This window comes from Pituophis catenifer, unplaced genomic scaffold (assembly GCF_029215685.1).
Source record: "Pituophis catenifer annectens isolate HBS135680 unplaced genomic scaffold, rPitCat1.0.hap2 SCAF_6, whole genome shotgun sequence".
Taxonomy (NCBI): domain Eukaryota; kingdom Metazoa; phylum Chordata; class Lepidosauria; order Squamata; family Colubridae; genus Pituophis; species Pituophis catenifer.
The window spans coordinates 67,856,854-67,960,589 of NW_027256886.1; the positions used below are offsets into that span (position 1 = coordinate 67,856,854).

General features: G+C 39.6%; 1 protein-coding gene across 1 annotated transcript; it reads right to left on the reverse strand.

The window, feature by feature from the left end:
- Positions 1–11,831: 11,831 nt before the first annotated feature.
- On the reverse strand, positions 11,832–69,591 carry KIF20B (kinesin family member 20B). The gene is made up of 33 exons (XM_070945253.1): positions 69,445–69,591; positions 68,276–68,362; positions 68,053–68,172; positions 67,471–67,609; positions 66,652–66,836; positions 66,242–66,287; positions 65,624–65,818; positions 64,691–64,802; positions 63,027–63,095; positions 62,784–62,930; positions 60,723–60,885; positions 58,395–58,673; positions 54,663–54,802; positions 53,709–53,853; positions 52,751–52,976; positions 50,799–50,860; positions 49,737–49,856; positions 43,980–44,109; positions 40,086–41,178; positions 37,530–37,668; positions 36,220–36,342; positions 35,620–35,677; positions 35,061–35,186; positions 33,940–34,079; positions 31,075–31,230; positions 28,660–28,827; positions 25,114–25,266; positions 22,359–22,454; positions 21,499–21,699; positions 16,784–16,873; positions 15,990–16,137; positions 14,531–14,673; positions 11,832–11,975 (listed from the first exon to the last, which is right to left on the reverse strand). The coding sequence occupies exons 1-33, from the start codon at positions 69,589–69,591 to the stop codon at positions 11,907–11,909; spliced, it is 5,415 nt and encodes a 1,804-aa protein (XP_070801354.1). The 3' UTR covers positions 11,832–11,906.
- Positions 69,592–103,736: the final 34,145 nt, after the last annotated feature.

The window sequence follows — 103,736 nt, forward strand, 5'->3', positions numbered from 1 at the left end:
TCACTTCCTTGACTTGCTCAGTTGCATGGGACTTGACCAACTGACAGATGCTGGCATGAAAGTTAGAAATACACCTGGAAATGTTTGGGTTCTTGGCTACATTTTATTTCAAGTGTTGAAACAAGTTGCTGCTTGTTTACTTTTGGAAGCACATGGTAGGGTGTGGAATTAGTTCAAGCGTTTCAGTATAAGTCAATGTTTTTCAAACTTGGCAACTTTAGGTTGTTCTGGGAGTTGAAGTTCACACATCTTAAAGTTGCCAAGTTTGAAAAATACTGGTGTAAGAGGCTCCATTGAATGGAATGGAATGGAATGGAATGGAATAGAATTTTTATTGGCCAAGAGTGATTGGACACACAAGGAATTTGTCTTGGTGCATATGCTCTCAGTGTACATAAAAGATATGTTCATCAAGAATCATAAGGTACAACACTTAATGATAATCATAGGTTACAAATAAGCAATCAGGAAACAATATCAATATAAATTGTAAGGATACCAGCAACAAGGTTACAGTCATACAGTCGTAAGTGGGAGGAGATGGGTGATGGGATTGATGAGAAGATGAAAAGATTAATAGTAGTGCAGACTTAATAAATAGTTTGACAGTGTTGAGGGAATTATTTGTTTAGCAGAGTGATGGCGTTCAGGAAAAAGCTGTTCTTGTGTCTAGTTGTTCTGGTGTGCAGTGCTCTATAGTGTCGTTTTGAGGGTAGAAGTTGAAACAGTTTATGTCCAGGATGTGAGGGGTCTGTAAATATTTTCACAGCCCTCTTTTTGACTCGTGCGGTATACAGGTCCTCAATGGAAGGCAGGTTGGTAGCAATTGTTTTTTCTGCAGTTCTAATTATCCTCGGAATGTGTTTCCCAAGTTGGATTTATCGCTGGTTGTGTTTGCAGGAAGTCTGTTGGCACATATCCTTCCATCTTACCTAGAGAAGATTCAGCTGTTGGAAATAGGGGGGTCCATATGTGCACATAGTATTTATCCTGTTCTTAATTGGAGTCAAACATAGTAGGAACCAATTTCACAACATGATGATATTTCAGACGTGTGTGTATCCATGGTGAGAAATGCTAGCGTTCCTCAAATATTTATCGTTAGTTCCTTGTAATCTAGGATTAGACAAAGATTTGTAAATATATACATAAAAATTTATGGATCAGGTCCTCATCTTCTGCAGAAAAGGAAGCTAGTTTGGCCATCTCTTGACAAACTTTAAAAAATAAGACAGGAAATTTTAATAAGCTTAGAATATGGTGACCAGATTAGTCAGCAGAGTATCGTCTCTTGTTTGTTATCATCCAAGTGCTTAAAATATCTTCAGCTTCCTTTAAAAAAAAAAAAAAGTAATTCGAAGTCTTATTAATGCCTTAAAACTGGGCCATCTGAAGATGTATTTTCTCACGCAAGACACTGACCATTTATTGATATAATCACTTGAAGTCCTGTTCTAGATGTCACCATATTTGGAATCTGGGCAGCCTTCTCCAACGTAGAACGCTTCTGGAAGTATCAATATTATTATTCTTTTACTAGTTTCTATGCCAGCACCAAGTTAAAACTATGGTATTATCTTCCTTCCTTCCTTCCTTCCTTCCTTCCTTCCTTCCTTCCTTCCTTCCTTCCTTCCTTCCTTCCTTCCTTCCTTCCTTCCTTCCTTCCTTCCTCCTCTCCCTCCCTCCCTCCCTCCCTCCCTTCCCTCCTTGATTTCTGACAGTTTTTGATGATGAGTAAGTGAGAGGATTCAATTGTTGCTCAACCAACCATGTTATGCTCCTATTTGTATGCACTGTGTTACTTCAGTGTGTTTGTACTGTATCGGGATGTTTGTGGTTGTTATGGTAAAAGTGTCAAGATGGTGGCCACAGCCATCGTTAAGGGGCAGGGTTTTGATTGCATAGTTGTGGCCGCTAGCTTGACATTTTTGAGTCCCTCTTTGCAGACACCCCAAGGAAATGTAAGCTGTTTGTTTTCTTAAATAGAAGACTCTTCTCGGAGCATTCAAAGGCATTCCCCTCCCTAGAGAATTTCTCAAGCTAGATACAGAAAGACAAATAGCTATTTGGTATTTGGATAGGGTTTTTTTGCCTTGTGCCTCCGAGGATCAGAGCCGATAAACATCTTTCAGTGCTGAAAAATAATTTAAAAAGACTAGATAGGGTAGAAGATGCCCATCCCTCTTCAGTCACCAATGCTTGAATTTTGGAAAGAGTAGAGATTATCTGAGCTGGCAAGGCTGTAGCAAATGCTAAACAATCTGCCACCCCTGCTCTTTTCTCTCTCTTTCATCTTTGCTCCATCAAGGAGGTCCATTTTGCCCCCGGGTGCACTTGAGTGACATGTACCACCATGCCGTGCAAGAATCTCATCTTATCCCCCATAGCGTAGTTAACATTAACGAGATAACAGCATGGCATTTTTAAGAGGTCTAAATATTTGATTAAGGGCAGAAGGAAGGGAACTGAACATATTATGCAGGAGGAACATGAAATGACAAAGAGAGAGGTGGACTTTATTTCTCATCTACCCCCAGCCCCGTTTTCCCTCTCAAAAGAAAATGTATCACACAGTAGGACTAAAATTGCCTTTCGTTGCATGAATACCTCTGGATAAATTGGGGGTGGGGGGTGGGGGGGGAATCAGTCCCATTTATCCACTTTTGGGATTTTGAAGAACCGATCGACCAGTTAGGTGGAATTGGCTGTAGAACATTGTATGGCGTTACATTTTTCCAAAAAGACTTTGAAGAATTCTACTTCCCTGGAGGCCTCTTTAAGGAACCTCCTCAAATGACAAGATAATAAAACTGCGCTGTTGTGAACTCAGTTCTAAAAAGGTTCTTTAAGAGAACACAGGAGTGTGAAGGGAGAACCTGCTGATGACTCATTAAAGCAGCTTTGTGAAAGCATGGAAAAAGACATGGCTGATTTAATGAGTCAACAACAGAAGCTTCATTCATGTTCCCACACTTTCTGAAGAAACCAGATTAGAAGCACAAGACTGCCCCCTCAAGGCCACATTCTGCTACTGAAAATCTTTGCAGTACAGTACATGACCTACCTAGACATATTTGCAGTTTTGAGGATATGATACAGCTGCTATCCCCAAATAACTTTTACGGTGAGTGCGACTGTCACAAAAAAAGCAAACAGATGGAGATGTTCCCTGCAACTCTCCTGGGTTCTAGCATCATGTTTCCCAAGAGAGCTTGCAGGGTATGGTTAAAAAAGTCAAGATGCTGCCCACAACAGTACAGTGGAAACATGTAAAAAGAACAGGTACTTCAGGCACAACATCATGGCCGCCATCTTGATTTTTTTTTTTTACCACAACCTGCAGAAATTCTGCTATTTATTCTGTGCCCTTTCTAGAACAGCTCTGGTTCCAGACGCTTAGTACTGTTTCTTTTGTGGAATTGCTGTAGAGCCAGTGCCTTTCCTGTAATTAAATATTCTTCTAGAGACTGGTGCTTTGCTTTGCTACCTTCCCACTTATTACTATTTTTAATTAAAAGAATCTAAACAAGCATTAAAGTCAAGTGGCGCAAAGAGATTACTGAGCACCAATGAAAACAGCTCCAGGCACGAACTTGCTCACTAGCATCATGCTGCCTGTGCCTAATTTACACAAATGCCTGTGAGTTGTAAATTCTTAGCTAAATGACTATAAATATGATTATCCACAACTAAGAGTAACATTTAAAATATAAACCACTCATTCGACTTTCTTGGCTAAGTTTCAATATTTGAATGTTGAAATTAAGCCAAATGCCTGTGTTCCTATAGCGACATACTTTAAAAACCCCATAAGCGAAAAGAGCTGTGCTGCCATATGAAAATAACAAACCTATATTAAAACCAAGTAAACAAACTCTCCCTTGAGTTAAGGTCAGTTCCTGAAAACTATATTTTTTTGCTTTAGAAATTGATAAGACCGCTCAACTCTATTATAATTCTGGGTGGCATACAGTAAAAACAATGAGGCAATGCAAATAAAATACAACAGAAAAAAACCCGATGGCACTGGGTTTTTTTCTTGGTAACAATCCAGAAATAATTTGCTACAGCCTTTTTCCTGAATATTTTCTAGGACAGTAATGGTTAACCTTTTTGGTGCCGGAAACCCCAAAATGCAATATGAGTGCCCCCCGCATATGCAACCTGCCACCTCGGATGCCCCCCCCCCGCTTCCAGGTTGTTGCAGGAGGCTTTATAGGCCCAAAACGGGAGGTGGGAGGAGCCTTGCGCGGCTCCCCCACGATCTGTTTTGGCTTCCAGGTTGGTGCAAGACGCCATCCAGACCCATAACGGGTCACAGGGGGCGTACACAAAACCTAAAAATGCAATGCAAGCGGGCCCCGTGCATGCGCCCCACCCCCCATGCATGAACAGCAGACTTGAAGACCAGCTGGCTGGCAGGAGGCGCACTGCATGCGTGGTGGAGCTGGGCTGGGGTGACGGCTGGCGTGCCCGCAGAGAGGGCTCTGCGTGCCACCGGTGGCACGCGTGCCATAGGTTCGCCATCACAGTTCTAGGCTGTAGGCCTGAGATTTCCTAGTGGTCTGTTTTCCAAGCAATAACCATGCCCGACTTGGCTAAACTTTTTCAAGATTAGCTAAGGTCAGCTTGGTCCTGTTCCCTATGCTAGAATGAGTAATTTTTCTTTTCCTCTTTGGATAGCATGCCAAGTAAAGGATGAAAGCAGTCTTTCGTCTAAAAAAAGGATGTAAAGTTTTATTAAACCAATTGAAGTTCACAAGTACGGGATGTGCTTTGGAGTTCTTCATCACTCCAAAATAAGGAGTAAGGACTACATTTGTTCTTTATGGCAGAGTAAATTAGATTTATTTTCTTTAAATTTAATTTCAACGGAATTATTAAATACGGTAGCTTTAATCATTTTCTGTTTCTGGTGCATTAAAACATATAAATTTGGCAGCAACTTTAGAAAGGGTTACATCCATAGGTGGTATCCAAATTTTTGAAGACAGCAGAACTTGGGAAAAACAAGCCACAGAGCCTGAATTTAGTTACAATCTTTTTTTATTATTATTGAAAAAGTTTTCAAATACAAATTTTCCCCCCCTTTTTTTCCCCCTCTCCCTCCCCCTCCCTAACCCCCCCTCCCCACCCGTCCCCCCCTGTGACTTCTTCATAACAAAAAAAAAAACCTAATTCATAACAGATTACTTACTCCCTCCTCTAAATATTGACCTTTACTTACTAAAAATATTATTAATATTATAACATCCCCCTTTATCCATACATTTCAGAAAAGAGAAAAGAAAGAAAAAAAAAAGACATTATACTATAACATTATAGAATAACTTCTCCACTTTAAAACTATATGATAAGTCCTACTTTAACATTTAATCTTCTATATATATTACTATAACATTTCAAAGCGGCCTTCCCCCTAAAATCTAGTTTAACATTCATTCCACTCTATCCATTTCCTCCACTCCCCTAAATATATCACTTAAAAATCCCTTTTCTTAGACTAATCAATCTACTAACTAGCTTATTCACCCACTATCATGCAGAATTACCATACACAACATTTCTTAATATCTTTGATTCACTGCCCACACTACTTAAAAATATATGTCTATATTTTCCATTATATCTAAATAAAAAAAAAGAAAAGACAATGACTTTAAATTTATAATCCATATAATATCTTCTTTGAGGTCTTTCCACTGGATTGGTAGAACCAACATCCATAATCGGGTAACATAGCTTGCTGGTGCAACAGTTTATTCAGGATCTTCAATCATATCTGCCCCCATCAGTAGTAAATATCTTCTTATATGTATAAAGGTAAAAACAACCACCCGAGTGACATTATAATTATATTCCATATAGTAATAATTGTGGGTTTCATCAGGATTATTAATTCCCATCTTCGTAGTGGGTAACAACCCGATCTTCTGCATGCCCCAGCATAATTCTCTTGCCTTGTGATTCAAGATAATTATAATATGTTTAGCAACACAAAAAGAAATTCCAAAGTGGATAATTCAAATCCATCAGTTTAAGGCTCTTTTCACGTCCCCAGATTACGGCCATGCAGAGATCTGCCACAATCCTCAGGATGATATTAACCAATACATCGCCTCTTCTATGTTTACACATAATCATTCATATTTTAAAGTCACTGGCTTCACTGTTGCTTGATTTAGAAATTTCTATTTTTATGCAACCTTTTTCTTTTTTTCTTTTCTTTTTGTGGGTTTGGTTTCCATCCTGGTTTCCTTTCTACAAATTGTGTATCATCTGGTCGGTTTTCATTCTGCTTTGTAGATTGGTCTTGTTGGTTTTGTTTTTGTATCTCATGTTTCTTTTTTATCCCTTGTATATCCCCTAATTGGTTTCCATGCTTATCCTTGCCTTGATAAGTCATCACATTAAAGTTAGATACCACTTCTCTCAAATTTGTAGATAGTCCAGCTGGGGTATCCAATAAATCCAAAGGCAATTCATCTGGTACAATCTCTGTAATTCGATATTTTACCTTTATTTCCAGCTCCTTCTGCTTATCCTGTATTATACCTGAAGATGTTAAGTTCATTTTCAACCTATTTTGATAAAATTCTTCCGCTCTTTCAACAGTATTTAACTGATACCTTTCTCCTTGATATCTGAATATAATACCAACTGGGGCGTCCCACCTAAATGGGATATTTCTCTTTTTTAGCTCATTCACCAGAAAACCAAATTTCTTCCTTTCCATCAATATCTTAGGTGGGAGTTCCTTGTAAATCCAAATCTTTCTTCCATACAATTGCAAATTAGAATTGAAGGAATTTTGCACGATATTATTCCTAATTTCTTTATCTGTAAAATAAATCACCACATCTCTAGGCAATTGCCTTTGCTTGGCAATCCAGGAGTTTATTCGATAAACTCTGTCAATCCTACAAAACACTTCCTCAGGTTGAACCTTTAGAATCCCAGCTAGAATTTCAGAAGATATTTTCCTTAAATCATCTCTATTATTTTCCTGCAAACCTCTTAATCTTATCGCATATTCTGTGAAATTATATTGTACCATTAAAATCTCTTTTTCAATCTTCTGTTGCAGATTTTCTGCATTACCAGACTTTTGATCAGCATCCATTTTAGGTTTTTCTTCTAAGCTATTATCCTGAGTGTTTGTCAAATCATTTTCAATTTTTTGAGTTCTATTGTCCAATTTATCTTGAATTTCTTCCATTTTAGACTCTAGTAAATTAGTATTTGTGTCCAACTGTATCATAAATTCTGAAAAACCATTAGCCACTTTTGAGAATTTTTTCTCCAAAAAATCAAACTTAGATTTCACCAATTCTTTAATTTCCTGCTTAAATTTATCAAGTTGCTGATTCACAATCTCCTCCCTTCTTTCAATCTCCTCTAAGAAAAATTCTATTATATTAAAATCAGGTTTCTGAGACTGAAGAGTTAAGACTTGTTCTTTTAAATTGTTGGTGGGGGAATCCCCCCCCTTCTTGTTTATCTGACTTTGTGAGTCTCAGTGCCATGTTTCCGCCCAGGCAGGCTTTGTTAAAAAAAAAGCAAAAAAAAAAAAAAGACTTCTTTCCAATCAACAACAATATCAAGTCTCCAAGGGAAAAAAAGAGAAAAAGACACAGGAGCGAAGTTTTGTCTACAAATGTAGCCAGTGGTATTTATTCCGCTACATTGTAGTAATAGAAAACGGAAGGACTTTCCCTTTCAGCCTCTCCTCCAGCCGACGCCATTTTAAAAGGCTTTTTTTTCCTCTTTCTTTTCCTCCTCTCTCTTAAGTAATTTTTAAAAAATCAGTAAAATACTTGCGGTTCAGTATTACAGGTCCAGCTCACATTTTCTTTGAGTAGTCTGTTAAATTTGCAGGCTTGCTTTTGACGCCTGGCTCTGCATTAGCAGAGGTCTCCCAAAGCCCGGAGCAGCGGCTGGGGATACGGGGCATCTCATCCGCTCCGTCCCAAAAGTAAAGGAAAAACTTTTGGGACTCCGCAGAGTTCTACCCACCCCTGCCGGCTCTATCTCCGTTTCCTCATGGAAACGGAGTTTTTTCGAGCCGCCATTCCGTTGTGAAGGCGGCTCTGACAGGCAGTGGAAGCTGACGATCCCAAAGGAACGTCTGGCAGCGACGAGCAGCAAACCGGAAGTCCCAATTTAGTTACAATCTTAATCAGAAACAAACAAACAAACAAACAAGACTTCATCAAATTCTGGAAAGACTTTCAGTAAATGAATCTAAATGTAAATACGTTTACAGTCCCTTGAACATCAAGCTTCTTATAAAGTACTAAAGATTTATATACTGTATCTTGGCAAGAATATAAAGAGATGGTAGATAAGAAGCTCACAAGAAAGTCCCTGCTGACCATAATCAGCCCCAGATTTCTAAATAGAAACTCTTTTCTTTTCTCTACCTAAATGTGATTTCTATCTCCTTTATGAATAAGGATCCACATTTCTGTTATTATCTAAGCACCTTAGAATCTCTACAATAGTTTGAAAACAGTTATTCAACATTCTCTATTAAAACATAGCGTCAAAGCTTCTTAAAATATCAGTGACAAAGGAATAAGGAGGAAATGTGAACAGAGGAAAAAAGTAGGTGATTTCTATTATTTCTTTTCTTCCTTCCTCCAGCCCGCTTCTTTAAAGGTCTCTCACTCCAACTGGGGAGCCAAATCATTTTAAAAACAAGCTCTACCAGGAATCCTATCGTGTGTGTCAAGGCTCTTCTGGTTATCCTTTAGGTGCTAGGGACACTGCCTAATTTCAAACACCATGGTTTATTAGCCTCAATGGCCACGTTCACACAACATGTTATGCCTACAATTGAATCAACTGCATTATGGATGAGGGAAAAGGGGAACCAAGCCACTGCAGATTTATGTCGCTGCTGACACATTTGTCTTTTAATGCATTACTATCTAGATTTACGGCCTCCAATCCTCTTACAAATTAGCCAGACGTGACCAGCTCTCAAAGCATACACACCCTCTACTGGCAACTTCCTTTTAAAAAAAGAAACATTACTTCAAAACAATAAAATAGACCCCCAAAGGCAAGGGCTTATTTTTGCTCTTGGAAAGGAGGTTTTTTTCTTTTTTTGCCCCCCCCCCCTCCCAAAACTGAGCATCCATTATTATTTGCAGAAGCTCAACCTGGAGAATATTTTAAAGAGTGTGTCACGTACCATTTAATGCCCAAAGTAAATATGCCAGGTGGTGACTAAGGCCTCAACGGTTACCTGTTTGGCTGTATTGCATTGTGCTTTGGTCCAAATAAACATTTCCCCCACTTTCTGCAACCTAAAAACTCTTGTCAGGATAAAAACATTTCAGAATGGGGTTCTTTTCACTTCTAATTTTAAAAAGGTGCTGAAGTGCCATCTAGTGGAGGTTTCTTTGTCTTCTAATTTAAACTAAGCCAGAGAGACCCAGACAAAATCATTCAGTCGCAAATTCAATTGCAGAAACAAACATCAGATCTTATTTGATGAATAATCGCTTGAGTTAGAACTCAGGATAAAGCAGGGCCACCAGCTCAGTCTAACAGCTAACTGTGCATAGACCCAACTAGCTCAAAATTGGAACTGTTAATTACCTAATACTAATTATTTGCCAAGCTATTATTCAATGCTGATTAACCCCCTCTCTATAGAAAGACAAAAGGCATATTTAAAATGTATTTGTTATTGTTAGTTACGAAGTCGTGTCCGACCCATCGCGACCCCATGGACAATGTTCCTCCAGGCCTTCCTGTCCTCTACCATCTGGAGTCCATTTAAGATCACGCCTACTGCTTCAGTGACTCCATCCAGCCACCTCGTTCTCTGTCGTCCCCTTCTTCTTTTGCCCTCAATCATTCCCAGCATTAGGCTCTTCTCCAGTGAGTCCTTCCTTCTCATTAGGTGGCCAAAGTATTTGAGTTTCATCTTCAGGATTTGGCCTTCTAAAGAACAGTCGGGGTTGATCTCCTCTAGGACTGCCCGGTTTGATCATCTTGCAGTCCAAGGGACTCACAGGAGGCTTCTCCAGCACCATAGTTCACAGGCTTCAATTCTTTGGCGCTCAGTCTTTATTATGGTCCAACTTTCACAGCCATACATTGCAACTGGGAAAACCATAGCCTTGACTATACACACTTTTGTTGGCAGGGTGATGTCTCTGCTTTTTAGTATTAAAAGTATTAAAAAGTATTAAAATGTATGCATAAGCAGAATTGAAAGAGCAAGCTAGAATAGGGCAGAGGGATGGCAACCAACTCAATGGCAAATTCATCTTAACAACTGTGTCAAGAAAGGTCAAAAAATGGGACAAAACTCACTGTTGTGGTCCGCCGGTGGCCTGCGGAGCTGGCAGCAAAGTCGGACAGTGAGGAGGCTGGTGAGGAACATGGGCCAATCCTGGGGAAGGTTCAGAAAAGGGCTCTGCGTCAAAGGCAGAGATGGGGCCAAGGCGATCTGGGAGTTATGTGCGGACTCCGGAGCCTCCAGAGTCGGACATCAGAGAGGCAGAGGAACAGGGGGAGCCTGTTCCCAGAGCGTGCATGCGCAGAGCTGCCAGAAGGCAAGAACAGTTAAAACAAAAGGGTCGACTCGGGAGTAGGGCTTAGAGATGATTGGCCCCTCCCATAAGACATAAAAGAGGAGCAAAGGCACGTGGGCTTTTGCAGGAAGCAACTGTTGTTCATGCTGGCCTCTTTCAAGACTGCAGCTCCGTGTTGATTCTGTGTTCCATGTGGCCTTGTAAAGTTAATTGCCAATTAGGCCTTGGCAGCGTGTCAAGGGAGATAAAGGTGGGTGTTTATCAGCCTTATCCCAAAGAACTGTGGCAGACTTCTGTTGGACTCTTTACAACTATTTGGGACTCATCTGTGAATGAACAGATTGAGAATGAACAGGCTCTGAATGAGCAGAATTCACAGCCATTGAAATAAAAAGAGGGTTTTTGGGACTCATTGTGTGCTTTTACTGTATCAGGAAGCCTAGGTCAGAACACTCACTGAACAACTTTTTCACTTAGCAATAACAGAAATTTTGGGCTCAGTTGAGGTTTTCAGTCCAGAAGTGCCTGTAAAGGCCCAGGTCCTTATAATGACAGGAATGTTCCCCCAGGACCTATTGTCAAGTTTAACAACTCAAAGTCTAGAAACATGGCTTGTTTAAAAAATCTTTCCAAGCCAAGATCATGAAGATGCTAAGTTCCACAACCAAAGAATATTTGGGAGCATTTATTTATTTGATTTACCTTCTGCTTTTTATTCAGGAGTTTACGGTAGTACCGTAATAGCATATAGAGCACTTCTTCCTTCTATCTTTCTTACAATATCTCTGTGAGATAGGCTAGACTAAGACAGAGTAACCTGCCCAACATCATCCAGTAAGCTTTTGTGATTGTGTGTGTAAATGTATCTTTGAGTCAGTTTTTGAGTCCCTGCAGTTTTTTGGGGGGAAGATTTTTCAGAAGTGGTTGGTAAGTGCCTCCTTCTTATGACTGACAGTGATTGACTGGTCCAAGCTCACCCAGCCTGGCTTTGTGTCTAAAGCAGGGTTAGAACTCCTGATTTCTAAACTAATGTCTTAATCACTACACTAAATTGGCTGTCTTTGTGCTTGAGAATGGACTAAAATCAGATTCACTCCATTCTACCCCAACACCTTAATCATTATACCACACAGTTAAAATAGCAGATTCAGACTTGTGTAAGAGGGCTTCTGAAGAGACTACATATTAAAACAAAAAAAGACCATGGACTCTTCAACATATTTTAATTTCCCTTCGCTCATTTTTACAGTAATATCAACAAAATCTACACCAAAATTTTGAAAAGTAGCAGTTACCGCATTGATAAGATCTATGAAACAATTCATTACAGGGTTATCCATGAAAATAATATTGCTATTTTTTTTTCATTCGGAGCCGTCGTTTGATGATTTCATGATCGGTTTCCTTTTGATCTTCAAAGATCTAAAAAAAAAAAAATGAAAAAGTTTTCTATCCGATCTGGTACGCAGATACTACTTGGTCAAAGTGTAAGAATCGGAGCAAATTCTTTCTTGGAACAATAAAGAAGGAGAAGCTAAACCTCCCAAGTTTACAAGAGCTTTCAAGTTAAAGAGGCCAGCGATCAAGTAACTTTGGTTCTCAAATAACAGCATGATGAAGGCCACAATATCTTATATATTTATTCTTAGGGCACCTTGGTGATGGTTTCAAATCTCACCAGGCTCAAGGTTGACTCAGCCTTCCATCCTTTCAAAGGTAGGTGAAATGAGGACCCAGATTGTGGGGGCAATAAGATGACTTCGTATAAATATACAAAAGTATGAAGGCTATTGCTTAACGCATTATAAGCTGCCCTGAGTCTCCGGAGAAGGGCGGCATATAAATTAAAAGCAATAAATAAATAAATAAATAAAAAATCCTGAGCTGCTCTAGATCTGATGCAAAGTAAAGAAATAATCCAGTGTTCATTACTTGTCCAACTAGAAGCCAAATGATGTGGGAAAGTTATTACTATTTTAGAATACAACCTCTTAAGGCTGGTTAGCAATCTGAATTCATGACTCTTAGATGACTAACAACAGACCTTGAATAAAATAATAAAACAAATGGTTTTAGCACCAAATGCTAAGCAATAATGTATTTTGGTTTTCTGCTAAGAATATCCTTGGATCAGGGGTGGGCAACTGTGGTCCTTCTACAACCTGTGGACTTCAACTCCCAGAATTCCTGAGACAGCTTGGCTGTCTCAGGAATTCTGGGAGGTGAAGTCCACAGGTTGTAGAAGGGCCACAGTTGCCCACCCCTGCCTCAGATTATGCTTGCTGACTCTCAATATTATCCAAAAAAGATAAAAGATTCCCACTTGGTCAAGGAAAAAAAAAATGCCTCAAAATTCTCACCATCTTATTATTTTTAGATAATGTTTATACTTTTATTTATTATCGTATGATGGTATTCCCCTATTAAACAAGTTTAACATGTGTAATTGCAATTATTACGGTTTAGCGTTATATGCAGACTAGCTTAGGACTTGTTTCAACAAAACATAGTTAAAGACTGAGATAACTGAATTGCTGTGAAACATTAACCTGTGGTTTAATTGGGTGATTATTATCTGTTTTATTTGTACCTTGAACAAACCAGAAACATATCCTCCAGCACAGCTTATAAGACATATCTGGATACTGGAATCAATAAAGCTTCTAAACCAAGATAAAGTATCACTAATCTCACCTAAAGGTAATAAAAAGAAGCCGAATCCAAATACAGGTGATGAACTTTGCTTGCTCTTCTCGGCTTTATTTATGATTAAGCTGTTTACTTTTAATTTGGATAAAATGCTGCATTCCGGTTGACCCATATCAGAAGATTTTGATTTTGTGTTAATCTTGCAGTTGAGAAGTGGGGCAGGACATAACCTTAAGACTTATTGAATAACTAATATATAACCAATACAACTTATTCAAGCCAAAATAATGACAGCTTGGAAGGCAAGACAGAAGTGGGAAATGGTGATTTTGCTGAAATCCTATTGTTGAGGATAAAAATTAAGCCTCTCAACATATGCACATTTACTTTGGACAAACCCACTGGACTGTACAGACTTCAATTAAGTAGAAGTATATAAAATAAAACTAAAGATAGAGAGTGTGTTAAGGAGAACAGACACGGAATGCAATAGGAAATGCATCTTTCAGTTATATTCCCAGAAGATGGTAGGGATGGGCCAAATAATAATGGAAAAATAAAAAAAAAAATCCTAAATCTATGTTGTCTCAGTCTATACAATATACCCGTATCATATTCTATAATATCTACCTGTCACCTATTTCTCTGCCTTTCTTTCAGAGAAACCTGTAAAATTGATTTAATATACAGGTAGTACTCAACTTACAACTGTTCATTTAGTAACCGTTCAAAGTTACAATGGCCCTGAAAAAAAGTGATTTATGACCATTTTTCTCATTTACAACTGTTGCAGCATCCCCATGGTTACGTGAGCAAAATTCAGATGCTTGGCAAGTGACTCACATTTATGACCCTTGCGGTGTCCCAAGGTCATGTGATCCCCTTTTGTGACCTTCTGACGAGCAAAATCAACGGGGAAGCCAGATTCACTTAACAACCGTGTTACTATCTGAACAAATGCAGTGATTCACTTCACAACTGCGGCAAAATAGGTTGTAAGGTGGGGCAAAACTCATTTAACAACTGTCTCGCTTAGCAACAGAGAGTTTGGGCTCAATTGTGGTCGTAAGTTGAGGACTACCTGTTAGTAGAAAACTCTAACGCATCCCAAACAAAAACATGAAAAATCCTGCCATTGCCCCTCATCTTTGACCTAACCTTATTTCTTCTGAGCATCATGAGCTTTTTTATAACTTTTTTAAATAACATCTTTCCTATAACATCTGTTTCCCTTCCCCCTCCCTCCCCCCCAAAAAATTAGGTAAGTTTCCAGCTTTCAAAAGGCTGTACACTCTGAATTGGTCAAAATGCTTTGTGGAATCACTTACTACAGGCCCAGAAAATTCAACAGGAGTAGAAATATTGGTTGAGTGCAGCTTCCGCTTAGCTTTCTTGGGTTTGTCATCATTTTTCTGAACAGTTTCTTCATCAGTAGATTTGGGAGATTTCATTGTTGCCATCAGCTTCTTTGCTGGAAAGGGAACAGTAGGAAACATTTTTTAAAAAAATTCAAAACAGTCCAATTCTATCTCATTATTTGTTCTATTTGTATCTAGACCGGGGGTTTTCAAATTGCATTCTATGAAACTCTAATACATGGAGTTCTCTGAGAGATGCTGGTTTAAACCATCAGTGAATCAAAAAGTTTAAAAACTAATCTTCCTCAATTAAATCTCTTCCTTTCTTCTCCTGGAAGTCGTCTTTAAGAAGTCATGATCCATACAACTGAAATTCATTCAACAAACAGGAAAATCTTGAAAGCAATGTTTTGGAACAATGATTTTCAACCTTGGCAACTTTATGACAGGTGGATTTCTCCTCCCAGAATTCCCCAGCCAAGGGAGGGAGGTACGGAGGGAGGGGGGGAGAGGGAAAGAGGGAGGGAGAGAGGGAGAGGACAAATTGCCAATACATGGTGTATGTACTCTGCCCCTCAGTTTTATGTTGAGCATTACCGGTTCACTCTCACCCAACTGCATTTTCTGCCTTCCTTATGCTTACCCTTATAAATAATTGCATGTACATTGCATTATGTATATGCAGTCCAGCACATTTTCTTTAATATGCTGTTTATTCTCGGACTTTATTCTCTGACTCATTTTATCCTAAGCAAACTTATGACACAAACAGTGTGACTTTTTGGTGACTTTATAGCAGTTACGTCCAAGTGAGAATTTGAAATGGGATCTTCCTTGTTTTAATTCAACAATTTATCACACCCTATTTTTAAGCTTTACAGAAGCTTCCAAGAGGCATGCAAAGCTTCTGGATTTAAAATTGTTCAAGCTCAAAACAGACCCTTCTCTCAAACAATCTCAAACCTTCTGGAAGAGTCTAAAGTCAAAATGACACTGTTTTGAATTCAAAATAGGGCTGGCTTTGACACTTCCAGAATTGTCAAAGCAGCATTGGAAGGTTTCCAGTAATTTTGGAACAGCTGATTCAAACTCAAAAGAGAACGTGTTGAACTTGAAATACTTTACTTCTTGTAGTCTTCTAGAGGCAATCATTTCAGGAAAGGGAAGCTTTCCAGTTAAAGACCTGTCTCTAAATGAGGTGAGGCCGAAACTAATTAAATTACAGTTTCAATGTCCCTCCAGCAAAGTATTACAAGCAATTTTTAAAAAACCCCAAGAACGCAAGTGATGCCCAAAATGGATTTCTTCAGCTGTGTAGTTTAAATACCAACTGTCCCTTTTAAAATATGCAGTGTTTCAGATGGAACAACAGAAATATCTCCTAATTGCCTCATATTAATGGAACAGGCTTCTTGGTTTGGCTGCTTACCTTTAGTTTGTATGATTGTAGGGGAATTCTGCAAGAGATTGCCAAATTTGTATAGGGTTCCACCTGGGGATGCTGTGGATTGTATATTTAATGCATGTTTATTTCTTAAGGAATAATTCTTTCTGAGAGTGGCGTTAGGAGGAGGAGTCTAAAGCAATAGAAAACATTAAAACATATATTTGAAACATTTTATTCAGGAACTAAAGACGTTTGCTAAATTATATTGTCCTTTATAAAAAGTATACCTGCATCAGATTATTACCATGTTTTGAACATTAAATATTCTCACACATATTTCCAATATCTTATACATCTCTACTCAAATTGGAGTTCATTTGTGTAGTCCTTGTCTTATTCCTTAGTACCTCTAAGTTGCCTAGATCAGGGGTCTCCAACCTTGGCAATTTTACGACTTGTGAACTTCAACTCCCAGAATTCCTCATCCAGCTTTGCTGGCTGAGGAATTCTGGGAGTTGAAGTCCACAAGTCTTAAAGTTGTCAAGGTTGGAGATTCCTGCTCTACAGCACTTTGCATATGTACTTTGGAGAGGAGAAAAAGAAAATTAGTTGCTAGAAAAAAAGGAAGAGCCCATTACTCTGGCCTAAAGCAAGCTAGTGTCCTTTACAATTTATCTCCTTTTTAACTGCAATATAACAGAACGTGTGGTTCACATAATTGCTCAAATCAGGAATGTATGCAATCTAATAATTAAATTATTATATCGTCAAAATAAAGCTACTCTGTGTCAAACTACTGCCACAGCATTATATTATAAAGTTATTAATTCACATACCTTTTTTCCTTGTCTCCTTAATGAATCAGACCACCCATTCATATTAGCTGGCAATTTTATGTTCTTTTCATTTTCATTTTTCAAGGCATCCTTAGAAAGAGAAAGATGTGTTTAGTACTGAGCTACAGTTGTGATACTGGATTGTTAAAATTCTTTTTAGAGGGAAATAACCAAGACTGCCAATCTTTTCACACATTGGACAGAGTATGTTATCACAGACATTAGCAAAATAACATTTTTTAAAAAGCCAAACACTTATGAGATCTCATGGGAAGGGCATTTACATCTCATTATGCTTTTCTAAGGTTAATCTTAAATTCAAATTAAATCCAAGGCAGTTTTCCAATAATCATGAATTATTCCATCAGGGACAAAGCAATCTGTGATTTTCTAGATGTTATAACCTCTAGGGATTTCAGCAAAGGAAGAGAAATACTGTCAATTTTATTTTGACTGCGTTTATAATTCTGTCCTGTTCTGTATTAATTCCATATTGTTTAATCTGAGAACATGAAAAAAAAACCATTGTTCCGAATTAAGCTTAACTGTTCTGCCATTTTTATCCACTTTATAAATTATTCTATTATTTTTTTCGCAACAAGGAAAGGTTTTTTTGCTTTTGTATTAAATTGGTTTTTGCTTTATATTAAACTGGACACCATTCCAATTTTAGAATGAAAGACTCAGAATCAGTCCCAGGTCTCTGGGAGAACCTTCAGCAATTTCTCCCTGAACACCATCTGGATTCTGAGGGCTGAGATTTTTCACTAAGTATATCAGAATGGCAGGATTTTGATCTAATATATACAGGCACTTCTTAAGCAAAAATGAATACTTGCAATCAGTGCGTGAGCATTAGTTTGTGCTTCAGACTGAATTTAGAGATTAGCATAATATTTTATTGCCCATTACAGTACATTCGTCATGAATGAAAGAATGTCTAAATAGGAAGCAGGGTGGATAAAAATCAATGATTTTTTAAAAAAAATCAAAAAAATCTTCTTTTTTTTTGTTTAAATCGGATTTTTTTGATTTTTATTGAATTTATTTTAATAAAAAACTTTTGGGGTAAAAATCTATCATAAGATAGTTTTCTATTTAAGATACATAAATAATTTAGTTTATTCAGCATGAAATGGAGCTTAGTTATGTAGCATGAGGCTGTATATTCTGCAACACTGGGACTATCGGTGAGTCAACAGTGGGTCAAAGGAGTAGCAGAGATGACAGTTGCTCTTTAAAAATTATGATTTAAATTGAGTTGATTAAAATCAAGCCTTTTTACTGGTGATTTAAATCATGATTTAAATTGTGATTTAAATCAACTCAATTTAAATCAAATCCACCCTGATAGGAAGTTAACAAAATCAGTCGCTTTGATTTTCGTGGCCCTCCCTGGGGTCCAAGTAACAATGATTGAGAAGCCTAGTTCTGCTTCAGGGGGTGAGCTCAAAAAAGATTGGATGGATGGATGGATGGATGGATAGATAGATATGGAGGGAGGGAAGGATGGAATGACAGGATAGGATAGGATAGGATGGGGATAGGGGATGGGGGATGGGATGGGATGGGATGGGATGGGATGGGATGGGATGGGATAGAATAGAATAGAATAGAATAGAATAGAATAGAATAGAATAGAATAGAATAGAATAGAATAGAATAGAATAGAATAGAATAGAATAGAATAGAATTTTGATATATTTTTTTAAATGCCTGCTGGCTGGGACCAACCCGCCTTTGTATTTTGTGCCAGGGGCTAATGAGGAATAAGAAAGACCTGTAAGGGTGGGAACCGTATATAGATTTATTATACATGTGGTGAAGTTCAATTCACTGTTCAAAAACTACCACTTAATTGAGATATTATTGTTGTGGTTATCTTTTATTTTATTAACATTTTCTCTCAATTTCTCTATATCTTGTGTGATATTTGCATACATACAATTTTGGTTTTTCCTCTTTTTATTATTGTATTAAAGCAGTAAATAAATAAAACCTGTTTAAATGAAATTTATTTTCAAACCCACAAGATTAAGATTACCATGTCTCAAAACTATTAATGGATATGAATAAATAATGGCAGATTTCAGTTAGTTAGCAACGATTCTGACCAAAAGATAGATACAGTAAAATCTCAATTCACAGATTCTAATTCAGTGGACCTGATATACTGTGAACAAAATTTTGCTAAAAATTTTACCCTTAAACAATGAACTTGGTTTCCAAAATAGTAGAGATCATTTATAAAAACATGTTACTTGTATCTATTTCCACTTATGCATTTAAGCAAATGCTATAAATTGGCATAAAATGACATGATTTATATTTAATACAAAAATTCAAATATAATGGGTATTCAGCTTACTGGATACCTTTTTCTCTTCAAAATAGTCTGTTAAATTGAAGTTTTACTGTATATTGGAAAAGCAGGTTTGATTACAAGAGATGGTAAGAAATAGTAGATGAAAGATCAACTGTGATAATTGTTATAATATAAATGTGGTATTTGGGTGAAATGTGAAGAAGGATTAAAGCAGCAATCCCCAACCTCTGCGGCTTGGCGGCCCAGCTTGTGGGAATGAGAGGGGAAACCAGGCCACACGAGTGGTGGGATGGCACACATGAACATGTATGCACATCTTGACTTCTACGCACAGCCCACCACTCACACAAGTTGAGCTGTACATGTGTGCACTGGCCCGCTGCACATGTGGCCCGGTTCCGAATAGGCCGTGGCCTGGTAGTGGGCCGTGGCCTGGGGGTTGGGGACCCCTGAATTAAAGTATTGTTATCTACTTGTACTTGTTTATTTATTCCGTAAGCTTAAAAAGATTCAGTACCTGACTCACATCAGAAATACCCTTATTTCTAAGTTTGTTTTTCCAGAAACTTGACAGCATATTACTCTTGAAGGAAGCACAGTTGAGAAGACAAAAGTTATTTTTCCATGCAGTCACCCCTAAGTATTCATATACAAATTTCAAATCTGAATTTAAACCGTCCCTTTTAGAAATGTTGAAAAAAAAATAGTATTAATAGTTAAGAAATGGTTTTAACGTTTGAGGGCACTGATCAAGGTCAGATCTTAGCTACACATTCAGATTCCCGAGTGGATTTTTCTATTTTTTAGGGGGCAAAAGAGACACGCTTGATGTACAGGCTTGTGTTTCTCACCTAAGATTTAGTCATATACAGATGCCTAGAAAATTAGAGTTACATCTGCAGCTCACATTATTATTATTATTATTATTATTATTATTATTATTATTATTATTATTATTATTATTATTATTATTTGAATTTATATACCTCCCTACTCCCGAAGGACTCAGTTAAAAATACATTAAATGCTTTGGCCCACAAACAAATTTAAAACACCCCAATTTATAAGACAAATTTAAAACAATTTAAAACAATTTAAAAGGGAGGTTAGGCCAGACCAGCCTGCTGGTATAAGAATGTTTTGAGGGCCCGGCGGAAAGTGCGCAAATCCAGGATCCTCCGTATCTCTGGCGGGAAATTGAAATTATGGCATTTCAATTCTATTATAACTTCGGGGGCAGCTAGCCATGAAGAACACATTGGTAAAAAAAACCCAGAGACTTGTGATAAATGTTTTCAGGCTAGAACCTGTTTTTTCCCAAATAAATTAAACAAAAAGACTACTACTTATATAAATATCAGTGCAGGTTGTTTAAAAAGTCTTGTGACTCGAGCCCTGGTGGCTTCATGGATACATTCCTATTATTTTCTTGGTGACAATTATTTATTTATTTATTTATTTATTTATTTATTTATTTATTTATTTATTTATTTATTTCATGTATTTATATGCCTCTCTTCTCCAGAAGGACTCAGGGCGGCGAACACAAGTTAAAAACATGTACAACAAAATCCCATTTTAAACCAAATTAACTAATAAATAATAAATAATAAAACCCAGAATCAGAGTCAGCCTATTTGCTTAAACAGCCAAGTCTTCAGGTCCCGACGGAAGGAGTGGAGATCAGGAGCCGTCCGGAGCTCAGTAGGCAACTCATTCCAGAGGGTGGGAGCACCCATAGAGAACGCCCTACCTCTGGGCGCCGCCAGACGACATTGGCTCACCGTCGGAACCCTGAGGAGAGCAGCCCTATGTGAGCGAACAGGACGGTGAGAGGCAGGCAGGAGAAGGTCCTGCAAATATCCCAGACCTAAGTCATGTAGGGCCTTATAGGTGAGAACCAGCATCTTAAAGCGGACCCGGAGAACCACTGGTAAAATTAAAGCAAAGTGTAGCCTTATTTTGGCACCAGAGTAATTGCCTACCTAGATCAGTGTTTCTCAACCTTGGCAACTTTAAGACATATGGACTTCAACTCCCAGAATTTCTCATGCTGGCTGGGGAATTCTGGGAGTTGAAGTCCACGCATCTTAAAGTTGCCAAGGTTGAGAAACACTGGCCCAGATTATAAAGATAGAACCAGATGCATCCAATTCCTTAAAAAAAACCCCACATATAACTGTACAAGCCAAATATTTAAGAAACCATGTATAATTGTACATTTATAAGGAAGTGTGTCCTATTGTATCCAATGAGACTTATTCTTTGGTTTGGGATTACATCCTTTGGTGATTTAACAATCAACTTTTTAGATTTCTTTCAGAAGTCCTATTGTTTCTTCTGTATAAGAAACACACTAAGAATATTTGCTTTCTTCCAAACATGGTACCTCATCCATAGTGCAGCTCTTCCTTTTTCTTGTCTTGGGCACCTTAAGAGTCACCGTAGAAGGACTTCCTTGATGCTTTATTTCCATCTTATTGGGCTGCAAAGGTGAAAACTGAATTTCCATTTCAGATTTTGGAAAGCGACTAATTTGTTCACTCTCAGAAGACACTTCATAAGAATCTAAGACAGCATCTGGTTGGTCCTACAAGTACAATAACATGACATAAAATAGAAAGCAGAAGAAAAAACTATTGCTTTGCCCTTAAAATGAGAAGGAAAACAATAAGGTGAGAAACTGAACAGAAATCTCTAAGAAAGTGACTCTGTTGCATCCACTATGTCATTGTTCAAATCTTCGCAGTAGGTCTTATAGTGTGATATCAAAAACTTGTCCTATCAAAGGAGAATTCAATGAAGTACAATTTTACTGGAGGATAGAACATTGAAAAGCAACATAGAAGTGCATCAATAAACCTAAAGTGATTTACTCCCAAAAGACCAGTTTTATATGAAAACTAAACATCTTTCAATGCAGCAAAATCCAATACCAAGAAGCAGAATGCCTCAAATATATCTAGGATTAAATGCCATTGAGCAAAATGCTACTGTCGCTGGATGGGCCCTTTTTTTAAAATATCTTGGAATCATTTTTTGACTCCTGCTAAATGTGTGAACTAATCTCTGCGGTTTTCTTGGCAAGATATTTGGAAATGGTTTGCTATTACCTCTTCCCTAGGGCTGAGAGAGAATGCTGGCCAAGGTTAGCCAGCTGGTTTTTTTCCTAAAGCAGGACAAACTCACAATCTCCTAGTTTCTACCCTGATGCTCTAACCACTACACCAAACAAGATGAGGGGATTACCTGAACATTATCTCCTGAAGATTCCTTGCTAGACTTTTGCAGTAAGGAGCCATTTGACAAGTTGCAATTTGACAAGTTAGTTTTTTTTCCTTTAAGCTGTGGAAGAAAGAATTTGATGGGATTTTAAGATCTGCATTGTTCAGAAATACCACATGATTTTGTTGCCACTAGTGATGTAACAGGACAAGATGAGGAACCTGATTTCTACCATAATGGTGACCACATGGTGAAATATCTTCCTAACAGAACAGCACTTAATTGCAACTTTTATTTCCTGCTCCAAGTGCCTTGTTTTGTCAATCATATTAATAATATATGCTGCTTTATAGAATTATGGGCTATGTCTGCTTGAGAAAATGGCACCTGAATGCATCAGGCTATCTGGAAAGAAATAGATTTTTTTTTAAAAAGTTCTACGGCAACTTGAAGTTTGCTGTATGAAAAGAACTAGATAAAGCAACCACTTTCTTCTAATAACTGCAAAAATAGTCTGCATAAGCAACCGGCATGATTGCTAAACTGCATGTGACTTCCCATATTATGCCAGCTGCATTCAGCAAACTATAAGTCATTTGGGTGATAATATTATTTTTTGTCTTGAGTGGGATAAGGATTGGGAGACTTCTGGAAGGCAATGCCTCCATTTCTACTCTTATTCTTCCCCAAACAACCCAAAAAATTGCAGGGCCAACATATGGCTACTGTGATGCTCAAATGTGGCAACACAATTCTGAACCACTGGAAGAGATCAAAAATGTGAGCAGTTTGCCTCCAAAACTATTTACTTTGTTTTCTCCTCTCCAAAGTCTCCCACTAAAGGAAAAATAAAAAAATAAATTCAGCTATACCATTTTAGTGACATTATATAAGACTTCCCCAGTTGATTGCAGGAGTAAATTGGGACCCTCAAAGCAAATAAATAAATAAAACAAAATGGTGGGCATTGTTTTTCTCTCACACACATACTAATCTACTACTAATAGTCTTTAATTCAGGAATTTAACCAATCTAAGAGAGTACAGGCAAAGAACAATTGCTAAAGATCCTAAAGAAAGAAGTGTTGTGCTGATTTAATCCTTTCTAATCCTTCTCTTCTAAACTAAACACAGTTGAAAGTTAACCAGACTAAAGTCTTGTTCAATTTAGAGAAACTGTTCCAATATTGGATTTTTAAACTCTGGCATGCTTAGCTAAACTTTAACTAATAATTCATTCTGGATCAGAATACAAGTAGTGCAAGATCAATATTCCATATTGTATATATGTGAAGGTTCGATCCTCAACGAAGATTTATTTTGCCCATTTCAGAAATAAGCCAGTTTCTGGAAGACAGGAAAAAATTATCTTGATATTTGCAACCGTTAAATTGCCTCCTGATTTGCCTTCCTGCCAATAAGTTCTCTTTTCAATTTATTTATAATAACTCTTCCCTTTTTGTGCATTACACTTTTTTGGAAAAGCTTTATGAAACAAAAAGAAAGTTTGCTGCAGGATAAGGAAAATAGAACCACCAGATTCCAGTTTTAATCTTCTAAGGCAGGGGTCTCCAACTGTGGCAACTTTAAGCCTGGCAGACTTCAATTCCCAGAATTCCCCAGCTGGCTGGGGAATTCTGGGAGTTGAAATCCGCCAGGCTTAAAGTTGCCACGGTTGGAGACCCCTGTTCTAAGGCAAGGGTCTCCAACACCAGTCTCCAATCATGGCACTGGGCCATGGCATGCCAGAAACTGGGCCGCACAAACAAGCAAAACCCTCGACTTGCAAAAGTTCACTTAGTGACCTTTCAAAGTTACAAAGGCACACTGAAAAAAGTGATTTATGACCGTTGCAGCATCCTCATGGTCATGTGATTTACATTTGGATGCTTGACAACTGACTTGCATTTATGACGGTTGCAGTGTCCCAGAGTCATGTGATCCCCTTTTGAGACCTTCTGACAACCGAAGCCAATGGGGAAACCATCTCTGAACAACCGCATTACTAATTTAACAACTGCAGTAACAACTTAACAAACGTGGCGAAACGAGTCGTAAAATGGGGCAAAACTCACTTAACAAATTTCTCAGTAATATAAATTTTGGCTTCAATTGTGGTCGTACATTGAGGGCTACCTATACAGCATACCAAATCAAAGCTGCTCTTAAAGGAATGGAGAAATTCGGGATATAATGGATACAAAGCCAAAATTGCTCCCTTCCTATCTGAGACCCACAATGATTGTAAATCTGCATGCACAGAACTTTCCATGGGAGTCTATAGAGATTCTTAGTCATCCAGGTCATGGTAGTCCCAAAGGTGCTTTTTCAGGAGGCAACTGGACTTTGTTGTTTTTTCTTTTGAAGACGTTTCGCTTCTCATTGAAGAAGCTTCTTCAGCTCTGATAGGATATTGGGGAATGGAAGGATTTATATTCCTTGCAGACAGCTGGTCATTTGCATCCTTCAACGACTCTCTAAAAGGATGCAGGTTACCAGCTGTTTGCAAGGAATATACATTCTTCCATTCCCCATTTATCCGGTCAGAGCTGAAGAAGCTTCTTGGATGAGAAGTGAAATGTTTTCAAAGGAAAAACAAGAAAGTCCAGTTGCCTCCTGAAAAAGGGATTACCATGGGATTATTAGGATAGATGTGCTCCCACCTGCACACTTTGCTTTACCCTAAATTCTTCTTCAAAATGGAAGAAAAACACACAACTCTTTATCTGAGGATAAATTGTGCTGGGCTAAGAAGAACTCAAATTGTAAACTACCATTACCTGCACCTGCTTAGAGTCACTGGACTCTTCCACCTGAGTTTTTTCTGCTCCATTTGAAATCGTCAACACTGCAGAGGCAACATTTCCACATCCAATCTCAGTTAGTTCCTTGGAATCATCATCTCGTAATCCTTCAGCGGTAATTTTGTGCTTCTTTACAGGGTGAAAAAAAAAGACATTGTATATTTAGCTAAATAGATTCAGACAGGATCAATAAGAAGACAATTTAAAATGCAGCGAAGCGTGGATCAATATGGGGATTTCAGTACATTTTCTGTTCAATAGTATTTAATTTAAACATATTCTTTATTCATTGAATCTGCAGCCTGGTTTTCCTTTGGGAATTTAAGATGATATTTATTTATTTAAAAAAATTATATTGCTTCCTATTTGCACATGGCGACTCAAGGCATCTTACAAGGACATAAAAACACAATATAAAAGAAATAAAAATAATAAAAAAGAAAAATAATAACCCTCCACCCCAGCGACAACACACATTCATAAAAGGTAAAGGTCCCCCTCGTACATATATGCTAGTCATTCCTGACTCTAGGGGGTGGTGCTCATCTCTGTTTCAAAGCTGAACAGCCAGTGCTGTCCGAAGACGTCTCCGTGGTCATGTGGCCAGGCATGACTAAACGCCAAAGGTGCACGGAATGCTGTTACCTTCCCATCAAAGGTGGTCCCTATTTTTCTATTTCCATTTTTTATGTGCTTTCGAACTGCTAGATTGGTAGAAGCTGGGACAATTAACGGGAGCTCACCCCGTTACGCGGAACTAAGGATTCGAAACGCTGAACTTGTGAACTTGTGTCTTAGCTGCTGAGCCACCACGTCCCCCCACACACATTCATACTAGCCATTTAATGGGCCCCATCCCGCTCTGGGTTCCCCAGGCCTGCTGGCAGAACCTCGTCTTCAGGTATACGTGCATGGGGATCTCTCCTCATTCTCTCTCAAAATTTCTTTTAAATAAAATATGCCTACTTGGTTATTTGCAATATTTGTAAACTATCCCAATTAGTGGAGATTCTGAGTAGTGCACAACGAAGCAGAATAAGATTGCAAATAAAATATAAAATTAAAAAAAAAAAAAAGACACGAAGCACACACTCTGCTAGTTCACTTGAGGATGGTCTCTAGCACAAGTCCAAAAGCTCAGAAGACTAAATCTGAAGTCCCAGGGACCGACCCAAACTGAATCCTTATAAAAAGGATACTAATTAATTTAAGTGGTGCTCGTTATAATTCAAGGTCAAAGGCAAATTGAAAGGTTTTAATGGTCTCACAGGTTGCCCCGGAGGATGGAGTCAACTGTACTTTCAGGAAATCTGTTACACAGCATGAAGGCTATAAATGAAAAGGCCAGCCACCTGGCTCACATCATCCCCTACACACCGTTTTAGGGAGCGGGGATTGGTAAGAGGCTCTTCCTAAACATTTGGACTGGATGGAGGGTTTAATTCTGGCAAGGCAGCTCTTGACATTCTGTGCTAGGCTATGCTATGCAGGATTTTATCGATAAATGTTATAGATAAAATGGAAGTCAGGTAGAGAGTAAAACAATTCATTTACTGACTGTTCAAATTTACAACACTAAAAACTTGATTTTGGACCACAGTTTTTGTTGAACTGCAACATTTTAAAGGGAACACTTAAAACTGACATTTTCCCCAATCAATTTTTTGCCAAAAATTTATGTGGCAAATTGGATGCGTTAAGTCACCACAAAACCTAAAATATTAGTTTGGCCTTTAAATGTTCTCCAATTATGTTAAAGGAATCAATTTGGTAGCTTCTCCCTGCACAGCAAAAAAAATATCCCTCTAACCCTAGAGAAAAGGCTGTCTGCTTTTACATTATTGTTTTAATTGTGAAAGTGTTGATCTTTGAAATCAGTCTGTTTTAAAAGCTTTGGAAGGCCTTTTGGAAAACCTGCCTATGGGTAATCCTCAATTTACAATCACAATTGGGACAGAATCATCAATTGTTGAATGAAGCAGTCATTAAGCAAGATGCTCACGTTACTGCTGTGCTCAACAACTGCAATCCCAGAACTCCCAGTTGCGGTCATTAAGCAATCTCGCCATTAGGACAGAGTGAAAAAGTTGGTTGCCGGAGAGTTTGAGTTCCACACAGAGCTGAAATCTTCCCAATAGGCAACTCTTTCAGCCAGACCCCAGAAACGAGAGGCAGTCCTCTTGGCTGGTAGCCACAGCTTGCAACCTTCCTTGTCTTAATGCTTTCTGGGAAAGCCAGCCAAGAAGATTGCAAATGGAGATCACATGATCATGGTGAGTTTAGCAATTGGTCATAAGGATAATGGTTCTCAATCATCCAGATCTCGATCATGTAATCAGGGGGTGAAGGCAACTTTTCGCAACACTTGGAAGTGCTTTACACATCATAAAGCATCCATCCCAAGGCTACCATTAATTTGAACCATTGTTAAGCAAATGGTTGTAAATCAAGGACTGTCTGTATCAGAATAAATTCATGATTGTCGTTATTATTGGTTGTGGCTGTGACCTGATAGTTCCAAACCAGCCTATGCTGTGGAAGCACTTAGAATTGGAGAGAGAAGAAAGATAGACTGGTGGTGATTTTGCACCTTCAAAGGTCGCACTAGATTCTTGTGAACTTTCAGTCAGCAACTTTAAATATCAAGAGCTTGGCCTGCAGCCAAAGGATGTGGAGAATGCAGTGCTTAGCTATGTAACCTACAGGGCTCTGTGCAGCTACTGATAATTTCTTAAAAACAACCACAGAAAACACTAACCTTGTGTCAGAGCTGGATTAGAACAAAAATCCCCATTGCTTAACCCACCTTATTTATTTATTTCAACATTCGTCCCTTGGTGGCCACCCAGATGTAACTAGGAATTTCTCTTATGGCCATTCCCCAGAAATTCTTCTTCAGAGAGTCAAACAATGAGTGTTTTGCCTCCAGAAGTTTCCTTGTGAAAGTAAAGTTGTTCTCCAGGCCCTCCACAACTCCCCAAAAGGCTTCCACAAGACATGCCCTCTGGAATGAGGTTTCCTCCACTACCACCATCCCAAAAAAACCTTGGTGGTTCCCATCCTACTGGCATTTTGGAGGGTCTTGAAGACCTGGCTCGTCAACCAGGCCTTTAGTTAAAATGAGTGTAGCTACTTCCAAGGAATAGATATGTGTTTTGTTGCTGCTCAGTTTTCCCATCTCTCTGCTTTCTGGGTTATTTTCTTTTATTGCTACATTCCTTTATTCTTTTATAATTCTCCTGTTTTCTTATAAGCTGTCACTGGAAGTCAAGTGACGTGTACATCAATTAATCAATGTTGTGAAGTGGCAAAAGGAAGACATGAGTGTTCATAGAACATGCCAAATGGTCGCCACAGCAAGGAAATCAATATGCATGTATGTAGAAATCAACAGGCCTTTGATTACCTTGACAAGAACTTTGTCTTCTTTTTTTTTTAACCACACCTGTGCTCCCATGGTAGGCAAATTGAGAATAGCGGAGAAAAAAGACTTCTGAAGGATAGTTGCAATACTATACAAACCTTCCCAGAAGATTGCGGTATCATCTTTTTCAATTCTTCTATTTCTTTATCTTTCTGTACGTTACTTGAGATTAGAGAACTCAGCTGAACTTCCAGAGCTGCCACCAACTGGTCTCTTTCTACCCGCCATCTTTGAAGGTCATGGTCTTTTTCTGCCACACGGTTTTCCTGGAGAGAAAACAGAGATGATGATGATGATGGATGTGTTGTGTTTACCATGAATGATTCTTTGTAGTTTACAAACATAAAAACAAAGTAAAATAGAAAAGCCAATTAAAAACAGAAACAACCACGAGACATAAAGTGGTAAATAGACATAAAGTGGTAAATATAAGAGTAACCATTCCTCAATGGCCCTTGGGAGCAAATCTGTTCTTAACTCCGGAAGGCCAACAATGAGGTGGGTGTGTCCATAGATATGGTCAAAAATGTTATGATGGTACAATGCAATCAAAGCTTTGACTGCTTTTTAAGTGCAATATACTGTTGTGGCCGCCATCTTGACATTTCTTTTACCATATCCCATGGATACCCTTGGCCAACAATGAGAGTGCTAATGTGTGCTAAATCTAATATAGAAAAGATGTTGAAAAACCTGGAGACTACCTCAAGAAAGCATTGCTCAAAACCCTAAATTTTTTCACCTTATTTGGGGAACCATTAAAACCATCCTCCACTTATCCATATAGGATAAGTGGAGGATGAATTGAGAGGACTAACTTAAAGGAAAGGAAGGCTGTCTTATATAAATACCTTGGTGCCAACAATCATCGGGATAAAAGACATATAGGTCAAAACCAACATTTTAGATTGCATTTCAAAACGTAACCAAAACAGTAAACCTAAAAGTGTCATATGACTTTTGAGCCTGGAATGTTGATTGCAAGTTGTTTGCAATCATAAGTCAAGGCACCCTGTGACTGCTTCATTCAACGACTGCAATAACGGCACTCCCAATTGTGGCTGTTAAGTGATTGAGTGGGTCATTAAGCAGAGCGAGCTTCAGGGGTTGCAGGAGGCCGCCCTGGCATGATTTGGAGAAAGCACCTTCTGAATGACCGCAAGAATGGCACTCGCTTGCAGGATGACCCAATGCAGCTTTGGTAGGAAAGCCATGTCTCACATCAGCTGGGCATGCCCATAAGCAGCTGCAGAACAACCCAAAAGTAAGGGGATAAGGATGGAGGGGGCAAGGCCTCTGGACTCACTTTACAATTGGTGAGCCAGCTGAGCATCTGAGATGGTGAGGAGAAATAGTGAGTGGGAGCAGTTGCAACGTCCCTGCAGCCCGTCGTAAGGATGGGTGGATTGCCAAAGGCCTGAATTTTGATCACATGAGCATGGGGGCACTGCAACAGCTATAACTTTGGACAAGGGTCATACCTTCATTCAGCACCGTTGAAATTTCATGAATACATTTTGTGTCAACTGTCATTTCTGTGTAATTTTTAGAGGCAGTCTTGCATTGGATGCCCAGTTAGAATTTATTAAAAATTATTATGATCGGTCACAAAGTCAGCCCGATGTTTAGACTATTACAGGCAGTCCTCGACTTAACAACAGTTTGTTTTAAAAGTCTGTAGAGCTTCTCAGTCATCCAGGTCATGGTTGTCCCAAAGGTGCTTTTTCAGGAGGTAACTGGACTTCCTTGTTTTTTCTTTGAAGACGTTTTGCTTCTTATCCAAGAAGCTTCTTCAGCTCTGACAGGATACCATTCCCCACTATCCTGTCAGAGCTGAAGAAGCTTCTTGGATGAGAAGTGAAACATCTTCAAAGAAAAAACAAGGAAGTCCAGTTACCTCCTGAAAAAGCACCTTTGGGACAACAGTTTGTTTTGTTTAGTGTCCTTTTGAAGTAACAATGACACTAAAAAAAACCCTGACTTATGATCAGTTTTCACAATCACGACCGTTGCAGCATTCCCATGGTCAATTCAGATGTTTGGCAACTGATTCATATTTATGATGGTTGCAGGGTCCCAGAGTCGTGCAATCCCCTTTTGCGACCTTCTGACAAGCAAAGTTGATGGGGAAGCCAGATTCACTTAACAACCGTTTTACTAATTTAACAACTGCAGTGATTCACTTAACAACTGGGGCAAGAAAGGTCATAAAATGGGGCAAAATTCATTTAACAACTGTCTCACTTAGCAGCAGAAATTTTGGGCCTAATTGTGGTCGTTGAGAACTCCCTGTATTGCTCTTGTTGAAGGAGTTTCTAGTTTTTAAAGCTGAAGCATATTATAATGTGTACATGTGCGTGCGTGATCTTACAGAATTTGTCTAGGCACACATGTATTTTTCAGATATTATATGCTCAACAGTAAGGCACAAGATAAATTGGAAGACATTCATACACAAGTCTTTCTCTTTGATTTTTTTCAGAGATACAAAGAAAAAGCAAAAATTCACTTACTGCTTCTGTGAGTTGCTTGGCATAATATTCTTTATCTCCAGCAAATTTTTTCATCTCCTTGTTACGGAGAGTTTCCGCTTCCTTCGCCTGAGTTATAAGGAACGTCTTTTCTGCCAGCCACTTCCTATGATCAGTTTCATGCTGTTCTTTGCCTTCCTGTTTTAAAAGGAATCAGAGTTACACCTTTTCTTCTAATGGAACTGAAAATGCTCTAGAGACAAAATCATTGAGATGTGAAAATCTCCGTTTCCATTCCCCAAATTCCTCAAAGCATGCCTGCCTTCCTGTCAAAAGAGCATGTGTTTAAATATCAAATTTACATATAACACTGAACTCTAGCAGACAAAGGAGTACGTTCTGCGTTTGTGAGCTCTCTTCATTTCTCTCATCTTGTTTCATCTGAATTGGAGAAACACAGACTTTGTACAAAGCTAAGGGAATGTCTCATGAAAACTGTTTCTAATCAAAGAATCACCGGGGGGGGGGGGGGGTGTTCCATTCCTGATCATTATTTGTTGTAAGATCATCTCTTTTGTCAAGAGGCAAGATGGAACTCTAATGGTGTGATTTCAGGTTTGCAGGCCCAACATAGCTAGAAACAAGCAGAACTTGATTGCACCATTGTACTGCCATCTTGAATTTGTTGACCCCACCCTGCTGTATGTGCATCCATTCACATGTATAGGGTGCCTATATATTCACTTCTTTGATATACTGGAAAGGGAAACAGGTTTTATTCCATCTCCAATAATATTTGCCTTGAATCGGCTCCTGTTTTCTTTCATGAGCCTGTTCACAGACTGAATAGTCAGCTGAATAAGATTAAAGAGTAGACGTCCCAGTCCTTTTTACCAATTCTGCTCAAAATGGTGGCTTCCTTTTTGCCATTAGCATTGGATTACAATACATTAGTACAAACCAAATAAGCCCTTCACTTCTAGAGCTGACAGCATCTAAGGAAATATTATTTTATTATTATTTATTATTTATTCAATTTATATACCGCCCTTCTCCTATTGGACTCAGGGCGGTGCACAGCCAAGGATAAAAAACATACCAATACAAAATTTAAAATCAATTAAAAGAATTATACAGCTTTGGCCCACAATTTAAAACAATCCAATTAAAACCCAATTTACACTTAAAAAACTAATAAAACTAAAAAGAGCTTAAAAATATGTTTTCCCATATAGTCCTACCCAGGGGTGAAATCTAATTTTTTTTTGTTAACAGTTCTGTGGGCGTGGCTTGGTGGTCATGTGACCGGGTGGGCATGGCCAACATGACGTCACTCATGTCACTCACTGTTAGAGTCAGGAGCTGCACATTCTGAAGCACATTCTGCCTTTCTGAAGCCCCCAACACTTTGAGTTTTCCTCTGGCTTGACTGCCTCGGAACCTTCTCTTGCCCTGCTTCTTCATCCCAGAGGGCCGCACGTTGTCCCCCCCCCCAATGCTCCGTACAAACCGCCTGCCCCGTTTCTGCAAAGGCAGAGCCTCCCCCTTGCAGGGTGATCCAAAGAGGGGAGGGAGATGCTGCAGAAAAAGTCGCCTTCCACCCAGGCCTCCTCCTGCAGTCAAATGCACCCATCCTACCTGCTCAAGCAGCGGCAGGAATCATTCTTGCCTCTGGGCTGGCTGCTCCGTCCCCACCGGTGGCTGGACTATGAAGTGTGCGGAGCATTGAGCGGCTGTTGGGCTTGTGGCTCTTTGCCGGTGGCCAGCCCAGTGAGGAAGCACACGGCCTCAGCTTTGCACTTGAGGAAGCGAGGGGGAGTGGCGTGACAGCCCCGCTCAGCCCCGACAAGCTATGCATCCATGGTGCCAGCACCAGCATCCCGAGAGAAGCAGAGATCACCGCTTGCAAGCAGACAAGCAGAGGTAGCAAGCGTATGCCGCGCCGTGGGAAAAATGAGAGGCCCTGTTGTCCCGCAAAGCCTGCCACTGCTTGAGTGGGGGGGGGGGGACGGATGAGGAGAGTAGGTCAGGTGAGTCTGGCTGACTCAGGGCTGCTCAGAAGCCACCCCCACCGCTGCCAGAAGTTTGGGTGCCTCGGCTTCAGATCGCTGCCTCCCTCCCTCCCTCCCACACACACAAAAACAGCGAGCTCTCTTGCTCGCTCTCTCCCCAAGTGCCCCATGCACAGCCCATTTAAGGAAAGGGCACGCACGGCTGGGTGCGTTTGGCTGCAAGAGGAGGCGCGGAGCAATGGGGTTCTTTTGTTCACCGCGGTGATGCTTCGGGAGGGCAGGCGGATGTCTGCAGCTGACAACTATAATGAATATGTCCACCTACCCTCCCGAAGCACCATCGCTGTCGTTCGCTTTCATTTTGCGGCAGGAGACTGAAGACAGCGAATGGCGACGGCGCAGCAGTGCTCCAGGAGGGCAGGTGGGAAGGCGATGAGAGCAGCGGACAGGCAGGGAGGGAAGGCGATGAGAGCGGCAGCGACAATAGCAGCGGCGGCGGCCCCTTCCAAGCGCAGTGCACGGAGGCGGCGGGAGCGGGCAACCGGGCGGGTGGAGGCGGGGCCACCAGAGATAATTGCTACCGGTTCTCTGAACCAGCAGCCGTCATTCCTACCGGATCGGCCGAGCCGGTCCAAACCAGGAGCATTTCACCCCTGGTCCTACCCAAGAACCTAAGTGTAGTTAGTGGGGAACTGAAATTTGTAAAAGTTAGAATCATGCGGTTTTGATCATACTGTTATAAAAATCCTTTGTCTGTCAAGACTACCAATGCCAAGTTTATTAGCTTTTTTTTTTTTTTTTGGAGAAACAAATTAAACAAGCACATGATCTTCACAAGTAGTTTGGCATGAAGTCTCATATTTGCCACTAAATGTGACAGGATCTGATGCATTACCTCTAATTTCTCTTGCAATTGTTTTAATTGTTCGTGAAGCAAGTTGGTGTCTTTTTCACAGCCTTCCTTCATGTCCTGTGGCCTCAGATCATTCTTCTGCTCCTTTAGCTCCTGGCATCTTCTCTCCCATTCTTTCAATTCTACAGCAAAACATGTGCATTAGCAAGATGACATACAATTGCAAGAGAGCAAATGAATCCCATTAGCAGCAACTGAAGACAGTCACAATTTGCCTACAAAGATTGCAAGATGAAACTTCAAATGATCAAGAGACGAGATAGGTCAAATTTCCTGGCATGTGAAACAAAGGGTGCAACTTTCATGATTAAATTCTCCCTCAGTTGTTAAGTGAAACAGTGCAGTTGATAAGTTATTAACCCGGTTGTTAAGTGAATCTGGCTTTCCCATTGACTTTGCTTGTCAGAAGGTCACAAAAAGTGACCTTGGGACACAGCAACAGTCACAAATATCAACCAGTTGCCAAGCGTCTGAATTTTGATCACCTGATCATGGGGATGCTGCAAAGGTTGTAACTGTGAAAAATGGGCATAAGTCACTTTTTTCAGTGCCGTTGTCACTTTGAACAGCCACTAAATGAACTGTTGCAACTCGAGGACTACCTGTTGTTGAATGCTACATCTCAGCTTCAAAGGTCGCCTGGCATTTGTGTAAGGGAGTATAGGGAATAATGCATATTTATTTATTTATTTATCTATCTATCTATCTATCTATCTATCTATCTATCAATCATTCATTCACTCATTCATTCATTCATTCATTCATTCATTCATTGGTTCGATTTATATGCCGCCCTTCTCCGGAGACTCAGGGGGGCTTACAATGCGTTAAGCAATAGCCTTCGTACTTTTGTATATACCTGCTTAGTAGGGCTTTTGCCCCCCCCCCACCCCAGCGGTGTTCTTTTTTATACAAAGTCAGCTTATTGCCCCCACAATCCGGGTCCTCATTTTACCTACCTCGAAAGGATGGAAGGCTGAGTCAACCTTGAGCCTGGTGAGATTTGAACTTGCACTAATTGCAGGCAGCTGGTGCTACTTAACAGCACTTTAGTCTGCTGCGCCACCAAGGCTCTTTTGTGGCTTACCTGTTTTGTGGCTTACCTGTTTTACATCTTTCATTCTCTGCTAACGTGGCCTGAAGAATTTGATCTTGTTCAGACTGAGTCTGTTCTTGTTCCTCTAAGGTCAGTCTCATGTCATCAATGGTCTTCTCTTTGCAACGTACATCTAAAGTTTGAAATAAAAATGGCTACTCTTGTAAACCTTCCGTGCAGTCCTTCCAGTGAATTCTTTGGGGAGCAGGGAGAAAATGGCTGTGGGCCTCAGGACCACTTTTCTAACCCGAGTGATTCCCTGCTTCAGCTTCCTGCTCTATGCAGAAAGGAGGCATGCAAATGTGAGTAGGGGTTTTATTGATATAGTACTTCATATCAACACTATATATAGATTAGTAAAATGATAAAATCCAGAGAGAAGAAGCAGAATCATTTAGAACAGTGTTTCTCAACCTTGGTAGCTTGAAGATGGGTGGACTTCAACTCCCAGAATCCCCCTGCCAGCAGCGCTGGCTGGGGGATTCTGGGAGTTGAAGTCCACTCATCTTCAAGCTACCAAGGTTGAGAAACACTGATTTAGAACATTTAGAAGCATTGTTACATACCTTCACATGATTTCTGGTACTGCTGCAAAAGGTCCTCCAACTTCTTACTTAGATCATCCTGATTTGGACACAAAAATAAAAACATCAGACATAGACACTAAACATTTTGTAAAAGTTTTTTTTTAAAAAAACCCCATAAAAACTGGGTAATTCTAAAGTCAGAATCACTGTGCTCAGTTGCAGGTAGCAGTCCTAAATACACAGAGCAGTAAACCACATTAAATTCAGTCTGCCTTTGAGTGGATCTCTCTGGACCTTCACTGCCTTCACACGCAAAGCACCAACTGCCTTCATTAGGAGATTCACACGCAAAGCCCCGTCTTCACAAGGAGTTTCACACGCAAACATTGATTGCCTTCACTAGGAGCTTCATGCGCAAAACCCTATCTTTACAAGGAGTTTCACATGCAAAGCATGTGTCTTTTGAGCTTCACGCGCAAAACTCCGACTGTCTTCACAAGGAGCTTCACGGCAAAGTACCGACTGTCTTCACTAGGGGTTCACGCACAAAGGACAGACTGCCCTAAAAGAGCCATGTTACTCAAGTCATCTTCAACCCTTCCCCCTACATGTTACCCAAATTGAAACTTTCTGTGGCACCTTCTTAAATTGCTGGATCGTCCGCTGCTTGAGATCCAGCTCTTCAGTTAGCTGGCCTTTGGCTTTCTCAAGTTCATTAACTTTACTCCGCAGCAATTTCTCTTCAGCACGCATGCTGCTCACCTGTAAAAAGATTCAATGGGGGTACATTATACCCAGTTGGAGAGAGAGTGCTACTTTCCCCACATATCTGGGTTGCAATTTGAAATACAGAGAAGGAGGACAAATCAAGCATCGATGTGAGCAGAGAGATGACGTCCAGCAGGAACATGTGTCATCTTTTGAAAGCAGAAAAGGAACATCTAATAGCAAGGAGGAAAAAAAAATTTGATCTGGATAAACTGCAAGGAAAAAAAGAAAGAGCCAGAAAAATCTGGGAGTTGATAGTTTTGTTACACCAGTGGGAATGGAAATTGCCCAGTGATGTTGGCCTAAAGAGGCTTTGAACAAAACTCAAACAAAAGTTTTGAGGGGGCCTGGTGGCTCAGCAGACTAATAGCATTGTGATTAACACCAGCTGTCTGTAATTACTGTAAGTTCGAATCTCACCAGGCTCAAGGTTGACTCAGCCTTCCATCCTTTCTAAGGTAGGTTAAATGAGGACCCAGTTTGTGGGGGCAATAAGCTGACTTTGTATAAATATATACAAAAGTATGAAGGCTATTGCTTAACGCATTGTAAGCCACCCTGAGTCTCCGGAGAAGGGCGGCATATAAATCAAATTAAAAAAAAAAAAAAGATATCCACCACCATCAATAAACCTTCAAACAAGATTCTCAACTGATGACCATGGAAGGCCAATCTGTTCAGTTTCTTCCTGGAATGCTTCAATTTAATCTAATTTTACATCTTCAAGCATGACTAACCAAATTAGAAGTACAGGCAGTCTTCGACTTAACGACCACAATTGAGCCTAAAATTTCTGTTGCTAAGTGAAACATTTGTTAAGTAAGATTTGCCCCATTTTACAATCTTTCTTGCCACAGTTGTTAAGTGAATCATTGCAGTTGTTAAGTTAGCAATGCCGTTGTGAAGAGAATCTGGACTCCCCATTGACTTTGTTTATCAGGTCAAAAATGGTGATTATGCCACTCTGGGATACGGCAACCGTCATAAATATGAACCAGTTGCTGAGCTGTAATGGTTGTAAGTGTGAAAAAGGGTCATAAGTCACTTTTTTCAGTGCTGTTGTAATTTTGACTGGCCACTAAACGAACTGTTGTAAGTCGAGGACAACCTGTAAGTGCAGAAGACAAAAGTAGAGTTACATACAGAATGACAGAAAAAGAAATTTTTCCCCTCTTTCAGACCTGTCTTCGAACTTGTTCAATCTGCTTTTTGGTATCAGTCAACTTCTCCTTCAAATCTGCATATTCTTCATCTTTCTGCTGGATTTCTGCTTGTAGACGGGAAGAAAGATCAGTACTTTTTGATAGCTCTTCTTTCAATCTGAAAGAGAAACAAACAACAACTGAGCGTGAGTGCGAGAAAGACAGAGTGAAGTTTTTTAGAAATAACTCCCTAAGCGGCAGAGATCTAGTTTAACAAATCAGGAACAGAGCCAAGAGTCAAACGTATTTCAATAGCAAGATACAGGTAAAATGGCTCCATCTCTATTTCTTACCTTGAAAATATTCTTCTCGGATAGGAATGAGCAATTATTTGTGCCTTTTAATTTTTCAGGTTGGTCTTTGCTTCCAAGAGTCCCAGGGCATTTGGGGCCCACTCCAATACCACAAAGTCATGGCAAGCAGTGACCTTGCATGGGCCTAAAATATTCATCTCCAATTTTATAAGTTTTGTTAGTTATGTTTCCGGGGATTATTAAAAAAAAATAGACAGGAGAAACTTAGCATACCTATTTGGTATATGATCAGGAAATAGAACAAAGAAATAATGCTGTTTAAGGATATTTAGGGAAAGCCAAAAAGGATCAGAAAATATATGTAGATTATCTATGAGGCATATGTTAAACTAAAGCTATAGACTATCAACCATGAGTAACAATAGTTAGAAAAAACTCACCAAGGACAGTAATTTAGATTTCTATAGAAATCTTCCATTTTTCTCTTTCACAAATTTTGGATTCCAAGCAGTGTTACATGAGAAGTCCAGCCAAATCAACCAAATTTGCAATTTTGTTATCGCTACTTGTGTTCCATGCAGTTCCATAGAGATCTTCTCACAGATTTGGTGTCTTTCCAGACAGATCTGGACATGTTCCTATTGAGAAACAGCTTCTCTAAAATTGCCTAAGCTGTTCAGGGATTTTAAAGTTAAAACTAGCATCTTAAATTATGCAGATGCAACAACTAGCAACCTTTAACTTTTTTTTTTAACATGGACCATACTTTAGCAGCTAGCTGGTACAATTTGCATTAATTGAAGTGGCTAGACAATGGCCAGAAGCAGAATGCATTAATTTTCTCTTCTAAATACAAACATCCTCCCCCATTCAAAATGTGGCACACTGGTCTCTTTTTCCAGATTAAAGAACATGGCATTTGTCAATCCATTTCTCTAATCTAGCAAGATCTTAACTCTATTTTGTTTCTGTTTTGTAAGGCATTAGCTATTCCATAGAGCTTTATGCCCTCTTCAAATCTGGTATGCATCCCCTCGCTTCAACATTCAATCATTAACAAAAATATTTTTAAGATTACATGTATCAGAAAACCTATTCAATACCTTCCTCCAGTTGAGGCAAAATCTATTCATGAGTATTATTTGAGCATGAATTTTGAGCTTCTTTTATGCTACTTATTTAATTAGTTTGCTAAGCATGATGTTCTTGTAGAGGGCAGAGGCACCTTCTGGGACAGGAGGAAAAGCCACCAACAAGGCACAGTTGGGGGGAAAAAGGAGGTCTGAGCCCACTGAGCCCAGTGGGTGGAAACTAATCAAGCAGAGAAGCAACCTAGAACTAAGGAGAAATTTCCTGACAGTGAAAATCAATCAGTGGAACAACTTGCCTCCAGAAGTTGTGAATGCTCAAACACCGGAAGTTTTTAAGAAGAGATTTGTCTGAAATGGTATAGGGTTTCCTGCCTAAGCAGGGGGTTGGACTAGAAGACTTCCAAGGTCCCTTCCAATTCTTCTATTATTCTATTCTATTCTATTCTATTCTATTCTATTCTATTCTATTCTATTCTATTCTATTCTATTCTATTCTATTCTATTCTATTCTATTCTATTCTATTCTATTCTATCAGACAAACCCCTCCTTAGATCACACAACATGAACAAAAACAGAAGCACGTTCAGACCTGCAAGGTTTTGTTTCTAAAGCTTTACAATAAAGGTAACACTGATGTACATGTTATTTCTTTTCTCAGCCTGGTCTACTTGGAAGGACTGGCACTTCTATTGCATTTTGTCCAAAATAAAATATACAACCCATTCCCAAGTTGCTGTTTATTGAGAAGCAACCCCTATTATAGTGCACGCCCCAAAGCTACTGTAGAAGTCTGCAGCTTTGCTGGCTTGTGTTTTGGTCCTTTATCACTATTACTAGTTATTATACTCGTTTTGGCCACTTTCATTCGTTTAGGCCACTTTCACATAAGTTTTAAAAAAGGGTTCAGAGATGACCAGGAGAAATGCGGTTATTTTTCTTGGTCTTTTGACAAAGAATCAAGGGAACAGGAAATTGACCAACTTCTATTAAGACAATAGATCAGTCGATGACTTCAATTATGGAAGCCCAGAAGTGGGAGTTCAATTCCTAGAAAACATCCGCTTGAAAATCTATCCTAGATTAAGCATTTCTTGGGAGAAAGGAAACAGTATGTAGATGGTCTAATTTCACCCAATATTTATATTCGTATCCATGTATTATTTAGCAGGAAGATATAATAAAAACTTACTCTTTTGTGACTTGCTTTAACTCTTCTCTCTTCTCTCTTTCAACTTCATTCAATCTCTTCAGGTCTAGAACTTCCACTTTCAGTTGTGATTCCTGATCCATGAATTTTCCTATTTTAGCTTCTGAAAGGCCAAGCTTCTCCTCCACGTCTTGAACGGACTGTCTCATCACTAAAATGGCCGAATCTTTATCTTTCACCGTTTGCTCTAAAGAAACTATTCTGACATCTTTTGCCCTACACTGTTCCAAGAAGTCCTCGTTTGTTTTTATTCTCTCAACTGCTTTATTTTCCTCTTCCTTACATTTTTCAGCATAAAAAGCATTTTTCTGCTCTAGGTCCCTCAGCTGATTAAGGAGGGATGTCTTCTCCTGCAGAAACACATCTCTCTGACTTATAGTTTCGCTCAGTTTCAACTTCAGCTGAGAATTCTCTTTATCGGCCTCGGACGTTTTCCTCTGTAACCGTTCAACCTGTTGCATGAGGTCTGCAATGCAACTGCTTTTTTGAGATGAGGCATTAATCATCTGCTGGCTTATTTTCCAGATGCCTTCAATGCTACAATGGAATGAGCTCTTTTGATCAGCATTAATAACACAAGTTGGCAAAGGCTCGTCTCTTGACAAGTCAACATCTACCACAGGGCAATGTGACCCTAACCTGTTCAATAAACCCAATTCTGCTTCAAGTGTCTTTACCTGTGATTTTTCTTCTACGGTGATTTGGCTATCTCTTATTTTTTGAAGCAGAATCTGAATTTTCTCCTCCTGACTCTTATTTCTCTCTTTCAGCATAGCTAATTCAAGTGTTGCCTGCTCTTGAATTGTCTGCTGTTGCTGGAGCTCCCTATTCAAGCCAGAAACTCTTTCCTTTTCTAAAGAAAGAGCTTGAGACAATCTAGCAATTTCATTGGAAAATCCCTCCTTCTCGTTTTCCTCTTTTTCTAATTTTTCTCTGAGTGAGGCCCCCTGAACTTCTAGCATTTTAATTTTTTCCTCCAAGGCCACCATGTCTCCCTTTTCCTTCAAAGGGCTGGGTAGTGTTTCATCAGCTTTCTCTGAGACTATGGCATCTTTAGAACTGTGGTGAATGAATCCTACAAAAATTAAAAAGATGAATTTTATTCAACTGTCAACTGCCAACATATTTGTAACAACCTTTTTAAAAATTTGCCCCATGAATAAAGGATCTGAAAATAGTATTTTAGAGATCATTTTAGTTCCTTGTTTCCTTCAAATCAATTTTTGGAAAACCAGACAGCTGACTTGCCTTACATGTCTAGTCAAGTCTAGTCTATTAACTATCCTTGGGCAACTATTTAAGAAATTGACACTGTTGTGCAGACTAGCTTATCTGCAGTGATAGCACGGCTTGAGGCAGAAGTCTAAATGAATATACAGTTTAGACACCATAAAACTTCCTGAAGTCTTTATTTCCTTATTTGTTGCTGTCAAAGAAATAAAACATTATATAGTTATTTGATTTTTACATAAAGAGCCGTGGTGGCGGCACAGTGGTTAGAATGCAATACTGCAGGCTCACTGCCAGGAGTTCAATCCTGAATGGCTCAAGGTTGACTCAGCCTTCCATCCTTCTGAGGTCAGTAAAATGAGGACCCAGATTGTTGGGGGCAATATGTTGACTCTGTAAACCGCTTAGAGAAGTCTGTAAAAGCACTATGAAGCGGTATATACCAGTAAGACTAAGTGTTGTTGCTATTTTTATCTTACTGTAGTATACTTTCAAATATATTGTGTTCTCTATAACTTGGGGGGGCGGGGGCTGAGGTAAATTTTATAAAACATTCTACTGGGTTTGCAATTACATTAATAAAAACATTAGCCGCAAAAAATAGCAACTTTAAATCTCTACAGACCAAGTGTTAATAGCATAAATTGCAAAAAGGAATCTGTAGTGTTTTTATATAGCAGGGCAATATTGACCCACCAAAAAAATTTCTTCCTACTCAAGGAGAATAATGTGGATAGCCATTCTAGAATAGAATAGAATATAATTTTTTATTGGCCAAGTGTGATTGGACACACAAGGAATTTGTCTTGGTGCATATGCTCTCAGTGTACATAAAGGAAAAGATACATTCATCAAGAATCATAAGGTACAACACTTAATGATAGTCATAGGGTACAAATAAGCAATCAGGAAACAATATCGATATAAATCGTAAAGTCCGAAGTAATCACTAGTAATTGAAACCTGAAATTGCTAGTCCAGATATAGCCAAATGATATTTAGCACACATCTGAAAAGGAATGATGAAGAAAAACATACATAGGCACATACACAAACACAACCATTAGATTGTATTCAATGACAAAATAGAGGGACAAATGTAAGTCTTTCCACATAACCTTTGTGCTTTCAAAAGATTGATATAGGTAATCCTTGATTTACAACAGTTCATTTAGTGACCATTCAAAGTTATAACGTCTCTGAAAAAAATGATTTATGACCGTTTTTCACACTTAATGACCATTGCAGCATCCCCATGGTCACGTGATCAAAATTCAGATGCTTGGCAACTGATTCATATTTACAACGGTTGCAGTGTCCCGGGGGTGGGGGTGGGAAGCATGCGATTCCCTTTTGCGACCTTCTGACAAGCAAAGTCAATGGGGGAAACCAGATTCACTTAACAACCGTGTCACTAATTTAACAGCTGCAATGAGTCACTTAGCAATGGTGGCAAGAAAAGTCGTAAAACGGGGCAAAACTCACTTAACAAATGTTTCACTTAGCAACAGAAATTTTGTGCTCAATGTATGTTGAGTCCTTATCATAAGTTCTTGCTTTAGGATTTTTGACACTCTATGTACAAGACTCATCTACATGATAGTCTAGAGCAGACCAGTGATTTTCAATCTTTACAAATGTAAGATGTGTGGACTTCAATTCCCAGAATTCCCTAGCCAGTAATAGCTACAGATTTGGGGACTTAAAGTCCATACAACGTATAGTTGCTAAAGTTGAGAAGCACTGATCCAGATAAATGGGGCAGAGATTAGTCAATTCATATACTTGACATGTACTACAAAGTAATAGGTCTTATTCTGGTGACCTTTAAAGATTCTCTAACAATGTTTTTTTTTTTTTTTTTTTGGCTGTATGAATTCCAAACCAAAAACATTAACTACCATGTAAATTGCTAACTGGGGAAAAAAAATGGAAAGAATAATTCGGATGGAAAAGATGCAGGATCTTGCAGAGCAAGCCAGCTCTCTTACTAAAGGAAGCATAATATTTTTAGTAGACTCACAAAGATAGGATCTTGGAATTTCCATTGACTAAGTTCATTAGGAGAATCAAAATTACATGCATATGCACAGAGACATACACTTGAGCAGACCCAGCAGTCACAAAACAGAAGATAGACCACGACATCAATTTGATGAAAAACACACATATATTTTTTTTGTCTTTTAATGACCCCCGAAATCCCTTGCATCGGGGTGGAGTCGGGGCAACTGAATGGAGCAAAGTGTTTACTGGCCAGATGCCCTTCCTATCGCCAATGCGGAGTCTGCTGCAGATATTTTCTTATTGTGCCCAGAGAGAGAAATATACCTCCACTACCACTACCTAGGATCGAACTCATAATTCTACTGATTGTGAGTCGAGAGCTCCACCTCTAGGCCACTGCACCACTCTGATGAGAAACGCACATACTACATGGAAAAGGCGATGTTCCATTTAAAATTGTTTATTTCTGATTTTTACAAAATAAAAATAATAAGAGTTCATGCAAGATGCACATCTGATGTGACAGCCGTCTTCCGGTTCTCAACATTTAATTCTGTACTTTATTAACTTTTCATTTTGATATACAAGTAATTTTTGACCTCAGCAGCCTTTAGGAATATGCAGAAGAGGAAGTGATACCTTGCTTTGAAGGGGGGCCTTCTTCATCCCTTTCTAAATATCGTTTCCTTCTTGAGCCAACGCTTTTCTCCTTGGATTCACTGCCGTTTTCCTCCTCCATTTGCTGTTTTATAGTCGCAATGGCGATCTCCTGCATTAAAATAAAGAAGCCAATATTTTAAGGTCAGAATCATTAACAATTCACCTGCTTTGCCATTTCTAGTTTAAATGAATCCTACAATAAAAAGATAAATAGGATTTTTTCCCCCATTGCTACTCACGCACACTGGAATGTAGCATTCCAAACAATGTTTGTCAAGATCACTTATTTTAGATACTCTGCTAAGTTTCACTAACTCCTTACACCTTGGGCGATGAGGTGGCTCAGCAGTTCAGACACTGGACTTGTCGGCTGGAAAGCAAACAGCCCACGTTCGAGACCTAAGCACCGCACGACAAGGTGAACTCCCATTTTCACTCCAGCTCCTGCCAACCTAGCAGTTTGAAAGCATGCAAATGCAACTAGATAAATAGGTACCACTTTGGTGAGTAGGTAACAGCATAACAGCACTCCTTGATGTCATGCTGGCCACATGACTGCAGAAATATCTTTCCACAGTGCTGGCTCAACAGCCTTGAAATGAAGATAAACACTGCCCCCTATGGCCAGCAATGATTAGTGCAGTAAAATTTGCAGGGCCTCCTTTACCTTACCTTATCTTTGGTAGGGTCACCAAAACTATTATTTCTGCATGGAATGTTAGTGACACTAATGGATATAGGGACTGAGTAAGTATGATAACTTCTTAGTAATTTGGCAATTGCTCCCTTCCAATACCATAAGAATGTTAGTGCTCTCATCTGAAATTTGATGCGGACAAATAAGAAAAAAAGAACACCTTATTCCCTAGATTGCTCCCTGTTGTGATGCATAGGATCAGATAACTTTTATAGGAACTTATGTGGAAAATAAAAACAGAGTTGGCTGTGGGATCGAGTGTCCCTAAGCTCCTTATAATGGGTCCCACACAGTGAATCTATATATAACCTCACCTCTCTTCTATAATTCTTTGTCTTTTCATTATCATAAAATATTTTCCTTCAGATTTTATTCATAAAACATAAAACGCTGTTTCCAATTATCTGCTTTGAGGAGCAGGCTCAACTTTAGATAACTGCTTTACATGGTAACACCAAAGATAAACAGAAAGACTGTCCTTCAAAACAGCGGTCACCAACTGGTGGTCCGTGGACCATTGGTGGTCCGCAAGAACATTTTGGTGGTCCGCAGAAAAATTATTTGCATTTTTTTATATTGCACTAAATCAGGGGTCCTCAAACTACGGCCCCTGGGCCAGATACATGCAATGAACGTTTGTGTTGCTGCAGAGAGTCTCCCCCTTCGGGGTCTTTTTGTGTGGGTTGGAAGGGGGCAGAAATTCCGACTCGGGGTCTGCTTCAGCCTCCTGGTGTGGGGCTTTGGGTGAAGGCTGGAGGGAAGTGCTGCTGGTGTCAAGGAGCTGGAGGGCCTCGTTCCAGTGGGACTGAATCATGGCCTGGAACTGGCTGACCATCTCAGCCCACTGAGCCTCCAGGCACCGCTACCTGGCCTTGCACTCGTGCAGGTCTTCCCTCTGCTTGGAAAGCCTATGCTCATAGTCCTGAGTGAGGTGCTTCTGCTAAGCCTCCTTCTCGGACAGATCCAATTTGAACTGAGCTGTTTTGCGAACTCTTTCTCGTGGTGGCTGCTTAGCTCCAATAACTGCTTCCTGTTTGGGGTCCTAAGGAGCAGGGAGGGAGGGAGGGAGTAGCTGGGAGGAGAGGGGTGAATAGAGGCTAGTGAGGCACCCTTCAATGTGACATCAAGTTGGCCATCGAGTTGGCCAGGCCCACCCAGCTACACCCACCCAGCCGGTCATTAGGCAGATCAAATTAGTGGTCCATGGGATTTAAAATTATGAATGTAGTGGTCCCTGAGGTCCGAAAGGTTGGGGACCCCTGCTTCAAAAGATATCATGAGACCTCTCCCTCTCATGGAAGTTGCTCTTTGAAGGTTTAAATCATATATGCCGGCGGTTCTCAACCTTTTCTTCGCCATGGACCCCCTTTCAATACCTTTTATGGCCACAGATCCCCAAGACCTAACCATTGATGTATGCTATTAGAATGAAATCAAGAGAACATCGACTTGCCTGGGAAAACATTTCTAGGTGTGATAATCAGCCTGTCTCCACACTTCCCACGCTGCTTAAGAAGTTGCTCCCTAAAGCTCATGTTTTAGGAACAGCTTGTATAATGACATGAAAAATGAGGACGCCTACAACAGGGTTTTCTTCCTACACAAGGCTGTGTGCCTTTTTGAATGAGGCCTTAGTTTGGATCATTTTGTTATTGCTTTTAAATCTCTGTACCTCAACGCACATATTTCAATGGGACTGTCTGTCAGGAGCTGCTTCATTGAATTCTTTTAAGTTGTAGTTTGAATCATACTAGTGATAGTATCTAGCTGGCTTCTTTGATTTTTTTTTTTTTTCAAGCTTCAGGGTTTTCTTCATTGACTCTGGCCTTTATGTGCCAAAACTATTTAAGCTTCAGCTTGATTATTACGGCTTCCAATTAACTCTCTGGATTTATTTCATCCAGTACTGATTTAATTAGATTCTATTTAGTCGAAGGTATTCTGAGCAATCTTCACCAGCACAATTCCAAAGCATCAATTTTTTTCTTCGTTACTTTTTTCCTGATGGCTCAGTTGCACAGCTGTACATTACAATTGGGAAAGCCATGACATAAGCAATGTGTAACTTTGGGGACATTCAATTTCTTGGCACATTAATTGTCAGAGATGCCACCTCACGGTCTGACATTAATATTTTGACCATGTTTCTTGCTGATTTTCCCCCAAAACAAATTGTAAGCGGTGCCCTGCTGGATCAGACCCCTGGGCCATCTAGTCCAGTACTCTTTCACACAGTGGGCCAACCAACCCCACAAAGAAACCCAGTTAGTCTTCTAGCAGGTGGCTTCAGAGGTGGTCACACTGCCATCAAGGCTAAGAGTCGCTGATCCCCCTGACCTCCATGAATTGATCCAACTCTTTTCTGAAGCCAGCCAAACTAGTAGCAAGCACCACATTTCATGGTAAGCATCTCTCTAACTTCACCTTCAGACACAGTTTTTCTTTCATTTGATTTTTTTTTCATTTCAGGCTTTTGTTGTTGGTTTCAACTTAAATGATGCCACATATTTCAATCCAAAGTTCTTCAGGCACTTGACTTGCCAAATCTAAGCCATTAAAGCAATTATTTGTGTCTGCCAAAAGTAAAGGAATACTGCTGAAGTAATATCTTCTCGGTCAAGTGACTTTGTTTCCTTTAGTTTCAGTTATAACCTATAGAGGTTGTATCCGTCAACTCTCAAAAGGTCTCTAGCTGAAGCCATATTTTTTCTTGCTTCTTTCTTAGTTGCCATGCTTATCGGGGTGGGGGTGGGGTGGGGACTTATGGAATGTAGAATGTTTTCCTCCAATGTGCCAGACATAACAACGATAAGGCTCCGAGAACGAAGGCCAGATCAACGTGCCCTAGCAATGGCAGGAGGGAGCGCTAAGAAGTTAATCACTTGCATGGTGGGCTAACATGACCCGTGACACCAGGGGGGATGGGCAGTATCTATTCTTTAATTATACCAAAGCTCAGGAATTACCGTATTTTTCAGAGTATAAGACGCATCTTAGTTTTGGGGGAGGAAAATAGGAGAAAAAAAATCTGCCTACCAGGTATTCATCTGGCTAGCGTCCTTAGTCTGGTCAGCTTCAGCACATTAGTTTGCTGGTTTTGAGCGCGCACAAGTGCTTTTTATCAGCTTCTAAAGCAGCTTCTAAAGCACAGCTGATTATCGGAGAGAGAAGCAATGAGAAAAGCAGGCAAACAGAAGATCGCTTCATTCACTAGTGCCTCGTTAGGGCTGAAAAAAAGCTTCTAAAACACAACTGATTGTCAGAGGGAGCAGCAATGAGAAAGCAGCCCTAGCACCTCTTTAGGGCTGAAAAAAGCTTCGAAAAAGCTACATTTGGCGTTTAAGATGCACCCAAAATTTCAGCCTCTTTTGGGGGGGGGGGGAGTGCATCTTATATTCTGAAAAATACGGTATTCAGTGTTGGTTTCACATTTGATCATGCCAATATGATATGCCCAATAAACAAGATTTTTGAGGAAGCTACGGCCTCAGTCTTGAATTGATTGGTAGCATTACTCGGAACCAAGACAGTATCGGGGGCTCTAACTTTGACACCTTTTTTTTGTCAATGATGCCTAGTCTATAATCTGATGCTTCTTTGAGGTGAAGGGTACATTGAAGTCTGTCTCAGTTTGCTGGCTCCCAGAATATCAATCTAAAATATTGACATTTCTACCGACATCAAATTTGTTGTGGCACATGGATCTGATGTTTCATTTACCAATGGTGTGCATTTGTATCTTTACAGCATCAGTCTTTCCTTTTGGTATGGCCATGTAAACTGACATTTCAACATTGCTCCATCTACAACATAAATGCTCATACTTGATCTTTGCTTTTTCTCAGTGGCTTTTTGAATACTTTCTGATCTGGAGGGCTCATCTTCTAATCTCATGATATCCTAACTGTAAAGTGTCCATTTGGTTTTGGCACACTACTGGAGGGAGTTGGGATTTCTCTCTTCCACAGATCATATTTAGTCTAATCCTTCTTTGTCATGACTATGGATGACTCCATATTCTGATAAACACTGTTAATGGTGTAGCTCCTTGAGTCACTGGAGAAAGTAAGTCTCTTCATCATTATCATTTTCCCCAAAGGAGGATTTATCATAAGGGTGCATGCAAACTCCCAGTCACATGGCCATTATTAAGGCATTCCTTAAGGTTAATCTGTGAGAAGATGCATAAAGTATTGTTTCTGCTTATGATACAGTGGCAATGATCAAGGGGCTGGAACTGAAGAGGCTTTGTTTCATTTTGCAGATGATTTTATAATGTAGAGAAGCCTATTTGGTCAGAGCAATCTTTGGTTTCACTGAATTAGAAAATCTACAAAGAATGAAGCTGACACCCTCAAACTTAAGTCAATTGTGCATCATCTCAGAGCTGTGGTGGTGCAGTGGTTAGAATGCAGTACTGCAGGCTATTTCTATTGACTGCCGGCTGCCAGCAAAATCTCACCAGGCTCAAGATTGACTCAGCCTTCCATCCTTCCGAGGTGGGTAAAATGAGACCCCAGATTGTTGGGGGCAACATGTTGACTCTGTAAACTGCTTAGAGGGCTATAAAGCACTGTGAAATGGTATATAAGTCTAAGTGCTACTGCTAAGTGCTATCTCAAGAGCCGGTATGGGATGTATAGACTGCCTCTAGGAGAGCAGACATTTTTTTGTTACATCCAACAGCAAGTCAAACATTACTTTTCTCCCTGCAGTTACATCCCTTACAGGCAAAAAAAAATCCGCAGGAAACCAAGTAATAAAAGTAGGTATTCGTCCGCCTCAAGTTGCATACCTTTCAAGAAAATAAACAGCAGACCCTCTTTGCTTTATCATACATTATCTTCAAAAGTCTTTGTCTTAATAGATTGGAAGCGCAGAGGCTGACTTTTACAAAGAAAATAAAATTCCAAAAGTTGTCTTTGGAGCCCAATTCTAACTGACTTTTGGATTACCTCTAAAAGCTTAGCAAATCTTGACCTTGGCATTAACAGGTGACACAGCTGTGTCATGATCAGGGAGACAGATGAAATACTCACAGAATCTTTTATGGTAGCTTCTAAGTGACCAACCAGAATTTGTAGCTGACTTATTTCTTTGTCCTTTTGTTGCACAGCTTGGCTCAGCTCCTGAATGTGTTTGTTCTGTAGAGCCATTTTCTTAAAAAGAAAGAGAAAAAACCTTGAGAAGAGATGTGTCTGCGCACAGTTGGCAACTTCCAACAAAATATCGTCTCAAGCTGGGTTGTGCTAGCTTCATTAAGTCCTGGTTTAGGAAGTTACAGAAGATTGTCCCAGATCCTCTCCAGATGATCCCTGATGTGAGTTGGAGTTTCCTCCTCAGTTTGAAAGTCTATTTCTCTACAGACCCCTCACATCCTGGACATAAATTGTTTCAACTTCTACCCTCAAAAAGACGCTATAGGGCACTGCACTCCAAAACAACTAGACACAAGGACAGTTTTTTCCCAAATGCCATCACTCTGCTTAACAACTAATTCCCACAACACTGTCAAATAATTTACTAAGACTGTATTACTATTATTCTTCTCTTCCTTACTAATATCTATCTCTTCTCACTTATTATTATAACCATGTGCTTTGTATCTTTCAATTTATATTGTTTTTACTTGTTTCCTAGTACAATTTGATAGCTTATTAGTAACCTTGACTATCACTAAGTGTTGTATCTTTTTATTCTTGATGAATGTATTTTATTCTTCTTATGTACACTGAGAGCATATACACCTAAGACAAATTCCTGTGTGTCCAATCACACTTGGCCAATAAAGAATCTTATCCTATCCTATCCTATCCTATCCTATCCTATCCTATCCTATCCTATCCTATCCTCTGTATGCCAATATTTACTGACAAAGTGCCTTCTAAAAACAATTTTTCATTAATGATTTTTCTGAGCTTTTTTTTTTTTTTTGGCAGGGGTGGGAATGCTGTGGGTGGATGTGAGAAAGAAAGTGAAAGCGATTTTATTGTCTCCCCATTTTTCTCTCTATGGACCCATCTACTTTTCTTGTTGTGCTTTTTGGGACAAAAGAGGCTACCTTATTTGTTCCCGATTTGAATGTAATGAACAATCTTTACCTCAGTAGCATCTTGAAGGACTTTAGTAGATTCACTCAGTTTATCTTCTTGCATTACCGCTGCTGGAATGTAAGCAGTTTTTAAAACATTTTTAAGTACCATGAGAAGAATTACTTTGACTGTTTAGAAAACATTTTTTTTTTAATGAAATTTCTTGATACTTTTACTTTTTGTCTTTTTGGTAAATTTGATAACATCCATGTAACATTCAGTACTACTCAATTAAATTGGTTAGGAAATAACTATCCAATCCGCTATTAATGAACAAGAAATCATTTCTGTAGCTTCTTTATAAACAAACCCTTAAGGTAAGTAAAATTATTAACTGGTCAAATGGCAAAGCATTTCCTGCCACACGGCTAGGCTCCCCTGTAATTAAAAATCTATTTTTCATTTTTTAATTAAACCCAAAGGATATAATTATACTAGTGCTTATGTTTAACGTATCTTTAATATTCAGCACTGGTTCATTTTTATTTTCAAACAATGAAGAAATAGACTTAATCTACATAGTGATTTATAGAGTGCTTTTATTGAGTTTTAGAGTTCCTTTGGACCTGGAACCAAATTCATTTCCAGGCCTTGATAGTACAGGCAGTCCTCAATATATGATTACAATAGAGTCCAAAATTTCTGTTGCTAAGTAAGACATTTTTTAAATGAGTTTTGCCCCATTTTACAACCCTTCTTGCCACAGTTGTTAAGTGAATCACTGCAGTAGTTAAGTTAGTAACCCAGTTGTTAAGTGAATTTGGCTTCCCCATTGACTTTGCTTCTCAGAAGGCTGCAAAAGGTCCCTCAGGACGCTGCAACCGTCATAAATAAGAGTCAGTTGCCAAGCGTTTGAATTTTTATCACATGACCATGGGGATGTTGCAACAGCCGTAAATGTGAAAAATGGTCATAAATCACTTTTTTCAGTGTCGTTGTAACTTCAAACGGTCACTAAATGAATTTTTGTAAATTGAGGACTACCAGTACGTATTTTTCGGAGTATAAGATGCACCTTAGTTTTTGGAGAGGAAAATAGGAAAAAAAAAATCTGGCTACCAGGTATTCATCTGGCTGGCGTCCTTAGTCTGGTCAGCTTCAGCACATTAGTTTGCTGTTTTTTATCCTCTGCTTGGGGATAAAAAAACAGCTTCTAAAGCACAACTGATCTTTGGAGAGAGAAGCAATGAGAAAAGCAGGCAAACCATGGAGAGCTAGCGCCTCGTTGGGGCTGAAAAAAAGCTTCACAGCTGAGAGTTGGAGGGAGCAGGCAAAGCAGGGAAGCGGAGATTGCTAGCGGCACCTTAGGGCTGAAAAAAAGTTTCAAAAAAGCTACATTCGGAGTATAAGACGCACCCAAATTTTCAGCCTCTTTTAGGAGGGAAAAAAGTGTGTCTTATACTCTGAAAAATACGGTACTGAGGAACGCTAATTTCCCTTTTAAACTGCTAAAAATTAAAGACAAGCTGAAATCACTCCCTCCACACGCATTCCTGGCATGCAAAACTGGCTGCATGCTCCTTCAGACTGCAGCCAATACAAGTAGTCCTCGACTTACAACAGTTCATTTAGTGACCGTTCGAAGTTACAACAGCACTGGAAAAAAGTTTACTTATGACCATTTTTCACACTTGGGACCGCTGCAGCATCCTCATGGTCATGTGATTTACATTCGGATGCTTGACAACTGATTCATTTATGACAGTTGCAGTGTCCCGGGGTTATGTGATTCACCTTTTGCGACCTTCTGACAAGCAAAAGTCAAGCGAGATTCACTTAATCACCACATTACTAATTCAACAAGCGCAGTGATTCGTTTAACAAATGTGACAAGAAAAGTCGTCAAAATAGGGGAAAAACTCACTTTAAAAAAATTCTCACTTAGCAACATAAATTCCGGGCTCCATTGTGGACTACCTGTAGTTTTATTGGGTTTTTTTTTTTTTTTGCTCTTTGTGTACCTTCATTCCGGCTAAAAAGGTCCTCTCGAGCGTGGGCGAGCTCCGCTGTAATGTCAGCCAATTGCTTTTCAAGTCGCTCAATGGTCAGTTGTGGTTCTTCTAAAGCATCAAGCATGCCAAACGCCACTTCTGCCTGTTGTTTAATATCAGCAACGTTCTGCTGCAGTGACCCCACCATACTGGGAAGGTCAGCCACGCTTCCAGGTTCTCCATCTTCACTTCCCTTCTTGCAAAAAAAAAAACCCCAACAACAACAAGACATTTAAAAGCGGGAAGGAAAATAAAGAGGGGTACATAAAACATGCAACTACGTTGAAAGTCTCAGATGCGCAAATTAACAGCATTATTGAAAAACTCCCAATCTATCTGGGAAAGGGAAAAAAAAAGGAAGAAAGGAGAACAGGCCTAGGTTCAGAAATCAAAATTAAGCCATGGCTTGTTCAAGCATTACTCGCTGAGAAGCCGAAGATGGCAGCTTCATTGGCCGTATCTCAAAGCTGACAGGCTGACCTAGCAGGAAGAGATAAATACAGGAAATCCTCATTTAACGACGTTCCTTGAGGCTAGCAACTTTGTCGCTAAACGAGGTGGCTGTAAATCCTGATGTCACGTGGCCATGCCAACTTACAGCAGCAGACGCGGCTATTTGTTGCGGTACTTGAGCGAATCTTAAAACACGATGTCACGTGATCCTCATTTCCCATGCACTTTGCCAGTCAGAACCCGAAAGGAAGGTTGCAAATGCCCATCACATGACCACTGCTCCCGTCGCAATTGTGAGCCGGTTGCCAAAATCATCATCGTGCGACCATGGGAATTCTGCATCCTCAAGGACCCCACTGTGGCCTTGAGGGTGTTCAGTGCTGTCTTAATTTTGAATCGATCTCTGAACAAGGGGTCATTAGCTGAGGGACTACCTGTTAACACAATTGCTTACGTTTGCTGGAACAAAACTTACCGCTTTTTCATCTTTTTTTAGCGTCTCTTCTGCTCCTCCTTTGCCATCTGGGAGTGCGATACAGTCCTTCACCAGGTCCTTGTAAATGTTCATCCGCTCTTCACACGTGGTCGCCATTATTTCTTCTTTATAGCTAAAGAACTTCCTTAATGGATCAGGAAGAGAAATAATTCATAGATTTCTTAGAAACAAATCATACCAATCGCACTATATCATTAATTTATGTAAACAGGATTTTAATTGATGAACGAGGCTTCCAGTGTCACACCATCCAATTTGCAGTATGTCTCATACAATCAAATCAAATCAAATCAAATCAAATCAAATTTTCCTTATAAACTTCCTATTTCTCCATAAATAGGGTAGAGCAGCAGTCCCCCAACCTTTGGGGCTTGGTGGCCTGACCAGGGGCGGGAGAGGGGGGGTAGAGGGGAACCGGGCCACACAAGCAGTGGGCCAGTGTGCGTGCAGCTCAACTTACGTGAGCACTAGGCCGGCGCACCTGTGCATGTGCGTGGCCCCGTGGCAACTAGGCCATGGCCCGGTAGTGGGCTGTAGCCAGGGGGATTGGAGACCCCTGGGCTAGAGAATATATCAGGACATTTCATCTGCCGGATGCCATTTTATGTAATTACATAATCAAAATCTATTACACATTTGGTCCATTTTGTTAAGTACAAGTTTATAATGAGAATGCTATTTATCAGTAGTATACAAGTAAACAACTTTTAAGTGGCAATCTTAAATGTTGAGAAGTATCTAAAACCTTTTTCCAATCCTTGTTTTATCTAAACATTCCCAAGGAATAGCTCCATCACTGTTAAGTAATTTGCTGCCTGATTTAAGCGGCCTGATCTTGACAAACTCTGAAACAATATGCACGGACCTTCGTTGTATATTAGAAAATATCCCAAAACTCCCCAGATGCACGAAAAAACCCACCAGAAGACTTACTTGAGGTCACTCTCTTTTGCTCTGAAGTACTGGAAACATTCTTGAGTAACTTCTTCACGAATTTTTAGCTCCATGTACAGTTTAGCTTTCTTTTCCTCTATCAACTTATTCTTCAATTCTTCTATTATATCAAGTAACTTCTAAACAGGAGAACCAGGAATAAATATTATGAGACTTTGTATGTTATGACATGCAAGGTGAGCTTCTGTAGACTTGTGCTAAACTCTAGTAATCCTGTCTCTTAGGCAAAAGATGCAGTACAGAATAAGGCAGTCTTCTAGGAAAGATGGACCGCTTCCTAACTCACAGTACAGCCCATATTATCAACATATTATATTCACGGTACAACCCATATTATCAACAGACGTCTCCTGTATAGCTATTCCCCATTTTCTTCTTTACCCATTACAGGTAGTCCTCAGCTTATGACAATTGAGCCCAAAATTTTTGTTGCTAAGTGAAACGTTTGTTTAGTTAATTTTGCCCCATTTTACGACCATTTGTGCCACAGTTGTTAAGTGAATTGCTTAACAACTGCAACAGTTACAAGTGTGAAAAACTGTCATAAGTCACTTTTTTCAGTGCTGTTGTAACTCTGAATGGTCACTAAATGAACTGTTGTAAGTCGAGGATTACCTGTATTATTGATTTAATGTTTCATTCAGGAAATGCCTGTAGTTATCTAACCCTGCAAGAAAGCTTACGTTGGAGGAAGCTGCCTCTTTTCTCCAAGAAAACATGAATGGGTAAAGACAGCCAAATTGCGCTTCCCACACTTCCTCTTGAGTCATATAGCAAAGAGGCACCTGGAGGTGGCTTACAGGCATATAAATTGGGCATCCACGCAGCATCCTACACTGGGTTGCATCCTATTAACATCCCTGGCTCATCAATGGATTGCTAGCAATTTAATTGTGAAGCCACCCACTTTAGGACCGGACCTAGTCAAGCTAGAGTAGGAAACTGGGGTCATGCAAGCCAACACTGAATGACGGAATCTTGCAAGCTTGAATGTGCTTTCCCCCCCCCCCACTTTATTTTTGTGATAATGAGGGAGGGCCTTATTTGAGATGCTTTCTCGGATACAGTTCTGGCCTGAGTTCTGATTTCTTTTATCCAAGCAGAGTTTTGGTAGTGGCTCTTTCGCTTGGTCTTCAAGGTCATTGGTTCTGACCATTACAGGCAACAATAATTTGCTCAGCACCTAGGCAATCCTGCTGCTTTCCTTCTACAGCAGGGGTGTTAAACTGGATTTCTTGGAGGGCCGGATCAGCATTGTAGTTGTCCTCCGTGAGACGGCCAGGTGGGGGGAAGGAGACGGGACGGCCGGCCTCCTGCAGCATCCTGCCGGCCAAAAGGGGCGTGGGGAGCCCAGGAGCGGCCCTGTTTTCACTAGCAGAGACACCGTGCGCTGGTCCTTTGCTATTTCTAAGCCAGCTCCATGGGCCAGATCTGAGCATCCTAGAGTTTGGCACCCCTGTTCTACAGCATTTCCTTCTAAACTAAAGAACAGGCACTCCAAAAAGACAAATCGGCTGGAATCTCTCAGGATGTGGTTAAAAAAATCCAAGATAACAGCCACAATGTGCAATCGAAGCTCATAAAGAAACAGATGCAGCTTTGATTATACTATCGCAGCCACCACATTGACTTGCTCAATTGCAACCCATGGATACAAAATACACATTACAAAAAAGATGTTGAGACTTTGGAAAAAGTGCAAGAAGAGCAACTAAGACGATTAAAGGCCTGGAGATTAAAACATTTGAAGGGTGGTTGCAGGACTTGGGTTTGGCTAGTCTAGAGAAAAGAAGGACTGGGGGTGGGGGTGGTTGGGGGGGGGGACATGATAGCAGTATTCTTGTATTTGAGAGGTTGCCACAAAGAGGAGGGGGGGTCAACTTATTTACCAAAGCACCTGAGGGCAGGACAAGAAACAATGGATGGAAACTAATCAAGGAGAGAAACAACCTGGAATTAAGGAGAAACTTCCTGACAATGAGGACAATTAAGCAGTGGAACAACTTGGTCTTTAAGAAGAGACTGGACAGTCACTTATCTGAAATGGTGTAGGGTCTCCTGCTTGACAGGGGGTTGGACTAGAAGACCTCCAAGATCCCTTCCAGTTCTATTCAGATGGATGGATACCCCTCTAACTTACTTTCTGCCGGACTCCCTTTTATGTCTAAATTCATTTCTAAAAGCAGCCTGATTTATGATATTCTTTAATTTGCTATCTAACAGGATGGCTTTTATGACATTTTTATATTTCATTTTATTTTTATTTTCGTTGTCAAATTAGAGCGTTGGAAATCAACTTTGAATATAGGTTGTTGTAGAAAAGCAAGCTACAGATATGCAGGATAAACACAAGCTAGATTTGCTTTCAGATATAAAATTCTGCTTTTTGGTTGCTAGGCAAAGGCCCCTTTGAGTCCAGCTCAGTTCCTGTTACTGCCATAGAAGGAACTTGGCTAATAAAGGGAACTATATTAAGCAAGCAGATGATGCAGGCACAACAAGAACAAGGTAACCTCAAAGAAAATGTCTTTAATCTTCGAAGTTGGCATAACCACTTTATACCTAAATTAAACAGAACTGGTCCTCATCGACAGCTAAACAGAGACTGCCTATACTGAATGCATGTAACAATGCAATCTTGTGTAGCTATTGATTATTGATTAGACAAATATTAGTTAAATGTAGTTTATGTTGGAGATATATTGATTTTATTAAATGCCTTTTCTCTTTCTGGAGAAGTGCTCAATGTTTGTCCGCCCCCGTCTCCCCACCCCCCATAATATACCTCGTTGCCTCTACTCCCCCTTGTTGGTTGTTCCACTTGGGGTATCTCCCAACATTATTCAGCTACTTCTGTGTAATTTTCTGAGCAAAAATTGACATCAATTTTTCCAGATTTATTTTTTTTTGTAATCTTCTCAGTCTAGTCAATGTCCCATATTCTTACTAAATCAGCCAAGGCCAGGATATGACTTTGTTGTTTGAAGGTAATCTATCTTCTTCGCTAGACTGCAAAGAAACGATGTGAAAGGAAGCAGGGTCCATCCATCAATCCTGATAAAATACCCACTCTTAATGAACTGCATTAATTCTAACAGGAACTGATACACAAGCTTCCTTTCTTCTTCTTCTTCACTACCCCATCCTAATTTTTTATTTTCAATTTATATATTTTTATTTTTCAATTTATATACTGCCCTTCTCCCTGAGGACTCAGGGCGGTGCACAGCCAGAATTAAGAACATGAAATACAAATATTAAAAACAATTAAAATATATATAAATTTGGCCCAAAAATTTTAAAATCACAAACCAATTAAAACATTTTAAAAATTTAAAAATTTCTTCCTAAGCCAGCCTGGCTTGCTGGAAAAAATGGGTTTTAAGGGCACGGCAGAAGGCAGAGGTCTTGGATTCTCCTTATCTCTGGGGGCAACTGATTCCAGAGGGTAGGTGCCCCCACAGAGAAGGCTCTCCCCTTGGGGGTCACCAGCCTACATTGTTTGGCTGATGGCACCCTGAGGAGGCCCTCTCTGTGGGAGCGCACGGGTCGATGGGAGGTTGTTGGTAGCAGCAGGCGGTCTTGAAGATAGCTAGGCTCTATCTATCTATAGGCCCTATTTTAATTTGCCTTGATGCTATCCATGCTCATTAGAGTGTCTTTTTGGTTGAAGATTGGGACACATGGACACCAGCAGAAGACATACCGTACCTGATATTCTTCTTTTTTGATAATGATATCACTATCTTCACCTTCAAGTTGACTTTCCATCTCATTGGTTGGGTCAGCTTCCTCCTGGTTTTCTTTGGTACCTTCTTCCACCAGCTCTTCTTCATCTTCCATCACATCTTCCAGGGTTCCCTCCCAAAATATAGTTGCTCTTTTCGTGGGTAAATGGACACCATCATCAAGGATACTTTCGGATTCTGATTTGAAGGACAGCTGGTCAACTCTCTCTACTTGGGGAGACTCAGGATCCAGCACCATGACCTATTCAAAGTGGACGTCACAAAAGGTGTTTAAAGCCACAATTAACGGAATTGTTTTAGCATTTATGAATATTTTATCCTCATCTTTATCCATTCCCCGCCCCAAAATCATAACTGTTATAGATGCTCACTGCATATGTAAAAAAAAAAAAACTCTCCAAAGATACTACAGGTAGTCCTCAACTTATGACCACAATTGAGCCCAAAAATTCTGTTGCTAAGTAAGACATCCATTAAGTGAATGTTGCTCCATTTTATGAACTTTCTTGCCACATTTGTTAAGTGAATCGCTGTAGTTGTTAAGTTACTACAGGGTTGTGAGGTGAATCTGGCTTCCCCCTTGACTTTGCTTGTCAGAGTGTTGCAAAAGGTGATCACATGACTCCAGGACACTGCAACCATCATAAGTATGAGTCGGTTGCCAAGCACTTGAATTTTCATTATGTGACCACGGGGATACCGCAAGTGTGAAAAACGGTCATAAGTCACTTTTTTCAGTGCGGTTGTAACTTTGAACGGTCACTAAATGAACTGTTGTAAATTCAGGACTGCCCGTACAGTATTTCCACCATATTCCTGTAGGAAAGAAGAAACAGAACGAAATGGAACCTAGCTGCAAAAGCAATATGATTTACGACCATATTGCTTCTTATATATGCGGATGTAACCAGTTTTTGAAATATCGTGAAGATTACACATCCTTGTTTGTTAGATCCATAGCCCTACCTTTCATTTGAGAGTCATTCAAGAGATCCTCATGTCTAACTATCCTCACAAGAATCCGGTGGGGTAAGGAGATTATCCTAAAGTGACCCAGGAAGCTTCCATTGCTGAGGGTGGACTTCAATCTGTTTTGTTCTGGATTTACTTCAGTGGTGAAATGTTTCAAAGTCTGCTACTGGTTTGTTGTTGCGCGTGTGTGTGGTGCACACCAAATGCGCATCACAGGCACTACTGCACAGTGCTGAAAAAGGAGGCTTTTCTAAGGTAAGTAGAACAGCGAAGGGTGGGGAACAGCTATGTCACACGATTTAGATTCGCTACAAAGCAGGATTTCCTGCTTTCTAGCAAATAAAAATCATGCGGCACAGCTGATCGTCAGAAATACTGGTTCATCTGAACCGATAGCATTTTTTTACTACCGGTTCACCCCTCATTTACTTCAACACTTGTTTACCACTACCCGGCACTGACCTTTCTACATTTTAAACTGCTAATTAGCACATCTGAGAGATGAAGACAGAGGTAAGGAGGGAGACTTCTGTAATTTTCATTTGAGAATTGCTCTCAAATGAACTAGATGTTTCCCAGAGGCAGCAACAGATTGATTAAGTATCTGTTAGCTCTAAAAGGAAGGGGAAAAAACCTAGTTTAAACTGCAGTGCAGAGCTACTGAAAAATTTTGACTACTTTGCGCTACTGTGAACAAATCAACAGTGGCTTCATTCCAGTAAAGCTTCTCATCTAGCCAAATCGTACCTCAGAAGCTTCTGTCAAAACTAGCCTAATACTGAATGAAGTTTTAAGTACAGGTCATCCTCAAGTTACAACCACAATGAAGCTCCTGCATTTATGTTGCTAAGTGAGAAATTTGTGGAGTTTTGCCCCGTTTTATGATTTTCCTTGTTACCGTTGTTAAGTGAATCACTGCAGCTGTTAAATTAGTAACATGGTTGTGAAGTGAATCTGGCTTCCCTGTTGACTTGGCTTGTCAGAAGGTCGCAAAAGGTGTTCGCATGACCCTGGGACACTGCAACCGTCCTAAATATGAACCAGTTGTCAAGCATCTGAATGTAAATCACATGACCACATGGAGATATTGCAATGGTCGTAAGTGTGAAAAATGGTCCTAAGTCACTTTTTTCACTGCTGTTATAACTTCAAACGGTCATTAAACGAGAGCTGTTGTAAATCGAGGACTACCTGTATCCAGAAAGCTGAGATTTATGATCAAATCTCGGTATGAAGTCTGACAACCTGAAAGTTTTGTAACCCAGTAATTTTGTCATAGGAATTCGTTCCCAGCCACTAATCTTTGGCACACATTTACCTTTTGAGCAATTGCAGAGAACTTGAGCACATTGAGAGTTTCATCGTACGCAGAGGGACTCTGGCTGACATTAACTATCATGCAAACTTTTCCTTTCCCGCTGAAGAAACCTTGGAAGAAGTGAGTGAGCTTGCTTTCCCGAAAAGGAATGTGCTGTTGCAGCCTGGAATGAAGCATGAGAATATTTTTTTTAACATTGCAGCAAGGTTTAAAACATATAGAAAGTTAGCTGCAAACTTTTACTTAAAAAATAAGTGCGAAACTTATCCCTACTTATAGGCTTAGGGTTCATCCAACTTTGGTTCTAATGAAATACATGTTTCCTGGCTAAACAAGCAAAAGCTAAACTTGAATTCATAAAAGAAAATGAAGATAAATGGTGGAGAAAGACAACGGATGGAGTTCTTTCTAAGCAGCTATCCCAGAGTTAAGAGGCTGTGCAGGTAGATGGTGACTGAAACAAGCTTTGTCTGCTATTTTTAATTTAAGATTATTTACTGTATTTTTCGGAGTATAAGACGCACCGGAGTATAAGACGCAGCTTAGTTTTTGGGGAGGAAAATAGGGAAAAAAATCTGCCTACCAGGTATTCATCTGGTTAGCGTCCTTAGTCTAGTCAGCTTCAACACATTAGTTTGCTGGTTTTTTATCCTTTGCTTGGGGATAAAAAACAGCTTCTAAGGCACAGCTGAGAGGAAGCAGCAATGAGAAAAGTAGGCAAAGCACAGGGGGTGAGGGGAGAGATCGCTTCACTGGCTAGCGCCTCGTTAAAATATAGCGGAGAGTCAAGGGAGCAGGCAAAGCTGGGAAGATTGCTCGCTAGTGCCTCTTTAGGGCTGAAAAAAAGCTTCGAAAAAGCTACATTTGGAGTATAAGACACACCTGAATTTTCAGCCTCTTTTAGGGGAGAAAAACTCCTTAAAATACGTTAGTTTATTGTTAAAGTGGTTTTAAAGCTTGCTACATCAACATAGAGAACTAGCAAGAAGAAAAATAGTCCAAACACATGTAGCCCTTCTATTTAACTTTCAAAATCAAAAAATTACGTCTGCTTGGAAACTGTTTTTCTGATAAATAAGAGACCAATAATCTTGCCACAACTAACAAAAGGGTATCTCTAGAAAATCAACATAGAACAGGGGTGGGCAACTATGGCCCTTTTATGACTGGTGGACTTCAACTCCCAGAATTCCTGAGCCAGCCATGCTAGCTCAGGAATTCTGGGAATTGAAGTCCACCAGTCATAAAAGGACCATAGCTGCCCACCTCTTGACATAGAAGGAAGATCTTGTGGAAAGGCTGCAGAGGCCTATGGTCAACTAAGATCCGGAAAACTGGTAATCTTTCGACATTTACAGCAAAGGTCAACAACTTTTGAAAAAAATTATTCAAATGATTTAATGACAAGGATTGCAGAGTGGAGAAATCATTACATCAGACAAGACAGAGACTGTTGTTTGTTCCAAAGTAAATTCAGGAAGAGGCGTGACAGTTTTAAGACTTCATGCCTTTCATAACAGATTTTTATTTTCCTGGATAAGCAGACATTGCATCTTTGAAACTCAAAACATATTGGTCCTCAGCCTACAATCACAATGGTTAAGTGAATTGGGCCCAATTTTACAACTTTTTGCCACAGTTGTTAAGCGAATTACTGCAGCTGTTAAGTGATTCAAGTGATTGTTAAATGAATCCAGCTTCCCCCATTGACTTTGCTTGTTTGTCGCAAGCTGGCTGGAAAGGTCGCAAATGGTAACCACATGACCCCAGGAAATGGCAACCGTCGTAAATATATACCAGTTGCCAAATGCCCAAATTTTGATCCTGTGACCAGGGGTTTGTTGCCGCAATTGTAAGCGTGAAGACCGGCCTCACTAAATGGGGAACGCATAATTTCTATATTTTTTATAGTCAGAAAGAAAATTAAGAGAAGTCAGGAAGAAGGTAAAAGAAACTTTTCTCTCCTGTTTAGCATTTCTTTTCCCTTTCTATAAATGGGTGGCTGAGATGTCCCAAGCTTTTGCCTATTCTGAAAAAAAAAAAACACCCTCCAGTCCTTACTTTGTTTGTTGATTGGATTTCAAGGCACCGATGCATTTGCCTAGAATAAGCAATGAAGTGTTAATGTTTCCGCTCTCTTTTAATCTTTCCCCTTCGTTGCAGGTTCTCGTGCAGCGCTCCGAGCCAGCAAGATCACAGAGAAATAACCTAGAAGAAGAGAATAGCGCACCCATTCAGCACAGACACAGATCGCACGATGGTTTTGAAGAGATGGTGATTTCCTGAAACATTAAGACCGCTTACTCATTGACTTGCATCACACGCATGGTTTCCGAATCAATCTTTAGCATTTTCACGGTAAATATGCTATGGCTGTAGGAGAAAACAAAAATGTTACTTCCAGCATCTCTGGGTGCAAATGGCAGTTTTCTTGCTGGTATGTATCTCAAAAGCCAACAGATTCAATTCTTACATAAATGTAAAGGATTTCCGTTCTCTAATTTTCTCTGATACATGTAGTCCTTGCTTAATGACCAGCAATTCCATTGCTAAGTGAAGCAGTCCCATGAGCAAAATATCGCATGACTGCCTCACTTAGTGATGACAGTCCCGGCAGTCCCATTACAGCTATTAAGTGAGTTAATCACATGACTGTGATTTGTGACCTCTTGCTATTTCCCCATTAGTTTTGCTTGTCAGAAACTGGCTGGGAAGATCACAAATGGTTGCCACATGACTATGGGAGACTATGACTGTCATAAATATGCAATGATTGCCAAGCACCCAAATCATGATCACATGACTACAGGGACACTGGACAGTCTTTAAGTGTGAGAACTGGTTGTCACTTTTTCAGTACTGTCATAACTTTGAATTGTCTCTAAATAAATCGTGGTTAAGCGAGGACTACCTATACTTCTGTTTTCAGGTAAGTTACACCCAGCTTGCTACCAGCCAATAAATAAATTCATCCACCCAGCCAATATTCTGGTTGCAATTGCTTGTCTGTGAAAAGTAACTTCCTTGCTCTTCAGAGCAGATAGATTCCAAAAATCATTCCATTCTAGGGTTCAGTGAGACACAAATCATTCTAGCATCCCAGGATACACTGACATTCCCAGATATGCTCACAACTACAAATTTAGAAGTTTTTACTTTTGATTTCCTGTTGCTTATTCATGGATCCACAGCGTTAATCATTGCACTGATTGCTGGCTGTGACATTCAAAAGCTTGCATGATTCAGTTCCTGGATATCTCTCGGACAAGATTGCCTGATCTTATTGCCTCTCCAATAAGATCAGTTTCTTTTTGTATGTCTTTGCCCAGACTTTGCCCACATCTAGGGGTTTGGAAGCATACCTTGCTTGTTCCGTTCATTTGGGTACAGTATTCTTTTGGACATTTGAATGGTGCCCTCCTGACATTTCCAAAGACTTAGCTATTCAAGTCCTGGAAAGTTGAATGAGGTATTTGCCCCTCTATTAATTGAAATACCAGTGATACATACATAAAATAATGGGGGTGGCATAAAGGTGAACTGTAGCTATTTCAAAAAACTATTGTACTTTTATAGTTTTGTTTTCATTATAGTTTGCTGTGTTTTAATCCGAGCTAGAGAGGAAGATCTGCAGGCTGCTAAGAGTTCATTGTGATTGGAGTGGTTTATAAGCTCAATAACAACTTAATAGGTCTTAGCTAAATGGAAGGTTTAAAGAGTGTCTGAACCAGTCAGCTATTCGTAAGGCAAAAACAGGTTGATCTGAAATGAAAATGACAGCTTGTAAGCTCCACCTTGTGGTTGTTTCATGGAAGGAAACATACACAACGAGAATATTTGTGTTGGTAGATCAAGAAACATATTATAAAGAAGCATTTGAGAGCATTAAGTCTGGATTGGATAAGATTTCCAAATTAAATACAAAGCAGACATTTGTCTGTTCCATACCAAGCATTTCCTGTTTTTACCTTCTACTGGAGTTGGCATTCAGTTTTGTGGAAGCATAGCTCTGATGTCTCAAGCCTACTTTCATAAGTTTATAAGCTTCTTTTGAGTTTGAAACTTGAATCCATTGTAGATCTTTCAAGAAACAAGAGCGCTTATTAGTTATGAAACAACAACAAAGCCCTACAAGATATATAACCCTACCAGATAAATGTAATTGGAAAAATAGAATTCAGAAATAGATATCTGATTTAGCAACATTTTGCCTTTGAAATTAAGTGTTACTTCATACATTGGCTAGTTCTAGATTAGACATATATGGGGGATATAAATAAGATTCAAGAACAGGAACTTTTCCCCACATAGCTAACTTCAGAGTCCCCGCGTTGGAACCTCAGGTGTATGTGACTAAGATCTTACACTTTCTAAAGAGGAAATAATTGTGGAGGAAAATTAGCAAGAACACAAGATAGACTTCCATGCCCATCAAGACACCATAAAGGCTCGTGCAAAGAATACTGATGTTACAAAATATATGTCAATCTGCATGAATTTTCTTGGAATCTTCTCTTTGAAATCAAGTTGAACAAAAATTATTACATAAGCAGTGACCTAATAAATGCCAAAGACTTAATCATTGTTAGTAGAGATACTTTTAAGATAATAGCATGCATCTCTGAATTCCTAAATAGCAAGATTTGGTTAAAAAATGCAACAAATTAAATCTACTCATTATATAAAGAAATTCCAAATAAAGTGTTTAAATAAGTGAAGGTAAAAGTCAAAGAATGAAAATACTACCCTGTATCATATTATCCATTTTACAATGACATACATACATACATACATACATAATTCGATGCATAATTTTAGTCAAAGAAAGCCCATCTCATATTGAAAAAGAACAGTATTTGTAAGTTATTGAAATTATGGTCAATTGCTGAACATTTCATTACCTTTTACATAGGAGTAGCCTTTTATGTCCTGGGCCAGACGCAGCATTTTTCTCCTCTTTTCATTAGATATTGGAAGCAGTAAGTCATAAATGCACTCATTGTAAATTTCACAGAAAGAGACCCACAGGGAATACTTTACATCTCTCTGCTCTTCCAGGTCAGACTGGTCTGCTTCTTTTTCTGGTTCTTTCTTATCTGGCAAAAGATTGGAATAAGTTATAATGTAAAACTGTATTATTCATTAGTGGGCAATTGGTATGGAGGATACAACCGCAGCTTGGATGTATCAGAGTTAGCTCTTAAGACTTTGCTAGCTACAGCAATGAACTCAACAATGTGACAACTAGCAACATTCACTTTTTAAGTAATAATGCTTGATTTGGGTTTAACATGTTATGCAGATCCAGACTTTGTGGTTGGCACAGTACAATATATGCAGAAATTGTCTGGACTTTGTTCACTTCTTTGTCTTGATCCTTCTAATCCCTTGAAGAATGGTCCCATCACACTATTCCAAAGCCAAGACGGCCTTGGTGACACTAGCTGAGCATTATTTGTGAACCCAACCCTCTTCAGTAAACAATGGTTTAGCAAATGAGTATGAACTACCTAACTTACCTTCACAATTATCTGCTGTTCTACTACTGTTGCTGTGGCAATCTACCTGAAAATTAAGTCAGGAACAAAATTTGGATTACCAAAAATATTTTGTCAGAGGTTTCTCTCCATCATCCCTTGTATCTTAATATTCTGCAATAACTAAAAACAAATAAAATCAGATCACAGAGCATTCATCTAATACGTACGGTGTCCGTGAATTGTAATGTAACCCCTGAACATCATCCAAACTGACCGGAGGGGGGGGGTTATATGCGTTAATCCAACGAACGGGCAATATTCTATTTATTCCTTGTCTTTACATTCCATTAAATATTTCCTTATTGTCAAATACATGATTTTCCTGGCTTTATTCAACTAAAAAGCTGCTTTAAAAGTTTGCTTTGGGGGGTTTTTTTGAGTCACAATACCTCTTTCAGTAGGCGAAGCAATACATTTTTTGCAGATATTTCTTCTCGCACTTCTTCTTTAGACAGATTTCTATAGTCTCTACATCGATGGGGCTTGAGATTCATGTCTGGATACAGTTTGTTTCCAATGCTTTGAAATACCATATCCAGAGTCCTGGGGAGAATGCCTCTATCTTCATCTGTACCTGGTATATAGAATTTAAGAATTCCAAGTTGTTGGAGCAGAGATAAAGAAAGGCTGAACTTTCTGAACTATTGTATTTTTTGGTTTGCTCCAAAAAAGGTGAAAATCTGGGTGCGTCTTATACTCCGAATCTAGCCCCGCCCAGCTTCTCAAACAGAGGTTTCAGAGGCTGAAAAAAGCATCAGAAACAAAGCTTCAGAAAAGTCCCCAAACAGAGCCTCAGAGGCTTTTTTTTTCTGAAGCTCTGTTTCAGAGGCTTTCAGAGGCAGGAAAAACTTTTTTCTGAAACTGAGTTTCAGAAGTTTCAAATGCAGAAAAAAAGCAAAAAAAAAAAAAAAGCAAGGCACAGAGCTCACAACCAAGGAACCTGCTGCTAAAATTCCCCTCTGGGATCAATTCCCTGGGAGTTGAAGTCCACAAGTCTTAAAGCTGCCAAGTTTGAAGACCTCTGCCTTAAGGCTTTAAATTTGCTACAAATGAAATATAGAAAAGTCTGGACTTTTCATCTTCTCAAATCTAAATATCCCCCAAAGTAACAGCTGGAACTGTGTAATTATTGTGTGCCACCAAGAGAACAATAAGCAACCTTAGTTGAAATGTATAGCTTAAATAAATCAGGGTTTTGTCAGATGTACCCCGGTAGGTGTGGGTTTTCCCAGCATTTGTAACACCGTAAGTGAATATTAGCCGACTGTGTCCCCTTAGGAAATCTAACGTAGGCTGCTTCACAGCACCATCGAAGAGTTCTTCTTGTGTTGTTATGGGCCCAAATACCTAAGAAATATACAAGAAAGGTCTTTGAGTTTTCAATTGTAAAAACTGCAGAAAATATGTTGTCTTCACTTTTAAAAGCTTTTCTAATTGTTTGTTTGTTTGTTTATTTATTTATTTATTTGATTTGATTTGATTTATATGCCGCCCTTCTCCGGAGACTCAGGGCGGTTTACAATGCGTTAAGCAATACCTTCATACTTTTGTATATTTTATACAAAGTCAGCTTATTGCCCCCACAATCTGGGTCCTCATTTTACCTACCTTAGAAAGGATGGAAGGCTGAGTCAACCTTGAGCCTGGTGAGATTTGAACTTGCAATAATTGCAGGCAGCTGGTGTTATCTTAACAGTGTTTTAGTCTGCTGCGCCACCAAGGCGCAGTTTAATAATTCTGGTAAAACATGCATAACATTTTCATATGGCTGATCAGGAAACTGGCCATACCTGGGAAAAAGTAAATTTCTGCACCAATTGCCGCAGGTTTTTTTCACTAAGGCGAAATGTCTTGGAGCCTTTAGGAGCTTTTAATATAATACTTGTTGAGTCAACCACAGAAACACAACCCTATAAGAAAAATTGGGGGGCGGGAGGGGGGCATCATTTAGAGCCAGGCAGATAGCATAATTTTAATGAAGTTTTGCTTTTAGCTCTTTTAGCTGAATAATACCTGAGTATCATGTTCTTTTTCCAACTCTAAAATTGGTTTGACCCGAAGGCAAACATGAATTCGTTCTTTGGATTCCAGGCTCTCTCTCTAATTAAAAGAAAAAGTGATAAAAATCTGGTTCGTGTCCAATGATTTTCAAATGCCCCAAACTTACAACTGCAGAAAACATTTTTTCCCCTTAGTCAAGCCTTTCCCCACAGTCCTTTCTCTTCATCTCTCTCTCACACACAGAGAATAAACATTTCACTTATTATAGCAAAGCCGTCAGTTCTTCATTATGATAAAGCTCACTAGCTATTCCTAAATGCACCATATTGATATATTTCATTTTTGTGCAACATGACAGCATGTAAGGTATTACTGTCAGCTGTTTTTAAAAAGGACGTTACATTACTGTCTCAAGATTTTAAGTCTTTTGAATTTAGCTCAAGACTTGACCACTGAAAATGACAAACTTAAACTTAAGGCCAGATGAAGCTCCCAGTTTGGTTCCACATAATTTCTGGAGTATGTTATCCTACTTCTGATTTTAGCTGCCATATTTTCAAGGTGCATCTTTTGCACCAGCAAAACAGTAACTATGTGCCTTAACAACAACCTTAACAACAAACTTAGCATATGAAGCCCTGAGAATCTACTTAAACAATAATTTACTCCCCTGTAATCCCCTGTAATCCCTATCCAAAGTACCTTGAAGTAACATTGGACTGGATTCTCTCCTATAAGACAACTTTTTAAAAAATAAAGATTCAAACTGTGTTAAGTTTGCTTAACTGTGTTAAGAGTCTGCTACCAACAACCGACTAGTTAGATCAAACTGTGGAATCCATACTACCACATTTACTCAAATTTCCTAAGCCATTATTTCCCTAGTTATATAGTTAAGATTTTTCTTTAAAAAATCTTCCTCTCACTGTGAAACAGGATCTTTGACCAAAAAGGAGATCCCGTGTGTGTTAAGAGCCCATTTCCAGATTATAATAACATCTATTGATTATAATTTTTCTTGGCTGCTGTATATACTGTATATATTGCATCATGTTTGCAATTGATTTTAATTGATTTATGATTTTAACTGATTTATGATTTTTCATCAGCCCAAAATCACTTGTTTGATCTGGGTGGTCATAGAAACTGAATAAATAAATTTCCAGTGTTTATTCTCTTACCTGGCTTATATTGAAAGTTGAAGAAAAATCATTGTATAGATTTTTTTTAACATCAGTAGCATCCAAAGGTCCAGTTATTGGGGATAGTTCAACTGATGAAAGATAGGAAGGTCTGGAAACTGTTTGTTTATCCAGATTTTCATCCATTCTATTAGAATACAAAAAAGAACTTGAAGGTAGTTTCCCAAGGCACTGAAAAGTTGACAATTATAGCATAGATGCAGTGGTGGGTTTCAAAATTTTTTACCACCGGTTCTGTGGGTGTGGCTTGGCTTGGTGGGCGTGGCAGGGGAAGGATACTGTAAAATCTCCATTCCCACACCACTCCAGGGGAAGGTTACTGCAAAATCCCCATTTTCTCCCGATCAGCTGGGAATTGGGAGGTAGAGAATAGATGGGGGCGGGGCCAGTCAGAATTTTTACTACCAGTTCTCCGAACTACTCAAAATTTCCGCTACCAGTTCTCCAGAACTGGTCAGAACCTGCTGAAACCCACCTCTGCATAGATGTATTTTTACTAACAACTCAAGGGGGCAAACACATGCTACACATCTTCCCCCTTATTTTTCCTCAGAACAATCCTAATCATTGGCAACACAAAGAGCAGGTATAACAACAATCATTTATTAAACTTCTATGCTGTCCCATTCTGAAAAACAGTGCATAACATAATGTGCAAAACAAGATTTTGATGGAAAAAGGGATAGAGTGAAACTCACAAGAACTGGAAGGAATATATTCGGAAAACGACTGACTCATCTTATCAGAAGGCCTTTAAACTGATTTTTTTAAAAAAAAGTTTTTTATTTTTTAAACAAACAAACATCATTAATCATTCAGTGTATCATCTGAGTACATATTTTGTGTCCTCTTCTTCCTCCTCCATCATTTCTATCATATCTTTATATTTTCATTTAATTTTTTACAACATTTTCCCCAAAGTTCTTGCATTTATATTAATTCATTTTATATTTATCAATTTTCATCTATATCTCTTCTCTAACCATTGATAAAATTCCCCCCATACTTTAAAATATTCCAATTCTTCCTTTTCTTTAATTACCAATGTTAATTTATTCATTTCTGCACATTCTAATATTTTCTTAATTACTTCTTCTTCTGTTGGGATCTTCTCTGCCTTCCATCTTTGCGCAAATACAATCCTCGCTGCAGTTATGACATGTATATATTTTCTTTACTATATTTCTCTGGTAAGATACCCAAGAGGAATAGTTCAGGTTTTAAGTCAACATGTTGTTGTATCATTTCCTCTACCCATGTTCGAATTTTATCTCAATAATTTCCCGCTTCTGGGCATGTCCACCACATATGATAATATGATCCTGGTATTTGGTAGCATTTCCAACATTTAACTGATTTATCTTTAAACATTTTTGCCAATTTTTCAGGTGCCATGTGCCATCTATAAAATATTTTATATTGATTTTCCTTATATGCTGTGGACATTGTTAATTTGTAATTTATTTCCCACAATTGCTGCCATTTATCTAACTCAATTGTATATCCAAGATTTTTAGCCCATGCTAACATCGTTTCTTTTACCTGTTCTTCTTCTAACTTAATACTAAGTAAATAATGATATATATATTTTAAATCATTTTTTCATCTGTTCCTGTGAGTATCTCATCCAGTTCTGTCATTTTTAAATAAAAACCATATAATTTAACATCTTTTTCATATCGCCTTTAAATTAAAATTGAAGGAGGAGAGGGGCCCAATCATCAAAAACTTTAGAAACCCCCCATTTATAAATCATATGAACAAGTTGTGAGCTTGCAGACGCAGAAAAATGGCTTTACAGACCTAAGGGAATTTGTACTGGAGGAGATGGCAAGACATGATAAGATTGTGAATCAGAACCTTGAGAATTTTAGACAGGAAATTAAAGAGTTGGTTCAACAAAAGTATGATATCCTGAAGCAACATATGAAAAGTTTCTTAGATGTAATTATGAAGATGGATAATGAGTTCAATTTAGAAATAGAGTCTAAAATGAAGGAAGTTGATCACAAGATTTATAACTTGGATAATAAAATACAAAGAATTGAAAATGATTTAACAATGATACAAGAAAAAAGCCCAGAAGCAGAGCTTAAAAAGTTTAAAAAAATAAAGGAAGCTGACTACAAGACTTACAATGTAGATAATATAAAACAAAGAATTGAAAATGAAGCCACAATGATGCAATTCAGATTCATGAAATTTGCGGTCAGAATAAGGGGAATACAGGAAGATAAAAGACAAGATTTGAGAAAGGTGTCTGCTGAAGTCCTGGCTGGGATTTTAAAGGTTAGTCCTGAAGAGGTATCCTGCAAGATTGATAAGGCTTACAGAGTTAATTCCTGGGTGGCAAAGCAAAGGCAGTTGCCTAGAGATGTGGTGATCTACTTTACTGATAAAGAAATAAGAAATGATATCGTGCAAAAGTCTTTTAATTCCACACTTGAAATGCATGGAAGGAAGATTTGGATATTTAAAGAGCTGCCATCCAAGATGTTAAAAGACAGAAAGAATTTCGGATTTTTACTGACTGAGCTAAAGAATCAAAACATCCCATTTAGGTGGGATGTTCCAGTTGGTATAATATTCAGATATCAAGGAGAAAGATATCAACTAAATACTGTTGAAAAAGCGGAAGAATTTTACTATAAGGTTTTTAAAATAGGTTCAACATCTCCATGTATAACACACGAGAGGAATGAAGAAAAGCAAAATCAACAAGAGATTGAAATCCAGGCTAAGCAGATGGAGGTGGAGGTAATGGAAAAACAACAAGTTACAGAGGCCTTTGTGGACGAGTCGCTTTTGGATTCTCCTTCAGAGGTTACAGAGTATCAGGAGATAGCCTGAATCTGCAAAGATGAAGTCAGGAAAGCAATCAGCCTAACATTCTTCTCATCCTTCCGATTACCTCTCTCCTCCCACTTATGACTATAATCATGTTCCTTGTATTTTTACAATTTATATTGTTCTGTTTGTTTCCTAGTATGATTTGATTGCTTATTAGTAACCTATGACTATCACTGTGTTGTATCTTATGATTCATGATGAATGTATTTTTTTCTTTTTTCTCCCCTTTTATGTACACTGAGAGCATATACACCAAATTCCTCATGTCTGTCTGTCTTTCTGTCTATCTATCTATCTATCCATGCATCCATCCATCCATCCATGCATCCATCCATTCATCCCTGGGAAGATACTGGAAAAGATCATCTAAAAACAGATCTGCAAACATCTAGAAATAAAGTTATAACTAAAAGGCAGCATGGGTTTGTTAAAAACAGATTATGCCAAACCAATTTTATTTCATTCTTTGACAAAGGGACTAAATTAGTAGACCAGCGAACTGCTGTGGACATAATAAGTATACTTAAACTTCAGCAAGGCATTCAACAAAATAGGTCACAACCTACTTCTGACAAGAGCTTATTTCTGCCGTGCCCATAATGTTGCCTTCATCTCCAGCCCATGAGTGAGACAGGCTTAAGTATCCCTATTCAACTGTGCCAATAGTAATAACTATTAGTTATTACTATTAACTATAGTAATTTACTATTATTTACTATAAGTAAATATAGTAAAAATTTACTATATAGTAATTTACTATTTACTGTAACTAAATAATTAGTTAATGAGTAATGAGGTTTGCACACTAAGGTCCCTTCCTCATTGCTGAGTGGAAATGCTCGCTACCCACCTCTTACTTGGCAGCACTTTAATAAGAGAGTTGTTGTTGGATGCTACTCAACTCTCAACAACTCTATTATTATTATTTTACATGGCAAATATTCTTTTTAATCATGTGCTTTCCAGCCCCCACGCCATTCCTGTACCTTAACACATTATACCTTATTATTTCACCAGGCGGGCCTGGCCTAATTTTCTCCCTCTTTCATAAAAGATTTTTAATTTTTAAATATCTTTTAGTATTTTATACATTCAATTTTAAAATTGGTTTTAAATAGTTCGGGGTTTTAAATTTGCCGGAGCCAAAATTATTTAATTTGATTTTATTCTACTTTTAAATTTTGTATGGATGTGTTTTATTGTTTGGCTGTGCATCGCCCTGAGTCCTTCAGGAGTAGGGCGGTATAGAAATCGAATAAAATAAATAAATAAATAAATAAATAAATAAATAAATAAATAAATAAATAAATACATCATTTAGAACTATTTACATTGGCTATTTTTAAAACCAAAATAATTGATCCAACTTTTAAATCTAGAGGTATAAAGTATATCTTCATATGTCTAATTTCCCCACTCTTGTACATCAAAATATCTTGGAGTGTGTCTGTGTAAACACATACACACAATACACATGAATTTTCAGTGTGTTTAAGTATACTGCTCAAAAAAAATAAAGGGAACACAAGCAGAAGACATCCAAGATCTGAATGAATGAAATAGCCGTATTAAATACTTTGTTCTTTCCATACAGTAGTTTATACACTGCTCAAACAACTAAAGGGAACACAAAACTACTGTATGTAACGAACAAAGTATTTAATACGGCTATTTCATTCATTCAGATCTCGGATGTCTTCTGCTTGTGTTCCCTTTATTTTTTTGAGCAGTGTATTTTTCCCTTTTCTCTCTGTCACATTCGGAAATAACTACAAATTGCAGAACACTTGTAGCTAGATGAAACTAAAGGCTTTTTAAATGCCTGTGAGTCGATACTGCAGAATTCACAAGGTTCAGCATGAACGATATATAAATTTAAGCAAACGTGAACAATTTGTTTTGCATCCACATTTTGTCCATATCTTACATCTCTTTTTTTTTCTTCTTCCCAAATATCCAGGATTTGTGTTGCATGGCCCAGCCATCATTACATACAGAGTAATCAACAACTCTATTATTAAAGATGCATTTCTTCAACCCCCTTTTTAATACCTACTAAGCATTATTGCACATTCTCTTCAAGACCATAGCGATTAGGAGTAGAGGCATAGAATCAGGGCAGGAATCAGTAGTGGGGAAAAACGTCTTGTACTATATTGGGTTAGTTTTCTGCCAAGTAAGAGGTGGGTAGAGTGTTACTACTTAGCAAAGAGTGAGGGAGCTTAGTTTGCAAACCTCATTAGTTTGGTTTATAAATCGGTTGGTTTATAAGTAACTTTATTGTGCAAAGTTAATGAGTTTGGTTTAGTGGTTAGAAACTCCAGGTTAAAAACTGGAAGGTGAGCAATTTTGGGCCAGCAATGACCTCTTAAACCCTAGGAAGAATGCAATTATTTCTGAAAATACTTGCCAAAATAACTGCAGAGACTCGTCCAGGAAGTAGCCATCGACTCGAAGTCCCCCCCAACCCACTCCCCCAAACTGTACAAATTTAAGAGAGTTTTAAATTGGTAATATTATTTATTTATTTATTTATTTATTATTGGTTCTATTTATATGCCACCCTTCTCCGGAGACTCAGGGCAGCTTACAATGCATTAAGCAATAGCCTTCATACTTTTGTATATACCTACTTAGTAGGCTTTCAGGGGCCCCCCTAAACAGTGTTCTTTTTTATACAAAGTCAGCTTATTGCCCCCACAAACCGGGTCCTCATTTTACCTACCTCGAAAGGATGGAAGGCTGAGTCAACCTTGAGCCTGGTGAGATTTGAACTTGCAGTAATTGCAGGCAGCTGGTGTTACTTAACAGCACTTTTAGTCTGCTGCACCACCAAGGCTCTAATAAAGGAATTTATTTCCGCAAAAGAAAATATTCCAAGATTATAATATGCAAATAGATTATTTTCAAATCGATTATATAATATGGTTTCAAATATTGAAAACAATGCGTGTGTGAACCTAAAGGAGGGCGAGAAAAAAAAAAGGATTCAGGAAAAGTTCCGACTCAGTTTTGGACTTCATAAAACTGGACTGAAGGCAGTGAATCCTGGCTGGATCTTTCAGGGAGGCGAAAAAGAGCGTTTCGTTTACTTACTTAACTTCCAGATCTATTGGAGTGACCGGCGAGAAAGAGGATCGAGTCAGGAATCTAGGGTGGGGGCTCCGCGTTCTCCCCACTCTAGAAAGAGGAAATCACGTCCGCGATCCTTTGAGTCCCATTACAATCCACCCCTTTTCCCTCCGAGAAGCCACGATAAAGAAGTTCACCGCTGCAATGCACGCTTCAAACCCGTGCAAAAGTCAGGGGCACAGCAGACACACACACACACCCCTCCCCACTTTCAAAGCCACCGGCGCAGCAAACGCGTCACACTCGCTTTAATGCACCTGAATCGCGGCTTTTTCAAATCCAGCCGCAAAGGCTGATGGGAGCTAAACGTCTACGCCGAAAAGGATCCTGGGAAGGGTAGTTTTATTTTTCTCCCCCCCCCCCCCCTTTTCCCAAACTGAGGTAGAAGCCTTTGCTTTGCTTCCTCTGCGGTTCGTGGTATATGGACGTATTCGTAGATGAATGCGATGATTTTAAGGACTGGCTTGAAATTATTTTAGACAGTATCCATAAGAGAGTGGGGAGAGAAAAAAAACCCGGAGGTGGACTTTAACCAGCGCAAGACGCTTGATTCGGCGGTTCGAATCCCTAGTACAGGTCTTCTGCGAGAACGGGGTTAACTAGATGACCTCAAATGTTCCTTCCAACTCTTTTACTGTTACTTCACACACACACGCACGCACGCATGTTGGTTCTTGCCAGAATTTTCCCCAGAAGGTCTTTGCAAACAGGTGTTTGCATATTTGGAAGTGGTTCCTGGGATTTGCTTCTCAGAGAGGCTTTAATGCAGGGTTAATTGTGAGGCCACCCCATGTTGAAATTTAGAAGCATCTATTCAAAGTAAATATGAGGAAATTGAGGAGAGACAGAAAAAAAAATCCTCCTTATGTACAAGGGGGGTCAGTTCCCATAACATCAAGCAAATGTAGGAAGTTAAAACCCACCCCTCTCCTAGAAAATGAAATATTTTAGGAAATATTAAATATTAACTTCCTGTGCAAATATTATTTATAATATTTATTTATAACTATTATAAATAATATTTATAATAGTTCAAATATTTTCCCTAAAAGGGAGGCAGAAACTCACCCCCCCCCCCCAAACCTTTGTCAATGGGCCATTAAGGCCTGGGCCAGTCTATTCTACATAACAAAGATGTACCTCCTTCAGGCAGAGCCATTTAATTGCCCTTCATTGCATCACCCAACAAGATTCAACCAAATTTAACACACAGACAACCTAAAAAGCAACCAATCAGGATACGTTTCGTGTGCCCCAGGAAGTTCAAAGCCAGAGAGGATATAAAACTCAGGGACTCTCAGCATCTCTTCCCTTTTTTCGCCCAAAATCTCCAAGGCATGTGATGCTGTTTTTCAATAAACCTTCTTTCCAAGCAACTACCATGAATCAAGTGTCTTTTTCCCCACTTGGAACTGAACCCAGAAGGATATTTCTTCCAACACAAGCAAGCCCCATCTTGTTTTGTTTCAGTTTTTAACCTTCTCAATAGTAACCTAATAAAATGAACATTGCATCAGAATCCCAGTAGGCAGATCAAAACATTGGAGAAATTTCACAGATTATAGGTTGGCCAGTAAAGTTGGCAGGTCTTGCTAATAATGTACCAAACTCAACATATTGTGTAACCATTGGTACAAACAACACACTCACTTCATCTGTGGAGAACTCAACACACATTTTAAGGAGCCACAGTACCAAAAAAATTTGAACAATCCCACAATAGGTTAAAGCAGGGATCCCCGAACTCTTCTGGTCATCATTCCCATCGTGAAGTTTGAGATCTTCATTGATCACCAAACATTGATTATATTGTGTCTCAACCTTGGCAACTTTAAGATGTGTGGACTAACTCCCACAATTTTTCAGCCTGCAGACCGTCTGGAGAATTCTGAATATTGAAGTTCACACATCTTAAACTGGCTAAGGTTGAGAAACACTTACATAAAAATGACCTAAGTACATTAACTAATAGTATTACAAATAATAATTATTTTTGAAAAAATATTCTATCAGTCAATTGCAAAAGGCCACATTGATTGGTTCTGCGGATATACTATACCAATATATTAATGACACCCTAGGTTCTTGGGAATAAGTCAATGAATATGAAAGCCAACACCAGTTAAAAAACTTGGCTGCTGGGATTTCACATTGTTGTGTATACACCAAGGGTCGGCAACCTTAAACACTCAAAGAGCCACAAACGTCCTGACCGGAAGGCCTCCATTCAATTCTGGAGCTGACCAGAAATCCGACTGGAAGTCCTAACCCTAACCAAAAAGTCTCCTTCTAGCATGGCATCCTTTTTCCTGTACCTGTCCTAACCAAAAGCCCTATCAATTGTGGACCTGACCGGTGACAGGGAGCTGTAGCAGAGGGATGAAAGAGCTACATGTGGCTCCAGAGCCGTGGGTTGCTGACCCCTGATATACACCAATAATAGAGACAACTCAAGGCCACTAATGCTGGGAGCTGACCATCCAATACTGGGTAAAACTTCACTTTCAGGATTAGGGACTGGCATGGAGCTCTACAGGGGTGGCGCCAGCTACCCCAAAAATGTAATTAACTCCAATCATTTATCAGCCACTCATTGACTGGTCCCCTTTTCACCTCCAATCATTTATTGATCCCTTGGGCAGTCCCATCAATTCTTGGAGCCAATATAGATTACATTTGGGACCCCTGAGTCCTTGAATATTCTTAACTTGAACTTTGCAACTGAAGATAAAGGAATCAGACACAGTAATGATCTCTGAACGGCATTGATGATTATGACTGAGTAGCTCATAAATCCCGAATTTTATTCCTCACTGCCTGCTATCTTGTATTCATCTTGGGCTATACCTCCATTACTAATCATTCACACAGCAGGGATCTTGTTAGATATGGGGTCAGAGTGAGGAGGCAGGACGCGGCATGGTGCAGTAAAATAGTTTATTTCTGCAGTTTAAAAAGCAACAGCAGACGCTCCGGCAGCTCCTTTTAAACCCCCGGAGCTGTCCAGCGCTTCAGCCACTCATGTCGGTCCATTCTCCCTCCTTGGAGCCTGGATCAATGAGGGGGAAGTCATACGTCACGACTTCTCCCTCATTAATATTCAACACCAATACTGGATAAAACTTCACTTTCAGGATTAGGGACTGGCATGGTGCTCTACAGAAACCCCCCAAAATGTAATTAATTCCAATCATTTATCAGCCACTCATTGACTGGTCCCCTTTTCACCTCCAATCATTTATTGATCCCTTGGGCAGTCCCATCAACTCTTGGAGCCAATATAGATTACATTTGGGACCCCTGAGTCCTTGAATATTCTTAACTTGAATTTTGCAACTGAAAGTAAAGGAATCAGACACAGCAATGATCTCTGAATGGCATTGATGATTATGACTGCGTAGCAGTGGTGGGTTGCCCCCGGTTCACACCGGTTCTATAGAACCGGTAGTAAAACCAGCGGGAAGCTCCGCCCACTGACCCTGACATCATCAAAACGCTTCTGTGCATGCGCAGAAGAGCACACAAGCGAGCAAAGTGAGCGCGTGTGCACGGCCCCGCTGCGAACCGGTAATAAAGGTAAGTAGAACCCACCCATGCTGCGTAATTCTTAAATCCCGAATTTTATTCCTCACTGCCTGTTATCCTGGATTCATCTTGGGCTACACTCCATTACTAATCATTCACACAGCAGGGATCTTATTTGTTCCCCTTCGCCATTGTATTTCCTATGTATTTCAAAACGCTTCATTCATTGCCATTTACCAACTTTGTATACTTAAGAAGTTGATCTGACTGTTTTTGCCACCAAAAGTTTTCCACAGGCTTTAATTTCAGGAAGGTAAGGTAACACAAATCAGTATCACACAGCTTCTGCCTTTATATTCATTCTGATTTCCTGTTATAAACATAGGAATTTCCTTTTATTTCCACAGCTGTTTATTTATCGTATTTATATCCCACCCATGTCTTGTTATAGATAGGATCACACAAGGAAGGGGTGAGCCCTGTTTCTTCTCATAACACTCCTGCCCAGTGGTGAAATCCAATTTTTTTTTACTACCGGTTCTTGGTGGGTGTGGTGTGGCTTGGTGGGCGTGGCAGGGGAAGGATACTGCAAAATCTCCATTCCCTCCCCACTCCTGGGGAAGGATATTGCAAAATCTCCATTCTCACCCCACTCTGGGGCCAGCCCAGAGGTGGTATTTGCCGGTTCTCTGAACTGTAGGAAGAAATATCCTTCTGGGTTCAGCTCCAAGTGAGGAAAAAGACACTAGAAACATGGAGACTGCTTGGAAAGATGTTTTAATGGTGGACAGGATCACATGGTTTGAGTTCCTGAACAGAAAAGAGCTGAGATGCAGAGAGTCCCTGGGTTTTATGCCCTCTCTGGCTTTGAACTTCCTGGGGCCCCGAAAGAGTATCCTGATTGGTTGTCAGACTCCCGGGGGTGGGGGTCTTAGCCAGTCTTGCTGGCTGATGTAATCTTCCCAGGTGCCATGTGGTGAGTTTCTGTTGCTAGATGGGTCCTATTGTGTTAGTTTCTGTTGCTTGATGGGTCCTATTGTGTTGCAGATGATGGTCCATTGAGAAAGATTGAGTTGGTGCCTCCGGCCCATTGACAAAGGGTGGGGGCTGGAAGATGGGAGCTGCTTTGTCTTTAAAACATGCTTCTCTATTTCTCATCCAGGGAAACATAATATTCTGCCTTTTTAATATTTCCCAAAATATTTCATTCCTCTAGGAAAGGGGTGAGTGCTACTTCCTACAGAACTATTCAAAATTTCCACTACTGGTTCTCCAGAACCTGTCAGAACCTGCCGGATTTCACCCCTGCTCCTGCCTCTCTCTCCACCGCCACATACCTCCTGCTGCTAAGGGAAGAATGAATCTGCTCCTTTAGAGAACTTTCCACTTTTCTTGCGGCTTGAAAACTGTGCATTTCCTTTAAGAAAACTGCAAGAGGAGATGGTTCTGTCATCCTCTTCTTTTGTGAGATTCTGTTCAAGATTGTGGATTCCCTGCCAACATCACCGTGAGAAAAACCATGTGTTGGTGCCCTTCCAGCCTCTGAACTGGAGGGAATGCTTTGGGGGTTCACACAGTTCAATTTCACTTGTTCAAGGGCATGCTTGCATATACAGCTGTTGGAAGAAATTTCCTTCTGGGTTCAGTTCCAAGTGGGAAGAAAGACACCGGAAACATGGTGGCTGTTTGGAAATATGGTTTTAATGGTGGACAGGATCACATGCCTTGATGATGTTGGGTGAAGAAGAAAAACAGGGCAGAGGTGCTGAGAGTGCCCTGGTTTTATGCCCTCTGTTGGGCCCCACCTTAGAGTTTCCTGTTCCTGTACAAGAAATATATCTCATTGGCTGTCAGACTCCCAGGAAGCGGGGGTGGGGGTGGGTCTTAGCTAACTTTGTAGGTTTGCTGGGTGATGTAATCTTCCCAGGTGCCATGTGGTGAGTTTCTGTTGCTAGATGGGTCCTATTATGTCCTGGCCTTTTGTGTTGCAGATGAGCTGGCTCAGATCTTAATGGCCCATTGACAAAGGGGGGGAGGGCTGAGTTTCTGCCTCACTTTTAGGGGAAATATTCTGCCCTTTTAATATTTCCTTAAAATGTTTCATTTTTCTAGGAGAAGGGTGGGTGCTAACTTCCTACACAGCCATAGTTTCTCCTCCCTTCCAATGCCTGATGGAGTACAGCAAGGTTCCCCAACCCCAGGGCCCCGGCCCCTTCAGAATTGGGATGCACAAGTGGCAGGCGAGGGTGTGAGCACGCAGCTCCATTTGCATGAACGGCAGGGGCTCTCACTTGCATGTGGAGCTCCATTTGTGCAAGTGGAGGTCGCACACTCCTGCCACTTACACAGAACCATTCTCTCTCTCTCTCCCTCTCTCTCTCTCTCTCTCTCTCTCTCTCTCTCTCTCTCTCTCCCTCTCCCTCTCCCTCTCCCTCTCTCCCTCTCTCTCTCTCTCCCACCCCACCAAGCTGGAAAGGTTGGGGACCGCTGGATTATAGATTCTGAACGAACTGCAATTGGTCTCAGACATCAGAAAGATCCAGTTTGCAATTCATTTTTCCATTCAGGAACTACCATGAGGGTTTTGGTTTCACCAAAATTTCATTTGCACAGAGAACTAGTCAAACAGTGGATCAAAGAGTGCCCAAGGGTTTGGGGAAACTTATCCCTTAGAACTGGCATCCTAAGGGCTTTTCCCTTGGAGTTGGCATCCTAAGGATGCTGATGAAAGCTAAGAAGTAGCAGCTGTCTTTCTTGAAGGGATTGTCAGCCTTGGAAGCCATATTAGGCCGAAAGCTTCAATGCTGCCACCTCTTCATGTGTGGGAAAGTAGGAGGGGGGATTTAGGAGAGGGCAGTAGGTGTGGCGGTTCCCTTGCTGCAGACGAGACACCTGCTCAGCTCGCCTTCCTGCAAGAAAGCAAACAGTTGATAGGAAAATTCTCCACCAACAGAATTTGGTGGAGAATTTGAATGATTTCAATTTCTCCAGGGCCTTGGTAGCGCAGCAGACTAAAGTACTGTTAAGTAACACCAGCTGCCTGCAATTACTACAAGTTCGAATCTCACTAAGCTCAAGGTTGACTCAGCCTTCCATCCTTTTGAGGTAGGTAAAATGAGGACCCGGATTGTGGGGGCAATAAGCTGACTTTGCCCCGAAAGCCCTACTAAGCAGGTATATACAAAAGTATGAAGGCTATTGCTTAACGCATTGTAAGCCACCCTGAGTCTCCGGAGAAGGGCGGCATATAAATCGAACCAATAAATAAATACAATAAATTTACTAGCAGAGCTCTCAGAGGCTGTCAGATCCTGCAAATATCAGATATGGTGCCTGAAGAAAGAATTTGGCTAATGGGAGCCATCTATCCAGCAGGGCCATGCCACATCACAGTGACACAGACAAGTGTTGGCACCAGGGAAAAACACGCTTGGAAGATGCAGGGTCAAATTCAGACCCCGATTTCTGCAAAAACTGATTTCACATGTTTGCATGCTTTTCATGACATCCTTGTTAAAAATTTTAAGAAGATATAAATTAATAGAAACTAATACAAAGTGAGAGGAATAAATGAAGAACTAAAAGTGTTAAAACAATTTTTTTTTGTTATGCTTTTTGTGATGTCTAACTTTGTGAGGTTTAGGTCTCTGCAAAACAAGGGCAGTAGGCCTAATTGTTGCTGCTAAATTTTAGCAAGGAGCTGTCAGATAAAGACAGGATGCACCCAGCCTAATTTGAAATACAGGGAGTCCTCGACTTATGACCACAACTGACCCCAAAATTTACATTGCTAAGTGAGAAATTTGTTAAGCGAGTTTTGTCCCATTTTACAACCTTTCTTGCCACATTTGTTAAGTGAATCAGTGCAGTTTGTTAAATTTGTCACACGGTTGTTAAGTGAATCTGGCTTCCCATTGACTTTGCTTGACAGAAGGTCACAAAAGGGGGTCACATGACCCCAGGATACTGCAACCGTCATAACTATGAGTCAGTTGTCCAGCGTTTGAATTTTGATCATGTGACCATGGGGATACCGCAACGGTCATAAGTCACTTTTTTCAGTTAACAGTCACTAAACGAACTGTTGTAAGTCCAGGACTACCTGTACTGCATTTCCTCCCTCCTAATTGTGAAATATAGCCAATACTTTGGTTTGCCTAGGACTAACATATGTGGTTGGCTGATTTATGTTGGTTAACAGTAACAGAGTTGGAAGGGACCTTGGAGGTCATCTAATCCAACCCCCTGCTCACCCAGGAGACCTATAGTAGGGATTCGAACCGCCGAACTGCCAACCTTTCTAATTGATAAGCTCAACATCTTAGCCCCTGAGCCACCTAGCCAGGTTTGTTGGGCAATTCCAACCAGACACAGCTTAATATGTTGAGCAAATCCTAGCAAGGCTTAAAAGACATTTGATGGGTTCATTGGGAGCATCACCTCTAAAACCGAACAAAATACTTTTTCTAACTACCCATTAAAAGGCTGCAAATGTTATACTACGCTTTGGTTTACTTATTTATTGAACAAATTACATATGGCTGGACTCCCACAACATGGTGAGCTCTAAATTAGATCAATGAAACATTTTGAGAAGAATTACATTGTGGTTTGGTGTAAACACAGCCACTAAAGACTTGAGGAAATTCTAACTTACCTTATCTTTTCACAGAGATCTGGCAGTAGGATTCAATACAAAATTACAGTGTTTACCAAAGCAAAGTGGTGATGAGTAAATAATTTAAAAAGGATTCCCATTTAATTGAACTTTTGCTTTAGGCAAGCTGCATTAATTCAGCCTCTTCACCCATATTATCGGAATATAAATATGGACTTGTTACACAGGATTGTTTTAAGGTAATTGCAATGTAAGTGCATGTGAAACACTTAGGGCTCCACCCTCTCTCACAGTGCTACAAGAATATTAGTATATATTTAGGCTGCACCTACTTCCATGCTGAAATGACAACATGGGAAATATGGGAAAATAAAGTGAGCCTTCTCTCAACATTCTTTGGTAGGGGAGCATCTAATTATACCACTCTCCTGTCTGCCAGTGCTGTTCTTGATGTGCTATATGAACATTTCACACACAGCCCAACAGTAAATTTTCTCATTAAAATTTCCCCTCTTGACTTGAGCCAATGAAATTCCCATTACAATATTTGTCCATTAAAGTGGAGCCTTGTAGATTAATTTTGTCGGGTAAAGGTAATGCTTGAATCGAGACTGATTGTTAGTGAGTAATATTGTGAAACATTCTTGCCAGAAACCACACTGTTGCTACAAGAGACTCTGAATGAGCCAATTCATTGGACTAAATTGTAATCAGTGGTGGGTTGCTACTGGTTCTCCCTGGTTCCTGCGAACCGGTAGTGGAAATTTTGAGTAGTTCGGAGAACCAGTAAATATCACCTCTGCCTGGCCCCGCCCCCAATCTATTCACTGCCTCCCGAGTCCCAGCTGATCGGCTAGAAGGAAAAAATCAGGGCTCACTTGACAAAGAAGAGAGAGAGAGAGAAAAACAAGACACCTTAGCTTTAAATTGAAAAGCCAAGAAGCCTCCCAACTGATCAGCTAGAACCGATCCGCTCCTTGTAAACCGCTCAGTGATGGTAGATTGGCAATGAGGCCAAGCTGCCTGAAAGTGGTTTCTGATGCTCTCGGTGATGGCAGAGCGGCAAAAAACTGTTTAAACTCTTGCCGTGATGCTTCAATGGGCTGCTCTACAGCTGATCAGCAGTAAAAGGCAGTGTAGTGGTAGACCAGTGCGCTCCAAAAACAAATGAGTAGACCGGAATGCTCCAAGAACAAATGGGTAGACCGGTACGGCTCTGCAAGCAGTTAAAAGCCTGGTAGACCAGTACCTCTGCTAAATCCTAAAGAATTGTTTGTCACATGACCATCAAACTACACCCACAAAATAAGCCACGCCCACAGAACCGGTAGTAGAAAATTTTAGAACCCACCCCTGGTCGTAATGTAGGTTTGGCTTGGCCTCAGCCCTTGTGCTGTATTATGCAAAGCCACCTACTGGTAGTTTGTTGAACAAAAATAAAACATGACTTAGTAGTGCATGGCGAACCAGGCTGCCTTGCAGTCATTCTATTTTTCTTGGTAGCCTTTTGATAATTTATCTTCAACTCCTGTAAACTTCAACCAAGCAAGTGAAGGTCTTGATCTCACTGTGTCCATGTCATTTTCCCATCGTTGTGGCAAGCTGTGGAAACCTATATGGTACACCTATATATATATAACCTCACAAGGAAGGCAAAGGCTCAACTAAATATATCTGTTGGAAGAAACAATCCATCTAGTCCAGTTCCAAGCTGGGAATAAAATGGAGACTGCTTAAGAAAGAAAGTTGATTGATGAACAGAAGCACCACACACACAGCATGTGGGACAGCTGATAAAATGGAGTTGAGAGTGGGTGGGCTTTTATACCTTCTTTGGGCTTTGTATTTGAGATTCCTGTTCCTGTGCAAGAACATGTCCTTTAATATTCTAATGGCTGTTGTCAAATTCCTATGGGGTCATGGCTGGCTCTATAGGCAAAAGGGGAAATGCAAATCCTAGTTGTCCCTCTGAGCTAATCTTTGGTTTGCCTAATCATGTTGCTTATCTGAAGTCTCTGTCTGACCCAGTCTTTCTGAATGGATCACCAAATCTGCATTTCTAAAAGCTGGCCTCCTCAGTTTCTGCTAGAGGCAGGGAGACTGGGGCTGGTTTCTGCCTTCCTTAAGATTTTCCCCCATTTTTCCTTTAGGGCAAATATTCTATCCTGCCTTGTTAATATTCCCCAAAATATTTTATTCTCTAGGAGGGTGGGTGGGTGGGTACTGACTTTCTACATATCAATAAACAGAGAGAAGATAGACATAAAAATCAGAAGTAGATGCTTTGCTGACTTTAGTTTTATAATGAATCCTATTGCCAGATCTCTATTAAAATGTGGGCCAGCACCATAAGCAGCTGGGCCTTAAAAGTCATGAGGAATATAGGCCATCTCCATCACAGTTAGTACAAAAATAGAAGTGGTGACTAGCTTCTGCCTGGCTGACTCATTCTCTCAGGGAATTAATTAACAAAACTAAGCAACTCTAAAGCTGACAGGTGTTGGTGATTTTTTTTCCTGCATTTTACTAAGACAGCTGTTGCAAGTTGGCATCCTTGGGGCTCACAAATTAGGGCCTAGACTGCTGAGATATGCAAAAATCTTCCTTGTTGATTTGATGGGGGGGGGAAGGTTCTCTAGACAATTTCTGCCAGTTCTCTCATTCTTTTGTACTCCCCCCTCCCCCCGTTGTTCTTAGTGCATTATTTATAAAAAGTTATGTTTTCTGAAGATGTGCTTTTGCGTTTCTCTTTCTCCAGGCCAGATATCCATTTTTTGATAAGGATTATGGGAGATACATTCACAACTCCTCCTGAAATATTCATTGCTGGTGGTTCTACTCATTTTGTTAGTAGAAGTTAAAAAGGAGCCGATTCTCATTGGCTTCCTTGCCTTTGCTGTCAAAACTGTTCCCATTTCTTTCCTTACTTTTGTTCGCCACAGTTCAATTGTAGCCAGTTTCTCTTTGGGGAAACTATGGTTCCCTTAACTGCCCATCTCCCTCATTACAAGTAGTCTTTGACTTACGACTTGCAATGGAGCCCAATATTTCTGATGCTAATTTATTTATCTATTTATTTATTTATTTATTTATTTATTTATTCATTTATTTATTTATTATATTTCTATACCGCCTTTCTCCCGTAGGACTCAAGGTGGTGTACAGTCAAGAAAAATATAGACACACAAACATCATAAAATTGCTAATTAAAATTATTACTTAGTTTGGTCAATTAAATAAAACCCAGAATTAGATAACATTGATAATAAATAATAAATATTTTATAATATTTAATAATAATTATTAATAATAATTAATAAATTAGATAACATAATTGAACATTTGGTAAATGATTTTTGTCAAACGTAAGTGAAACTCACACCTGCCCAATACAATTGCAGCTATATGGCTGTCCAGTCTTTTCTTTAAAACCTCCAGTGTTGAAGCACCCACGGCTTCTGAAGGCAAGCTGTTCCACTGGTTAATTGTCCTCATTGTCAGGAAATTTCTCCTTAATTCCTGGGTGCTTCTCTCCTTGATTAGTTTCCATCCATTGTTTCTTGTCCTGCCCTCTGGTGCTTTGGAAAATAAGTTGTCCCCCTCTTTTTTGTAGCAGCCCCTCAAATACTGGAATATTGTTATCATGTCACCCCTAGCCCTTCCTTCTTTAGACTGATCTTACCCAATTCCTGCAGCCGTTCTTCGTATGTTTCAAAGTCTCACAGAGCGACTTTGGGTGGTGTACAAATAAATCATTAAAAACATAAAAACTGAACATAAAAATTGAAAAAAGAGGTAAGAATAGTTAAAAGTTGAAATTAAAAGTTAATTAAAAAGTAGGGGAAGGACCTTCAGGGCACTCTATAGCCCCAGCAGGGGTGCGTTCTACTTACCTTTACTACCGGTTCAAACGAGAAGCTTCTGCGCATGCGCAGATCGCCGATGATGACATCTGGGGCGGGGGGTAGAGCCTCCCTCTGGTTTTACTACCGGTTCTTGCGAACCGGGGGCAACCCACCACTGAGCCCCAGGCTGTGTGCTCTTCAATAAGTCCCAAGTGAGTTGGCAGAGATGCACTGAATACTGTATATACACCCTTCTGCTTGTACAATCTGTGGCTTCCAACAATTAAAAGTACAGAATGTGCCATATAACAATTATGTAAACAAAACTTGAAAGCCAAAATTTAAAAATTATATTATAATAACTAATAAAGCCTTGGTGAAAGCAACGGATATTTATAATTTTCCTAAATACTGAAAGAGTGGGGATGTATTTCACACTGTGGCAGCCACAATGGAGAAACCCAGTAGCCAAATATTTGACCTGGGCTATCTCAAGGCTGACCTCACTGGAAAATTACATGACCTTTGGCAACTATATGGATCAAACACAGAAATCTTTAAGTGGCCTGCAGGTTTGGAAAAGGATGAGGTACTTCCATGGATCATTATTATGATTAATATTATCAAAAGACTTATCGGCATAGTAGATTACTTTGATAACAACCATAGTAGCAGCTAGAAATAATATCAGTAATTATTATGTTGCTGCAAAGTTTATAGGCCTGGCCAAATTTTATTAATGGCATTAACCGTTTTAGTGAATTTAATTAACAACTAAACATCAAAACAAAGGATTGCCTCAGCTATTACTTAATTATTGTGTTGGAATAAATGCAGATATTGCAAGCAGCTGGAGCTAACAGCAAAGCTCTACCAGTTGAACTTGTTTACAACTTTTGTTTTACCTCATCAAGGAATGGCTGCAAGGCAGCCAAAACAACTTTGAACATAGCCAGCAAAAATCTCAGCATTGAACTGAGAAGAGGAAAATATTGCCTTGCACTCAGGGATTGTACAGTATATTTGCCTATCTAAATCTTACTGGAAGAACATGCATAAGGACAAACATGGAACATTCCATTAATTGCCTGATGCATGTTGCAGACTTTCTCAATAGGGTTTGGTTAAAACTACTGTGGCAATTAAGTTTGTTAATCTCTTCTCAGATGTCAGTGCCATGAAATTAGGAAAGTTTGCTTGTAGATAAACGTGTATGAACTTGCAAGCTTTTGTGGAATGTTGCACAGCTACTAGAATGATAAATCAACCGATGCAATTGGCAGAGATAATGCTTTTAAATGATTAAAGCTACCTCCTGCAGATTGATTTTTTTTTCTTTTTTAGTAAAATAATACAGAAATCCTATACTGGATTCTTTTTCTGGGCTTGTCCTCAAAACCTTCCTGTTCTTGGATTAAAGTTTCCATTGTCTCCCTGATTTTGTTCAACCTGGCGTGAGGTGGTGATCATTCAGAATATCTGGAGAATAACAGATTAAGATCAACATGAAACATGAGCTGGGTTCACACATTAGGCTAAGCCATAAAATGTTTTTTTGAGATTTTGCTCAATGCTTTATATAGCTTAGCACGCTATGTGAACCTAGACAGTTTTGTCTTTATTTAAACTATGGTTATGCAAACTATGTTTTTGAACAATATAGAAACTTGGCTATGAAGTTTGCTGTTTAATTCTAAGAATAATTCACCAAAGTATTGGAGTTATGGTAAGGATTTATGGCAAAAATCCCCGAAAAACTGCTTTATAGCTATTAGGAACTTTTTCAAGATTTTGAAAATAATTATAAGAATCCTTCCCCTTAGGAAAATGATGTAGTTTTGAAAACTTAAAAAAAAAAAAGGACAAGACTTTGAAAATTGGAAACTAGAGGAAACCTGAAGGAACTAAAGATGACAATTAAAGGAGAATTTGACTTATCAATATAGAATGGAGCAAAATCAGTGGTGAAATTCAAATTTTTTTACTACCAGTTCTGTGGGCATAGTTTGGTGGGCATGGTGTGGCTTGGTGGGCGTGGCTGGGGAAGGATACTGCAAAATCTCCATTCCCACCCCACTCCTGGGGGAAAGATATTGCAAAATCTCCATTCCCTCCCCACTCCTGGGGGAAAGATATTGCAAAATCTCCATTCCCACCCCACTCTGGGGCCAGCCAGAGGTGGTATTTGCCAGTTCCGAACTACTCAAAATTTCTGCTACCGGTTCTGCAGAACCTGCTGGATTTCACCCCTGAGCAAAATACTTTAACATCCAATATAAGGGTATTTATGAATAGTGGACCCAGAAGTTAATTTTAAAAGAGTCTGCCATTACAGATGTTTAAAAGATGTTATGGAAGGGGAACAAGTTTTACCCAGTAAGACTGATTGGGAAGTGAGTTTAAAAATAACAGGACAGAAGAATGATATGGAAACAGATGCTAATTTTGGAGTGACACTGCCTTAGCCAGGAGGAGAAATGAAGTGGGGAAATAATCTGGAATCTCTACGTAGGCACAAGCAGGCAAGGTCCATCCAACCCTATGCATTGAATGCTGTGGAACCTTATTTAGTCTGGCCCACATACAGACCATCAGTCTGAGAAAATTCCTGTGGAATTATAGAGGGATGGGTGGATGTGGTTAACTCCTTGGGATTGAAATTCCAACATATTAATTAAAAGTATGAGGTGGTCTATGTATTTAATTGCATTTTATAAGAAATTTTAGGAAATAATAGTGACAAATGAGTAAAGAGTAATTTACAGCAGGTCTGTCAGACTGGCGGCTTGTGGGCCGGATGCGTCACACGGCTACGCCCACCCCAGCTCCACAAAGGCAAAAAATGTCACGATACATCACAATACGTCACATGACGTGATCGAGTTTGATACCCGTGATTTATAGTGATGTATTAGAAGTATCTCACTAAGAATCTGAAGGGATGGCCAGGGTTCTTGAAGGGACAGCAAATGCTGCTTCCATGTGTCTTCCTAGCCGGTGATTCAGGGGTGAAATCCAGCAGGTTCTAACAGGTTCTGGAGAACCGGTAGCGGAAATTTAGAGTAGTTCGGAGAACTGGCAAATACCACCTCTGGCTGGCCCCAGAGTGGGGTGGGAATGTAGATTTTGCAATATCCTTCCCCCAGGAGGGGAGGGAATGGAGATTTTGCAGCAGCCTTCCCCTGCCACGCCCACCAAGCCACGTCCATAGAACCAGTAGGGGAAAATTTTGGATTTCACCCAAATATACTGTATGATATCATTGGATATCATACAGTATATCATATCAAGGCCTGGTTTGCATAACAAATTAATTTAGTAAGTTAAAATTCATCAAATTCACCCAACATTCTGAATAATGCCTGTCACTTAGCGTCATCAACACACTAAGCAAATCTTGCTGGAAAATCTTAGAGAAAATATGACAGGGTTGCTTTGCTGTAGTTTATTGTTAGTAAAACCGCAGGAGACATATGGTAACACACACAACCTCACACAAACACACCACCTTTTGACTAAGTTTCCAATGTAAATCTAACCCTACAATAATTTTGATTTCCACTGATTAGTACATAATTCATTAACCACTGGGGCTTTTTTATATTCACTTAAGCTTTCGACTGATCAGCTTTATAATAATAGTAATAAGATACAACTTTTTATTTCTTTTCGAACGTTTTTTAAAAATTTTATCAAGTGTAGATTTATCTCGTACGTTGCAATAAATCATGTTTCTTTAACTGGAATGTTTGAATAAGGGTTGGATTTAAGTCATTAAACAAAAAAAAAAAAATATTACATCCGATTGTCTGTGGGATTCCTTCCAAATGAAAATAAGTCAGTACATCTCACAATCCCAAAGGCCGGCCAGCCAGTGGTGAAATCTGAACCGGTTTGCTACTGGTTTGCTGGCCGTGCATGCGTGCTGCGTGCTAAACGCATGGTGCATGCGCATGTGCAGTGCACAACATACACACGCTGCACGTGTACCAGTGGTGGGTTGCCCCTGGTTCGCACGCATCAAGTATTGATTGATGTTTTCTTTGTGATAACTTCCAAGGTAATGGTTAATCCTTCTCCTCCACCTGCCTCCTCCTCTGCTTAGCAGTTCTTGCTGGGTAGCTGTGCTTATGTCACAGATTGGCAATGAAAAACTAGCTGGACGTACGTGCCAAGCATTTCTTGAGTGTTTACTCACGTCTTGTACTCAGTGCAGGGAGGCAGGTGGTAATGTGGCAATGTGCTACTGTAGACCTGAATGGCATTGATGTAAGAAATGGATTGATGCAACATGAAATAATGACTGACAGAGGCGGGAGGTTTTCATTGCTTTTAGGTTTTGCCATAAGCAATGCCCTGTGAACTCTCAAATAGTTGGCAGGAGAAAAATCAAATAAATTGTGACGCAGGACAACAGCCTCCTTCTTGCTGGCCATCAAGGACTGCAAACATGAATGCAGTGTGTTACCTTGCTGGGACTCCCACGGTAGATTGTTTAGTCAATATGTATCATGCTATCTGGGCATGTTCATAAAAAAAAAAAAAGAACGTGGCAAATCAAGGTTGACTCAGCCTTCCATCCTTTCTAAGGTAGGTGAAATGAGGACCCAGTTTGTGGGGGCAATAAGCTGACTTTGTATAAAATATACAAAAGAATGAAGGCTATTGCTTAACGCATTGTAAGCCGCCCTGAGTCTCCGGAGAAGGGCGGCATATAAATCAAATTTAAAAAAAAAAATAAAATCATTTCTCAGAACAACGGGGAGTCACGAAATGCTGGAAATATAACCAGACACCAGACATATATTATCACATGTGGTGGACATGTGTGAAAGCAAAGAAATATTGGACAAAAATACATACTGTACATGGTTAGAAAAAACATTAAAACTGCATATAGTTTATAGGCCAGAAATATTTTTGTTAGACATAATACCAGAAAAGTACAAGGGGAATTTGTATTTAATGCTACGTTTTGACAGCAGCAAGGATTGTATTTGCACAGTACTGGAAAAATGAGGAAACGCCGAGAGAAGAAGATGTAATTAAAAAAATATTAGATTGTGCAGAAATGGATAGACTGACATTAAAGATAAAAGAAAAAGAAGATACAGAGTGTTTTCGAACATGGGACTTATTTTATAAATGGTTGGATAATAGATGTAGAAATTACGAGCAGGGAAAGTATTATTATGTAAGCAAATTGACCCAGACAATACACTGTTCACAAAGCACTTATGTATGTTAAATGAAAATGTATAAATAAACTGTTTAAAAAAAGAACAAAGGGGAGTTTTAAAGAGCTAGAGAAGAGAAATTGAAATGCTAACGCAAGAAACGTTGTTGTGATTACAATATAGTACATGTTCTTTAAATTTTTTTTTATATGGTATAAAACCCTTCCCAGTGAACATCAAACTAAGACAAAACCACAGGTAGTCCTCGATTTACAAGAGTTCATTTAGCGGCCATTCAAAGTTACAACGCCACTGAAAAAAGTGATTTATGACCGTTTTTCACACTTACGACCATTTCAGCCTCCCCATGGTCACATGATCAAAATTCAGATGCATGGCAACTGGTTCATATTTATAATGGTTGCAATGTCCTGGGGTCACGTGATCAACTTTTGAGAACTTCTGACAAGCAAAGTCAGTGTGGGATTCACATTCGTTTAACAACCATGTTGCTAACTTAACAAACGCAATGATCCATTTGATGATTTGGCAAGAAAAATCGTAAAATGGGGCAAAACTTGCTTAACAAATGTTTCACTTAGCAACATAAATTTTGGACTCAGTTGCGGTTGTAGCTTGAAAATTACCTGTAGTAGGAAATGCATGATTAAGAAGGATAAATTAGAAATGAAAGCAGAATGCCTGTTTCCAATGTAATCGTAATAGCAATACCACTTAGACCGCTTCATAGTACTTTACAGCCCTCTCTAAGCCGTTTACAGAGTCAGCATAGTACAAGGTAAGCTAGTGAATATTGAATTGCCTGTTGTTTTTAAGAAGTCAGAAATATCTAAAAAAGAAAGAGTAAAAAAAGAAATGATATGTAATTTAGTGGACAGTACCAGTAGTGATGGATGTCTTTTTAATGCGTAGCATAATCTAGCCAATATATGTATTGGTTAAGGCGTTGGTCTAAAGATATTGGTGAGCTGCACAATCAAGTTCAAACTTGACCGTGGATTTCACTGTGTGACTTAGCACCAGTCATGATGTCTCTGAACCTGAGGATATGATTAAGCTGTAAAACAAGGTGTAAATTTTGAGTAATTCGGAGAACCGGCAAATACCACCTCTGACTGGCCCCAAAGTGGGGTGGGAATGGAGATTTTGCAATATCCTTTCCCTGCCATGCCCACCAAGCCACGCCCACAGAACTGGTAGGGGAAAAATTTGGATTTCACCCCTGGTGTAAATCCATTACATGTGTTCTTTATTACCAAAAATGCCATTTAGGGGATTCTCCTTGTCTATAAAACATTTTCTTTTTGATTCTAAAATTACAGCGTCTCCCCTTTATTCACGGAGGATACAGTGGTAACAACTGTGATTGCTTCCTTCCCACGTGAGCTGATGGGTTATTTTTGCCCCTAATTCTTATTTTGTTGTGAAACTCCAATTCACCCTGACTCCAGCAAAAATGAAAAATGGTGAGGAACCCTGGAATTAGTAGTTTCACCAAGGTTTAGATGGAAGGCCACAAATTCCTCACTGTTGGTCCAATGGAAAACAGAAGCACTCCAACACTGGAGGTTTTTAGAAGAGATTGAATAACCACCTGTCTGAAATGTTATATAACATTTCCTGCTTCAGGTTGGACTAGAAGACCTCCAAGGTCCCTTCCAACTCTATTATTCTGTTATTTGTATATGCTGTACACATAACGCAATCTGTGAGTAATTGTACCAGGAAACTGATAGCAAGAGGAGAAATATTTCAGATGGGACATAGCTATTACTTCCTCGCTTTTTTTCTAGAACCTGCAGTTAGCTAACCTACTTGCTTTTTAGATAGGATTGTGTAAGAATAATCTACATGAAATGCCTTGGGAAATATTTTTGATACTTGTGTTCCAAGTATATGTTACATCTGCTAATGCCTGTTTCAAAGAGAGTACATCAAGCAATTGAACTGTATTGCAATGATTTCTGAAGGTTTCAAAGCACTGGGTGTAGCCTATTGCTGAGAATATCATCTACTATTAGACTGCCATCTTTAAAATCTTTGGTCTGAAAGGACTTTGGAATTGCTTCAGTTCTTCTTAATCTGACTTTATTAAGAAGGGACTATTCTTGTTTCAAAAAATCTTGTCAACATCAACACTTCGGATAATGAATGTCATATGAAGGCTGTAAGTGAATAAACTTCAGTTAAGGTAACTGGAAAGTAGAGATGCAACCGAATATTGACAATAATGGAATAACTACATGTAAGTAACATGAACTTTTAAATCAGGACTTGTGAATCTAGAGCTTGTATGTGGTTTCTAGGCATACAGCATTTTTTAAAAATTCCATAATGTCTTTACGATCTTAGTGTTTTTTGGATACTCCAAAGCCTTTATATTGTAATCTGTGTCGTAACTGGTTCTTCGTGAAACTGGCATGCTTCTGAATAAGTATTTTACTGTACACTTACAATGTCTTACTCATGGGATTGACTGGGAGCAGAAGAGTATAGGAATAATGTATTTTACTTTAATCCATCCTGCGTTTCCCCACCATTTTTTATTACCACAGAAGGCCACTTCATTTGGGAATTATGGAAGCAACCCAGTGGTGGGATTCAGCCAGTTCGCACCAATTCGGTAGAACCGGTTGTTAACTTTCTGAGCAGTTTGGTGAGCTGAAAGAGATCATTAGGGCAGAGAACCGGTTGTTAAATTATTTGAATCCCACCACTGAAGCAACCTCAACATTTTTGTGTTCTAGACCTTCTAAATATGTAAAAGTAGCTTAGCGTAGTCCAATAAATTCTTTCATTTCAAACCATGGAGCAATAACTTGCCCCAAATAAATTTAACACGGTCAAATCCAACTGTTTCTCAGCCCATCTCTGACCCTTTTCTATTTATCAGTATTTCCAAAAAGCTCTCAAAATATTTTTGCTTGGTAAGATGGAAAAGAATCTCTTCCTTCAGACCTAAAAAATAACAAATATATAGATTTCTTTTTTGGAACTTTTTTAATTCCGTAAAAGTAGTCAACACAGCAAAGCCCAAGGTGAGTAGACAGAGAGGATGGGTGATTCATTTGTGCTCCTCCCCATGAGGAGACTGCAGAACAGGAATAGCAATTTTGCTTCACCACAGTCCATGACTTTCAAAGGACACTGCATCTGCTAACCTCACTTTTTAATCACTTTTGAATAGTTGCTTATTAACTATTATCAAACTATTAAAGACTTTTGAAATGAGAAGCTTGAAAACACCAGGAGAATTTGCCTTCAGTCCTAAACGTCTATGGAGATTCTCAGTCATCTAGGTCATGGCTGTCCCAAAGGTGCGTTTTTCAAGAGGCAACAGTACTTTCTGGTTTTTCTTTGAAAACATTTCGCTTCTCATCCAAGAAGCTCTCTCTCTCAAAAGGGGGGGAGGGATACGACATCATCTATCTCCAGTCTGCAACACAATCCTTTCAACAGTTGCAAGAAGTCTGCACACCAATTTACACCACCCAGATAAACCTCTAGGTGACCTTAATGACTCGCTAAAAGAGTGCAGATGACCAGCTGTCTACAAGAGCTATAAATCCTTTCATTCCCCACCATCCAGTCAGAGCTGAAGAAGCTTCTTGGATGAGTGGTTTGACACAGTGGTGGGTTCCTCCCGGTTCGATCCGGTTCGGCCGAGCCGGTAGCGGTGACGATATGACGTCACCGAACTGGTTCTCCCCCCTGCCCCCCCACCCCCCCACGTTATTCTTACCTTTTATTTGGTCCCACCCCCAATCTATTGCTGCCTCCTGAGTCCCAGCTGATGACTAGAGGGAAAAAAACTGTTTAAACTCTTGCCGCGGGGCTTCAAAGGGTCGTCCTACAGCTGATCAGTGTTAAAAGCAAACAAATGAGTCGGGTCGTAAGTGCAAGGACTGGTCGTAAGTGCGAGGACCTTCCAGAAATGACTCTGACCAGCTAGCCACACCCACCTAGTCACATGACCTCCAAGCCACACCCACAAAATAAGCCACGCCCACAGAACCGGTAGTAAAAAAATTTAGAACCCACCCCTGGTTTGACATCCCAAGGCATAAGACAGTGTTGTGGGAATTAGTTGTTTAGCAGAGTGATAGCATGGGGGGTGGGGAACTGTCTTTGTGTCTAGTTGTTGTGGCGTGCAATGCCCTATGGCAGTGATGGTGAATCTTTTCGGCACCAAGTGCCCAAACCGGAATGTGTGCGCACACTCACCGGAGCACCAGAAACCTGAAGATCAGCTGGCTGGTGTGCGTACACCTGTTTTTTAGCTGGTTTTGCTTGTTTTCCGGGCTGTTTTCAGGCCATTTTCGGCTGTTTGGGGCCATTTTTCAGCCCAAAATGGCCTATTTTTTGCCCATTTTCCAGTGCCCATGAAGACCAGCTGGCTGGCGCGCATGAGAGAAGAGCAGCTGGAAATGGCACGCGTGCCCACAGAGAGGGCTCTGTGTGCCACCTCTGGCACATGTGCCACAGGTTCGCCATCACGGCCCTATTGTAATAACCAGATAATTATTGAAATGCACCAGGTAATTATTGTATATACTGATTATACATAAAGATGTCCCCAGTGCACCGGTATTTTCATAGTGTTTCATCTTCTTACCAAACCTTCTTTCTACATAAGACAGGTTCTCTCCTATTCAAAATTCTGTGATATTCATTGCTATACCAGTTTTGACATATCTGGAAACAACACCATATGTGTAAGTTGTGAAATGTTTTAACTGCCTTATTTTCATGCAGAAAATAGCAACAACAAACCTGATACTGTTAAAACACCCAAACATTTACCAAATGGAAGTCTTATTTGTGGATTTGGGTGTTTGCAGTTTAATAATACAGGCATTCAAAAAAAAAAAACACACAAAAAAACTAGTAAAAACTTGTACTGGAACTGATTTCCTGAAATGACTTTCAGACATATGCAGCAAATTGTGTGTTTGCCACAGAGGAAACAAAACCACTGATGCAAAAGACTACTGCTTCATTGTACAGTGTGTATTATCTGTAGCAGGAGACCAAAATAAATAGGAAACACAAATATAAATTTGGAAAGAGGGACAACAATAAGGATTTGCATGGGCTTTCTACAACTGATATCCAAAACTCTATGTAAAAAAATCCTCAATGGATTTTATATTTACTAAAACAAGTATACATTCATTCATTCCAGGGGTGGGTCCTACTTACCTTTACTACTGGTTCACAATGGGATCGCACACACGCACTTGCTTCGCTCGCGCACCTTGCTTCTGCACAGATCGCTTCTGATGACGTCAGGGTCAGTGGGCGGAGCCTCCCGCCAGTTTTACTACCGGTTCTATAGAACCGGTCTGAACTGGGGGCAATCCACCACTGATTCATTCCCAAAGAAATCAAATTAACATAGGAATTAATACAATCAAAAGAAGCAATAAAATAAAATTTACAGTGGGGAGAGGAACCCAATCTTAATGATCACAAGCAACTAAAATACCTAAAATGATCACAAGGATATTAATTGTCCCTATTCATATGAAATATACTATTAGATTAAAAAATATGAAAATATAATAGTCTTGAGAAAATAAAGTGTTTGTCTAAAGCAGGGTTATCAATCAGAAAAATGCTGAAAAGGCTTATATAGAAGGAGTCACTGGATAAGTTAAAGCATTTTTAATAACTTAGCAACATCACACCACAGAATTATTCTTCCTTTATTGACAGAAAGGGGAAAAAAACAATAAATGGCCCATCAATGAGGAAACTGTTTTGGGAAATGTTAAAGATTAGCAACAAACTGACTATTTTTATCTTCCCTGTTTCCCCAGGGAGACATTTATGAAATATAAAATAAAATAGCCTTTTCCTACTTCAGTTATTACTAAGCTTATCCTATCTTATCCTATGTCTACACTAACTTCTATATCTATGTGTATTGCTTATTCCTAAACAGTTTCCCGAAGGTCCTTTTTCTAAAAGATAACATGACTTCCTTGTTTTTTTCTTTCAAAAAACATTTCACTTCTCATCCAAAAACCTTTTTCAGTTCTTACTGACTGCTGGTGAACAGAAGGAGTTGTAGGAAGCCACCCCCTCCCCAGATTAAAATATTCTTTATTCTTAATATTTAAAAAAAGGCAGGATAGAATATTTCTTCTAAAGGACAAGTAGAGAAAAAACTTAACAAAGGCAGAAAGCAGTCCCAGTTTTCCTGCCATAGAAAAACAGCCTCAAGCAGAAGCTTGAAGAGGCTCCTCTTTAGGAATAGAGATTTTATATCCATTCAGGAAGACTGGGCCAATCTGTTAATAAGCAAAGAGACTCCAAATAAGCAACACAATTAGGCAAGCCAAAGCTGACAAAATTAGCTCGGACAAACACTGAGGATTTGCATTTCCCCTTTTGCCTGTAGAGCCAGCCATGACCCTCTACATGACCCCATAGGAATCTGGCAACAGCCATTAAAATACTAAAGGACACATTCTTACACATGAACAGGCATCTCAATCACAAAGCCCCAAAGAATGTATATAAAACTCACCTACTTTCAACCCCATTTTGACAGCCACCCCAGAAACATGCTGCTGTCACTACTTTCTAAATACCAAATAAATACTTTCTTTCCGGCAGCCTGCTTCCATTTTATTTCCAGTATCTTTCTCCTGGATTGGAACCGGACTGAATTTTTCTTCCAACAGAGATATATTCTTAGCAATCATTTGGTCCTTAGTTCTTTGGGGAGGGGGCAGGTGTCAGTCGTTAGCACTCTTGAGAGTTGTTGAGGCTACTGTGTTATGCCATGCATTTGTGACAACAAGCTCATCAGGACAGGATTCAGCAATCCATCTGCATCTTAAAGGCAAGGTCACTCTTTTGAAGACAGCAAAATTCACATTCTGGACAGAGAGGACCACTGGTTTGCAAGAGCTCCTCTATGTTAAAATTGAACAGAGCTCTCTCCTCAGAGGGGGAAGGATAAGACAACACAACACCTATCTCCTGTTTACAGCACAGTCCTTTTAGCTGTCCCAAGAAAATTCCCCACCCATTTGCATTCTGATTCAGGTGATTCTGTGGATACAGATAAACCCCCAAGTAGCCTCAAAGACTCCAATGACTGACCTTCAGATGGCTAGCAACCAGATGCCTGCAAAGAATACAGTACAAATCCTTCATTCCCCACCAGTTAGTACTGAAGAAGCTTCTTGGATGAACCCAACCAAGTCCAGTTGGAAAAAGCACCTTTGGAACAGCCATGATCCTGGATGACTGAGAATCTCCATGGACATTTCCTAAACAATCTATTCTTCTTTCTTGTTTGAGGTTGCACCAAAGTCTTCAGCCATCCATGCATCCACTTTCAAATTGACTTCTATTGCTGTCAGCTGCTGTTCTAAACTGCTGACAAAACATTGGCATTTCAATTTCTCAGTCTGCACTGGGAAGAGAAAGGAAAGGTGCATCTCCAATTGTTGGCTGGCTTAGAGCTTCTCAGTGTTGATATTGGAGTGGTGAGAGCTGCTGCGCTCTGCTTCTCTTTTCAGCTTGTCCACTGCTGGTTTGGAGAAGTCAGTTGTCTGTTCAGCTGATGGTTAATCCACTCCCTTGGCTGCAAAAGCTTCCTTTCTGATCTCCTCTACACATCCATTCTAGTGCTCTCAGGTTCCACCCCCCCATTTAAAAAAAAACCTTGAAAATGGTGGGTGTCCTGCTCTTCAGGCTGCCTTAGAGTCCCAGGGGAGAAAACAAAGAGAAGGAAGAACTCATACTGGCCATTGCAAGGTTTTCCCTCAATACCATCCAATTGGAATGTCAGAAGATCATCAAGATCTGGTTGTTCTGCAAGAGTTCTGCAAGGATGACATGAGTGCATGAAATCTGTGACTCTCGGGACTGATGCATGGTTGCCTAGTGGATTAGTTTTCTATGCAGCATCTTCTTATCTAATTACAAGTTTAGAATGAAGCAACACAAGAGCTCCAATAATAGAGGCAAAAAAGAGCGAGAATGTGTTCAAACACTTATTTGCCCCCATAGAATAATACCGGTCAGTCTTTCCATTATATTAATAGTTAGTTCATAAGCAGAGAGTATTTATATATATACCATCAGTCCAAGATTTCAAATCCCATACTTTCCACTGTAGTAAAAGTAATATTTTGCTATTGTAGGAAGCCCCCTGTCCCCAGATTAAAATATTCTTTATTCTAAATAATAAAAAGAGGCAGGAGAATAGAATATTTCCTCAAAGGAGAAATGGAGAAAAGTCTTAGCAAAGGCAGAAAGCAGCCCCAGTCTTCCTGCATAGGAAAAGACTTTGAAACTAAGAAACTTGAAGAGTTTAGGAATTCAGATTTTGTATCCATTCAGAAAAACTGGGCCAATCTATTCATAAACAAAACATCTTCAGCCACAACTGCAGCTGATGGGATTAAAAATGTACATTCCCCCACCCAAATTCTAAGCAAAGGACAGGACCTTTAGGACATAATAGGATTAACTCACCACCATTGAAATAGTAAAAGACACAAGGCTCACTACATTGCACAACCCCCTGGAGCATCTCAATCACAAAACCCCAGAACCCTATAAAGATCCATCCACTCACTCAGCCATTTGGTCAGCCACCCCAGAAACATGCTGCTGTCACTGAAGTTTATAAAAACTAAATAAATAGAGACCTTCTTTCCTTGTGGCCAGCCTCCATTGATTTTTTTTTCCTCTCGGCTTGGAACCAGACTGGATTTTTCTTCCTACACTATGATGAGTACAGTCACAATTCTTCATATGATATTTATACTTATTTCGAAATAAAAACTAAGATGACATTCTTCTGTGTAAAAAACTACTTGCAGATGAAAATCCTAAAGTTACAAAGGCAACAGCCAGGTTTTTAACTAAGGCTTTAAAAAAGTTTTTAGTAACCAATCAATGACTTGGGATTTTAAATTATGCAATATGTATTAAATATGCCATTTGCTAAATTGTTTTATCTAAGGCCAACTTTGGATTGCATTTGTAATTTGCTTTTTGGCTCTTTGGGCTGTAAACAAAATCAGTTGATTGATTGATCGCTGCGCATCAAAAGTAATGTTTTCTGATATGGCTGAGCATAAATTGTATCTTATTCAGCACAAATCCCATCACTGTGCTGTGTTGGTACAGCCTCTTCCCCTTTAAGTCACTAGATGTTCTTTTTTAACAAATTCACCAGTGGAACAATGAAATTATGGACCTGTTCCTCATTTATTATTTTTTCAATGAAGTGAAATTAATGAGTGTCATCACTTTTCCCTTACTAGAAAAAAAATATTAAAATCACTCATTTTTTTAACCAGTACATTAGTGAATGCACTAGCCAGAAATGTGTCAAGTACAAGAAGAATCATACTAATGATGTGTCCCACATAGGCTTGGCTACAAAAAAACCCAAAAAAAACCAACCCCACAATATTATTGCCAGCAAGAGGTGCAGTGTACAGTATGCATTATTGCTTAGCCTGATGTATCACCTGTGTCTTGAGTGCACTGTGGGAAAACGGGAAGGATGGGACCACAGTAAAGAGATAAACAAGATTCAGTGGGTCTATGCTTTATAGTGGAAAATCACCAATTGCAAGCGTTCCAGATGGATATATTCTACCACATCTCAGTTTCAAGTTTCAAGTTTCAAGTTTATTAGATTTCTATACCGCCCTTCTCCCAAAGGACTCAGGGCGGTGTACAGCCATATTAAAACACATAGATTTATAAAATTTAAAACCAAATTAAAATCAATATATAAAATTGGCCCGCAGATTTAAAACACACATACACCCATAATAAGATTCATATTAGGCCAGTCTGGCTTGCTGGAACAGGAAGGTCTTAAGGGTGTGGAGAAAAGTATGCAGGTCGGGGCTAAGACGGAGCTCTAGGGGCAGCTCTGTGGTGCCCCCACAGAGAAGGCTTTCCCCCTGGGTGTCGCCAATCGACATTGTTTGGCCGACGGCACCCTGAGGAGCCCCTGTAGGAGCGTATTGGCCGGTGGGAGGTTGTTGATGGCAGAAGGCGGTCTCGTATAGAACCCGGTCCTATGCCATGGAGTTTAAGAAAAGATGGCCCAGGTGACCTAATGCAGCAAAAACCAAGACAGAGAAAATGGAAAAAATGGTTACAGATGGATGTAAATATCAATTACCTAGAGTAGATTTGATGGATTTTTGTACCTTAGTAGAATAGTGGAACCTGAACTCATATCGGACATTAATACAATTGAGCACGTCCAGAAATATTTCACAAGAAGAGTCCTCCACTCCTCTGCTCGCAACAAAATACCTTATGCCACCAGACTTGAAATTCTGGGTTTAGAAAATGTAGAACTACGCCGCCTTCGGTATGACCTAAGCATAGCTCATAAAATCATCTGCTACAATGTCCTACCTGTCAATGACTACTTCAGCTTCAACCACAACAATACATGAGCACACAATAGATACAAACTTAAAGTGAACCGCTCCAAACTCAAATGCAGAAAATATAACTTCAATAACAGAGTTGTTAATGCCTGGAATGCTCTACCAGACTCTGTGGTCTCATCCCCAAACCCCCAAAACTTTAACCTAAGACTGTCTACTGTTGACCTCACCCCATTCCTAAGAGAATGTAAGGGGCGTGCACAAGAGCACCAGCGTGCCTACCGTCCCTATCCTAATGTTCCCTTTAATGCTTATACCTATATACATTATCTAATATGTACTTGACAAAATAAATAAATAAAAAAGAATAATACTCACCATGGGAAAATAGATTAAGAAATTTGCAGAAGTATAAATGCTGATAGAATAGTTATCAGGTAATTTGTAGTTTGTTGGGAGAAATGAATGTTTGCCAAGAGAAGCAAAAATGACCACATACAAGAGAATTTCTGTCTATTTTGTTATATGGGAGTGAGAGCTGGGTACGCCAAGAGAAATGGAACAGTAGTTAAATCAGTGAGAATTTAAGAAGGGCGTATAAGAGGAGATAATATCAAGAGTATCTGGATGCCAAACACAGAAACCAGTACAAGGTTTGCCAACGAGTTTTGTTTTAGAGAGAGTGAATGAGAACCATTTGCAAACTATAGGA

Bases quoted from the DNA above. Each gene is read 5' to 3' on its own strand.
- KIF20B (XM_070945253.1), bottom strand. From the start codon at position 69,591: ATGGATGAAAATCTGGATAAACAAACAGTTTCCAGACCTTCCTATCTT. The intron at 21,700-22,358 runs GTAATCCCCTCA...TTGTACTTGTAG, and splicing joins CTTCAGGAGATAATGTTCAG to GACCAACCAGATGCTGTCTT. The intron at 14,674-15,989 runs GTAAGCAGCCAA...TTCCCTTTCCAG, and splicing joins TACAATCATACAAACTAAAG to CAAAGAAGCTGATGGCAACA.